Below are 144,179 nucleotides of genomic sequence, written 5' to 3'. Positions count from 1 at the left end.
ACCAGATGAGGGCTAATAGTAGCTTATACGGGCAGGGGGGTGAGGGTGGCAATGAAGGTGGGGAAAACCATTCAAACTGAGCATATACTTTGATGTTAGCAATTCAAGAGAACTTGCAAATGGTTGGATGTGAGGTGTGAGGAGAATCACAAAAAAAGGAGTGACAGACTTAAATATTTTTGGCCCAGACAGCTAGATGGATTGAAATCCAAAAGTCTTTGTGAGAGAAATACATTGGAAAGAAGGGAAGGATGAGAGGAGCAAAATTCTGTTTTGATCACATAAGTATGAAATGTTTAATAGAAATTCAAAAGGACCTGTCCAGTAGGTAGTCGACCACAAGAGTGTGAACTTCAGGGGATAGGTCCAGACTGAAAACGTAAGTTTCATTATCATCAGTATGTATACAACAGAACTAGAGATCCCTTAGGAGATAAATATAAAGAGCAAAAAGAAGAAATTCTTTCACAGAGATATCTCAGATTTAGAGAACTGGAAAAGGAAGAAGAATTTGCAAGAGATAAGGAATATCTACAAGATAGGAGGAAATTTGAGAAAGTGTCAACTTTTTCAAGATACTCTTATTAGCCATCTCCAGTGCTACCAAGGGTGAGATGAGGATGAAGAGTTGACTATTGAATTTGATAACCTTAACCAATGACTTTATAGTGGAATAATGGAGCTAAAAGTCAGAATGGAGTGAGTTGATGAGAAAATTAAAGTGAGAAAATAAAAAAGATGATTCTATATGATTCTTTGCTATGAAAGGGAGCAGAGAAATTTATGAGGTTTGCTGTGAAGGTGGCATTAGAAACCAGAGAATGTGGAGACAAGAGTATATTTTTAGGAGAAAGAAAAATATAACATGCTTGTGTGCTGATGGGAATGATACAGTAGAAAAGTGGAGGGGGGGATGATGGAGTATGACAGAATGACTAACTGGGTAACATTTAGCAGTGAATCCTGATCTGACACTCCTCAGGACCTCCCATACCAGCTTTCAAGGGACTTGTTCTCTAATGGAAATCATATACATTTTAATAAATTTCAAAAATCGTGCAGTAAGTGGTATGGTTAACCAAAGTTATGGATAGAATTGACTAGAGAGTATTGAAGAGTAAGTTAGAAGGCTCTTGTATTTGACCAGGGGAAAAAAAACAGGTAAGACTTGAACCACTGGCAGTTCCAGTAGGGAAGGAAGGGAACGGGTAGATTTGAATGCTATTTAAGAGGAAGAATGAATCGGAGTTAGTGACTGCTTATTTATGAATGAGGATAGAAAGGAGCAATTTTGATGACTTCCAGACTTCTGGCATGGTATTGTAGATGGACAAATCTTCCTAAAAGAGTTCTTACCCTACCACTTCCTTCCTTAAAAAAGTTCACTTTACATTGCCTAAAGAATAATATCTAAAACTTCAGAGTCTGGAATTCATGGACTCCTAAAATCTTCTTTTTTGACATGCTTCCTTACGTACTTCTTAGAACTCAAGAACTGGAATCCAGCTTGAAAAGTACTGGTCTACAGAGTAGAATTCGAAGTCTCTAAATCTGCATTCAAGGCCTTGTATAATCTGGTCATTGCCAACCCCAATTCTTGCTTCATCTTCCTTACCCAAAGCTCTCTCCACCACACACCACACTATAGCAGAACACCGTTCTGCTATACACACCACACTATAGCAGAACACCGTTCCTTTACTCTCATTGTTTTCATTGTGTGGCTTTAGCCCTTGGTATTCCCAATCACGATCTACTTCAGAAAGATGTCTATATTTCAAAATTCACCTCCTCTTTGCAGCAATTCTGCAATCTCCCAGATATATCTGACCCCTCTATCTTTAATAATGCCATGTGCTTTATACTTAATTAAATCCATCACTGTGCTTACCTATTTATAGTCTGGTTCGGCATTTGACTATTAATCCCTTGAGGGCAAGCTGCGTATATAGTACTTGTTAATTGTACTTACTATATCTTAATTCATTTACTTAATACATGTTAGTTGAATGAATGAGTAACAGATGAAACCTCATTTCAGACATAACATTATCTTGATTCACCTATCCTCTCACACGCAACACTAAAGGGTTCTTCCTTCCCTGCAAGCTCCTATACCTGTTTTAGCACCCTGTTAAGCTTTAACATTATATTTGCTCTATTGCATTGTTTTTTTTTTTTTCCCCTTTTTCGGTGCATATGTTCCCTCCCTGAAATATTCAAGGGCAGGGATTTTATCCTGCTTATCTTTGTATTCCAATCTCCTAGGTTCTCAATAAATGTTTCAAGAATGTATTGTTTAATAATTAAAGAGCTATCTTACCTTTAAAGTCTTATGTCCCAGGATCATGCCCATCTTTTTCCATTGCCACAAAGGATTTCCTAATCACTCTTGGTTAGAATTCATCTTATGCTCTGCATTCTATTAACCTGTAGCTGTATCTCTTTTGTGTAATTATCACTTTCTAGGACAGTAATGGGCATAAGGTGACTACAAAAGCCTAAGAACAAAAAACTCTTCCTTTTATTCCCATACAGTTGTAATTCTCAACTCTTCTTTTTTTTTTTTTTAAGATTTTATTTATTTATTTGACTGACAGAGATCACAAGTAGGCAGAGAGGCAGGCAGAGAGAGGAGGAAGCAGGCTCCCCGCTGAACAGACAGCCTGACTTGGAGCTCGATCCCAGAGCCGAAGGCAGACACCCAACTGGCTGAGCCACCCAGGAACCTCTCAATTCTTCTTTTTTGTGCACAGTTATTCTTGGGTAGTACACACGCCCACACCAAGGTTAGGTACAATTCTACCCTTTCCCAAGGGAGAGGGAAAACACTCCAGAATGATAGGATTTATTTTGTTCAAGTAAACAATTATAAACTACTGCATTTATACTATGATTAGTAACTATTTATGACAATCTCTTGTCCCCTGGACCCTTACTTTGAAGGCATTCTTTGAATGTTTGATGAAAGACTAAAAGAAGGAAGGACTATTATTTCCATTACCAAGTTCAGAGGCAATTCAGTTTACCTTTTGTACAAAAGTAGTCTTCTCATTTAATCTATTACTGCTTAGAGTCAGAAATCATTTATCTGTATGGGCTAGAGGAAGATAGTATTGTCCCTTATAAACTAAATTTGAAATAAAATAATAGTTTTACTTTAAAAAATTATGCTTTTTTTCCCAGGCTATGCTAGACTTGGAAACAAATAGAAATGTTACAGGAACTAAGTTCTCCCTGAGGTTTTAGTTTCTTCTGACCTCTCTGTTCTCTGTGGAACTCAAGTAACCAGTGTTCATTCCTTTTGTGGGAAACAAAGGCAGAAGAAAAATTATTACATTTCTTTACTACGTGCAATCCATTGACAAGTCCTTCAAACAGGCAGAGTGACGTTCCTCTAGGAACTCAGCTGCCTGGATGTGAATACTTTGCTAAGGGCAAAAGGCCCTGGGTCTCAACCCCCAGGATCCCATAAGTTTACTTCAACATATAAAAATTCCTTTGGAAACGTCCTTTATCTCTAAGCCACCTAAGATGCATATTGGCAATCAGCCGCAAGCATATGACCCACCGACACACTTCTGAAGGGTCTCATGACTCAGGTGTTATTAGACAGTAATAAATGACATTTCCCAACAATATCTAGCCCCCTCCAGATCCTGGAAACCTTGTTTCCAAAATACCTGGGAGTCTTAGGCTATCCTTAACCCCCTCCCAACTTGAAAGTATATAATGGGCCAAGCCTTATGACCCCAGTGCAGCTATTTCTGCCCGGGGGTCCTGTTTTGTGGTTTAATAAAACCACCTTTTTGCACCAAAGACATCTTGAGAATTCTTTCTTGGCCATTGGCTTTGAACCCTAACGTCTTTCCTACATCAATTTCCCTTTCCCCTGTCCTGCAGCAAGGCTTTTCCATCTGGTGCCTGCTGCTGCCTTCATGACCTTCAAAGCTGAAAAAGGGGGCTTTAAAAAAAAAATGTTCTCCTCCTGGTGACTTCAACTCCTTAACAATGAAAAGGTGATTTGGTTCTTTTAGTTTACAACCCCTCATAATGCAGAACTTGAAACCAATGGACTGAGCGAGCCCTGTGGATAGTAGCATCCACAGGCAGCCGGAACCGGTTATGCCTGCAAGCAATTGCTGAGTAGCCCAGATCCCCTGTGCCTGTCTCTCTGCTGCTTCTACCGCATGAGGAATCCTCACCTTCTCCAGGAACAACTTCCATTTTTGCTGGAGGCAGCTTTTATTCCCCTCACTTTGTTATTCCTCTTTGTGTGATCATCCTAATGCCCTATAAGTCTTCTCCTGTCACTGGGACAAAGGAAGAAGGCAGGGAGGGAGGACTGCAGTGTGCAATTTCGACAGTTTGGTTCTCTTGCCCATATTGAGAAAGTGAGCATGTGCTTAGCATCCCCACCATGATCCTGCTCTTAAACTCTTCCATTATGTGATCCACTTGGATCTCATAGATTATGAGATCTACATAATATCACAGATTATGTAATACAGTGTATGGAATGTTGGGTGTACTTGGCTACAGACATATAATAGGAAAATACTTACAAATCATCAGGTATATGGGGCACCTGTGTGGCTCATTTCCCCGCCACCAAATACATGATGACAAATCATCATGTATATGGTGGTTAAGTGTTTGACTTTTGCTCAGGTCATGATCCCAGAGTCCTGCATTGGGCTCTTTGCTCAGTGGGAGTCTGCTTCTCCCTCTGCCTCTCCCCCTGGCTTGTGCTCTCTCTCTCTCATTCACTATCTCTCTCATTCTCTAAAATAAATAAATAAATTCTTTTAAAAAAATCATACTGTATAATGAGAAACTTATCATAACATCTCTCATAAGTGTTTCCTGGAAAAAAAAAAAAAAGAATTCAAAGCAAACTTCAGTTATATTCTTGGAAATAGGACTTTACAAATTTCCTCAGGACAAAAAAAGCATTCACCTTAAGCATCATCCTGATTTTTTTTTTAAAGAGTCTTTTTTTTTTAAGATTTTATTTATTTATTTGACAGATAGAGATCACAAGTAGGCAGAGAGGCAGGCAGAGAGAGAGGAGGAAGCAGGCTCCCCGCTGAGCAGAGAGCAGATGTGGGGCTCGATCCCAGAGCCCTGAGATCATGACCTGAGCCGAAGGCAGAGGCTTAACCCACTGAGCCACCCAGGTGCCCCCTGATTTTTTTTAAATATATTATTTACAGTCTTTTAAAATCTTTTTCAAGTGTTATTTGGGGAATAACAAAAAATAAAAAATAAATAAATTTGAAGGCATTTGTTTTAGATCTGGTTCTGATTCTCTTTTATAAAACTTACAACCATTTTGATATGTTTTTTTTTTTTTCAGGTAACTATTATTAGGTTTACTGTAAAGGTGAATCATTGGAGGGATTCTTTTGGTAAGTTAAATGCTAATTTTTCAGAATGTCATTCAAGCCTCAAGAATTTTCTAGTGCCTACCATGCTACATACAAAAGAAATATCTCATGAACAATACCCCTAGGCTCTCAAGAACACTTGTACCCATGGAACAATTAGAAACAAGTCATTATTTTTTGGCTTATTCCTTCTTAACTCCTAAAGTAAAATGGCACCTCGTTTTCCCTCCAAACTTTCTTTAGTTGCATAGGAAAGAAATTACTTGATTTTTGTTAAGTCTTCATTGCCTATGACATAAATACTCTCAGAAACATGGGCTTGTAAAAAAGTCTGATTATACACCCTTCCTGCCCTTTTCTTTACTTCCTTCTTTGAAAATCTAATGTATCTTTATGATGCCTACAGAGAAAAAGCTGAATCAAGTGGTGATTGCTTAAAGTAAACAACCTGAAGGCAAGGAAGTTTGATTTGGGGTTTTTGGTTTTTTGAGAAGAGAGAGAGAATTAATCAAACTAGTCTTTACTAAAACCCATGTTTCTAAGTCCCAGTATTAACTCTATTTCTTGAATCCCAAACTCAGCCTCCACTCTGAACTCCTGCTGCGAAGGTTCTCTGCATTAGTTCTAAGGACACCCGGTGTTAGCTCTCACCAGTTGCTCCATTTTTGCTCTTTAACCAGTTAGTTTGCTGGTTAAATCTGTTTGGAATTTGTATATTTACCCGGTTTCTATGACTCCTCCAGCCAGGGCCTGAAAGTCTCAACAACATCCTGCTCCTCCCCACCACTGAGAAATTTATTCTACAAAATGTGGACTCACAATGGCAAAGTCCAAGTTTTTGCCAGAGAAAGGTTGCCATGGTATCAAGCCAGGAACATGCTCCTCCGACAAGATTTTTTTTTTTTTTTTATTCATTTGAGAGAGAGAGAGAGCATAAGCAGGAGGAGAGGCAAAGAGAGGGAGAAACAGACTCCCCGCTGAGCTGGGAGCCCAACGTGGGGCTCGATCCCAGGGGCTCCAGATTATGGCCCCAGCAGAAGGCAGATGCCCAACCATCTGAGCCACCTGGGTGTCCACCCCCCCTGCAACAAGTTTTCATCACTCCGAGTAACCCCCAACTTTGTTACCCATCAGAATTTATCAATGTTGGAAAGGGACTGTTTTCTCCTCTTTACAAAAGAGGGTGCCATAAACACTTATTCTTGAGTTTCATTTAGAGTCAGGTCTCTTGAGGAGTACAATGAGGAAATGTTTGGATTGGTAGTAGAAGGAATGAATAGCTTTTATAAATTGGAGGAATGAATTCTTAGTTTGGTTAAAAGTACATTCTACACCTTATTTCCTGTTCAGTAAATGGAACATTTTTGTGGAAATAAGCCAAAGGTTTTATGAATAGCTCCTTACTTTTTCTCATCTGTTAGGAACATTTTTCAAATATAAATTTAAAAAAATAAACCCCTACAAGAATTTTATGTTCTCACTCTTTTGCTGCTGGGGCTCTGTATCATAGCTTTATGTCGTAAGTCTTGGCTGAGTTTGTATCGGATAGAATCCTCAACACAGAGCCAAGCATCAGCTAAAAACAGTTTGATCTTACTGTATTGCAAATATTTCTCAGCATTAAGCCAATAATTTTGAGATTTCTTTTTTTTTTTAAAGTTTGTATGTGTGTGTGTGTGTGTGAGAGAGAGAGAGAGAGAGAGAGAGTTGAGTGAGTAAGAGACAGCACAAGAGGGAGGAGGAGCACTGGGAGAAGGAGAAGCAGACTTCCTGCTGAGCAGGGAGCCGACTCAGGGCTCAATTCCAAGACTCCAGGATCATGACCTGAGCCAAAGGCAGGGGCTTAAAGGACTGAGCCACCCAGGTGCCCCAGAAATCTTGAGATTTCAAATGCTAACTATTTTGAATCACCTTACTATTTCTGCCATGATATGTGTGGGTCTCTAAATTAAAATCTTCTGAATATTTTTTATAAATCAGATATTTAATGAAGCTGTGATTTTTGGATAATTCACTTGGTCTCTAAATTGTCATCACTCTTTTACCCAAAATGAAAACAAAAGCCAAGGTCACTTGCACTCAGAAATAATATCCACTTGAATCTTCAAAATTTTGTCATGAACAATCAAGTTTCCTATAGTAAGATGATATGTATATGTAAAAATCATGAGCAAATTTTGTTCCTTTTGTGCAGCTGCATAAAAATAATATTTTCTACTCTTGTCACATACTTTGCCTCTCTAATATCAGCTACAGAATTGGAAAGTCATGGTTTGGAGAAGCAGGGGGAATTGCAGAGATGATATCTCTAATATTATTTCTGGATGACTCGCAAAGATGCAATTTCATATGAACTCCATTTAAAAATATCGCATGACTTCAGTGTGAAGTTTAAATCATGAAAAATACACAACTGAACCAAGGGAGTTTAACAATAATTTTATAGAAATTGAAAGGTTTATTATATGTGTTGAATGGTAATAGAAACCAGTTTGCATTCTACTGTGTCCTTTTTTGGGGGGGAAATATCATCACTTTCTCATTCTTTTACATTGTTGTCTGTTATTTACTGTAAGGGGACTGCATTATATGACCTATTTTGAAATCTTTTTAACTGTGCTAGTATGGTAATGGTCCTCCTGACAGGATCAGAACTGCATAATGTGACTCTCTGAAGGTTTTCCCAGTAAGCAAATCACAAAATAAATAAATGTGGAAAGAAGCCAGTTCAAGAAATGATCTTTGGGGCGCCTGGGTGGCTCAGTGGGTTAAGCCGCTGCCTTCGGCTCAGGTCATGATCTCAGGGTCCTGGGATCGAGTCCCGCATCGGGCTCTCTGCTCGGCAGGGAGCCTGCTTCCCTCTCTCTCTCTCTCTCTCTCTCTGCCTGCCTCTCTGCTTACTTGTGATCTCTCTCTGTCAAATAAATAAATAAAATCTTTAAAAAAAAAAAAAAAGAAATGATCTTTATCATTGGTAAGTAAATGAATAGTGACTACCCTAAAGACACGTGGTAAAGGTATAAAAACTATTTGTACGGCTCTCTTTCTTTCTTTCTCTCTCTCTCTCACACACACACACATATGCACACACTGGCGCATATGTGCACATGCACAAAGCTTATCTGCAGGAAAATCCTTGAGGTGTACTAAACCAAGTGTGTTCAACTTATTTTATTCAAAATAAAATCACCTCACTGGGAGGGAGGAAAAGTGAAAAGTCCCATGGAGAAAAAGAAAATGGGGAAGAGAAAAGCAAATGTGTTGGTTCCCCCATGTTATAAATATAAATAGTTTCAGCATTGAGAGGAAACAATAAGGGGCTCCAGAGTGGTTCAGTGGATTAAGCATTCGACTCTTGGTTTTCACTCAAGTCATGATCTCAGGTGAGACGGAGCCCAACTTCCTAGGGGTTCCATGCTCAGCATGGAGTTGGAGAGTCCTTCTCCCTCCCGGTATGCACCTCCCCCCAGGACTCCCAGGCTCACTCACTCTCTCTCTCAGAAAAAAAAAAAAAAAGAAACTATGAAAACATATTCTGGATTATGCATGCATGGATTCATTGAGAGCTTACTTCCTGCCAGGGATTTTACTAGGCCCTGGATATGCAAAGATAATAGACACTACTGCTGTCCTCAGAAATGAATGATCAGAAAGCACAGCAATAAGTAAAATGACAGAGGTAAACTTAAGGGCTAAGGAAGCCCCAGAAAGAAATTAAGATGTTTTGTTTTGTCCTTTCTTAGACTTAATTAATATATCTGGTTGCTTTCTATAAACTTCCACTCTGGCTCCCAAATAATCGTGCCCTTTGTAAGTAGATCTCCAAAAAAGTGGAAAATTTTACTTAAATCTGCAATGTTATTTCAGTATTTAACTCTTTTTATAATGCATGGGTATGATTTGGCTTTTTAATCTGTAGTCGAGACAGACTGTATTCCTTTTCAACTAGTATTTACACCCCCCATCCTACCCGCGGGGAGAGGGGGAGGCGTATATTTCTGTATGGCATTGACACGGGGCTTGCACATGTGACTTGCTTCAACCAATGGATTGCGAGCTGATGTGACATATGTGACAAATATTGGGATTGCTTGTTATTGTAGCAAAAAATGACTAATATAAGAGTCAACCTTATCAGCACACTTGTGTGAACATGAACAATATTAAGAAAGCAGGAATTTGAAGTGACTTTCAAAACAAATAAGTAAATGCTATCCATGGATTATGGGATATGCTCTATTTCTATCAGTCTTAACACAATGCTTACCTTTTTGTACCAAAATGTGTGCATAGGATCCAAATATTTAGGAGCCAGACAATAACCTACAGCTATGTCTATGTGTCTGGATGTTTGTATTAATAATTAACAGTTATGTATTTGTCATGACTCTTCATATGTTATAAAATTGTAAAATTCCTTTTACAATAAAATTGATTGCCCATAATCCAATTCAATGAAGAAAAAGAGTTTATTTTATTGTATTATTCTAATACAATAGAATGTGGGGCTTATTAAATGTTCAGACAGTTTTCACTACCCACTAATGGCCACATGAAATGAAATAAAGGAAAGAAACCATGTCACAGGTCTACAACGGTGTTATATATAACTCTACCCTCAGATACACGCGGTACTAAACATAACACCAAACATTGGTAATATCCTCATTTGTAGCAAGCTTCTGGTTCTGCCACTGAGAAAGATTTCTTATTCAATAATGAGCATTAATAGTTGATCTAAAAATTTTTTAAATAATCTGTGACTAACACTCATCTTGTTTATATTTCTGCTCTATGGTATTTGCATATCATAGTTATTTGGTTATCTCAAAGCAACCTCCCTGTTCCAAAATTAATTCTAATATTGAAGATTTGTATATGTGGGTGGAGAGAATGTAAGCATATAAAACATAATGATATTATGCTATTTCCAGCATGAGTATTTTTATAAACTCTAAAATCATTCAGGAAAGCATATTTTATAAATGGAGAAATGTTTTATAAGCACCAATGGGATATAAACTTTCTTCACAAAAACACATATTGGCTCATTCCTGAACTATCTGCTATTTTTCATCTAAATGAAAATTATTTTTACAGCTGATTTTTGTAGCAGTTTTTCATTGTACCCTGCAGATATATTAATGTGTTTTTATCACGTTGACATGTTATTATAAATAAATCCACTTTACATTAAACTGACGGTGTTTCTCCCATGCTTATATTAAGAGGAAGTGGGGGACGAGTATGAATCAAAAGAAGCATCTGTAATAGTCCCTCCAGGAGTCCCTCTAGACCTTTGCCAGCCTGAGGCTGATTTGAGGTGGGGAGGGATTGTAGAATATAATAATTTAAAATATAAACAAAAACGTTTTCCCAAAGTTCCTTGAACCGAAAGAAAAAAATATGTTTGGGATGAACTATATGAATTCATTTGAATCCCTTTGTTTATTCCACATGAACCCACAGCCAAACAAGTAAAGCTGATGGTAGCACAGCTGGAGACTTATTACTTCTTCATTTCATAAAAATAAAACCACAGGTGATTGTGTACCAGTTGGTCTGAATCTGTACATGTAGCAAATAGGTAATGAATTATTTCCTCCACTTCCTCTCAGTACTGAATAGATGCATTTAACATGAATCTGTCATATACGGAATGCAGGAGACTAGATATTAAGGTTGAAAATAATGTGTTGAGAAGACGTTTTGCCTATTTGTTCCTCGATTCGTTCCTTTGTCCTTTTCTCCATTTATTTATTCATTCACTTAACAATAAATATTTATTGAGCTCTTCCTGCGAAGTTGGCTCTGTGCTAAGTTCTGGGAATACAGCGGTAAATAAATAAACACAGGAGGAGCTCAAAAGACAATTCCAGATCCTTCTCAGATTCACTCATCCATTTATTCACATTTATTTCCAACACATAGTACAATGAACAGAGTCAAACAAACATGGGTTTAATTTGCACTTAACAGCGGGGGGATCTTGAGCAAGCTGTTTAAATTCTCCGAGCCTCAACTTTCATATCTGCTGTTTACCTTGAAGAATGACAGAGTGGATTACAAACATAACAGGTCAAACTGCTCGACATTTTATTCTCTCCTGCCCCCACATCAAATCTCGCCTGTTCCCCACATGTTACATCCTAGGGATATAAAATGGTTAGGATGCATTTCCTAAGTACTAGGCTTAGTTGGAGTTAAGAATATCGTCTTCTGGAAAATTAAATTTAGACTCATAATAAGTAACATTTAATATATACCAAGCATTGTCCTAAGCACTAGTACGTGGATGGACTCACTTCTTCACAACAACCTACGAGATAAGAATTATGCACATCTTGTTTTCTGTGTGAAGAAGGGACAACACAGGAAGATTAGACCACTTGGCCAAAGTCACACGCTAATAAGTGGCAAAATGGAATTCTCAAGCCGCCTGTCTCGGGATTCTGGGTTCTTAGCCAGTGCCTCTTGAAGGGAGGTTACTAATATAAAACAATAGAAGGTAAGCATTTTATGACTTGTCTAAGTATTTAGGGAATGAGGGAAAAGAACTCAGGGCATAGGGTCAAGAGCCTGAAAAACATAACATTTTAGTAACAAACGATAGAAATGATCCTTGAAAGTATAGTCTTTTTTTTTTTTTTTCAGTTTTGCTGCTGTATTTATTAGTAACACATAGTACTTCTGGCAAATCTCACAGTTCATTGTGGCACACAAGCCAATGGACTTCAACATAGAGGTTAAAAAGCACACTCTGGATTGGGGCGCCTGCCTGGCCCAGTTGGTAGAGCATGTGACTCTCAATCTCAAGGTTGTGAGCTCAAGCCCTATGTTGTTGGGAATAGAGCCTGACAGTATAGTTTTAACATAACATTTTAGTAGAAGGAACAGTGAATCATGATAAGAGATATTATTGGGCATTTCAAGAAGGTTTTATTTTATCTTCCTAGAAAATGATTCTTCTATATATCTAACACAGAAGTATTACGCTGCGTACAAGCCACTCTATTTGGTGAAGATGAAAACGTATTGAGAAAAATTACTAAAACTTTCTATTGTTTCTGATTTATTAAAGTAATATATACTAACATAGAAAATTAACAAGATAACAAAATAATAAAGAAAAGCACTTTAAAAATCACTCCTAGTTTCATCAACCAAGATGATAATCACTTTATCACTTTAAATACAGGAATATTTCCTTTGATTCTCTTTTCTGTGCATATTGTATTAAACCTATTTGCACATAAAAATAGGCAATGTACTTTATGCAGTTTTCAGTCTCATTCTTTTTTTTTTTAGATTTATTCATTTATTTCAGGGTGTGCGGAAGGGCAGAGAGAGAGAGAGAGAGACTCAAGCTGACTCCCAACTGAGCCTGGAGCCCAACGTGGGGCTCAGTCTCATGACCCTGAGGTCATGACCTTAGCCAAAACCAAGAGTCAGTCACTTAGCTGACTGAGCCATCCAGGTGCCCTTCAGTCTTGTTCTTCTCACTTAATATTTTATCCTGAGCAAAAAATGTTGTTTTTTTTATCGATATCCCAGACATCCTACCCTTCTTCCCTGCTTTACCATCTCTGTAATATCTACCACCATTGATATACTGCAATGTTTTTATTTTATTTTGTCCATCTCTTGTTCCTCTCTTCCCCACTCCCTAAACGCATTTAAGATAGAAATCTCCATGAGAGAAAGAATATGTTTATTCTGTTTTCAACTGTATCCCCAGCGCCTAAAGAGTGCTTGACACACAGTAGGTATTCTATTTCTGGAATAAATAATGTAAAAGAGGGGACGGGGATATAAATATCCCCAGAAGCTTCCCTCAACTAGAAAATTGCCTTGCCACAAAATGTTGGTGGTGCCAATTAGACACAGATAAAGCACCTCCTTGCAGATTTCCCTCTGAGAAACCAATGAACACTAGATGGCAGGACAGGGAAACTTTAAGATTAAGGAAAATAAGTCAGCATTCAAAAATCCAAGAGATTCTTCTGCCCTGTTAAAGTAATAACAGTTTTAAATAATAAGGTAAATAATTTTAAAATTTAAATCTAAATATAAATTTAAGTAATTTCAAAATAATAACAAGTTTTTATTTTTTTTATTTTTTATTTTTTTAATTTTAAAAAAGAGAGAGACAGTGAGAGAGGGAACACAAGCATGGGGAGAGGGTGAGGGAGAGATAGGCTTCCTGCTGAGCAAGGAGCTCAATGTGGGGCTTGATCCCAGGATCCTGGGATCATGACCTGAGATGAAGGCAGACACTTAAATGACTGAGCCACCCACATGCCCCTAAAATAATAACAAGTTTTTAAATTGTTTCCTGCATAAGTTTGCCCAAAGCAAATCTGAAATTCTCCTGCTACACGCAAAGCATCTTAGAATCTCGGATCCACTCACTACCCAGATGAGAGGACTTCTCCTAATGACTTTAGAAACGATGAGTTCATTTCCAATTTTGTCTGTATTTCTAAAATGTTACTTGACTTTAGTGAAATCAGTAAGTCATTCTAAGTTACCTAAGATACTTCTTTGGATGTATCTACCTCATGCCAGCTGCTGCCGGACAGGCCTGCACTATATGAGCTCTGACAAAGTCCACACCGGCCAAAGCTGAAAACATTTCACGTCCAGCCCTGCCTTGCACATCTCTCCTCCTATCCCAGACCTTCTTGCAACTAGGGGTCCAGGCATACACAGATACTTGCACCTGGAGTTGCCGGGGGTGAATCCATGATCTCGTAGATCATAGCCAGCGGATAAAATCTTCCTCCTTTCTACCCTCTTCCCTGGTAAGTAAGTAGTCCTGACATACAGCACGTCCTAATTCTTAAGACCCTAGTCTTCGCGTCCAGCAATCAATAGCATGCTGCCACAACTAGCATGTACAATTTCACTTCGGCTTTCCCACCGCCATTGCTTTTCTGTCCTTGTTCTTCACTCTCCTTCCCTGGGATTGCACTCCTTAACAAAATAAGAGCACATAAGCCCTCTGATTCGGGCTCTCCTTTTGAGAGTTTCAGACTCAGACATAAGTGGAGAATTGAAACGATCATCTGCTTAATTCAGACTAAACTCTTGCAGAGATCAATTTGGATTCATTTACAAGACAAGATGTTAAATACAGAAGAGTGGTAATGCCAACCGACAAGTTCAAGTGAGCTGTCAACACCGTGTGACCATCATACCACCTTTCTCTTAGAAGCTCACATTGGAATTCTCTGGTATCAGTTTGGTAGACTCTCTAGCCTCAAACTTCTATCCCTACCAGGATCACCTCCACCTGACAACCTCTCTTCCCATTTAATTGGGAAAAGAAATACCCTCAGATGGGCATGCTCTGATCATCTTATCACTAGATCAACAAGCCCATCTGCACCTGCATTCATCTCCTTTCCTCCTGTTCCATCTGGTGAAGTGTCCCTTCTCCGATCACCAGCCAAGCCCTCAGCATAGATCTGATTCCCTCTGGCCTTCTCGGGGACTTGGTTTCTTATTCCCCTCCTCCACCTTCTCCTTTTTTTTTTTTTTTAATATTTTATTTATTCCAGAGAGAGAGAGTAGAGTACATGAGCCGGGGGAGTGGCTGAGGCAGAGGGAGAAGCAGACTCCCCGCTGAGCAGGGAGCCAGAAGCCTGGCTTGATCCCAGGACCCTGAGATCATGACCTGAGCCAAAGCAAACACTTAACTGAATGAGCCTCCCAGGCACCCTTACTCCCCTTCTTTTTGAAGCAATAATCCCTCTTGCTCTGTTCCCATCTGCACTCAAAACACTCTCCCATCTGTAAAAGACCCCCCCTTTACTGCACACTGGCTTCCAGCTATTTCTATACTTCCGTACTTGCTTTCCCAGCCATACTCCTCTGAAGCAAAAGCTGTCTCACCTTTCTCACCTTCTATTGTCCTCAGCAAACGGTGATGATCCTTCTACCTGCACCCTTTGCTGACAATGACCTCATGGAAGTTACTAATGACCCTTGCTCCATCTAATGATCATATTTTTTTAATGGCTTCATTTTAGCCCAACTTAAAGCAGCAATCAACACAACCAAGCATTCTCTCCTTTTACCACGCCTTCCCTGGCTTCCTTTTAACACCCTCCCCTCTCCCTCACCTGCCATGTGCCATTTCTTGATTACATTTGCGTGCTGTGGTGAATGTCACCAGAGGTCAAGACTTGATCCCCTCCTCATTACATAGTGAGACATTCTGACATAGACCTATGATTGCAAGTTATTTCATTTGTGGATGACTCAGAAATGTATGTCACCAACCAGACCTTTCCTCTGACCTTTATTTCCTACCTAGTGCTTACTGTCTTATCTTAGAATTTCAAATGCGATGGAGGCAGTTCTTTCTGCCCATGAGTCCTGTCCCTGAGCTTTAATAAAAACATATTTTTGCACTGAAAAAAAAAAAGAATACCAAATGCACCTTGGACTCAACATGTCCAAAAATCCAACTCACGATTTCTACCCTACCTTCCACTCAATCCAGTGATGAGTGTCTTTCAGTGATCAGATTGTTGTTCATGAAGTTACAGGAGCAGGAACAAAGTTAAGGGAAACACTCTCTTAACCAACCTATCACTAAGTCCTGTCTATTTGTAGAGATTCCAAAATATTTTAGTTAGTTTCATTTATGTTAAATCTATTTTTTTAAAAGATTTTATTTAGGGGCACTTGGGTGGCTGGTTAAGCATCTGCCTTGGGCTCAGGTTATGATCCCAGGGTCCTGGGATGGAGCCCCATGTTGGGCTCCCGGCACAGCATGGGGAGAGGGGCGGCTGCTTCTCCCTCCGGCCTCAACCCCACCTCCCCTTGTGCTCTGTCTTGTTCACTGTATCTCTCAAATAAATAAGTACAATTTTTTTAAAAAATAAGATTTTATTAATTCATTTGAGAGAGAGAGAGAGAACACAAGCAGGGGGAGAAGCAGAGGGAAAGGAAGAATTGGGCTCCCTGTTGAGCAGGAAGTCCCACGCAGGGCTCCATCCCAGGACCCCAGGATCATGACCTGAGCTGAAGGCAGATGCCCATCCAAATAAACCATCCAGGCACCCCTATATTAAATCCACTTTCAAATATTTATTGACTGTCTACTTCACCACCACCACTGCCATCATACTCTATCAGTATCTTTTGCCTGGATTTCTCCAATTTTTGTTCACCCAGTAACCGGAATGATGATATCAATCCCCAAATCTGATTGTGTCACTTTTTAAAAATGGTTTCTATATATTTTTAGAATAAACTAGGGAACCCTTCATCTAGTCTATGAACCTTGCATGTTCTGGCCTCTATCTCTCCAGTTGGCTTTCTTGTACTTTGTGCTTTGAATTCATTAGCTTTCGTTCAGTTCCTCCCAGTATGATTTCCCTCTGCCTAGAAAGCCCTTTCTGTAGTCAGTGTCTGTTCAGTCTTCAGGTATAAATTCAGGAATCATTTTTTTAATGCAAGCCTTCCCTGACCTTCCAGCCAAGTCTAATTCCTATTATATACTCTAATGGGTGTGTGCCCCAAGACGCTAATAATATAGTGTGTAAGAAAGCATGTCCAAAGAGTTTACAGGAATTTGAATTAAAACCATGGACTTCAGGGCTAAAAGTCAGAACCCAATCCCGGGAAGGCAAAATTATTTAAATTTTATGTCTACTTTGATGGAGGCAGGGAAAAAAAGGAAGGTTGGAGGAAATTTCCAAATGTCTGACTTGTTGGACTGGATGAAGAAGATGCCTTGAAGGAAAATGGCCAATGTAAGAGTAGAAATAGGCTTTATGGCAAATGAAAGCATGAATGCCAATTCACACCTAGCAAAATTACATATGTATTTGCTCTTTGACTTGGCAGCTACACTTCTGAGACTCCATCTTCAAGGTGAACTGAAGACCAAATGCTGAAAACAACCCCACATCGTCGGTAGGGGAAAGGAACTTGCTGTGCAACTTCGTATGATAGAATACCAAACAGATGGAAAAGAGGAACAAAGTTTTCTATATATTACAATGGACTTATCTTTAGAATATAGTGTTAAGTGTAAAAAGCATAACATGGTATGCTACCATTTATCTAAGAAAGGGGGGAGAGGAGTCAAATATCTAGGCTCGCTAGTAATTGCTTATATTAAAAAAACAAAATGACAAACCACAGATACATTGAGTGGTTACTGATAAAGGGAGGGCATCAGAATGCAATGCAGATCTGACTAAGTCTTCATCAGCTTAATGAAGAGCTCTAGAGCAAAGGCTAAGAGTTCTGGTTGGCTATTAATGGCCAGTACATTGATTTCATCTTCTCGGGTGGTGGTAACACACTGTCGTAGACTGGGAGACTTGAACAACAGATTATTTTTCTCACAGTTCTGGTGTCTGGGAGGTCCAAGATCCAAGTTTGAGAGTATCCAGTTCCTGGTAAGAACTTCTTCCTGGCTTCCAGATGGCTGCCTTCTCTTTGTGTCCTCACGTGGCCTTTCCTCTATGTTCATGGGGAGAAAAAGAGAGATCTCTCTCTCTTCCTCTTCCTCTTACAAGAATGCCACTAATCACATTATCAGGGCCCTTTGGTCATCATGACCTGATCTAACCCTACTTAGTGTCAAAGTCCCCACCTCCAAACATCATCCGTCTTAGTCTGTGCAGGCTGCTATTACAAAATACCACAGACTTATAAACAATAAAAATGTATCTTTCTTTCACAGTTCCGGAGGCTGGAAGCCAGAGATCAGGGTGACAGCATGGTCGGATGAGAGCCGTCTCCTTGGCTACAGACCACGCTGAGTCCTCACATGGTGGAAAGGGCAGGGAATTCTGTGGGCTCTCTCTTAAAAGAACATGAATTCCATTTGTGAGAGTTCCACCCTCATGACCTAAGAACCTCCCCTTCACGACATACACACCTCCCAAAGGCCTTACCTTCTACCATCTCACTGGGCATTAGCATTTGAACAGATGAATTTGGCAGGGACACCAATCCTCAGACAATTGCACCATCACCTTAGGGGTTAGGGTTTCAATGTATAAATCGGTGGGAGAGGAACACAAACATTCAATCCATAACATACATCCATGTTCTTAGTCATTGGCTTGGGATTGCCTGGAAAGAGTAAGTTTTAGGTTAAACCAAAGTGACTCTGAAGGTACTGAAAATGGAAGGATACGAGATGCATCAATTTGTCTTTTGCTTTGGAGGAGATGTTCTGGGATGTGCCTGAACACTGGAGCTTTAAACACGTGACTAAAGTGGCAGGTCCCCAAACCATCACAGGATGCGTCATCTACCTCCTAGTGTACATGCACATGCTTTATCAAGGTTTCCAGTGTGCTGGCCAATGCTTGCACATCCTGCCAAATCAGAATGACGTTGTTGCTGTAATGAGTTAATATGATGTTTTGTGGAACATCCAGAGAGTTTGGGTCTCTTTGGACCATATTACTGTCAGATAGCAGAAAAGTTAACATAGCACAAGAATAAAACTGTGAATATGTAGAGTGGTCCATTTCATGTGAACTGACACTGGTCCTTTATCTTGATTGGAATAGAATAAAATACATCCTTTATGTTAATGGCCATATGCCATGTGTCTAAGAACATAATTAATCTACTCAAATTACAGTACCATGTTGAGGGGACACCTGGATGGTTCAGTAGGTTGAGCATCTGATTTTTGATCTCAGCTCACATATTGATCATGGGGTTGTGAGTTTGAACTCCATGTTGGGCTCCACGTTGGGTGTGGAGCCTACTTAAAAAAAAAAATAGTATGTTTAGCATGTTAGCTACAGTTGAGGATATTACTTAGTTGAGCTTGCTGTGATCTACTGTCATTCTCCAGAATCTAGCATCTGGTTTGTACAGAGGCTAGACTGGCTACATACATGGAGATATGGTTGTAGCCCTCTCATCCCTGAACCTTGAGATCCTTAAGAATGACATTAATCGGGACGCCTGGGTGGCTCAGTTGGTTAAGCAGCTGCCTTCAGCTCAGGTCATCATCCCAGCGTCATGGGATCGAGTCCCACATCACAAGGAGCCCGCTTCTCCCTCTGACTCTGCCCGCCGCTCTGCCTGTGCTCGCTCTCACTCGCTGTCTCTCTGACAAATAAATAAATAAAATCTTTAAGAAAAAAAAAAAAGAATGACATTAATCCTTTCCATTTCCAACTAAGATACAATGTTGCTTCTATCTTTATTAGGGATGAGGATGGGCCAAGTTCAGAGGTTTTTACTTGGTCTAGCACTATCATATTTCTTGCTTCTGCAAGCCAAGGGTTACTCCAAATGCTAAGTAATTCAAACGCAATTATGGATTCAGGAATTGGGTGGGGGGAACCACAGGGTCAGTGCACAGACCTAGTATATTGATTTTAGCCATACCTTGGCCATTAATCTACTAATTGCCTGGTTCACTTTTGCATCCACTCTACAGAGGGTTATGACGACACAGGGCTTCTAGGTATCTGTACTTGTTGAGGTTTTTCAGGGAAACAAAATAAGTGTGTGTGTTTGTGTGTGTGTATGTGTGTGTGTAAAGAAAGAGAGATTTTAAGAAACTGGTCCATGTGATTATAGTGATAGGCACATTTGCAGTGTTGGACTGCAAGGTAGCCTGGCAGTCTGGAGACCCAGGGAAGAGTTGTATTGTAGTTCAGGTCCAAAGGCAGTCTGGAGGCAGAATTCCTTTTTCTTAAAGAACACCTCTGTCTTCATTCTTTTCATAAGTTTGTGTTTTGTTTTGTTTTGTTTTGATATAGAGAGAAAGCACAAGTAGACAGAGAGGCAGGCAGAGAGGGAGGCGGAAAGAGGCTCCCCACTGAGCAGAGAGCCCAATGCAGAGCTCCATCCCAGGACCCTGAGATCATGACCTGAGCAGAAGGCAGAGACTTAATCCGCTGAGCCACTCAGGCGCCCCTCAGTCTTCATTCTTAAGCCCTTCAACTGATTGGATAAGGCCCACTCGGAATTACAGAGGGTAATCTGCTGGACTCAAAGTCTACTAAGTTAAATGCTAGCCACATATGAAAAACATCTTCACCATACCATCTAGACAGGTATTACACCAAACACCTGGGCATCATAGCCTAGCCAAGTTGACACATGAAATTAACTCTCACAGCATCAATGTCAAATATTAGACCCTGCTCCAATAGCTTTCAAAATGTATTGGTATTTCTCTTTCCCCAATGCGCAGTCACCCAAACCAATGGCCATTTGTCCCTTGGGAAAGAACAAGGAGAACTGAGGATATATTTGTGGGGGTGTTTCTGGGTCCTTCTTCCTGGAAACAAACCACCTCTTTATTCAGTGGTGCCCTAGTTATGAATTTATTATCTCTCAGCTCCAAATTTACTCTTCAGTACTTACTCTATGATAACAAATGAAATTCTTTTAAGGATTTATCCTTTACAGTAATGAAAATGTTAATCTTTCTCAATGGCAGGTGCTAGAGGAATATTACAGGAGGAAGAAGCTTCTTCCACTCCTTCCACTCCTGGCTACTGTGCTGTCAGGCAATGATGTGCTCTGTGGTGCTGACCTAGCCTGTGCTCCCAGCCTAGCACAACAATCTTCCCATATCCCTCTCAATACAGATAGTTGACCCCCCAAGCCTCTCACCTCCAAACCCTATAACTTAACCTCTTCTCCTGGTCAACTCCCAGCCTAGCACAACAATCTTCCCATAGCCCTCTCAATACAGATATGTTGACCCCCAAGCCTCTCACCTCCAAACCCTATAACTTAACCTCTTCTCCTGGTCAATATCTCTCCCCCAGAGGTTTGTCCTCTACATCTGTGGCAGTGGTGTGGCCTTCCTGACATAGACACTGTGCTCTCTAGGTGTCCCATCTGCACTGGCCACTGTGGGCAACCCTCCCGCACAATGATTGTCTCCTTGCTTATCCAGAAATTAGAGCATCCTTGGCCTAGGAAAACCAGCACACTTCTTTGTCATTCAGTGGATTGCATCCATACCTTCTTTAACAAGATCTGAACCTTAGCCTTTGGGGGAGCCCTCAATAGAATTTTGTCCTTCCTTGGATATCTTCCCTCAGCCCTAAGGTACCTTTATATTTTACACTTACTCTTTTATCATAACCTAATTATTCTTTTAAAAAAATTTATGTATTTATTTGACAGAGGGAGCAGGAGAGAAAGAAGAAGGCTCCCCACTGAGCAGCGAGCCCAAGATGGGGCTTGATCCTAGGACACTGGGATCATGACATGAATTGAAGGCAGATACTTAAACTGCTGAGCCACCCAGGTACCCCTACCCTAACTATTCTTAATACTGTACTTACCCTTTTTAAAATTGTGGTGTGGCTTCTGTCTCTTACTGGACCCAGACTGATGACAGAATGGGAATGGCCCTAGAAAGTCAAGATTTGGGAATTAGATTGTTCATCCTCTGATCTTCAGTGCAGTGCATGTTGCTAATGGGAAGCAGGAGGCTAGTAACTCATTGCATGCATGGCATCACAACGAATCAAGATTGATGGTTAATTGTGATGAAGTGCCAGATGAAGCCAGAGCCTTAGAAATGTAAGTGGCTATGGTGTTTGATGATTATGGCTCTCTATAAGGACTGTGGTATGGATGGATCTGTTTTTTTTTTTTTTTTAAGATTTTTATTTATTTATCAGAGAGAGAGAGGGGGAGAGAGAGCGAGCACAGGCAGAGAGAATGGCAGGCAGAGGCAGAGGGAGAAGCAGGCTCCCCGCTGAGCAAGGAGCCCGATGTGGGACTCGATCCCAGGGTGCTGGGATCAAGACCTGAGCCCCTGAGCCGAAGGCAGCTGCTTAACCAACTGAGCCACCCAGGCATCCCTGGGATGGATCTTTTTGAAAGCACTTCCTTTGGCACTTACAGAGGAAAAAAAAAAAAAAGATATACTGAAGCTCATTCATTTTCAGCTCCATTATGGAAGCAGCTTTTTCCTGTACCCTGTGCCCATCCGCTGACTGTGGCTTGCTTGTGTCCCAAAGGACTGCTTCCTACTTGCCTGGTGACAGTAGACCATCTCTGGTCAGATAAGTTGGAGAATTTTTCGCCATCCAATGGACTGCAACTACACCATCTCCAGTGAGGTCTGAACCCTGTCCATGTTTGTCCTGCCTTGGTCATTCTCCCTCAGCCCCAAGATCTATATGTATCTTATAGTTACTCTTCTATCATAGCCTGATAATTTTTTACATCGAACTTCCTTTGTTTAAATCACAGTGTAGTTTTTATCTCTGACTGGATCTATATGAAAATGGACTTCAAATTTTATACCTGGCACAGGTCCAGAAATGGAGCAAGGTGTCCTGGATTTTTATTAAGACAGCTTTCTTCACCCCTCTGTTTATCCATCCTTTCTTTTTTAATTATTATTTTTAAAGGATTTTATTTATTTATTTATGGAAAGAGAGTGTGTGAGCCAGAGGAGGGGCAGTGGGAGAGGGAGAGAGAGCATCTCAAGCAGATTCTGTGCTGAGTGCAGAGCCTGACATGGGGCTTGACCTCAGGACCCTGAGCTCTGACCTGAATCGAAATCAAGAGTTTGACACTTAAATAACTGAGCCACCCAGGTACCCCATATCCTTTCTTGCTTTCTTTTGATTAGAGACATAAACCAGCACTTTTTTTTTTCTTTTTCACATAAATTTTGCCCCTTCCGACACTGTGTTCTACTAACCATTTCTATAACTCTGCAGGTCAAGTCCCCTGGAATGCCACATCAACTGTGCCCATCATGGTGATCATTGTGAACCACTGGCTTCCAGTGGTTAAGCACTACCACTTGTTTTCATGCTCTGCTATCAATGAGTCAAGTTCTACTCTGCTCCTGTAAGATCAGAGCTACCACTAGACTTCTTCATGACGCTGATGCTTCTCACTGTCATATACCTGATGGCCTTGGTAAATTGCATGATATATGGGACGTCTATGAAATACAATCCTCTGATAGGTTTTTCATTCTCACACTATATGTCCACTCAAGTGTGCTCATTCTTTCTGTTCATCATATGCTACAAAAATTTGAGCATTTCAACTTAGCTCAGCATAAGCCATTTCTTTCTTCAGCCATGCTTGCATTGAGTTTGTATTGTCCCCTGAGTTTCTTGAAAGGGTGCTATACCCAGTATCTCAAGATAATTTCCCCAAAGGATACCTGGGTGGCTCAGTTAGTTAAGTGTCTACCTTTAGCTCAGGTCATGATCCCAGGGTCCTGAGAGAGAACTGCACCTCGGGCTCCCAGCTCAGTGGGGAGCCTGCTTCTCCCTCTCCCTCCGCCTGCTGCTCTGCCTGCTTGTGCTTTCTCTCTCTCTCTCTCTGTCAAATAGATAAAATCTTAAAAAGAGAGAGAGAGAAACTTCTGCCAAGTCAATAAATTCTACCTTACTTAGTCTTCAGTTTTAGCCCCTTTGATAAAAATGTTCTCAAGATCTAGTCCCTCAGGTACCCCCTGGTTCCTTATTGAAAATATTAGCTAACTCTCACAGTTCCTGTGGAGTACAAGCCCTGTCCTCCCTTATCAGGTTCACATGAACCTGGCTGTCATTCCACGTGCCTATTAACTTGGTGGTTATGTCCCAGTTGCACTGTAGAGGAGAGGTCTATAAAGGATCTTCCTCTATGAAGACGGTATTAATCTTAGTGAGGAGTAGGCCACCTTTGCAGGCTCTGAAGATTTTCAGTAAGTCTGGAAACAAAACTTCAAGAAATATGCAGATATCCTTATCCCATGTTTTGGGATTCCTGGGTTTCCCACACAGGACCCTCACATTGGCATAATAGTTCTTCTTGGGTTATGTGTTCAATTTTCTTTGAAGCTAGGGACTCTATTCAATTCTGAGTTTGGTTTTAATCTTTTCTTTTTCTCACTATAAGAGAAAAGGGGCCTCTAGGATGCCAAAGAAGCTCTCTGGCTTTCATAGTTAATTTTCCATTGTTAATTGCCCTCAGCTTTTCTTTATCCCTGTGTAAAACAGATGATCTATAAGCTTCAACTTCATAGCAAAGGGCTAATTCCATTGTCCTGTGTGTATGGCTTCTCAATCCCAGGCCTCAGACCAGTTTTGCAACTTGTACATTACAAAGGGGAGGGGTTTAGATTCTATCACCCTTCCTCCCCTATAGATGGAATCAAATGATCTAGAGGCCAGATGACAAAGCCTAGAAGAATTTAGACAGCCTCCCTAGCTTTCTCAGAGGAAAATTTTTATTGGCTTACATGAGCTCTCAGGCTCATGTTTTTATCTTCCACTCTTTTTGTTTGGAAGAATCTGTTTGCCTGATACGGAATAATACATTTCTTTTCCTCGTTTGTCTACACATTCTAGAAATTTGAGCATTTCAGTTAGTTACCAAACATGGAACACGAATCCTCCCTAACAGAATGTAGTTGCTAGTAGTCTCATTCTATTACTAGATGGCCAAACAGTCACCGCGAATGGAGCATTTTATTTTAACGTACATTCTTTATTTATTCTGTGCCATAACACTACAAAACAGACTCAGCTCTCCTTATTTTACAGATCAGGAAACTCAAGGACAGGGAGCTGAGGTAACCTGACGATGATTACACATTCTAGCAAGTAGTACAGCCTATCTGACTCCACACTCACAATATCAAATGTAACCAACGGAATCATTTAGGTAATTCAAGGAAGACTTCCCCTTTCCTCCAAAATGAAATATTCAGAGACATGCCTATTAGGGGTTAAGAAACTTCTTCAGACATTAGCCCGAATATTTTGTCTTGTGTTTCCTTCCTTATTTTAAGACAGAATTTCTGCATCAAATCCTGGAATCTGCGTAACCACTAATTATCCTAGGAGAATGACCAGGAAAGAATGCTCAAGGGCATACATAAGCTTTTATGTGTGACTACCTCGGGATAGTCATCTCCACTCCAATCCAAAGTTTGGGGCATCAGACAAAATACTTTGCCCAGATTCAGCTACAAAATAATGCCTTCTTTATTACTGTCATACCAACTGGGTTTAAAAAAATGAAAAAATTGAGTTTAAATCATATTTAAAAAGAAGATCTTTTATTTTATTAAGGCAAAATGGCCTGTCATTCTTGTAAGAGATTGAGGGACAACAAAGTCCCTTTGTGTAACCCGTACTTCTTGTTACTATGGGACTACTTTCAATATTATTATCCTTTCCTAGAAAAGTCCCTAGGATCCCAACCCCCAAGTGTACACCTATTTCCATTGGCTCCTGGATGATTTTTTTTCGCCAGGGGTACTGTGGCTCCAGGTGTACCCCACTGCTTTGGCACTTGCTGGGCTCATTCCCAAACTGCTGCTTCATCCCTTCCCGATATCACTGGCATGCCAGGGAATGGAAAGGGTGTTTCCTTCTAACATCATACATAGCTTTGTATTTGGCTCACAAAGAGTTTTATGAATTTCCCTGTTGGCTGGAATGAAACACATTTGATAGTGAGTCAAAGTTCTACTTGAAACAATTCCCCTTGGGGAAAGATTGACTTAAGCCCCAAATTGCCTCCTGTGTCTTAATTCTTTCCTACCTGAAGATGATTTTACGCCATGAAATTAGGGATGATCTTTCTTTCTTCTCTTCCTCCCTTCCTTCTTTTCTTTTCTTTTCTTTCTTTCTTTCTTTCTCTTTTTTTTCCCTCTTTTTTTTTTCCTTCCTTCCTTCCTTCCTTCCTTCTTTCATTTTTGAGGCTTAAATACCCATAATCACATTTAGAATTTACTTCATGCTTTCCTGGGACCCACAGTGAGTATCTGTGAGCATCTTGAGGACACTTTTTGTTCTTAGAACTTAACAAGTGTCAACATTTAATTGATATTTATTTGCACAAATGGCCACATTGGTAAGACAAAGCTATTAGGTAAGCATAACAGTTAAGTTACATCAGAAAAGTGTACTGCAGTATTTCTGTACTTAAAAATACATATGTAATTTATTTACATGTATTTTTTAGACATTATGATTCATTTATTGGGACATGTAATTTTTATTGAAGTATAATTAACATACAATGTTAGGTTAGTTTCATATATAAACATAATGATTCAACAAATCTATGCAATATTCAGTGCTTACCATAGTAAGTGTAGTCACCGTCTGACACCAAACAACATTATTGCAATCTTAATGAAATCTGGCCATTTGCAACAACATGGATGGACCTAGAGGGTATTATGCTAATGAAGTAAGTCAGATAGAAAAAGACAAATACAGTATGATTTCACTCATATATGGAATTTAAGAAACAAAACAAATGAACAAACAAAGCAAAAATAAAAAAAAAAAAAGAGAGAGAGAGAACTTAAATACAGAGAACAAACTGGCGGTTACCAGAGGGGAGGTGAATGAGGGGATGGTTAAAATAGATACAGAGGAGATTAAGAGATACAAACTTCCAGTTACAAAATAAGCAAGTCCTGGAGATGAAAATCACAGCACTGGAAAATATCATTTTTAACAAAGTACAACTGTAGCTTTGTTTTAAAACACTTCTTATTGAAGAATCATGCCTAGACTCACGTTAATAAAATGATGGGAAACACTTAGGCCAAGGAAGGATGCTTCTGTATCTACACCCATAACTCTTTATCGCTAGTTGGCTGTACCCTTTCAACATAATGTCTCATATTTGCCTCAACACTCTTTCTTCATGTTTTTACCGTTAGTAATGATGAAGAGTGACATATACAGTTTAATAATTCATTATAAATATATCTTCTAAAACACTCACAAAACTTACTAGGTGTTCCATATTTAGGCTTTCCATTCATTTTGTAACTGCATGACAGACCATGACCACCATGCTCCACGGGGCTGGGGCACCCCCGTGAATGAGGATGCTGGAATTGTGTAGCCATACATAGTGATTCTGAGATTACATGCATTTCCCAAAGTTTCAATGGCATATTTCTCTGTCTCCTTCAGAAACAACAAAGCTTGCCTCTCAAGTCAAATTCCTATCAAATCTTAGCATTTTCTGGTAAACTCTTCCACTGAAGAATTTTGATCATTTTAACAGTAAAAATGATGTAATAATAGTATATATTCTCAGAATTTTTTAAAGGATTATTTATTTATTTATTTATTTGACAGAGGGAGAGAGATCACAAATAAACAGAGAGGCAGGCAGAGAGAGAGGGGAAGGAAGTAGGCTTCCTGTTGAGCAGAGAGCCTGATGTGGGGCTTGATCCCAGGACTCTGAGACCATGACCTGAGCTGAAGGCAGAGGGTTTAACCCACTGAGCCACCCAGGCGCCCCTATTTTCAGATTTTTAAAAAAAGATTTTATTTACTGGGGCACCTGGGTGGCTGAGTTGGTTGGGTGACTGCCTTGGGCTCAGGTCATGGGGACTGAGTCCTGCATTGGGTTCCCAGCTCCATGGGGAATCTGCTTCTCCCTCTGACTTTCTCCCCTCTCATGCTCTCTCACTCTCTCTCTCTCTCAAATAAATAAATTCTTTAAAAAATATATTTAAAAAGATTTTATTTATTTATTTGAGAGAAAGGGAGAGAGCACAATCAGGGGAGCAGCAGAGGGAGAAGGAGAAACAGGGTCCCAAAAAGGGGCTTGATCACAGGACCCAGAGATCATGACCTGAGCCAAAGGCAGATGTGTAACCAACTGAGCTACACAGGCACCCCATAACTCCCAATTATTTTAAAGATAACTTTTTAATAGAGACATTTCAGGGGCACCTGGGTGGCTCAGCTGGTTGAGCCTCCAACTCTTGATTTCATCTCAGGTCATGATCTCAGGGTCCTGAGACTGAGTCCCAACCCCTATGTTGGCTTCATGCTTAGCACTGAGTCCATTTGATTCTTTCCCTTTCCCTCTGCTCCTCCCCTGTTCTCTCTCTCTCTCTCAAATAAATAAATAAATAAATATTTCGGGGTGCCTGAGTGGCTCAGTTGGTTAAGTGTCTGCCTTCTGCTTAGGTCATGATCTTGGAGAGTCAGGATCAAGCCCTGCATCAGGCTCCCTGCTCAGTGGGGAGTTTGCTTCTCCCTCTGACCCTTCCCCTTCTCTCATGGGCTCTCTCCTCTCTCTCTCTTTCAAATAAATAAAATCTTTAAAAAAAATAAAATAAAATAGAGTCATTTCAGTCTACCAAGAATTTCCATATTCATTATCCTAATGTATTCCCAAACCAACCCAGGGTATAATGTCTATGATTCTTACTGTACCAAATTTGGAACTGAGGTTTAGAGAGACCGAGTAACTTGACCAAAAGTCACAGCCACTTAGTGACAGGCTTGGGATTCAAAACTCTTATTCTTGGGCGCCTGGGTGGCTCAGTGGGTTAAGCCTCTGCCTTCGGCTCAGGTCATGATCTCAGGGTCCTGGGATTGAGGCCCGCATCGGGCTCTCTGCTCAGCGGGGAGCCTGCTTCCTCCTCTCTCTCTGCCTGCCTCTCTGCCTGCTTGTGATCTCTTTCTGTCAAATAAATAAATAAAATCTTTTAAAAAAAAACAACTCTGATTCTATATGCTATAATATTTCCGCTATCTACTTTTTTTTAAATTTATTTTTTATTTGTTTTCAGCATAACAGTATTCATTATTTTTGCACCACACCCAGTGCTCCATGCAATCCATGCCCTCTATAATACCCACCACCTGGTACCCCAACCTCCCATCCCCCCGCCACTTCAAACCCCTCAGATTGTTTTTCAGAGTCCATAGTCTCTCATGGCTCACCTCCCCTTCCAATTTACCCCAACTCCCTTCTCCTCTCTAACTCCCCATCCACTATCTACTTTTTAAAAAAATCAGAAATATCTTCCCTGTGCCAGAGAGAATTCAATGACCATATAGGTATGTATAAAATAAAAGGGGGTATTACAGGAACAATGCATAAACAATATTACATTAAAAGCTCAAAAGAGCAGAAAAACCACTTGCAGACACCAGAAAGGAAGTTTTAGTTTATTCTTTTGTATAGGAGGTTTTTAAAAATTTATTATAGATGGTTTGTTGACTTGCTCATTGATTCGGTATACATTTCTGGGGTATCTGTTATTGATGAGGCACTGAACTGAACACTATAAGACGGTAAAAATGATACAATTGCTAGCCTGAAATATATCATCTCTAAGCACACAAATAACTGTAATGGGTGGAAGCCATTCAAAAGCCATAGCTGACACATGAGTGTAGGGTTATGAGAAATTGGCAGAGGCAACATAATTTTCATTTTTATCTATATTAAATACATATTACTCTTACAATAATAATTTTAAAAGCTTCATTTAATATTTAAAGAAGAGAGAGAATTATATTTATGGAAGAATAACAGGTACAGAAATGGCCATGGTAAGTCAGAAATACAGGTCTTCCACAATTTACGATGGGATTATACCCTGGTCACTCATGGTAAAATGAAAAATTGCAAGTTGAAAATGCATTTAAGGAGCACCTGGGTGGCTCAGTCAGTTAGACTTAGGCTCGGTCATGATCCCAGAGTCCTGGGATCAAGTCCCATATTGGGTTCCCTGCTCATTGGGGAGTCTGCTTCTCCCTCTGCCCCTCACCCCACTCATGCTCTCTCTCTCTCTCTTAAATTAATAAATAATATCTCTTTCAGAAAAGGCCTTTAATACACCTAACCTACCAAACATCATAACTTAGCTTTGCCTATCTATCTTCAACATGTTCAGACTCTTATATACCAGTCTGCATCTGAACATAATCGTTTAACATAAATCCTATTTTATAAATAAAGTGTCTATAATACGGTGTTGAATATCTCATGTAATTTATTGAATACCATATAGAAAGGAAAAAGAGCATGGTTGTAAGAGTACTGGAGACTCATCCTCGTGAACCCCGGGGCTGGCCGGGAGCTGTGGCTCGCCGCCCCTACCCAGCATCACGAGAGTGCACTGTACCAGGTACAGCTAGCCCAGGAAAAGATCAAGATTCAAAACTGGAACTATGGCTTCTACTGAAGGCATATCACTCTCACTCCAGGATGAAGATGGAAGATTGTAAGTTGAACCATTGTAAGTTGGGACTGCTTATATATAAACCAACGAAGGAAAAATAGCTGCCTTCCCCAGCAAAGTTCCAAGGAAATGATATCACCTGAGGAAAAATAGGCTTCGGTTCAGATGAGCAAACTGAACAATTTTTTAGGGCTGGGTAGGACCATCTTGACCATCCTCTTGCACAACTGCCTGTTTTAAAGTCAAAGAAACTGAGGCACAGATAAATGAGGATACTTGCCCCAAGGTCAGGTAGCCGGTTGGAACAGAGACAGAAGCAATATTCATGTCTCCAGACTCCACACTGCTTTGACTGATGACTGGCAATAGAAATGGTGGTAGATTATCTTCATAGGATATTCACAGTGCCTTACATATAATAGACATTCACTAATTATTTATTGAATAAATACAGAAAATAAATTAGTAATATGCTATAGAAGATGTGTTTATGTTATGTATTTCCCTCCTACTTTGGTGACCTTTTTACAGTTTAAGTCTCTATTATGGTATAACATACAAGCAATGAAGTATAAAAATTTATGGCCACATATTGATTTCACACTATTACATCTTATATATGTTTATATCCACGTAAGCACCCAGAAAACTTTCACATACCTCTGCCCAGTTAATAACCCCTCCCAAAAGGTAACCACTATTCTATCAGCATAGACTAGTTAGTTACCTGTTGTGTACTTCTTTTTGTGTACTTCTTCTTTTTTTTTTTTTTTTTTTTTATTTTATTTATTTATTTGACAGAGAGATCACAAGTAGGCAGAGAGGCAGGCAGAGAGAGAGGGAGAAGGAGGCTCCCTGCTGAGCAGAGAGCCCAATGTGGGGCTCAATCCCAGGACTCTGGGATCACAACCTGAGCCGAAAGTAGAGGCTTTAACCCACTGAGCCCCCCAAGTGCTCCTGTTGTTGTACATTTTATAAAGCAATATAGTAAGCATTTTTGTGCCAATTTATTTTTTCAAACATTATGTTTGAGAGATTCATCCATGCCCCTCAGGGGAGAGGCTGGTCATTTCTTTTTCATGGCTGCATAGTATTCCACCATGTATAATATAATTTAGTCATTCTGTTTTGGATGGATGTTTGTGTTGCTTCCATTTATGAGATATCATGAATAAAGCTGCTAGGAATCATTCTGTACAAGTCTTTTGGTGGACATATGCCCTTGTCTTTTGGGGCACATCTGGAGGAGTGGAATTGCTGGGCCACGGGGTAGCCATACATTTAGTAATTAGAAGATATTGTCGAAGACCTTTCTAAAGTAGCTCTACCAATTTTCACTCCAGCTAATCCACATACTCACCAACCCTTGACAGTGTCAGGACTTTTCATTGTAGTTATTCTGATAGGTAGGTAGTGGTATTTAATTAGGTCTTAATTCATATTTCCCTAATGACTAATGACTTTGAGTATTTTGTGCTGTGCTTATTGGCCACTTGCGTATCCTCTTGAGAAGTGCTTATTGAAGGCTTTTTCTTCCTCCCCTTAAATTTTTTTTTTTTTCCAAGTAAGCTTTATACTCAGTATGGAGCCCAACATGGGGCTTGAACTCATGACCCTGAGATCAAGACCTGAGCTGAGATTAAGAGTCAGATGACTAACTGGCTGAGCCACCCAGACACCACCCCTCACTTTAAAAAGAAAAAAAATTGGTCTTGTCTGTATTTTTCCAATTGATTTATAGTTCTTTATATGTCCTGGATATGAGTTCTCTTTGTAAATATATGTCTTTTCCTAATCTGCCCTAATTGCCTTCTCATTTTCTCACTTGTGTATTTTAGCCATCAGCAAATCTTTTCTATAAAGGGCCAGATGGCAATTACTTTAGACTTTGCAGGCCTTGGTGAGGTCTGCTGCTACTTTTCAACTTTGCCACTGTAACACAGAAGCAGCTGCAGACAGCCATACATTACATGAATAAGCGCATGGCTGTATTCCAATAAAACTTTATTTATGGGCACTGAAATTTTGAATTTCATGTACATTTCACATATCATTACACAGTATTCTTCTTTTGACTTTTTTCCACCATGGGAAAATCTAAAAACCATTTTGAGCTCCCAGGCTCTACAAAACCATGCAGCAGAATTAGGTTAGTATGCTGGCCATAGTTTGGTGGCCTCAGATGTATTTCACACATATGAGCTCTTAATTTTCTTGAGTCTCAAGTTATATCTCTTCTTTTGTCATTAATATTTTTATTTCTGTATAAGAAATCTTTGCCTATTCCAAGTTCCTGAATAGGCTCTCCTTTGTCTTATCCTAAAGCTGCATTTTATCATTCACTTTTATGTCATTGATCCACCTAGGATGACATTTTGTGTATGGTGTGAGGTAGAGGCTTTACCCTTGGTTTCTATGTACTTGAGTTTGATCATAGATCTTTTCTGACTTTATCATGTAGTCATGACTTCTCGGCTCTGTGAAACTTTCCCTGGTGGCAGAGTGGGGAGCTAACACCTGTCCGGTATTCATTCATTCGACAACTACTTTTAAAAGGCTTATTGTGGTCCATGCTAGACACAAAGGCTTGGCTTTTGTCTGAAGGAGATTATAGTCTTTTAAAAAACAATAAATAAATAAAATGTGATAAGTGCCATGATAATATTGCAACTATTCATTTATGTTCATTATGTTTTTCATTATGTTTTTCTCCTATTGAAATTGAGTCATTTGAAGAAAGGGACCACAGGCTTTAATTTGGTTATCTCTAGCACCTCGCGTGAACTCTAATATAGAATAGGTGCTAATGAAAATTTGATGAATGATTAAATGAATAAATCATCATGCATATACAGGATACAAATACACATGTATTCATACAGTGCATATGTATACAGAATATGGACATATATGAATTCAGTGAATAACATGCATAAATGTACATATGTGTATACACACACACACACACACACACACACAAACTTCGACCTCTTTCTTCCAGACATACAAGCTAAAATGCCTCTTGGGCAATCACTAATCTCTTGTACGTTAGTCAGAGGACAAAATTCATGCAGTAAAGATTCATGGTTGAAGTTCTGGTGGTTCTTGTAGTAGACTGCCTCTGTTCAAATCCAAGCTCTATCACCCAGTAGCTGCGTAACCTTAGACCAGTTACTGAATCTTCCCGTGCCCCAGTAACCTCATCCATAAAATGGGAAAACTCTCCTCGTACAGTTGTTCAGAATTTTAAATGAGTGCATACTTGTAAAATAATCAGAGGCCCAAAAAGCTCCATGAAGGCAGGAATTTTTGTCTGCTTGGTTCATTGCTTCTAGAAGAGTGTTTGATACATACTAGATACTCATTCAACACAACTGTCGCATGAATGACCAATCCCTGGATCACGAAAATCTCTAATTGTTGACTGGTATCATTTCATACAGAGATTCTGGGTTCCCTTTCCAGCCATTCCCCATCCCCCATTGATGACAATTTCAGTTTGGGAATCATAGCATTTTTTGACATTGACGCAAGGTGGCAGCATCAGTCTCCTTTTGAGCCATCAGCCACACTAGCTTCGCACATTCTAGAGACAAACTGGGCAACTTGCTGCAAGTTCCTCCATCCATTCTAGATTCTGTTATTTTAAATAACAACATTAACCGAATCATTATAAGGCTACTTCTTAGCTGCTCTAATTTCTAGCTAAGGAAAAGGTGAATGCTTGTAAAAAGATAAAAATACTGACATTTACCCAGGCTGCCTTATAGTACCACAACTGTTTTGTGTTCTTAACACTCTGGCTTTGTAACAAATAAGTGCTTGGCAAATAATAAGCAAATCTCTTCCATTTCTGCTACACAAGGTGAAACAATGTTGTTCCTTTCCAAGTTTGCAAGAAAAGACAAAACAAAATCAAACTTCTCTGTTTTCTAAATAAAGACAGGAGGTTAATTCTGCAGTCCTTCTAACTTACTCTGTGAAACCACTGTTGAGAAACAGAAAGTTCTGGGCACCTTTGAGGGTAAGACCTTGTGGCATAAAGAAAAGAATCTTGGTTTAGAAATGAAGAGAACTGGGATTCCAGGGTTGCTTCAAGGAATCTCCTTACCTCTAACTTTAAGCTAAGTTCCTTTCTTTGCAGAATTCAGCATCCTTATTTCTAAAACAATGATAGCAATCTCTGTCTTACCTACTTGAAATGAGATCAGTGAATGTAAATACCTTAAGAAACTGTAAAGGGCTCTATTTTATACGGCATGAGCTAAGGTTAAAATCATTTCGATTTTACCAACGGGGAAAACCAGTTCTAGCCAGTTAAATGGGCTTGCCTCGGTTTTCTCATCTATAAAATGGGCTAATGAAAGCAACCCCACCTACTTCAGTGAGCTGTAAGGATAAAATAAGATAATAGATGTGAAAGTGCATTTAAAATGAACGTACTCTCACTTGTACAAGATTATTAAGTTTAAGCAAATGGCTTTTCTCGAGTTTCACAAACAATCCTGAAGGAAGCAACATGTAACTAAGTAATTTTTAAAGAAATAAGCATGTTTGATTTGCTTCAGAATCTCAGGAAATTGCACATTTAAAAAAGAGGAATAAAGAAGCTCAAGGTATCACTGCATTTAGGGAAGGATAAATAAAATTAAATGGTATATGCAGAGTTAGTTGATAAACACTTCTTGAATATCTGCATTTAAATTAAGTATATTGTAGAAATAAATGTCTTCCCTTAAAATCTTAACATTCAACTAACACTCGACAACTGCCTATTTCGTAGCAAGTATTTTAAAAATGGGTTCTTTCATTTTCAGTGTTTTGGTCTTCAAAATCAGAGAGAAATTGAAATTAAATTGAGATTTAAGGAAAATTGAAATTAAAAGTTGAGAAAAGTGAGATTCAGAGAAGTTGCTCAGCTTGCCTCAGGTCAAACAGTGACTCAAGATACAGACTTCAAATCCCCTGCTCCCTCCTGTCTTGTCTTACTGTGGAGGCTTTTAGTCACTCCTATGAAGCACTCCCGATACTGCATCTGCCCTTACAGCAGCAAGCTAGCAATTTTTGTTGAGTATAAACCAGAGGTGGAGTGTACTAGTTTTAAGGAAACTGGTTAAATGGGGACTTCAGAGCTGAAACTTATCTGTCTTCTTGTGTGAATTTCCATGGCTTGCTCTGACCTTTGGACTATCATTTTCCCAGAAAGGCACTCAGTTACCTTTCCTCTAAATATTTCCAGAGCCAATTCAGGCCTTTTCAAAAAATAAAAAATGATTAATTATTAAATGTTAGGGGTTAAAGAGAAAGAGAAATAAAATTATGAGGTAACAAGAGATCTTAGAAATGAAAGCCATTTAAGTCTCTTGGGAGGTATCCATTGTTTAAGAATGATGTGCTGTTGTTACCACACATAATAAGTTAGTCTTAAAAAGGCATTTATCCCTGCTGATGTTACAGTGTTTCTACAGACTAGTTTAGTGAACTGGATGCCATTCTCAGGTGTGAATTTTGGTCAGCTATGTTTAGTAGGAATTTTAATTACGTAAATTACTTTGAAATGACACCATTTTAACTATGGAGTCTGTTCCATTGAATTTAACTTGCTAGTTAGATTCTTCCTTTTAAGGGTTAAAGCAAAGAGGCCTTCCCATTTCCATGTCTGGTTGGGTGGTTTAACTTCCTATTATCTGAAGAATGATATTGACAATGTGCTTATGACTTGTTCAAGTCCATTTAATGAGTATCTGTAGTATTCTGTTCCCTTGAAGAGTCATTCATATATAATACTTGTTTGCATGCAACTACATGCAGTGATTAACACTATAATCTTTTTGTTGTGGAAAAAAAAAAATAGCCCACAGAGACCTGTGAATGGAAATATAAAACTTATTTAAACATCCATTAATTTTCCCTCTTATCTGCTCCTGGAGCACCAGACTTTAGTCTTCCTATTAAATGGCTGAGTTCAATCCCGAGGACCTGAATATTAGGTTCCTGGCATTCAATCTAGTGCCAGCAAAAATCAACAGTCTTATCCAATGGCTTTAGGGACCAACAAGATTGAGGAGTTGTAATACCATTTAGTTAGGGTAAAGGCCTGGCTTCTAAAAATGTTTATTCTTAAATGAATAAAAGTCATTTCACAGATAAGGAAGAGCAGACAGGAAAGGTAAAGGGAGGTAATGCTAAAATTCTAATGATAGAACAGAGTAGTTTATCATGGAAAAGAAGCAGCCGCCTGAGGGGCACAGGTGCCCAAGGAGGTGGGGAGGTGAGAGGGATCTGCAGTTTCAAGACTGGCATTGACTTTGAGTTTAGAGTTCCAAAGATAGGGTTTGCTGACTTAGAATTTCAAGGATGAATATAATTACAAAGAGGGTTGGGTGGGCAAGGGAAAGATGCTGGAATCCCTGAATTCCTTTTAAAATGTCAACAATCACATTGTATTGTTTCTGCTATTTTAACTTTTCCAGGGGTGTTTCTCACTGAAAACTGTCTAAGGAATTTGTTCTCTTACTTATCCTGGCTTGGTTTTACCTGCTGCTCTTTGAAATGAGAGGACAGTGGCTGACAGGCATTGGATGCCCCAGCTGCAGAGCAGTCTTGGAGATTCCCGAAGACAGTGATTTGACCTTTCATTGCCAACCCCATTTTTTGTCCAGTCTGGACTTGAGCTTCATTCAACAGACACCAAACCCTGTGTTGGGTACTGGGGAGATGCTGCGGAGCTGATAATTCACAGAGCTGACTAGTTTTACTAACTATAATGCCAAATCAGACTGCGATAAGTGCCTCAAGAGTGTTCTAAACAAAGTGTTGAAGTTAATTCTGTCCAAGGGTCAAGGAACAGCTCAGAGAGAAGGTGACATTTCAGGACACTCTAGAGCAAGAGAAGCATTTTGCTAGCTAGAGAAGGGACAGAGGTGTGATGTAAGGGCACTCTAGAGCAAGAGAAGCATTTTGCTAGCTAAAGAAGGGATAGAGGTGCGATGTAAGTAGGAAGGCAGGCGTGTGAAGTGCCAAAGGAGTGTTCCAGAAAGGACAAGTGGTTGATGGTGTCTGGATATAGCGGTTACTGAACCCCATAACATGTCACTGTAAAAGTATCAAAAAGCTACAGCTGTGTCTATTTCTGGATGCATAAAAAGAGGCACCTGGAATAAATATCCATTTATTGCCCACTGGGTGCCCAGGTCTCTGCTTGGCTCTATAGAAGATATACGGGAAGACCCATGCCTTGGGAATGTTTATATAGCCTTCTGTCTAGAAGAAAGATGAACTCACATAAAATAATGTAAAATAATATTACAGCTTCTAAAGCAAAGCATTAGATTGCCCCAGAACTCAAGCTGAAGATGATACCTCCAGAGGGCACTCCTGCTGTCCTGACACCCGCTCCCCAATAGTGGTACAGGCAGGCTTAACACCCCTCCCCGGCCCCCAAAACCAGCAGAAAGGCTGAGGGCTTGGGATGCCATCACCTCAGAAACAGGTATAAAGGTCACAGCTAACCCTTACTTAGAACTTGTATGTACCTGCAGATGTTTACATGGATTAACTAATTCAGTCTTCACAATTACTGTATTTGGGAGAAACAATTAACATCTCTATTTACATATAGAGAAACTGAGGCACAGAGTCATCTGCCGGAATTCAGATCTACAAGATCTGGCTCCAGACTCTTCACTCAAATTCAGATTCTCAGACTCCAGCCCAGTATCTGGTGCTGGGTGTTTTTCCCTGAGTATTTTCAGGATAATACGATTCAAAGCGAAATAAATACTCGAGAGCACCAAATCTGTAAGGGAGGAGAACGCATGTTCGCTCTACAGCCTCAACTTTTGCCCCATCCAAGGCCAGCAAGAAAGTGTTTCTTTTTATTTATATAGTTTTCTTTTTTTGTGACAGCTTGGTGTTTCTGAACGCTAGGGGCTCCCGGATTCTCTGGTTTGAGAGTAACTTTTCCTTTTAGGATTTTTTTTTTTTTTTTTGAAGGGGGTGGGGGAAAATGTGGCCTTAATTATCCTACGTCTTAGGCAGCTTAAGGAAGGGGCTGTGCTTTCGTGATCTCTTCAGAGCCAAGTAAGGAGGTCCCTCTCTTTGCCTCTGTCTGTCTCTCTCTTTTTAAAAGGACCTCGTGCAATAAAAGTGCAGAAACAAACCCAGGCGACCACAACAGCAGCCGCGGCGGCAGCAGGAGGAGGAGGAGGAGGAAGAGGAGGAGGAAAAGTCGGAGTTGGGGCAGGCGCTCCGGAGCAGCAGGGCTCGGAGCGGCTCCCATTCATTAAGTAAGCAGCGGCCGAGGAAGGTGGCCGAGCGCCCGCGCTGCCCACTCACCCGCTCCAGCAGCGGGACACGCGCCAGCCCCGCGCGCCCCGCGCAGCCCAGCTCCGCAGCAGCGTCTGCGCTGCCGCCGGCTCTCCGCCCCCTGGACTCTCGGACGCTGTGGGGCTGAGAGAGGAGCGCAGAGGAGCAGCGCGGAGCAGAGAACAGCCCGGGCTGCAGCGGGAAGCGCGCGGCGGGCTGCACCGTCGCCGCAGCGCCGCGAGCGGGGGTCCGAGCCTCCGCGTCCAGGAGCAGCCGCGGCCGGGAGGCGGGCCGGGCGCGCGGGAGTGTGGCTGCCGCCGCCGGGCGTCTTCGCGGGGCGGGAGGCTCGCGCCGCAGCCAGCGCCATGCAAAACTACAAGTACGACAAGGCGATCGCTCCGGAGAGCAAGAACGGGGGCAGCCCGGCGCTCAACAACAACCCGCGGAAGGGCGGCAGCAAGCGGGTGCTGCTCATCTGCCTCGACCTCTTCTGCCTCTTCATGGGTGAGCCCGGCCCCCGGCCCCCGGCCCCGCGCTCCCGCGCCGGCAGCCCCCGGGGTAGGGGTGGGGGTGGGGGACAGCGCTGTCCCGGAGCCCTCGCGCAGCACGGAGCCCCAGCGCCCGCCCTTCCCCAGGCTGCCGACTTCCCGGCCTGGAAGCGGGCGTGGGGCGCGCGCAGGCTCTCCCGGGCCACCGGAGCCCGGCCCCTTAGAAGCCGCCTCCGGCCGGAGGCGCAGGCACGGTCCCGCGGAAGGTTTGGGTTCGGCCTCTTAGCGCAGGGCGGTGGGCGGAACCGTGACCCAGAGCCCGCGCGGAGCTTGGTGCCCCCCGTCCGAGTAAGATGGATCTCTTGGGGCGCCGGGCCCCTGCCTGCAGCCGCGCTGCCTCCTCGCTGGCTGTGTGTAAACACCCAACCCTTCCGCTCCCGCCTCCTCGTCCCGGCCGAACTCGAGCTGGCCTTTCCCCCGCTCCCCTCCTCACCCCCACCCCGCATCCCCCCCCGGGGGGCTGGGAGCTGCGCCCCGGGGACTTGACGCGGGCACCCACTAAACTGCCACTTGTTAGGCGCCTACTGTGTGCGGGCGGTAGGCTGTGTCACGGACACGGTTTCAACCAGCCCTCGCCCCGACTCGGTGCAGGGTAGGTGTGGAGCCCCATTTCACCAATTAGAAAACTGAGGCGCTGGGAGAGCAATCCAAGATCAAGATCGTGTTTGGGGACCACGATTAACTGCCGTCCCAGAAAGTTAAGGTGATGGTCCATTTCTGTTTTCCAAACTAGTTGGATGCCCCAGCCCGAAGTGCGGTGGGCGCTAAAAAAAAAAAAAAAAAAAAAAAAAAAAAAAAAATTGATCGGGGAGTGAGGAGGATTTATGAACTTGGGGGGTGGGCAGGGAGAAAGCTATTGACAGGAATCTACAGGAGTTCCAAGGTTGAAGTCAGAGTAGTTTTTTTTTTTTTTTTTTTTTTTTTTAACGATTCATGGTGTAATGGAAAGGGCACAGGACTTGTCATCAGAACATTGCTACCCTGCCACTTGCTGGGCGTGCCACCCCCTTGCCTTCTGGGCCTCAGTTTCCTCATCAGTTGAGTGAGTGGGTTGAATTAGATGCTCTTCTAAGGCCCCTTCCTGCATTAAGAACTCGGATTTGGTCCAGGAGCTGTTCTGCCAGCTCTGCTAACTGAAGAAACATCTGTGTTCCCAATTCAGTTCCCTTAAAATAGAACTCCTGCACGGAGACGTAAGTCCCTTTTGAAATGGTTTTGTCCGTGCAGATTGTGCAAACCAGAGACTTAGTGGACTGGAGTTACACTTCTTTTGTGTTTTATGACTCTTTTCTGCAGCTCGGTCCTCACTGAGGTCTGTCTGCCCTGGGCTTGAACGTCCCTAGTAAGTTTGGGAGTCAAAGGAAGATGGGGCACCTAGAATTATTAAAACAAAAGAATTCTCCCCTTTGGGTACAGAGAGACAGCTGTGGGTAAAATTGTGTTCTGTGGAAGGGAAGAGAGATGGACTAGTTCAGGTGGCAAATCTGCTTCCCACCTCTTCATAGAAATTGGAGGTTTAGATGCTATGTAAAGGAATTGTCACTGGGGGGCCTGCCTTCCTGTGGGCTGCGGGCTTATTATCCTGCACAGTGGGAAGATTAGTATTTAAAGTCTGCTGCCAAGCTATTGAATTTTTAAAAGGCCCTCCCTGGTCCTGGGGGAGTGCAGGGAGAACACTAAACACATTGAAGTTGTTTGCTGTAAACTTGTCTGGGGCTTCCCAGTGTTTACTGGTGTGTTTTGTTGGTGGTAAGGTAAACTCTTCCCAGACGGCATGTGCTGAGTACCCTCCTACCTCCTACTTTGTGATTAGGAAAGCAAAGCTAGAACGAGCCTGTCAGCCTTTGTACAGTTTCATTGTTCTCCTCCCCTCTTCCACTCTTCTGAGTTCAGAAGGCAGTCCTGAGACATGGTGCATTCTTGTTAAAGGGAAAAGAAGTGTGAAGGAATTTGCAGGAAGACACACCTATTAGCTAGAGTTTAACTGAGCACAGTGTTGTGCTGTGAAGGTGCAAGTAAGGTGGATGTTTGCACATTTCACTTCATCTGCTCCAACTCTCCCTGTGCCCCCCCCAAAGCTAATATCCTCTACCTAGCTATTGATTATGTTTACTCACGGTTGGTCTGTTGGAATAAATGATTTTGTTTACCTCGAAAAGGTGATATCTGGACCCTGCATTGTCTTCTGAGGCACAGAAGGGTATTTAAAGGCTATTTGCCTTGCTATTAAAAAAAACAAACAAACATGCCAACGAAGTCATTTTCAAAGTGATGTATGGTCAGTGTCTCCCCTATGCAAAGACCGAAATATAACATCACTAATTTACGCTTTACCTACCTTTAATAGGAAAAACTGTAAGATAAATACTTGAGAAATTTATGCGGGAGAACTCTGGCTTCCAAGAGAAAATTAATAACACAACATGTGATTTTAATATGCCCTACACAACAGTCCTAAAAAAAATTATTTCTTCTTGGTTCACTTTTTGCCTAAGACTGTCAGTGTGATTTAATTTTTATATGGTTTATTGATCATATGGTCTGGATTACAGGGCACTAATATAATAAAAAAGAGAAACATAGTTTTCTGTTTATTCTCTCACAGAAATATATACCAAGCTTCATCTCCTTGTATCTGGAAAAAATAAAAGCTGATGTGCTACATAAGTGTTATGTGAGTGGAAATATGCAAGCAGTTGAACTTGTTTCACATACCTTCTTGGAATGTGAAATTCTTAGCAAAAAACAAAAGTCCACTCTTGTTTGAAGGCCAAAAGAATCTGGTGTCCGAGAACCCCAAAGGGAGTTGACCTCCCATTGAACAGCTGTCTTTGCCAACTAATTGCTTTGATAAATACAGTTCCAAATCTTGGTGTGCTAGTCTTTCTGAAATTGATTTTGTTTTCCTTTCAATTACATAATATGTCCCACCTCCTGTTTTTCAAGCATGGGTTCTGGTGTACCAGGTGACAAGAGACCAGCAGAGGCTGTTCCCAGGCAAGAAGGGAGGGGCATCTACTGTCTTTCTCAGTTTTGTTAGCCTCTTCTTAATATAAGTGTGTGTACTCTTCGCTGTAACCTTCATGACGAGATAATCTCCATTTCACCGGTGAGGAGACTGTGTTAAGGAGGAAGCTCTGACATGCACCATGAAGTCGATTTGGGTAGATGCTTCCTTCTCAGTGAATGTGACTGGAGCCCATCTCCCTTTCAAACTCAAGATACTTATCAGAAAATGCTGAAGCTGTTTGCAGAAAATCCTGCCTCTCCGCATTTCCCAGTTAACTTATTTGCACCAAAGCAAATGGAGAAAGGTGGTTGAACTCTTCTGGTCAGAGATACGGTCTTGTTGCCCCACAGCATTGTTTGGATAGTAAGCTAGTTCCAAGACTACGCAGTTCACAGATTTTGAGGGCACCTTTTTCCCCCATGAGACCGTGGTGCCACAGAAAGGACACTAACTGTATGTGGCTGGAGCAAAATGCAGAGATTTTGGTGAAACCATGCTGAGTGTCTGTGCCCCCACTTTCCCTCTCTCCTGTCCCTCATCCCAGCTAGCTGCTGAGTGCCTCCTTCCAGCCAATGCACTTGGAGGGCTGGGCAACTTTAGACAGGTCCAACTTTTTCTGTGTAGACTTTGCTCAAGGCCCATTATCCTTTGAGTTCAGTTAGCTCATGTGCTAAGTGATGAGCAGAATGGCCACTCCATTACACTGCTGTAAGGATCAGAAGAAATCTTGGGTGTGACCATTTTTTTTTTTTAATCTCCTGAGACTTGGGTGAATGCAAGGGCAAACGCAGGGGATTTATAACCTGGGGCCCTGGACGTAGTTTTCTGGTTGTCTTCCTACGTCGTGTCTCAGAATCACAGGTAGATGAGGCCATGAAATAAATACTCAGTAATAATATTATGCTGAAGACCATAAAGCTGTACTTCAAATAGGAGAATGTCACATTTGCCCAGTAAGTTGATGACAGATGATTTCCATTCATTTTGACTCTACACTTGAGCTGTGAAGGCAGCCCCTAAAATGGAGCAGAACTCGGGAGCCGACTGATCTTCACAGTGTACCCTGAGCTGTTCTTAGAGAAGGTTCTCTTGTTTAAAAAAAAAAAAAAAAAATGTTCCTCATTTGGCTTTTGATTCCAGAGGGTAGATAATCTGAACTTAAACCATGAGGGGTTGGAGGACGTTGAAGAAGCAGGTGTTTGGTCAGGTTTAGACTGAAAAGCCTGACTCCTGTGCCAGTCCCCGCCAGGAAATGCAGTCAACAGGTGGAGTGTCATGAAGCAAAGGGAAAGAAGCTCAAATAGGTAAAAATGTAGAGTTTGGATGCCCAGCCATCATGCTGTGTAATATAGCAGTTCCAGAATATTCTTGGCCTTTTTTGACTTTCAGTTAAAACGGTTGAGACAGAATTCCTAGAACTGGTTCCGTATATGGGCTACGTAACCTCATCTTGTGTTATTATTAAATTATTCACTTTCCATCCCGGAAGAGAGACAGTGTGGTATAGCGAAGAGAACCGGAGACTTAGAGCCACAGGCTTCAGATTCCAGGCTGGCCAGCGCCAGCATCCGGTTATGTGGTTGTGGACAAGTTGGCTTTCTATGGATCTCAGGTTTTTCTTTTCCGTTGGTGAAGTGGCTGGCTGGGCAGGATCACGTCTAATGGGTAAAGCTGCCCTGCAAGGTTCTGTGACGGATTTCTGGCAGAGAAGAATGACCCTCATGCATGCACTTTGATTAGCTCTTCATTATACATTACCACAGGGGGTCACCGACCCCAACAGTGCTGAGCTGCAGACTCCTGTAGACTCCTATAGGAACAGACTCCTGTAGAAATAGGAGTTCTGGCCTTGGACTGCCACTTCAATGCTGCGTAACTTCAGAGAAATGCCCTTGACCTTCCTGGGCCTGGGTTTCTTCATTATTGCTGTAGAGGGAAGGGCCTGAATCATTTTCTCAGACCTCTTCTAGCACTAACAGTTTTAGGATTCTGTACTGGTAGATACATCCTGTGATGCAGAAACCCAGTCATTCTGGACTGACTGAATTGAACAGAACCCATTCCTTCTGTTAGACCATTCATCATTGGTTAAATTGTTACATTTTTTACCAAGGACTTAATGCTGACCTTAAGCTTATATTGGTATTCATTCTGGAGGGAAAGTTAGCACTGTTACTGAAGTTAACCCAATATGCTGGGAAACCAGCTAGATTTTTCCTTGGCCAGATGTGTCTTATAACCTGCTTCCTGAAATTTATAGTACAGTTGACCCTTGAACCATGCATATGACGTTTTGACTTCCCAGAAAACCTAACAGCCTGCCATTGACCGGAAGTCTTCCCGGTAACATAAATATCAGTTCCCACATATTTTGTGTGTTATATGTATTATAAGCTGCGTCCTTACAATAGAGTGAGCTAGAGAAAAGAAAATGGTCTTAGGAAAATCGTAAGGAAGAGAAAATACTTTTTTTTTTTTTTAAAGATTTTATTTATTCATCTGACAGACAGAGATCACAAGTAGGCAGAGAGGCAGGCAGAGATAGGAAGCGAAGCAGGCTCCCCAGGACCCCGGGACCACGACCCGAGCTGAAGGCAGAGGCTCCAACCCACTGAGCCACCCAGGCGCCCCAAGAAAATACTTTTATAGTACTGTATCCGAAAAAAAAAAATTCTGTGTATAAGTGGACCTGTGCTGTTCAAATCTGTGTTCTCAGGGTCAGCTATAGTCACAAGCACATAATCACAACAGGTAACAACTTTCCCCCCTTTTTTTTTTTTTTTTGGTTATTCTTATTATATTCACTAAGTATGTGTTTTTAATAACTCAATAAGTTTTGATAACTTAATCTACCCTGTGAACCACAGAATATAGAAGTAGATTTTCATTGATCCACTGGCAAATGGTCCAGCCAAACATCTTGCATGGGTTGAAATAAAGAAGGGAACTTCCATTTCATAGGTAAGCCTTGCTGACTTTTCCAGAATGGTTGAAAACCCCTATTTCCTCATTGTCCTGGGGTCTTTTTGTTCTTGCTTTGTGATTCTTGGTTTTGGGGTTTTTTTTCCCCTTAGCCTGCTCTTCTCCAGCTTTCTAGCATACCAGGGGGTATAACTGTCTTTGTGGAATACTGTTAAGGTTAGGGTTGGTGGCCGTTTCCACTTTTAGCCCTTTTTTGATTTCCTGTCAGTTTTGGATTCTTTCTTTCCCCTTCCTGTGCAGTTGCTTGGGCTGGTAAGCCCAGTTGGTCGCAGCACGATGCTAATGAGACCGTAGGCAAGGACTTCTTCCCTGGGTAGGCAGTGATATTTATGGGGACACCCTACCCAGCCTGTCAGTTCAGCCAGTACACATTGTTGGAGGAGCAATCACTTATTTGGGGGGTGTTTATTATTATATCAGCATTTCACAGACTCACCTCATAAGGAGACCCATCTGGTGTGAAACAGAGGTTCTCAGGCCCCTTCTGAGGAAATTCAAATTCAGCAGGCTTTGGGCCAGGGCCTTGGAGTCTGTATTTTTTTTATTTAAAAGCTTCTGGTGATTCTCCTTAGGCCAATCAGGCAATCACTATGTTGTTTAACAGCTGTTGTCTTAAGGGCAGTTGGCTAGGGCCTGGGCTTTTTGTCCCTGGACTGAATGTTCTGGCACTTTTCACGCTGTTAGGTTTTTTTTTTTTTTCTTTGTGGCCTGCACACCTGTCTTTCAGTAAAGATAATGAAGCTTGTTAGAATTCGTTCGACAGGAAAAATTACCTCTGGGTGCAGGCCTGAAGGTCTCTGGTGACTTTTTTAATGTAGGGACTTGGTGGTGTCTCCTAACTGCTGAGAGGCTGGGTCCTAAACTGAGTTCTGTGTAGTGGAAGTTGCCCACCTAGTGACCACTTTTGGAAAAATGAGGTGTTAACTCTGTAAATATTTTCTTTTGAGATATTGAAGTTTGTGTCTTAGTGAAAAGTGAAATGAATAAATGAGATTTGGAATAGAGCCTTTAAAAGATCAAAGTTAGCTTGGCATAGTATTGTGGAAACAATACAAGCTTTGGATTCACTCCCATCTGGGTACAACTTGGGCGAAAAGTATTTCATCTTTCCAGGCAGAAAGGTGTCCTCATCTGGGAAAGAAACAAGACTCCCAGTGGCACCCTGGTACAGTGAAGCTCTGATGAGATCGTGATTCTGAAAACCTTTTAGGAAGTTAAAAAAGCCCTCTATCATGATTATCAGGTATCACATTGCTATTATTACTTATAGTCATAGTAGTATTTTCCTTTCCTTCCTAGTGTTCTTACTCTTCAATGGTGCTGTGAAATCGTCTCATTTTGGGGGCAGCAAAGTTGCCTGAAATATATTAGGAGGAAAAAACTGTGAAGAGAATCCTAAGAAATAACCAGGCAGAGGGAACACAAATATTTTCCTTTAGCTGAAGAAAAGCAGGTGCAGGCAAACGACCCCATCTGGGAAAGTCCCAATGCTGGGACCTTGGTCATCTTTGGTGGTTGCTTTCTTCTTTCCCTTTGAAAGGGACATGGCCATATCATCTTAAGAGAAGACAAAGACTTGCTCTTTTCTAGTTTCTTCCATTTTATTCGTTTTAATTGTATTGAGTCTGAATGTGTACCGTATGTTTTACAGGGCCTGCTCTAGGACACAAATAGGAGTCTTTTTTTTTTTTTCCCAAGATTTATTTATTTCAGAAAGAGAGAGAGCTAGCGCATGAGCATGGAGTGGGAAGTGGTAGAGGGCGAGGGCAAGAGAGAATCTCAAGCAGACTTCGCACGGAACCCTATGTAGGTCTTGACCTCACAACCCTGAGATCGTGACCTGAGCTGAAATCAAGAGTCAGATGCTGACACCACTGAGCCACCGCCCCAGCACAAAAGTCTCAAGGATCACATTGGGCGGTGAGGAGCTAGGTATACATAAATAACTGCAAAACAACCTGGGGTGTGTTGAATGAGCCTTTCTGTGGGCAGCGTAAATTATGAAAATGCTGTTGGAACAGTTGTTCACTGCCTAGTTCATGGTTGTTGCGGCGCCTGGGTGGCTCAGTGGGTTAAGCCTCTGCCTTCGGCTCAGGTCATGATCCCAGGGTCTTGGAATCACGCCCCGAATGGGGCTCTCTGCTCAGCAGGGAGCCTGCTTCCTCCTCTCTCTCTGCCTGCCTCTCTGCCTACTTCTGATTTCTGTCAAATAAATAAATAAAATCTGTAAAAAAAAAAAAAAAAAAATTTGATGGTAACTCTTGGAGTTGTCATTATCAACAACGTCAAGGTCATTTTTTATGTCTGTTAGAAACACAGGCCTCTTGGGGCAGGGCAGGGCAAGAGGTGGGAACCGGGGACCACAGGTTTTCGAGTCTGACAGATGGGAGCGTGCTTGCTGTTATTGGCTGGGAACCCTAGGGAAGTCACGAGAGTCACCGAGGCCCCCGTCTTCTGCTTTGTAAATTGGATGGTATGGGCGTCTTGGAGGTGGGAGGCTATGCCAAGTTTGGCATCTGGTGCTGGGAGCCCACAGGTGATAGCTGCTGTTATGCTTGTCACTACAGCCTACCCTGTGCCCTCGGTGTGATGGGAGGAGCCCAAGGCCTGGACTGGGTGGGTGGTGATGGTCTGGCGATCCTAAAAGATCAGGGCCTGCCGCCCATGTTTTGCCTTTATACTATTTTGCTTTTCTGGTGTTGTTGACTTGTCAGTTTGAAATTGGTATTGTCCAGGAGGTCCGGTTCTCCAGAGAGCTATAGTCTCTTCTTTCTCCTGCCCGTGTCATTTAAAAAAGGAAAAAACAAATGGGTTAACTCTTCATCCCGATGGTCGGGTTATAGTCGAGTGAGGCCAGAGAGGCATGAGGCAAATTTGAAGGAGGAGGCAGTTTTCACATACCACTGTTCTTCCAACTGGCACTTGTTCTAGAAAGTGCTTATTACCAAAGATCACCACAGACTGATTGGAGCTTGAACAGGCTCCTCCTTTTGCAAACGATGTATCACAGGATAGAAGAAAGAGAAACCCAAGTTCTCCAAGTTCTTGCTTTTTAAAAACCTCTTGAGGTAGAAGCTATTCTCATGTGACCAAGGAGGAAACGGAGTCTCAGATTAAATAATTTTCTCAAGGTCCTGCCTTAGTTGGTGGGGCCAACATTCAAAAGAGAGCTAGGTCAGGTTCTCAGATATCCTCATGGAACTCTCCATCCCTTAGATCCAGGCTTATAAATTAAAATCTGCCTTGAAATTCTCCCAATTTAGAACCAAACCAAACAACACACATAGGAACCAGTTGGAAACTTTTGAAGGGAACTTGCTGATTTCTGTATGCTTTCAAAGTATATGTTGCAATCAGAATATTGGTGGTAAGCGTGTTTTTGAGGTTTGTCACAAATTAACAAAATTATATGCCTCGAGAGTTTTGCAGAGAAATGCAAATCAGTATAAGCACCTTGTCATAATAAGCAGTATGCTTTGGTTCCTGTTTATGTATCCCCCAAAGCACATAATACACATAATTATATTGACACGAAGGAAGCCATTCTCATTGATGGTTTCTTTATATCTGGCCCCCAATTAGTTTGCGGTATCAATCAGTGTAATTTCTAGAGAGCCTATTTAGTTAAGTCTAGGTTTGTATCTGTCTTTCAAGCATCAGTCTTGTCTTCCGTGGTTGCTTTCTGAGCACCTACTCTGTGCTGGGCCCCCAGGGTCTCTTGACCTTTAAGTATTCTCAGGCTGGGAGTGGGAAACAGACTTGTGTGATTAAACACACTAAGTATCACGAATGTGAATGGTAGAGGAGGAGCTTTAGCAAGGAAATGAAGAATGGGGAAGTTTGCCTGAGGGCGTGGAGCTCGGTCACACAAGAGAAATCCCAGCTCACGTGCCAGGAGAGGGGAGAGGGCGATCCAGCACAGGGAGCAGCAGGTGCTGAGCAGGGCACGGGTGAACAAGCCAGGTAAGGGTGAGTGTGAGAGGCTGCCGTGTAGTACGGCGTTGTGTGTCTATACCGTGTGACGGAAGGAGGATGTTGGAAATGAGGCCGGAGAGATCGTTGGGAGCCAGATCAGGGAAGGGGGCGGTGAAAGGCAGGCAGTGGGGGAACTTGAACTTTGTTTCGGAGGATCAGCCGAGCCAATGAAATTTTATTTTTGTTTTCGTTTTCCTTTTTATTATGGAAAATGTCATATAGAAACCAAACACTGTATATAGCTAGGAGTGGAATTGCTAGGTCATATGGTAACTCTGTGTTTCACTTTTTGAGGAACTGCCAAATGATTTTTTCCATAGTGGCTGCACCCTATTTCAGAAATAGCGTGACATTAGTTAAAATATGTAAGGAAAAAAATGAAACGTTTTATGGACAACATTTGGAATTAGCATATTCATCAATAGTTTTTAAGAGAGGATGAATCTGCTCTGAGTTGCATTTGAGATCGCTGGGTTTGAGGTGAGGTAAATGGGAGAGAGGGGAGGGGACCCATAACAGGGAGGCAGAGTTGGACCGTAAGCATTGGAGACTGAGAAGAGAGGGTGGGTGAGAAGGATGACCGGTAGCTCCTGATCTCCTGGGTGGGAACCTCTGAACAGGTGCTGCCATTCCCTTTCCAAACACTTTCCATGCAGTGTTTGTAGAAAGCTAAATGAAATCCATCTTGTAGGATTGCTGAGATGCTTCATGGTCATGGCCTTACTAGGCAGATGAAGCTATAAGTTCTCTTTCTACCCCCACTCTGGAATTTCTTAGGTTCTCAAATTCCCCTTAAAATAAATTGGCCATTGGAAATCCTTCTGTTTGGGGCGCCTGGGTGGCTCAGTGGATTAAAGCCTCTGCCTTCGGCTCGGGTCAGGATCCTGGGGTCCTGGGATCAAGCCCCTCATTGGGCTCTCTGCTCAGCGGGGAGTCTGCTTCCTCCTCTCTCTCTGCCTGCTTCTCTGTCTACTTGTGATCTCTGTCCGTCAAATAAATAAATAAAATCTTAAAAAAAAAAAAAAAAGAAAGAAATCCTTCTGGTTTAGAGAAACAGTTTTTCTTGGGTTGTAATGGTATTTTTAAAAAATGGTGTTGAGATATAATATCTGAATTATATATATGTTATATATGTATATATGTGTTATATATGTCATATATGTGAATTACACATACGTTATATAGAGATAATATACAGTTCACAGGCTTTCAGTACAGTCTACAGAGCTGGACAACCATCACCACTATCAATTTTAGAGCATTTTCGTCACTGCAAAAAGAAACTTGAACCTGTTAACAGTCACCCTCCAGTTTTGGTCCCACCATGGCAACCACTGACCAACTCTTTAGGTCTGTACATTTGCCTGTACTCAACATTTCATGTAAGTGAAACTGTATAATATCTAGTCTTCATGAATGGCTTCTTTGACTCCAGATAATGTTTGCAAGGTTCATCCATAACTTATCACCAATGTATAGCATGTTCGTTGAGCATGTGTTAGAATTTCATTGACTTTTTTTTTTTTTAAGATTTTATTTATTTATTTATTTATTTGTAAGAGAGGAAGAGAGAGAGCGAGAGCACACAAGCAGGCAGGCAGGCAAAGGTGGAGAGAGAAGGCTCCCTGTTGAACAAGGAGCCTGATGCAGGACTCAATCCCAGAACTCTGGGATCATGACCTGAGCTGAAGGCAGCAGCTTAACCCACTGAGCCACCCAGGTGTCCCAACTTCATTGACTTTTATTGCCAAATAATATTCTCTTGTTTGGGCATACCACGTTTATTTTATACACTTACCAGTTGATAGACGTCTGCGTATTTTCCACTTCCTGGCCATTCTGGCTGCTATGAACACCCGTGATCAGGTTTTTTGTGTGGGCACACACTTTCAGTTCTCTTGGGTATCTATGCCTAAGGAGTGGAATTGCCAGATCACATGGTAACTCCGTGTTTAACTTCTTGAGGAGACCGCCAAACCGTTTTCTACTGTAGCTTTGCCATTTTAGAACTGTCTTAGGATTAATTAAAATATGTAAGGAGAGAACACAAAAGTTTTACCAAAGAACTTTGGAATTAACATATTCATGAAACCACTCTAGTGTGGCTTTGTTCTTCCAGCCATTTTCCACAAAGAAGCAAAGTTTTTAATCAGTTCACTACTGTCACTGGGTTGGAGATGAGTGAGCGGAGAACAATGAAGCTGACTGAGAAAAAGATGCTGGGTGGTCAGCAAGCTCTGCTCACCCGCTGAGTAACATACTTCCACAGACCCGGGATGTCACAAGCACATTCCTGCCTCCGCCAAATGAAAACAAGCCTGGGGTCTTCAGAGGCTCTTGAAAACGATTAAGTGTACAGATGCTACTATTAAGCTCTTCATATTCCTAGGATCTGTTTTACAGTATTGTTTAAGACCATGAGGTAGAATTGTAGTTTCAGATGAGGTTGATCGTTCACCCTTTACCAGCTACATGTGTGGCTGTGTAGGCACCAGTCATCCCAGAAGTCAGAATTACTGTGTATCTTTTGGCCTCACGTGCTAGATGCCAGAGATGGTTAAAGACTGTTAAGACCCGAACACACATCTTTAGGAATTAGTCGAAGCGTCAAGTTGTAAGTTACACTGAAAGTTAAACTGTAAGTGCTTAAAAACTTAAAGCACCCCTATGACAAAAGGGTGCGGAAGAGACACTCGCCTTTGTTCCCAGAAGCATTAGATGCGGTCTTGCTTCATCTTTCCAGTAATAAAATAAGGAGATGTCAGTCACCTGGTTTAGCAACTCAGAGATGGCAAATGGTTTGCCCAGGTTCACACAGCTCATGTGGGTGGGGGCTGGGCTGGCACTCAGGCCTGCCTACATAATGACAGTTTGTGACATTTGTCAGGTACCTGCTCTGTGCCTCTCTCTGGGCAGAGCAGTGTGCACGGCGTTCACTCGTTTAACCCTCCCAGTGAGCCTGTGGGGTCCTGCTTACTGTTTTTCTCCATTTCATAGAAATGAGGTTCAGAGAGGTTCAAAAAATCATTTCTCAGAGGTTCCGTGGCGGGGACTTACAGCGTTGGGGTCAGACCTAAGACGTCTGACCCAATGGGCCATCCTTTGCCACTGGGCTCTGCTGCTTTTGTTCTCCGGGGCTTCTGAAGTTCCCTTTCTGTCTGCATCCCTCAGTGCTGGCTCTCCCACTATCACATGTGATGGTTTATCCAAAATAGGTTAGACTTGGGATTCTCACCCTGGGCTCTCTGGACCTGTAAAGGTATATTAGGGCAACTAGGAGCCATCTTATGCTATTTTCAGCGCTTCAGAAATAGCTAACCTATACTGTAGCACATTTATTAGTGTGCAGCTAGTCGAGACTGACTCAGAGCATCGGCCTCTGCCTCACTGAGTCGGAGCACTGGCATTCTGTGCTATGAGGTGAATGTCGAAGGACCCCTGTCCTCTCACTTTGGTCTTGCTGGTTATTTCCACTACTCAGGAGACGGGGTTGCTTTGATTAACAAAAGGAGAGAGATGATTCAAAATGTAGTTTACTTGGGAAATGAAGACATCTTCCAGACCTCACAGAGGGTCAAGAAGGAAGTGGCAGGTATCTTTGGTGGTCATAAGGCTGGACATGCTAAAATACATCAGCCACTCTGTGAATTTAGAGGAGGAGAAGACATCGTATCATAGCAAGATGGTCTAGAGGGAAGAAGGGGTACGCCTTTGTCACTCATATCAGTAATGAGTCGCTCTGTCAGTAACCTTTTTTGTATCATGGACTTGATCTGCTGTTCTTGTGGTTTGTTGTAACCTTTGGGTCACATAGAGAAATTGTGAGCTTCTCTGGTTAGTGGCTGTGGGCACAGCACCTTTATTAAATGTGGTGAATAGAATTTCTGCGAGTAGCCTCTTCCCCACAAATGACCCACATTGTTGTGGAGTTAGCAACCACTAACGGGAAGTGGCAGAAATGCTTGTCAGCCGCACAGTGGATTTCATTAGACACTTGCCCAAAGTAGCTGTTTTGGTCGATTTGGCCTCTATAGGTTTCTGGGGAAGAATGGCCTAAGACATTAGTTCCCAGCATTGCATTTGTCTTGCTGTCATCTTGGCCTTGGTGGACATTCTGATTAAATACGTAGTATTTTCTTCTGAAGTAATCTCATATGCTATAATTATAGGGAAGAACTTCTAGCAGGCTGAGATTTTTAAAAATATTCCCAACGTTGTTACCAACTTACCTGAGTCTTGTTTAGTGGGCTTCTCGCTTGAATCTCTTTGGAGAAAGTAACTCCAGTAACTAGGAGGGAGGAATGATGGGCTCCCCTCTTCCTAGTAAACCATTGCTTTGGAAGATCTGCACTGTAGGCATTGGGTGACTCCCAGGGGCTGCTTGGGAAATTAAAATACATTCCTTGGGTCAAAACATTAAAAATAGTGGGTGCTCTCGGTCCCATGAGGGAAATAAGCCATCTTGACTTTTGGTTTCATTTGCCTAGGGCCACTAAGGACTGAAGAACCTTTAATTATGATTTTGCCTTGAATTGGATGTTTGCGGTTCTGTAGTCCTCTGCTGTGAAATCTGGTTATTGTTAATTAATAGTCCTCTTTCCGTGGCTAGTTCCAGCAAATGATAAAATGCACATCTGAGAATTAGAATGTAAATGTCCTTTTTTGCCTCAGTTTCTCTCATTCTAGATCTCTAGGTGCCTAAACCCTGAAAGCTAACAAAAGATAAATGCCATAACACCCAGGATGGCATTCTCCAAACGCCAACTGGAAAAAGACTGGGAAAAGGACATTTTTGAGCCCTATGGTATAGTCAGGCATATCCACGTGTCTCATCAAATAGTATAATGCCGAAAGGGAGAGACTGCTAGAACTGATTTTTACAGATGAAACCCTTGCCCTTTGGGAGGAGGTCGAGTAGCTTACTGAGGATCCTGCAACTGGAAAGTGGTCGAGCACCTGGGATAAGAACCAGTCAACACCTCTGCTCTTTCCTCCAGCCATGAAGACTGGCATTGGAATTTGCACTGACTTGTATTTTCAATAATAAGCTTATGAAGCAAGCACATCAGCCAGAAAGTTTTGAAGTGAAATTATCAGGCCTTGCGAAGTGTTCCAAGTGTGGTTTGGGATTTAAAGCCTTTTGCCCATTTCAGTTTTGCCTTTTTCTTTGTAAAATTCCTGGAGGACAGAGATTAAGCTGAGAAGCTTCAGGCTGGAAGGGGGAAGGGCATGCATTTTGCCGAACACTTCTCTGGCAGACTAGACTGTAAGGCAAGGGGCTTTACAGGCATTATTAACTGACTTGAATTTCATAACAACCCTGTGAAGGAGGAGGTTGGGGTTCATTTTAGTTTTCTGTGGACCTAGTCAGCAATGCCTGTCTCAACTCCTTTTGCTGGGGGGAGGGAGGAGAGGTGGGGTGACACACCATATTAATAACCCAACTAGTTAATCACTAGCAGAGATCATTTACTAAGATTCCAGGGGAAGTGCTTTGCTGGAATGTGCTTGGTGGTCACTCACGCCACGCAGACACTTTTATTGAAAATACGTGGGAGGGGCTCAGCTTCCGTAGAGCATCAGAGAAGGACAGGCCAGGGCAGGAGAATATTTTGCCAGTTCCATACAGAAATGGAGGGACTTATCTGCAGAGGGAGAGCAGCTTCATATTCTACTGTTGCCTCTTCTTATCAGTCTTCCCCAAAGGAGTTAAAAAGGCAGGGAAATGCAACATTCTGAGCTCAGTAGCCCACACTTCGCCCAGAGGCTCTGTGTATTTCCCAGGCTATTGTAGGTTTCCTATTCATCTGGGATTTGAATGGTGGTGTGATTAGCATGAGAGCAAGTATATAAAGTAGGTCTTTTTCTCCTTTTCCTAAAAGAAGTTTTGTGGCGTTTCTTTTTCTGAGAGAGTTGGCATGAAGCTTTGACAAACACAGACCCATGGAAAAGTTAAATAGGACTCAGAGAAGACCCATTTTGTACAGATCTTCGTACTTAGAATGCAGAGCAGCAAAGCAGTTGGCAAGAGGCACCTCAGATCATAGTCACGGCAAGGGCTTTTCCTCTACTCTGGACCAGTCAGTGATGGATGAGAAATACCCACCAGACCAATGGGAAAGTGCATTCTTGGCTGTTGCCCAAAACTGCAGATGAGAACATTCCTGGGACCCTGTTGTCTGTCTTATCTGTCCTTCAGTATTTATTGAGATAAATGCAAAGGCTCAGTGAGATACAAAGAATTACAGGAGGTAGAGCCTGCCCTTGAGGGGTAGGTGAGAAGATGAGGAGATAGACACACAGAAAACACAGCCAGGTTTTGAGTACAAAATTAAATGAGAAATTTCCAACATGGAGTCTAGGAGGCAGCTCTGTGTTGATCTTGGGCTCTGTTCCCTGCGTTGCTGTATTGGCTGGGGGACCCCTGGAAAATCATTGCTACTTTAGGAATGATACAGTGGGGGTGAAGATTCATTCCCTCCCTACCTCATAGAACTATTGCAACCCAAGAGTATGCTGTCACAAATATATAGGAAAATGCTTTAGGCTATAAAGTCGTATCTGTATTGTGCAATGAAAAAAAAAGTAATATATATAATCTTCTGAATTTGTTCTGTCCTGTGCATTCTCCCTATTTTTCATTTGAGGTGCATGGTGTCACATACCTGTGGCTGAAAATATTTCTTTAGAGGTTTTATTTCGAGTTTGTCTGCTCTCCCCCATATATCTTTTATGCATTAAGTATACAGGAGTCATTTCTTAAAACTGCGGATCACATCGGCCCTTCTCTACAGACCAGGACTTTATGACCTCTCATTGACTACAAAATAAACTTTCAAATGTATCTGAGACCCTTCAGAATCAGGCCCCAGCTAACCTTTCCTGCTCCTCATTCCCTTGCTTCCCACTGCCCCCGCCTCACTGCACTGCTCCATACTCTTGTCCCAGACATCTCCATCTTGGCCAATCCACATGCTTTCCCACTGTCATTCTTTCTCTTCATTCGGTATGTGCTACTTTCCTCACGATACTCACTCCGTTCAAGGGCAGCCCCTTCTGTGAAGCCTTTCCTGATTTCCTCTGGGCAGAATTAGACCTTCTTTGGGCCCTTTGTGTTTATCTTTCTTAGGTGGAAAATTATGGTTTGCTTTTAGTTTTGTACAGTTCCACCTTAATAGGATATGACTTCTTGGTATATAATAAATGCTTAAAAATTTTTATTAAAGAAAATGGGGGAGGAGGGAGATGGGGTAACTGGGGGATGGGCATTAAGGAGGGCACTTGATGGAATGAGCGCTGGGTATTATATGTAACTGATGAGCCACTAAATTCTGCTTCTGAAACAAATAATACACTATATGTTAACCAAATCAAATTTAAATGAAACATTTTAAAAAAGAGGGTGCTTTCAAAAAATTTTTTACTAAAGAAAATGTCAACAAAAACTTATTTTAGAAAAATAGAGACAAGAAGCAAGAAGAAAAACAACATTTTTTGCAGCCTTTATAACCACAATGGTAAGGTGGCCACTGGCACAGTATGTCTTCTTTCTATAAATAGCTACATCATTATTAAGTATAATTATAAAGCTAAACAGTGGATACTTAATATGTACTTCCTGCAAAGCAGTGTGATGAAATGGGGGGTGGGGAACCTTTGCTTCTGGAGTTTGTAACAGCCCATCAAGTACTAACTAACTTGAGAGAATTGGGTATATATGAAATGAAAGGCAGTTAGATATTTTGACTTCAAGGTTGTATTCATATAGTGTTTTGAACTTGGTCAACAGACTGAATTTGTATTAACGATGATAGCTCCCGTTCAAAAAAAAAAAAAAAAAAAGTTTAACTTACCTTAAAAGCTAGGGCTATTTTTAGAGTGAAAAGTTTTTCCTCATCTGGTCCTGCCTTAGGTGGGGTTCTTCAGGGAGAGAGCAGAAGCCTTCTACAGAGGAAAGTTGCCCAAATTGGAATAAGAAATCTGGGTTTAAAAAAGAAAGAAAGAAAGAAAGAAAGAAAGAAATCTGAGTTTATGTCCTAACTTTCTAACTTATTGGATTACCTTGCCCAGTTAACTTTCCTTGTCTGTGACTGTCAGCCTCAATAAGTATGTTAATATGAAATCTGCCTTCCCGTAGTTATAACACAGCATCAGCTATGCTTGGGACTGTGTTGTTAAGTAATTACTACCATTATTAATAATATTAATAGATTTTATCATTAATGCCCCAGAGTAAGTCACTGTGATGTGTTATTTCAACAAATATTCCTTGAGCATCTTTAATGTACCAGGTACTGTGCTTGGTGTCAGGATCTAATGATGAATTGGATGTGGTTGTTGCCCGTGAGTCTTCTAGAGTGGACACTAGTAGATCAACTCTAGGATTACAGCACTGACATCATATAGAGGTAGCAGAACTGATGGGGGAGGCTGAGTGGCAACATCACAGTTGTTTGGACGGCGAATCAGGAGAATGCTATTCAGCCCCGCTGTCAAATAAGGCATTCCACCAGCAGAGCGGTTCTTGTGTCTCAGCTCTGACCCATATTGACCACCACACTTTAGGAAAATCTTAGAATGCAGGAGGTGGGGGGACCTGACCATCAAGTTCCCCCTGCCTGCTTCTATTTTATGGATGAGATGATGAGGCTAGGGGAAGTTAACTGTCTTGAAAAATGGGTAAAATCCAGAAGAAATAAAACCCTTAACCTTGTGCAAGTTCAAGTTCAAATCCAATAAGGCCCATATTTTATTTATTTATTTATTTAGTTCCCTATTTTAAAGCCTCCCTGGATACTGTGGATTCAGTTCTTCTGCAAACCAGATAGTGGCCCCATGTGTCAGTAATCTACAAAGCCTTTTAAACCTTAACACAACATCCCAAAGCATAGTAATAGATTCTTAGAGTAAAAAAAATTCCAAAAATACGATTATGCTTAAAGGGAATAACCCTTTTACCCGTCAGTCCTCTAAATTCTAATCCCCAGAGGCATCGGCTATTAACGGTTTCGAGTTCCTGCCAGCCTGATTTTGAAGGCATAGGTATTCTCATTGACATCTGCTTTCCACCATATTGCTCTCGTTGTGTCCTAGACACACCCCACAGATGTCTGCCTTTTGGCCTTTGATCATGTCTTCCCTCTTCCAACACCCTCTCCTTCCTCTGTGCCTGTGGGAAAGGGTATCCATGCGGGTGGCGGCTTTCTGCTCATCCCACTCCCTCACTTGTTTATTTTGAGGTGCTTTCACCACCCCCCATCTCAAGTCATCTCATCTCAGCTCTGGCACTGATTAGCGACTTTAATTAAGCAGAGCACTTGTGCTCTGTTGGTCTAATACTCCTCACCTAAATAATGGGGCCTTTGAATTGATGGTCTTTAAGATCTGCTTGAGGCCATAAAATAGAAAAGACTGCCCCTAGCACATTGCTTAGAAAATGGGCAAAATCCAGAAGAAATAAAACCTTCATTGGGAGTCTTGACCATGTATCGAATGCCTGAATCCTGTCACAGGACGTCAACATAAGAGGAGGGACAAAGAGAGTCATCTCAACTTAAGGCTTGCCTAAAGTGTTCCACTCTAAGAACAGAAGCAGGATGTGTCCTGGGGCAGTTCTGGGCTCAAATCTTGGTTCCACCATTTTGCTAGCTCACAACCCAACGCAAGGGTCGTAATCTTTCTGAAATTCAGTTTCCTCATCTGGCAAATGGGGACAAGAATTCCTATCTTCAAGGTTGCTCCAAGGTCGGAAGATGCCTGGCAGAGCATGGGCTCTTCTGCACTGATCTCTGCCCTGCCCCCTCAAAAGTTTTTATTCAGAAACCATTTTGTGTCCCAGATAGTTGGCAAGCTTCAGAACAAATAAGCGTGGGGGAGAGTGCTACCTGGATTGATGGTGTGTGTAGTACACAAAGTACGGGTTGGACGTAGCTTACCTGATCTTTGAAAAGTAGCTCTGGAGTCCTTCCAGAGAATCCGATGGCAGCTGCACTGATGTGGCTACCTTTCCATCTGCTCTCGCTGAAGGAAGGTGTTTTCCAGTTGGGAGAGTGCACGCTGGGAACCCGTCTTTAATGCATTCCAGTGTTCGGAGGCAAACCTTGCCTGAGAGATTAAGCTGAGCATATTAACCAATATCATTTAAAGTTGATTAAAACTATCTTCTTAATTAAATACAAGAGAACAAGAAGTTCTCAGTCTTCTGGTAGCAATTAAAGACTAAAGAGTCAATTTGAAGTTGTTTTTGCAACTCTTAAAATAATACTCCCTCTCCCCACCCCCTCCCATGAAAAGAGTTTCTTAGCTATAGACATGCCCTCACATTGAGGTTTTTGAAAGCTGTTAGGACTACAAACCTGCTGGCAAGGCCTTCTGCTGCCAAGGCATCAGAGTTCTCAAAAGCAAGAGGGTTCAAGCTCAGGATACGCTGATTTGGAAAGAGAGCCCAAACAAAGGGCCTTTTGAGGCAGGAAATGGGGCTTTGGCCTCAGCACAGAGCAGTGTGGGATTGGAACAGCGCCCCGGGACTTGCTGAGGAAGAGAGGGACTATGAGATCGATGGAGGAAGTATAAACTTTCTCCATACAGTGAGAGTTTATTCCAAAACCCTCGAAAGTTGTTTTCAGAAGTTGTTATCTTTCCTCTGTCATCTTAATCACCTCTCTTCTAAGTCTTCTAACAGAAGAGGGAAATGATCCCTGAAGGGACACACAGACGTGGCCATTCTAGCAAGGCTGTCTGACCTGAGAGCAAAGGTTTTCTTTCAAGACCCAGAGTAACTATGTTCATGAATTCACTTACTGACCCATTTATTTGTGCAACATTTACTGATCACCTGCTTTCTGCTAGGAACTGTGGAGTGGGAAGGGTATGGTTTCCGCTCAAGGAGCTCATACCTGAGTTGACCAGAACTTGAAGGCTTGAAGGGAAGGAGACTGCCTTTCCTCATACGTATCCATCAATGTGTTCACATATGCGTGACCCTCTTCACACACCACCCACCAAACAGGTTTTTTTTTTTTTTTTAAGATTTTATTTATTTATTTGACAGACAGAGATCACAAGTAGGCAGAGACACAGGCAGAGAGGAGGCAGAGAGGAGGAAGCAGGCCCCCTGCCGAGCAGAGAGCCTGATGTGGGGCTCGATCCCAGGACCCTGAGATCATGACCTGAGCCGAAGGCAGAGGATTAACCCACTGAGCCACCCAGGCGCCCCCCAAACAGGTTTTTAAACATGACCTTCCCTGCAGTGATGCTTCTAATACTCATCATCACAGCAGCAACCGACCCAATATTGAGCCCCGAGGGCACAGATCAGTTAGAGAAGGGTGACAAACATGGAGAAGGCTCAAGGATGTAACTCGAGCAGGAGACAGTAAGTTCTGGCAGATTCTAGTCTCCTCCTGTTCTTCATTTTTATGTATCCAAACTGTACCTACTAAGCAAAAACTTCCCTGAACAGTAAAGACCCACTTCCTGTCAACTGCTGGGTAAGTCGGGAGAGGGGGCCGGGGGGTTGAGATAGAACAATGGGAACAACAAAAGGAAATGAGTGGGTTTGGCAGAGCCACTGGCCACAGAACTGAGCCTGGGAGGAGGGCCTGGGTCCACTGGGACCATCACCTGGATGAGGGGCAGTGACTCTGGGTCACACGTTTGGAAAGCTTGAGTTTTCTGGAACAGATGGGACTCCAGCTGTGAGCAAGAAGGGACAGTTGGTCATAGATGATCTGATCTTAAATGCATCCTCTGTGCCCCCCACGAGCATCAAGAATGGAGCCCATGTTGGGTGGTTTTTGAGAGTCAAGATCTAAGGGGACCCAGCCTTTGCCTCTTAGCATTGTTTATCTGGCCCTTGAAAGCTATTGTTCCTGCACAGTTTTACAGATGTGCTGGACCAGCAAAGGCAAGCACGCTTGAGTTCAGACGGGCCGGGGCCTTGGATCTGCGAACAGGTTGGGTTACCCTCACATCAGTTAGGTGTTGTCATGAGATGCGGGGACAGCTCGTCTGTCTCTTGATTCGCACTGGCAGGTGGTGTTTCTGACAACTGCGCTCTAATCAGAGAAGTGACAACAGCTGATTGGTTTATTGAACGGGGGCATTTAGAAGAAAAGTTTCTGATGTGTTTATGAATATCTGGACCGCACTGGCAACTTTTCTTTCCCTCTTTGTATTAGAGCATTTTGCACGGGAGGTTAAAATGTGGAGGAAATAGTGCGTGCCTTTCCATACTTGGTGGGGTGTGAAGGATTAATATTGGTTTATGGAGAACCCTGACACTGAAATCTGAGGCAGGGATGTTCTCTTTCTACTTCCACTTTCCTAGTGCCTAACTTGGGCAGAAGTTGCTCTGTAAAGATGGAAAAAATAGAAAAATCCAAGTAGTTTGACACTAGCATACATATTTTTAGCCTTTTCCCCTCTAAATCTGTGACTTTGATTTTCATCACTGATGTTTTTAAACTACCCAAATTTGGGAAAAGGGAGAAAATCACCTATAATCTACTACCTAACACAAATGTTACTACCATTTGGCGTTTTTCATTTTAGTCATTTTTATTTGATTTTCTTTCAGTTATTTAGGTATATATACATACATATATATTTGTGCAATTTTCTGTGTTGTTACTGATTGCCATATTTAAAGTTGTTTCTTTTTAAAGTCATTCAAAATGAAGGACTACCCTTTAATTACACAGATTTCTCTTCATTCCCTTTTGCTTTCCTTTGCCTTAATCCCCCAAATTAAAACACTCTGGGGTAGGTACTGTTGCCTCTGCTTGCTAGGGCTGCTGTAACAAGGTACCATGAACTGAGTGGCTGAAACAGCGAAATTACTAGCTTACAACTCTGGTGGCTATAAGTCCAAGATCATAGTGATTCAAGGAGGTTCCTTCTGAAGGTTGTGAGGGAAGAGTTGTTCTATGTCTCTCTTCTTGGCTGAAGATGGCGGTCTTTATGTGAATATGGCGTCCTTTCTGTATGTCCTCTACAGGCGTCTCTACGTCTATGTATCCCCATTTTAGCAGGTCACTTGTCATACTGGATTAGGATCTACCCTAATGACATCATTGTAACTTAATTACCTCTGTAAAGACCCCATCTCCAAATCAGGTCACACCCCAAGGTCCTGGGGCTAGAACTTCAACTATGTATATTTTTGGTGGGGGAGAGGGAACACTGCAATCATAGCACCCCTCCATTCATAGACAAAATGAGACCTAAGTCAGGTAGCTTGAGAATTTAGGCTTCTGTGAGTCTGAAATATGCATTATCATCACATCCTGTTTTCTACCCATGAATTGAAAATACCATGAACAAAGAAAAAAAAATTACTTCCTTGATTTGAATTTGATTAGTGTGAGACAATGTTTGATGATGATGATAAATTGCTAAATTTAACTGACCAGTTGAAACCTGTGTAATCATGTTATTTAAAAATGAAGTTAAGTACAGTACACTATGCTTTGTTAGAACTTTTCATTGTTCTAAAGTGTTTGCTAAACCCATTGCACAGATTGTTCCATTCTTATTTGAAGTACCGGGGAATACGGCAACCCATAGGCTCAGGGGCATCCCAGTGTCCTGGCAGTTGGATTCTGTTTCTTAGTAAGACCACCCAATGTAACATACGTTTCATCAGTTTTCGTTTCTTTTATGTAGATTCCCCTTCGCTGTTTGTCCTTCTGCGTGACTAGCTACGTGTACACATATATGCATGCTAACCAGACCCCCACATTTTTTTGCCAGAAAAGTAACATTTATTCAATAATATCTGATACACGGTTCATACTTGAAATTGTTTAATAGAGTTTTTTGATCTAAGATCTAATTAATCAAGTTTCACTCATCATATTTGATAAAGTTGTCTCTTTAGTTTCCTTTATCTGCAACAGATTCTCCTCTTTTATAACATTGAGTTTATTGAGGGGTTCTGACCAATTATTTTCCAGCATGCCCCACACTTCGGGTGTTTCTGTTTCCTTATAACTAATTCAGTGTGACAAGTCTGGTGTGAACGTCACGTACACACCAGTAGGCCCTAGGGAAGGCCAGAACCCATGTAATAATACCCAGCTAACACAGCCAGCCGGGACGTGGTGCATAGGGTGTGATGTTCACAAGAAATACAAGGCCCCCCGTGAAGCTCTTGCACAGAGGAGGTTGCGTGGGGCCTGCTCAGCCTTCTCTGTGAAGCAGGAATAGAAATGGCACTGAGTTTCCGTCCTGGCTGAAACCGAAGCCTGCAAGTAGTGACCTCTGGAGCCATACAGTATGCAGATCCCTGTGTCTCTTTCTCACTGAGTGCCCTCGGGCAAACCCCTGCCCTTTTTCTTACCTTCCTCATAGGAATTTAAAAAAGGGGTTTGACCTATAATCACCGCATAGTCCCCAGTTGCTCTCACGTCTGTCCTTTGTTCATTGTGGGCGTCCAATAAATATTTATTGGGAAAAAGTGAACGACGAGAAAGTGAACAGAGTCTCCATAGAGATGAAGACGGCCCATATGAAGTGAAGGGCCAAGGAAGTCCCCCAAGGGACACTCCATTCAGACCGGCCCGGAATGCTGAGAAAATCCCTACTCGTTTTCCTTTAGCTGGAAATAATCAAACGTTGAAAAGACACTGGTGTTTTAGAAAACTCTCCATACATTATTGCCCTTGGCTGCTTTAAAGGAAATGAAGAGCTCCCACATGGGGCCAAGGGCTGCCCTACTTGCCTTTCTTCACGCTGATGTCTTGGGTAGGAAGACCATGAGCGATGACAACCCCTCCTGTGAACTGAGTGCACGTTATGTGTCATGCTGTATCTCTCAGCTTCACAGTCACCCCTCAAGATGGGCTCAGCTAGCTCCCTGCGACAGATGGCTTTCATCCAGCCGCTTACCTGATGTCACAGGACTAAAAAGAGGCAGGACCAAGCTTCAAATGGTGATGTTCACGGTACCTATTCAGTAACTGTACATGAGGTAGACCGTGGATTTCTTCGTGGGCCAAGATGACACCCGTCTCTGTCCTTGCTGCCGAAGACACACCATCCCTTTGTTGTCATGGTGACAGTTACCAATGTAATGAGGGTGAAGAGACCCAGGTGCATCTGGCTCCGAAATTCACGTGCTTAGAGCTACACCAGGCCATTGTCCTTGTACTGCCAGGAGATGGGGTGCCCTCTCGAGCCGTTAGCTTCTAATCTACACCGAGGTGTGCTCCCGAAGAGCGCTGTGTGTTAAGATAACCTGAGAGTCTAAACAGGGAGGCTGCAGCAGTCGGTTTCCGAGAGGTGTTTAAAGCAAGAAGGGAAACAGCCCCAGACGCTCCTGGAGAGCGGGCAGTGTTTATTTGAGTTGCGCTGGCCAGGACCTAGCGTGGCGTCAAGGCTGTGGGGGGCCTTCATACATCTTATTCAGGGCTGATGGGGATGTGTCTACAGAATGCAGAAGGCTTTTCCTCGGGAAGGTGGTTGGTCACACCTCAGTGAGCAGGGAGCTTGAATTCTCAGCGCCTTGTGCTCCAGCCTGTCCCCCACAGGCCTGCCACAGTCATCTTTGTAAAACGGCCTGGCCATGCCACTATCTACCCTAGACGTCGTCTTTAAGGTTGGGTCTCTGCTGTGTATCCGGCACTGCAGAAGGTGGATGAAAAACCTTTCTGCCGGCTGAGAAACAAGTCTTGTTTAAAAGCCATATCCATGAGACATAATTTTAGAGCCAGTGAGAGATCATTTCGTCTCACTTTTCTTGGGAGAGTGTTCTGGAGAGCTCTGGTTCTTCAAGTTTGTACAACTGCCTTTGAAACTCAGCAGTGAACTTTGAGGAAGGCTCCAGGGAAAGGCTTATGCTACACATGCTTTGCGATATGACCACACAGTCCATTTTCCTCTCTTTTGTAGATAAGAAGACTCAGTGAAGAACAGGACTCCAAAACCCAGCCCAGGGCTTTGTCTGTTGCACAGGGACCCACTCTATCTCTATCTTCAGCCTAGGCAGTCCGAAGGCCCATATTTTTTCCTGGATCTTGAAGCCATATGTTTCTCTGGCTCTGTCTGCCACCCTAAGATAGGCCTCTGAAGTTGGGTGTCTGGAGTCATTCTGTTTCATATTTGATGCCATCTTGGCGTAGATATTGGAAAGCCAAGGCCAGCATGAGGCAGAAGAGAAAAGAGGAGGGAAGAACTGCAGGTTTGCAATCTCACAGGATCCCAAGGTAGGAAAGACAGGCTCTCCTGCTGGGCTCTTGCTGCATCTCCTAGATAGGGAGCTCTTCTGAGGACAGGAACCCTGTTTTATTCATCCCAGTATATCCCATCTCCAGTACACAATAGGTCCAACAGCAAACATTTGATACATATTTGTAAAGGTTTTATTTATTTATTTGACAGAGAGAACACAAGCAGGGGGAGCAGCAGGCAGGGGCAGAGAGAGAAGCGGGCTCCCCACCAAGCTGGAAGCACAGTTCAGGGCTCGATCCCAGGACTCCAGGATCATGACCTGAGCAGAAGGCAGACACTTAACCTGACTGAGCCTCCAAGGCGCTCCAGACATTTGATATTCATTGTGGTTTAAAATTGTGTTGGTTTGGTATAGGTATATATCAGTTCCATTTTATGTATATTATGCATCCATTTTTTGTAAAGCCCTTGAGTTCAAAAATGAACTTTTTTTTACTTTTTAGAGCAATGACTCCCAAATCACCGGGGGATAGAATCCTTTCAAAGGCTTGTGAAAGGCTCTTGTCCTGGGAATTCCGATTGAGTTATTAAGCACGTCTGGGTAGGGCCTGGAATGTGCTCTTTAATGAGTGGCCCTGATGATTTTGATGATTGGCCAGATCTGAAAGTCCCTATCCAGAGAATAAGCTTGTTCAGGGCCCAGTTTTACCCTTCAAGACGGACGTGAACATCAGCAGTGGCCTCCAGGCCTGGACGCTTGAAGCAGATGAGACGCGCTGAGAAATACAGGAAAGTTCTAGGCAGAACAATAGACCAGTATACCCGGTATTAGATTGAGAAGGGGTGCTAGAGAGAAGTGGCTTGGGCCCCTCATTAGACCTGCTCCCCAGTTCTCAAACCTGCAGCTCGGAGCCCCCTGCTAATTGGCAGTCCCTTAATAGGTTAGGCGCTGGCACCAGGCTTGCATGTTATTACAAACCACACACAGAAAAACCCGGTGGCGGAGGAACTTCTGCCAAACCCAGACCCGGGTTTTTGTGAGGCTTCTGAAGCGCGCTGGTCTTTCAGTATTTTGTATAGCCAGTGTGCTGAAAGGCATCAAACCGTTCCTTTGGATGGGAATTGTGAAGGGCCAGTTTGTTGAATAATGAATTTCCCGAGACCCATTCTGTCGTCTTGATGGACAAATAGGAGCCCGCCTCCACAGTTTTGCTCTCCGCGGTACAGGGAGCAGGACGGGAGAGATGATTTCTCACGGATCCGGTCCTGCACCCACCAGCCTGTCTCCCTCCCTCGTGCTGGGGCGGGGTAGAAGGACCCGAGTGCGGGCGCTCCGTGCCGTGGTGCCCAGCTATGTGACTCCCGACCCCAGACACCCCAGCTCGGGTGATCTTCACAGCAGCTCTTCCACACGGCCTGACCTCTTTTGCTGACAATGAGGATACGGAGGCCCTGAGAATTCTCTGGGCCGGGCTCACAGGGCCACGAGAACAAGGTCTGCTCCTTCCAAGCGGTCACAAAACCTGACCAAACCCAGAAAACCATTTTCAATTCTTCTTGGCGCTTGGTCAGTTCAGATGGGCTGTGACACAGTTTCCTGCTGTTGACCTCAGTGCCCCAGGGATGGATACCTGTTTGCACCCATGGGTAACATTATGTGCTGCCAGTGTCCACCCCCCCCCTGCAATTCCATAATAGGGTCCCTCCTCTGAGGTGAGGCTCCCCCTTAGAGAGAGTCACACTGTGCCCAGGGGCGAGTGGAGGCAGAACGGGCCCGTTCCAGGCTGCCAAAGGCACAGTCAGGTATCCTCCCGCCTCTGAGCAATCTCAGGGGCCTTGCTCTCATCTGCCCAATTAGGTTCCAGTTAGGGGCCTTCCATTTCTTTCCAAGTCCATTTCCACAAAGGGAGAGCTGTAGTGGAGGCCGAGATTTCCATGAAAACCTTCCAATTTTCAGGCAAACATACCAGGCAGCTCTCATGGCAATACCATGGTGAAGGGGAATAATGTTGTTTGGCATTTCGCCCTTAAAAAAAAAAATGTATGTTGGTGGGGGTAAGGAGAATGTGGGGAGGATGGGCAGAGAGAACAGTGGGGGCTTTGTAATTTACTGCTATAGAGAGGTCAGGTGGGCAGGGCCATGAGGGGAGGAGGGGTGCAGAGAAGGCCTGAACCCCCACCCCACCCACCCACCCTTCAGCTTCGCTCCCTTTTTCTCCCTTTCTGCCTGATTCACACATTTTGGGAGGTGGTAAGGGGGAAGTTGAGGAGTTTTTTGTGTTTTTATTTGGAAGAAGGACTCTAGACATTCTGTTCCTCTGGGGGAAGCTGGCTCCTTGCTGCTTTGCAAGGATTAAGGGCCTGGCTTCCAGTACCATTGAAGAAACATCCCAGGAACTACCCTTTTCTCTCAACAGCTGAAAACTGCATCACACAGAGTGTGGCTTCCTGGAGAGTTTTGGCAAAAGAGCTTCCCCCTGGAACAATAGGGTTCCTATAGCAAGCCACCTAGGGGTTTTTTACTGCAGCCCTTTCTCCTGTATCTGAATGCCCATATTTTGTTGTCCCCATGCTGGTGGGGGCAAGGGGAGGCCTGCCAGAGCAGCTGAGGGTGGCCCCAGAGCACACAGATTTCTAACTGCGGGGAGCCAGCCCGCTTGACGGACGCACCCCTTCTTGGTCTGGGCGAAAGCACCTACAGATAGGAAGAGTGCTGGCTGCCCAGAGCCGTGGACAGCCAGGCCAGCCCAGTGGCATTTCTGCCCTGCTGCTCCACGACCTTGCTTCTGATCTTCAGTCTGGGCCTTTGCACAACCTAGCTGGTACTGCTTACCTGGAAAGGATGACCGGAAGGAATGAAAGAGGCCCCGGTCGAAAGCACCTAGAAGAGTACCCAGTCTGCTGCAGTCGCTGATGCTCATTCCCACCTGCGTCCAACCCACACGGTGTTCTTGCTGTCAACCTCCTTCTTTGACAGAGCCAAGAATGGCCAGTCATTAATTCAGTTGGCATCTGGAGGTCTGCAGATTCGGGGATCTTTGCTAAAGCTGTTCTTTTATAAGGAGCACCTTTGAATTCTGGAGGGCGCTGCTTGGCCAGTCTGTCTTCCCAGACTTAAAAAAAACCATAGTGTGCCCCTCAGTTACCCCTGAGGGGATAGCGGGCAGGTGGCGATGCTGTCTGTCTGGATGCCACAGGTAGGAAGCCTGCAGTTGGTTGATAAAACACCTAGATTAAAGGTGAAAACTATTGAATTAGAAATGTCCCTAGGACACCTTATAAAAACCGCCCCTTTCATTTTGCACATGAAGAAACAGAGCTCAAGAGAGCCCAAGTGTGACTATATAGTTAACCTCAATAACACTGATGAATACGGGTCATTAGGATGGTCAGTGAGTGTGGGTTGGTATTTGTTTTCTGAGGTCCCCTTGCCAAAGGAAACTTAACGAAAACTCCTGAACTCACTTGTGTTGTCTTATGGATAGCAGGCATCTCTTCACTGAATCACAAACTAGTGGAAATCATTTTCTTCTCCAAGACACGGGCTGAGCTGACGCAGCTCTGGCTCCCGGTGACTTTGTTATTCAGTAGGTGAAAGGTTGCCTGATTTGCTAGGATAAAACACAATGTGGAATGACCCTAGTACAACTCTTTGGATTCAACTCATTTAAGTTTGTAGTAATCCTAGTGATGATTAGACTAGAGGCCTTTGTCTCCAAGTAAGACATTTCTTCTGGAGTGAACAATATTTTTAGCTGCCAGTGTTCCTCTTTTAGCATCTTTTCAGCATCTGTGTTTTAGGAATTAGATAGGCTCCCTCCATCTCCTTTTTTCATTTTTCCCTCAGGGTTAAAAGTTGAGTAGGAGATGAGGGTGGGTTACAACAGCCGTTTTGTTAACTGTTTGCAGGGGGGACTCTTTGCAGTTCTGGATTTTTATTGTTTTTTTTTTCAATTACTTTTATTAAAAAAATTTTTTGTATAGCCTTAAGTCCATTGTTGGCATTCAGATGACAGCAAGGACTCTTTGAAATGTGTTTACTGGGTTAATCAATAAACTGATCTTACATCCCTGCCAGCAGTCCAGTCCTGTGCTCACGTGCGTCCTCCGTGCTCCCTGAGCATTTTGGAAAGGCCTCCCTGGCTGGTGCTGTCCCACTGCATCATGGGTAGCTGTCCCCAGAGTCTGCCTTCTTAGAGGGCAGGGACCACATCCTATTAATTCCCGTAGCCCATAATTTTCCCAGTAAGGACTCTGCTTCAAAGCAGCCTTTTTTTCCCTTCACTTTCTTGCCACCCAGAGCCTTCTGGAAATCTTGGTGGGGGGGCATTCACCAAGCCTCAGATGTGGGGGAGAGAAGTTTGACTTCTGTGCTTTAATCAGGTGTTCTGTAATGCCATTCACTCCCCGGATACTTCTAAAACGAAACGTAGCCTGTGAGTCCAGCACTGAAAGAGGAAATAAACGACAAATTAAAAAGTGATTAGTGAGCGTTTAGGCAGAAGGTCAAAGGGATTATTTTGGACTTCAAACTTTCCAGCTTTCGGGCCCTGTATTCAGTTACAAAACTGCATCCCTGAATTATTTGTGCAGGTGGCAGCTGTCAGATTGGAAGAAGGTTTCTGGGTTCTACAAAAGGAACGTTGATGGCCTGGGAGTGGGGAGTGTGCTCCTGGCGTGAGGGTTGTCTTATCCCTGGCTTCCTGGAATGGCTCCAGCGTTGCTTGACTGCAGTGACAGTCCTTGTTGGAGCTGACACAGCCTTGTCCTGGTTAGTCTGGCCACCTTCTCGAGGAAACCAGAGGGAACCAGTCAAGCAGGCTGATTAGCATCAGCTGTAAACAGCTGTAATCAGCTGGAGAGTAGGTTTTCAGGCTTGGAGGGCAGAGAACTCACCTTCTTTAAATCCCTGCCCTATGATGGGTCATGCTCTCAGCTCTTCAAAGTGGGTATTGGCTTCCTCTTTTTCAAGTGGGGGCTCCGAGAAGTGAAGCCACTTGCTGCTGGTTACATGGATTTTAAGTGGCAAAACTGTTGTTGTTGTTTTTTTAAGATTTTATTTATTTATTTGACAGAGAGATCACAAGTAGGCAGAGAGGCAGGCAGAGGGGGAAGAGGAAGCAACTCCCCACTGAGCAGAGAGCCTGATGCGGGGCTCGATCCCAGGACCCTGAGATCGTGACCTGAGCCAAAGGCAGAGGCTTAATCCACTGAGCCACCCAGGCGCCCCCAAACTGGTTTTCAAACCCAGATCCGAGCTGCTTTCTTGAGACTTGTGCTCTTCCTCTGATTGGGAGCTTTCTCCTGGACGGTGATTCCCAGAAGGATCACAAGAAGTGGGTCAAGGGTGTGGAAATGGATCTCTAGGCCCTGGGGACCACGGGGCAGGGTGGAGTGGGGCCGCTGGGTCACTGGGGTTAGGGGGGCGCCCTTCAAAGTATTTCCTGATAGTTTCACTACATGAAAAAGACTGGGAAACTGAAAAGGCAGGGTCTTAGCTGTCATCTAGCCCAATAGCCATGCATCTGAGACTTGAAACTGGTTAGATGCCCCGTAAATAATTCCTCATGGATCTGTCGGCTCTCCATGAGGACATCTGGTGGTGTTTTGTTTGGGGCGATCGTGTTAGAAAAACAGGAGCGAGAGGCGCCTGGGTGGCTCAGTCTGTTAGGCGGCTGCCTTCGGCTCAGGTCATGATCTCCAAGTCCTGGGATCGAGCTCCACGTCAGACTCTGCAGAGTAGGTGTAGGAAAATCAACAGTAGAAGTTCAGGGACAGTGACGACTGACCTGTGGCCTGGGTGTCAGGGAGATAATACGAAGGGTGGAGAGCGTGTCCAGCCATGGTTAGTGCTGCCCCCGTTGCCACATGGTGTTGAAGCTGGTTCAGTAGCTGGAAATCTGGACATTGCGTGAGACCTGCTGTCGTGAAATGGCAACAATTGATGTTAGGAAATTTAAACCGTGGATGGCCAAACAGACCATCTCTGTGGGTCGGATTTGGCTAGCATGTGACCTTTGACCTCAATTGGCCCATGCAGTTCGGTGGGTTACTTTGGGGTATCCTGGTGGCCTTGGACTGCCAGCCAGCATGATTTGGTTCTCATGGCGTCTCCAGAAGTGTGCCAACTCCTCATTTTTGGCACTGCATCTGGTTCCAGTCTTGCCCTTGGACTATCTCGAACTTTGGCCCTCCCAGGACTGTCCTGCCAGTCCACGTGTTGTTTATCTTAACCACCGTGTGAACCTGGGGCTTTGTGTACACCTGGGCAGCATAGCTTGGTTGGGAACGTGCCTGCTGACAAATGTATGTTTAACTCTTTGGGAAGATGAAAAGAGAATTTTTTTCGCCCTTCTCGATTTAACCTCCCATTTGGCCTTGTGTAATCTCTTGACAGAGCCTGGCGGGATTCTTGCTGCGATACTTCTTTGGCCATCAGGGTGCCAGGTCCTGCTCACCACTGTTGAAGCCCCTTTTATTTACACAATCCCAAGAAGTCCCTGGAATTAGAGGATTTTATGAGTGTGCTTTTCCCGTGGAATCAGATTGCATTTGGGAAGGAGTTGGCAGGCCTCAGCTGCTTGAGGGAGCTTTCAACTGAACTCTGATCACATCTTATACCTGCTTAAAAGCTTTTAGGGGCTTCCTGTCACATGCAGGAGCAGGAGCTAACATTTATGGAGCCAGGCAGTTGGATATTTTATAAACTGTGTCATCTCAGTCCTCACGATCCACTCTGTACATTGGGAATTATTGTACAAAGTCCTGTTGTACATTGATGAAGCCCAGGGAGGTAAAGTGACTTGCCCAAGGTCAAATGATAAGCCCAGCAGGTAATAGAAGTAGGGTGTAAAATCCTATCTTCCTGACTCTGAAGTTCATGGATAAATTGAATGAAATAACTGTGCCAGAGTGGCTAATGTGGCTCAGTGAATCCTTTGTAGAAGGGGTATTTAAGTCTTCAAAGACATATAGGACTTTGCAGGGGCAGAGTCTTTAGATGTTAAGACATTATTTCATGGGTTTGTTAGGAAGGTCAAATGTGATATATATGTAAGAGCTATTAAACCCCATGTACACATTGGGATTCTTGCTGTGTCCTAGCTCTGGGCAGCCATATTGGAAGTAAACACATTTGGGTCATCAGGGAGACTGGAGGCAGGAGAGTAGTGGATCAGTATAAATCCATCTCAGCATCTAAGGAAGAGCCTTGCCTTTTATCCTTGTCCCAGGTCAGCATACACTTTTCCAGAGCTTTGTAGCTTTGCTAATATCTGCATACCGACCTCGTTCCTATGTGTACTTGGCAAGAAAGGCTAACCCCATCTCTGAATGAACTTCAAAGGCCTCCATATTCTATTATGTATCCTGGTTACACTGTTCTTATCAACAGTGGTGAAATATAATCTCTCTGACTCTTGATTCTTTGGCTGTATCCTAATAATTATTTTAGAGGATTGTTTTGAGTTATATCAGTTGACATATCCAGAGCTCCTGGCACAGAGTAGGTACCCAATGAATGCAAATTTACTCACATCCTTATTTAAAAGAGGGGTCAAAGAGGAAGGAGGTGATCCAGCTTAACCTGGAGTAGAGGAAACATAAATCCTATTAGCTCTGGTAGCTGTAGATTACTAGAACTATCATGTCCACAAAAGGGGGCTGGGATTCTCTTCATGAAAGGTCTGTATCATGCCATGTTGCGAGTTTATTTTTTAGTCTCTGATGGATCTGACAGCCCTTTCAAAATCCAACTGAAAAGACCAAAGCCAGACAGAGCTAAGAGTTTTAAGGTAGCCTATATTATTTTGGAGAATAAAATGTTTTCTCTTTAAGCACTTTTCAATAAGAAAGGCTATCCAAAGTTCTTTTTGACACCCATGAGTAGACTAGAGACAGGTGTCCCTTTGTCATGGAACCTGAGACTTTTCAAAGTTGAGAAACTCAGAACTGGTTCGGGATCTTGATACTGTGTGTCCCCAGCACCTAATAGTGTCCCGTACCCAGGAACTGTCCTACATGTTTGTGGAATTCCACTGCAGGCCCTGGACTTGGACACGGGAAACCCAGGCACCAGGACTAGAGGTGCCACTAATTTCTTCACTTCTACCTCGGAGTTGCTTTCAGTTCTGACAATCTTCTTTTTGTGAAGAAAGGGACTGGACTTTCCAGTTTTGAAGAATGAGCATTTGTCAAAGAAAACTCCTAGACCCAGAATATTGCCTGTTCACACAAGCCAACAGCAAGTGTTTTTCATGGCAGCCTGTTTCAAAGGTGGGAAACGCCTTCATAATAAACTTAGTTTTGTCTCATCTGGATTGTGTCCAGTATAAAAATCTGGACAAATATCGTAAACCAAAGAAAGTTTGCACACTTCTAAGACCAGTAGCAATTAATTACTTTAAATAGAAACCCTGTCACTTACAAGCAACATAAATATTTGTATTTTGAACCTCTAAGTAGTAGTTGGGTTGACCATTCTGGCCTTAAGAGATTAAAAAAAAAAAAAAAAAGCAGTTGGTCATATTTTAACAGGGAATACATTTATAAAGAAAGAGAGGGTCAGGTCATGGAGTAAGAAAACATGAACCTAAAGACAGACAGACCTGAGTTCAAATCCCAGTGACCACCTGACTCATGTGGGAACCCTGGCCACAGCTCTTAGGGAAGTTCAGATACATTAATTCCTAATTGGACTCTATGTTTGAAATCAGAAGCCCCATGCCTTCCATCTGTATTTCTAACATCTGTCTGTATTGGTACTCTTTGCCAGCTTTGCCCTTTGGATGAGCTGCTTAAACTTTCTGAACCTCAGTTTGTCATTTGTAAAATGAGCAGGGCAGTAGAATCTGCGCTGTAGGTAGGTTGTCGAAAGTACCGTAGTGGAGTTCTTCTACTAGCTGTCTGATTGAAGTAGTGCGTCCGCATCTGGATTCTACACTCACTGTTCTTCTGTGGGTAGGTGTTTGTTTAATTATTACTCTCACAGATCCTGGACTCTGCTTATTTTAAGGTAACTACAGATGGGGTGAAGAGAAAGCCGGGCAGCTTTGGGAAAGGCAGTCGAAGGCTTTGGTCTATAGGGGCCCAGGCAGCCTCTCCTTGATGCTCTGAGTTGGGTCCTGCAAAGTGTGGAGATTTCTTATTCACTTTCCTACCCCCACTCTTTCCCTGACACACGCCACGGCTTTCTAAAAAGCACTTTGAGAGCAGGAGGCTGTGTTTAATTTTGTGCAAACGTGAAGCTGGGTCTGAAGGGAGCAGGGTTCTGGGGTTGGGTCACTTCGGTAACACTTCCCACATGACTTTATCAATGGGTGGGCCGCAAAAACTTACCCTGTGTTTTTTTTACACCCCACCCCCAAACCACCCAACCTGCTCAAGTGTTAGTTTTTCAAAGCCCAAGAAGTTTCAAAGGCCTGAACCCAACACAGGGGCCTTTCTTCATGCTTTGATTTTCTGCCCATTAAGTGTTTGTCAGTGAGTTCGTATTTCGCCTCCTCTGCAACCTACACATCCCAAGAGGTCCCTCGAGGTATAGGAAGTTAATTGATCCTTGATTAAAAGAAGGAGAAGTGCTTTGAATTGGGGTCTAGAATCACCAGATGGTATGTACACGCACACAAACACACACTCAGAGTTTGGTTTTGCCTTGCAGAAAGCTTGTAATTAGCTTTCATTATAGATAAATCTCAAGTCCAGGATATTGGCTTCAGAGTGTTGGTTAAATCAGATACTGAGCCCATGCGCGGTACGTGGTAAATGTTCAGTGAATAATCGCCTGTGCTATTGCCTTGACTCTTCCATGGAAAGCATCTTTTTCTTCAAAGGCCATGAAATTTGCTGAGCTGTAGCTAATTTATCAATACTCACAGGGGCTTCCTTCTTTGTTTTAAACTCACTGACTTTAGAAAGCACCCAAAAGTCCTAGTATCTCTGTTAAGTCAACTTTAATACCTTTGAATCTTGGGGTGACTGAATGCATTCATTGTTATGACTCTTCTCCCATTAGCCCTTGGGTGGCTTGAAGGTTGGGACTTTCCTTAGCACAGTGGCTGGGTCAGTGCTGAGAACATAATAGGCATCCAGGTTCGTCAAACGACAGACATTCGTGTGGGGTTCCTCAGCCCAGTTTGGGCACATAGCTGTTTAATAAATGTTGGCTTCTATCATTGTGTTCTGTGCTAGCTTTCCCTTTCTTCCTTTCGTTGTCTACTGGTGCGTCTCTTCCCTGCTCTGTAGCCAGATTTAAAATCATATTCTCGTAACAGCCATATGTTTGGGTAACTGCCTTATTGAAATCACTAAACTACATTGAATTTCTTGAGTGTACTTAGTCCCTGGATCTGAAAGTCCTCCTATTCACATAAGGGTTCCCTCAAGCCTTCCATCCTCTGTCGGCCATCTTTGGTGTTCCTGGTATGGCAGTCTTTTGGGCACTACATGTACTCTGTACAGTTCTTACATTTCAAAATATCTTAGTGCACTTGTTTTTGTAATTTTCTTAAAATACCATGAGCCTCTCGAGGACAGGTTCTATGAGATTCACCTCTAGATTCCCAGGCACTAGCACTGGGAATTTTCTTGAAATGAAGGGATCGGGGACTATAGTAGTTGGCAGTAAAGATGGTGCCAGTGTTGGAAATGGAGATCCTGCTGTCAAAAAGAACAGCCTTCTCCCTGTGTCCTGGAGAGACAAGGCATGGTGTTATGTCTCTTGAGGACTAGCTGCCCTATTGAGAAAATGTTTATGCTTTTTCCATCAAATGAAGGCAATCTGAGGTTACTCTTTTCTGGAGCAAAGTCAAGACTTGACTGGCAACCCCCCCACCCCCCACCAACACCACCAGTCATACCACAAGTTTGTAGGGAAGACAGAAAAAGCCATTGGGTTTTCTAAATGCTATCTCCATGCCTTTCAAGAAAATAAACAGAACCCACTCAGATCCAGCTTCTTGTCTGGCTGTGGTCCTCATCCATATAATCAGAACCGGAAACTCCCCAAGCCTCAGGCAAAGGAGGAAGAGAAAGGATTTGGATTGCTCCCAGGCTAAGAGAAGCCAAAGGAACAGAATAAACAGATTTTCTTCACTAGCCCTCTCTGTGGGGTTGCTCCTCTACTTCGTCCTTTTAACATCTCCTCAGTGTCCATAGTGAGCGCCCTGATGCCGTGCTGACTTACCCAGTGCTGTTGCTCGGTTTCTTTTCACTAAAGCCACTTCCTGTGCTGATTTCCTTCCATTCCATCTTCCCCTGCTAGATGGTAAGCTCCCTGAGGACAGGTTTTATATCATCTCCATATTCCTTGTACTTCAGGTACACAGTGAAGATGGAATAAAAGTCTGCTGAATGAATGAATGGACCCGTGTGCTATCATCCCCGCCCCCACACTGGATCTCGTTCTTCACATTGCATAGATGAGAAGGGCGTTGGGGAAGATGGGAATAACTCACTTAAGTAACAGGGAGCCGAGTTGAGATCATTAACCCAGTTCTGTCTAACTCCACAGCTCTTTTATATGTGTTTTATTGTCCTTAGAAACATATGTTTTACAGGCCTATCATGTGAACACTATTAAAAATAGAAGCCGGGGCTTCAGAGCATAGCACAAATGTAAGGCACTCGGGGGTCTGCTCCCTTCCTGAGTTTATTAGCAACGCATTGGCTCCCAGGCACCACGGAGGCTGCGGCTGGGCTCAGACACAGAGCTCAACGTTTTATCACGACGTGTGGAACTTTAAAAGCGGACTATTAATATCATACTGCTGGCTCCTCGGCTACTTTTCATGGCCAACTTGGCCACAGTTCAAAACGTGCAATAGTAGAATGAAGATGGTTCGGGCCTATGTGATATTTTTTTTTTCCCTCTCAGCCCTTCTACCTGCAAAGATTGGCTGCATACTCTTGTCAATTTCAGTGCCACCACGTTTCCCAGCTGCCTCCCCTGGCCTGCTTCCCTCCTTTGCAGAGACAGTCTCAAGAGCTAATGGTTACTGGCTTCCAGGGCCCCTCTGTGTTTACTTTGAGAAGGTCAGGCACAATGCTGTGGTGTGTCGCTGTTTCTTTCTTTTCAAAGCACCAGTATGAATTTGATAAAGTAAATTGTTGTTCTAGCAGGAAGCAGTTAGGGGTCACAAAATAAATAGCCGTAGAATTCAAATAAATCCGAAGAATAAAACCAAATAAATCCATGTGTGTATGCACAGTGATACATAAATACACTTTTTAGAAAGTGAGCGTTTTTATCGCTGCTGGGCTGGACCAAAGTAATTGAAAAATTGTGGAGTTCATGGTACATTTTTTTTTTTTTTTTAAAGAGGCGGTCTGGGGCTGCGAGCAATGTGACGTGAATTTAATTCCTTTTTGAGAAACATGGAAATGGAATTTTATCTTTTCAACAACCTCTTATCTTGGGTTTTTTCAGCTAATGAAATTCACAGTTGGATGAAACCAATTTGCAAAGTTAAATTGGGGGATCCGGGCATTTGGGGGTAGACTAAGAGACTCTGAATGAGCTAAATATTCTTCATCTCTGTTTTCTTTTTTTTTATTATTATTTATTTATTTGACAGAGAGAAATCACGAGTAGATGGAGAGGCAGGCAGAGAGAGAGAGAGAGGGAAGCAGGCTCCCCGCCGAGCAGAGAGCCCGATGCGGGAATCGATCCCAGGACCCTGAGATCATGACCCGAGCTAAAGGCAGCAGCTTAACCCACTGAGCCACCCAGGCACCCCCGTCTCTGTTTTCTTCACTTGAAAATGAATGATGTGTGCTTAAATAATTTAACTTGACCTCTTCAGATTGTTGGAAGATTCAGTGCAAAAATGGATATAAAATACCTTCCATGTTGCTGGTGTTGCTGTTCCGTCACTGCTGGCTATTAATAAGATACTTTTCTTGGTCTTCCCCAGTCCTCTAACATTTAGTGGCTCACCTTTGACTTTGTGAAGTAGCATGGTGGTTTGGTGTTGAACTTGGGTGGTAGGGGAAGGAGAGGTTTTCTAGTCGGAGAGAAGAGTATGAAAAAAACACAGTCTCTGTGTACTGTCTCCTTGGAGGCCATGTCCAGGAAGGCAGCAGACCGTGAGGCAAGAGAGAGGAGGTCCAGGTCACAGGGAAACCCCGAGGTCATATTTAGGGACTTTATCTTGTCCTGTGCAATGGAGAGCCATCAAAGTGACTTAAGCAAGGCACTGATGTGCTTGTGGTCAGGAAGTGAACTGGTAGGTACATGTGAGAGTCAGTGAAAACCAGGAGAGTGATGTGGAGGACATTGCAGTGACCAGGCAAGAGATACTGTAGGCCTTCGCTTTTTGCTTCAGAGTTATGAAGAGCTTTTCCTGGCAGGTGATGGAATCCATTTGCCATGACCTTTAAGAGAATGGCATCTAAGCTAACACTGATAAACCAGCAGCAGCTGCCAGGGCGGCCCAGTGCTCCCGGATGCCCTTGGGCTCTGCTCCAGGACTGTGGGCAGCAGGGCCCCACTCAGCTCACTTAGTCTTCTTAGTGACTCTTCAGTGGAAGAAAGAGGTTGAAAAGGGCCCCACTGAGCAGCTACTAAGTGCCAGGCACCATGCTAGGAGTTCTGTGGGCTTCATTCTCTTTAAGTCCCCACAACTCATTTGCGAGGAAACTGAGGCTCTGGAAAGTGGAATTAGAACCAAAGGTCACATTGCTAGGAAGTGATGGATCTGAGATTCAAATTCAGGTTCTGTGACTCCAAGGCCTTCCTCTGCTCCAAGCAGCAGAGCCCTGGGAGGAGCTTCTCTAAGAGGGTATGGTGACTACTAACCCTCTTGATGAATGAGACGTCATTAGACTTGAGGCTCCGTTGGTCAATATTACAAACTGGGCTTAAATTTTAGGAGGGTATTTTGCCACAGGGGGAAAGCTGCTGCCCTGGCTCTTCCACTGCCTCCCACAGTACCCTTGGATGCTCCTCTTGGGGCTGACCAGGAAGGAAAGTGCGTACATGTACTGAACACTCTCTGTGGCCCATACATATCACTACAAATGCAAGGAATTACTGTCACTGTCAATGTTCTTATTTGGTGGTGTTTCTTTGGCCTCCTTTCATTGATGTTTTCCCTTTCCCCCCCTTCCTCTTTTTTTTTCTTCTGGTCCATATGGTGGTTCCATCTTGAGCAGCTGGCCTGCCCTTCCTCATCATTGAGACAAGCACCATCAAACCTTACCACCGAGGGTTTTACTGCAATGATGAGAGCATCAAGTATCCTCTGAAAACCGGTGAGACGATAAACGATGCCGTGCTCTGCGCTGTGGGGATCGTCATCGCCATCCTTGCGGTAAGCATCCGGGCCACTGTGCTCAACTCCACTCACTGCCCCTGGATCCCGTTTCAGAAAATCCAAGCCAGCACAGTTGGCAGATCAAGTAGAATTTCATGTTATTAATATTGTTTATTTACATTATTACTGTTACTTAAAGTATTTTCAGGGGCACCTGGGTAGCTCAGTTGGTGAAGCAGATGCCTTTGTGTCAGGTCATGATACCAGGGACCTGGGATCAAGTCCCACATTGGGCTCCTTGCAGGACTGCCCCTCTCCCAGCTTGTGCTCTCTCTCTCTAAAAAATAAAGAAAAATCATTTAAGAAATACTTTAAGAAAAGTATTTTCAAATACTAAATATATATGTATACATGAATACACCAGAAGTATAATTTCTATATGCATGTATATACTAAAAGTGTCATGAAAGTACACAAAGCCCCCCGCCCTAAAATACTTTGCCTGATCCTCACAACCATCTGGTAAAGTCTAGATACTGTTCTTTTTTTTTTTTTTTTTTTTAAAGACTTTATTTATTTGACAGACAGAGATCACAAGTAGGCAGAGAGGCAGGCAGAGAGAGAGGGGGGGAAGCAGGCTCCCTGCTGAACAGAGAGCCCGATATGGGGCTCTATCCCGGGACCCTGGGATCATGACCCGAGTTGAAGGCAGAGGCTTTAACCTACTGAGCCACCCAGGTGTCCCTCTAGATTCTGTTCTTATCTTTCTTCTACAAATTGAGATACTGAGGTCTGCAAGAGTAAAAATAATTTGCCCAAGTTCACTTGGAGCTGCAGAGTCAGGAATTGAACCCAGCTGCCCCTTAGCCCAGAGTCTGAGCTCTGAGCCCTGACACTGAGCCCCAGAGAGAGGGGGATGCCATCAGATGTCACAGGCATTTTCTGGGCTTTGTTCACACCATGGCTGTGCTGCTGTAACAGTGGTTATGCCACTGATGTTCTCTGGCATATCATTCACTTCTCACACCCGGGGATGGTGGTGGAAAAGTGAAGATAAAATGGCACTTGGAATAGAGAGACCGAGGTTCTAGACCTGGCATTCTGCTAACAAGCCGTACATCCTTAAAACCAGAGATGACCATCTTGCTTCATAGTATTGTGATGAACAGTAAAAGAGGTCATGAATACTGAAATAGTTTGCAAACTCCCAATTGCAGAATAGGTTACTCAGGTGCAAGCATAAACATACAGGTCTTCCCTTAAAGGATGAAGTCCTCATTGAGGATGCAAAAATGAGCCACGGACTTTGGAACCAAGTCTAAAATTATTGTGAGCAACAGTCGCATCATGGAAATTGGGGTATGGCCTGACTTGGAAGGTCACCACCCTGTTTTAGACGTGTCCATTTAGGGCAGGGGTGAGGAGCGTAACTGATGGTAATCTGTCTCATAATTTATGAGTCTTGCATTTTCACAGCTGTCCATGACCCACCTCCAGAATTTTCTGCTGATCTCTGCCCTTGAACCCCAGCCACGTGGGCATAAGGGACAAGCGTCATGTCCACCAAGGTCATAAATTCCTTCCTCTCAGTTCCTTGAGTCCTGTTTATATTAGCCAGAACTTGGAAGCTTATCTTTGGCCTGTATTAGAAGCCAAGAAGGAAGGAAGCTAAAGTTAAGACTATTCTACATGAGTTAAGTGCTAATATCCCCATTATACAAATGGAAAACTGGAAGCTCAAAGGGGTTAAATGATATGCTCAATGTCTCTAGCAAATATAATTGGGGGCTCTAGCCTATCTCTAGCTTTTTTCATAACTCTGTTTCCATTTTGGAGACTTGACTTCACATTGTGAGTGGCTCTCCTTTCCAAATCAATTGCCCAAGGGATAGGCAGTTGGCTACTCTTGCCTATTCTGGATCACATGCTGCTGATGGTACGGAAACACATTTCATGAAGTTTTTCTTTTGACTTCCCCACTCTGGGGGTTGGTTGTAAACTTTGAGACCCCTCTTTGTTTTTTAATAACATCGTAAACCAGGCACACAATCAACAGTTTGAAATTGGGAGAGGGGGATGGGGACTAGCAGAATTCTTTCCAACCTTTAAAATAAAAACAGTCCATTTGGCAACTCTAGAAGTTTCTTAAAGGTGGACTGAGGATCTTTGTGTTCAGAAACTGAGAGATATAAGATCTAATTTTACTATTGCTCCAAACTGACCGTGTGCAGTTGAGTTGCATGGCTTTTCATGGAAGAGAAGTTTGTCACGGCAGGCAAATAATTGTACAGTATCTTGTACTAAGGTTTGAACAGGTGTTTTTGACACTTGGAGGATTAGTTAACTGAGGGCTTCTAGGAAGCGGACTATAACCCAGGAGTGGTTAAGATAAGAATAGCACGAGGACAGGGGAGTTGTGTGCCCTTTGCTCTCTCTGCATGCAGTTAACATGGGCTTGCTTGGTGGGGCAGCTCCTGGGCCCAGTGCAGCGGACAGCGGCACCCTTCAGAGGCTGTGGTACCCACTGCTACGTGAACCCGGTGAACCACCACTCTCTCCAGCCCTCGTTGTCCTCATCTGTGTTGTGTTCACTCATGGGAATGGCTGTGAGACTCAAACGCCATTATTCGTGGGAACGGACCTTGTAGTGCTGGGTTAGATGGACACGGTGCTAAAGACGCTTCTCGAAGGGCTGGGCTTCTCGCCTGGGCTTCCTTCCTTAAGCAAAACTCCTGCTCAGCAGCCCTTTCCCTGCTGTTGGCCAAGACCAGCCCCTTCTTCCTCTTGAAAGGCCAGCATTTCTGAGAAAGATCTGCTTTAAGGAGTTGAGTTTGGCTTGCTTTTCTCCTCATGTCATATTGGTGTTTTAATTAAAGTGCTCCTTGACCTCTCGGGTTTTCTTGAAACAGGCAGTCATGTGCTGTGGCCTTGGATCTAGGATGAGCAAGGGCATTGCTTCCTTATCCCGTAGGATGTCAGCAAAATAGGCTTGGAGAGTACTTTCCTATAGTTCCAAACGGGTGAGAGGGTGGGGGAGGGAAGCAGGCAAGAAAATACCACAATAATTGGTGTCCTTTGTTAAGCGCTATTATGTGTCCTAGAAACCTATGAACCATGTTTAAGCATTTCACCCTCCAGAAGCCCCAGTAGCTAGGTAATCGTCAAGGTTTCCCTTTAGCCTAGGGGTTAAAGGTATGAGCATATCTGAACTCCTGCTGTGGAATGTGTAGCAAGTGAATTAACTAACCCCTTTTAGCTTTAGTAGGCTCATCTGTGAAATGGAGATGATGTATGTAAAGTAATTCCATGCTTGGCATCTATAGTGTACTCAATAAATGTGAACTGTTTTATTGGCAAATGAGTAAACAGTCAAAAAGTGGTGAAGTGACTTGGCTAAGACCTCATGTCTAATAAAAATAGAGTCAGGAAAGGAGCTCCAGCCTTGGGACCCATCCTGTCTCCCACTCTTTCCTTGTAGTTAATTCACTAAAACCCAGATCTCTTGACTCCCTCCAGTGCTCTTTGCAAGAGGGCTTGACCTCCAGATCCAGCTACGTCCGCTTTTCAGTCGGAGGCGTGTGTGAGTTGTGGGCCCATCGTGAGGTCTGCTTACCTACTTACCTGCCATTAAGTACTTGAGTCCTCGTAGAAACAAGCAGAAGCAGAGACCTCAGAGGAAAAATGAGTAATTCACTTTAGTATGCTCAATTCTGGAAAACCTATATACGGCCTAAATTCAACAACAACAACAACAACAACACATTTCCCACTTTCCCATTACGACTGGCCCTAGATCCTGGCTGGCTCCATCCCGGATCTGCTTCTGATCAGAGGGCGTGAATGACAGTCAAGGAGGGAGAGGGGGACCCAGGGCTGGAAATCTAATCATCCCACTTCTTGCTGGCCGGGCCTTCTCTTGCCTGCTGACCTCGAGTTTGTTTAAAACAACAAGAGAAGCCTTGGCTGATTTGGGTGCCCTCACTCCAGTGTGAGTGTCCCCACAGCAAAGGAGTGGGGGGCCAGTGTAAGACAGAGTATGATGTGGACACACAGTTCGTCAGCAATTATAGAGAAAGCAGACACCTTTCTATGGCAGGAGATGTGGAAAAATCTAGTCGTTTTGACTGCTTTTTCAGATGTATCTCAGATTCTGGAATTATAGCATAATAGGAATTCTTTCCAAATCCACAGAGCGGTGGTTCCTATCCCTGCCTTGTAAAGGTTTAATGACTCTAGCAGCAGTGAGATTAGGAGCAAAACCAGTCAAGTATCACCCCCTACCTAGCCTCCTCTCAGTTTGCCTTACGCTACACCGTGAAAGCCATTATGCGCGAAGATTTTAATACGGAAAAAAATGCTCAGGATTCATTTCAAATAAACATGGGCTCTGTGCTTGCTTTGGTCAGCCCCTGAAAGTGGTTTATATAGATTCTTAATATCTAGGAGTTGAAGCGTGGATGAGGCGTGGGTGCAGCCCCTCCCTCCTCCCTCTGGCCATATGAATTCTACTCCTCCTCAGAGATCCTGTTGAATGTGACTTCTGTAATAATACTGCTCATTAGAGAAACAGCTCAGACTTGGGCATCATCTGGTTTAGGTTCCCGTCCTAACTTTTGTGCGTATTCATGATCAGACCCCTTTGGGAAAGAACTATACCTTCCTTTTCTGTGGATTGGGGACAGTGGTTCTCCAGCTCCATAGGGTTTTTCTGGAGGTCAAATCAAGTGCCATTATGCATGCCGTTGGCGAGAATCTCCCTTTCATTTCCGTAGCATCCTGCAGTTAACAAAGTGCACATTTTGGGCACATTCCCTGATTTGCACCTGGTGGTGATCCTGGGAGGTGGACTGTGACAGCCAAGGCACCTGGGGATCAAGGATATTAAGTGACTTTCCCATAACTAATTAGTGGCAGGGCCAGAACAGGGGTCCTCTGATTCAAAAGCAAGGCTTTTTTTTCCCTTCTTTTTTTTTCCCCTCCCTAAATAATGGCCCCACTGCTGCCTGGTAAAGCCTGCCTGTCTTCCACAATTACTTCTCAAGCACTCCAAGGTAGCAGGTGCTAGGGACCTGGTGGTGCACCTCTACCCTAGTTGCAGCTTAAGCAAATAGCACCTTCCATACTTCTGGCCTGGTCATGTGCTGTGTGTCCAGGTCTTGTCTCCCCAGCTAGATAATAGGTTCCTAGAAGGCCGAGACCAGGCTTTCCCCCTTGCCCGTGGTAGGAACTCAATCCACCCCCGGCAGACATCTCTCTCTCCAGGAAACATTCCTTGGTTGCCTCCTCCCCCAACTTCCAAAGGTCTCAGAGATTCTCTGGGCCAGCCTCGGACTTTGCAGTCACTGGGTGGAACTGTCCTGTGTGTTTACTTGTTTATTCTTCTGTTACCCTGCGAGCCACAGCAGGGAGGGACAGGGACTGACTGGCCCGGTCTGGCTTTGAATTGCTCATGCAAGGCACAGACTGTGGTGCTCAAATCACAAGCGATACATTTCGGGCAGAAAATTAAAAAAAAAAAAAAGAAATTAGTCCAGGAAATGTCAAAGGACCTGTGTAGCAGGGAAAAGTATGCCATCTTCTTCCCTCAAATCTTAAATATGGCCCAGGATGCACATGGGAACATGCTCTGTAGGACGTGCAGATTTCTCGCTGGAGAGACAAGAAGAAGAGCTTAATACCTCCAAGACTTGTTTTGTTTATTCAGGATCGCGCCCAGTGTGCCCACATCTGGATTTCATTACTTCCTCCCCACGCCCCCAGCCCCCTTTATCTGAGAGAGCACTGCCAAGAAAACAAGGTTCCCCAAGATTGCCTCCTCATTAAAGGTTAGGCGAGTTTTCAACTCTGAAAACAGTGAAGCCGGGCTGGCCCAGCAGTGCCTTGGTAGGAGACCCAGTCCCCTGGTTTACAGTCCACGACATCTGTGCAATTACCAGGACCACCCACGGAGAGTGGCCCCATGAATCCTTCCACTGTGCGGGTCCTTGATCAGATGGCTACAGAGTTCTTCTGAGACCTTCTTACCCCTGAGGAGATGGGGGGAGGAGGCATCTATTTGCCATTTAACAAACACAGGCGTTGGATTAGGATTTAGTTTGTACACACACACACACACACCCCTCTCCAGCCCCTGGAAGACGTGAGAGCTCCAGCAGTTCTCCCTTAGGTCTGTGTAGTTCTTAGGGGTTAATGACTACTTGGAAAATGTATCCAGCATGAAAGTGGTTTTTAATTTAGCCATTTCAATTTTTTATTTTTTTTATTAATATACAATGTATTATTAGCCCCAGGACTACAGGTCTGTGAATCGCCAGGTTTACACACTTCACAGCACTCACCATAGCATATACCTTCCCCAATGTCCATAACCCAACAACCCTCTCCCTGCCCTCCTCTCCCCGGCAACCCTCAGTTTGTTTTGTGAGATTAAGAGTCACTTATGGTTTGTCTCCCTCCCAATCCCATCTTGTTTCATTTATTCCTTTCCTACCCCCCAAACCCCCCACGTTGCCTCTCAACTTCCTCATATCAGGAGATCATATGATAATTGTCTTTCTCTGATTGACTTATTTCACTAAGCATAATACCCTCTAGTTCCATCCACCTCGTCACAGATGGCAAGATTTCATTTCTTTTGATGGCTGCATAGTATTCCATTGCATATATACCACATCTTCTTTATCCATTCATTTGTTGATGGACATCTACGTTCTTTCCATAGTTTGGCTACTGTGGACATTGCTGCTATAAACATTTGGGTGCATGTGCCCCTTCAGATCACTACATTTGTATCTTTAGGGTATAATTTAACCATTTTAAGTGATAATGCTCTGGAGGCTGAGAAATCCATTCTGTGAGTCTGTGCATTAGGGGATGGAGTGGGAAATCTGATAACATTTATAAGTGATCTAATGTTGGGGTGGTGGGGAGAGACTAAGGCCTTATCTTAAATCCTCTTAAACAGTTAGGTGACATAGGTATTATTTACCCCTTTTTATAAATAAGGCAGGATAGGAGGCTTCCAAGGTAGAGGCCGCTAGTGCAAGGTTACTCTCAGTGTAGTGAATGAGGGAACAGGAATTAAAACCCCAGTCTCTCTCTGGCTTCAAAGCCCAGTGCTTGGACTGACATTTATTGAAGGCCTGCTCTGTGCTAGGTACTATGCAGAGTGCTTTTTATTTCATGAGCTATAAAACTGTGTCATTTCCGGGCTTGCTTGGAGAGCTCAGTGTATGGAGGAGGTCTACATGACCACTGTGCAGATGATCGCCTAAGATCCTAAGACCAACGGTGTGCAGTAGGGTTTTGTATGAAGTGGCTTTGCAGAAGGCAGTGGCCAGCTATAGGTGGATGCTCGGTGAGATTGCCCTTAGAGTAAGGAAACATTGTGGTAGACAACTCGGCCTACAGCTTATATTAAGACGCAGATATAAAACTAGGAGCTGGTGGTTTAAAGGGGAAGCCAGGCAAGGAGAAGACCAACTGCACTATTACTCTCAGGAAGACTGAGAAGTTGATCAGAGAACATGAGGAGAGCCAGAGCACTCTCTGCTGGTGGTGGGCCCCAGAGCCGAGACCTTCAAGGACAAAGGAGACCAAAGGCAGTAGATGGTGTGAGGTATAAATAAAGTGCTGCTATGGGAATTCAGAGGAAGATGACTGAGGCTATTTTCGTTGCTGAAGACTTCATCATCATTGCCACCATCATCATCCATTGAGCAATAGTCCTACTTAATTATCACAATGACCCTGGAGCTCTTGGTACTGGTGTCATCGCCTTTTTTACACATAAGGGAACAAGAGTTATAGTGCTCAATCATCCAAGACCTTGAAATTAAAAGCCAGAACTCTAACCCCATCTGTGAGTTGACACTAGAGCTCTACTTTGAAGGACTTTCATCAGAGATGCTTCCAGGCAGAAGGGATTGCTTCAGGGATGAGAAGCTGAAACAATGGAGTATTTTCAGGGACTATAAAGCAGACCTGTTCAGCTGGAAAAATAGAGTATCTGGGAGTAAGTAGATAGAGATAAAAGATAAAGAGAACACAGCAAGATGGTGAAATGCCTTGAATGTCAAGGAGTTTTTACCCAAATTAGTGGGCTGGAGACTGATGGAAGTATTTGAAGCCAGCTTCATCAGTTTTGCAGCTAAGGTGAGGATGAGACCTGAACCACGGTGGGGGTGATGCAAGGGGAGGAGGGAGGAGATGGACAGGAGGCAGCTTGCAGAAGCAGGGTGACCACATGTGGATGGCAGTGAGATAAGGAGGCCTACAGGGTCATGTCTTTGCAGTTGTATGGTGGTGACTCGAACAGAGATGAAGGGAAGAGCCGTGAGGTTTGGGACAGAAGTTGAAATGAGCGTGATGTGAGACTGGGTTGGGTTGACATCCTAATGTGATCCGTGATGCTAGTTGGGAGATTTGGCAGAAGATCGGTAGAGGGCTGACTGGTATAAGGGGTAAGCTGAAATGAGAGAGAGAGAGAGAGATGCCCTTTGGGTAGTCGTCTTCCCAGAGGTAATAATTCAAACTGCTGAAGCAGCAGAGATCACAGCAGAAAGGCAAGGAGATAGGTATTTGAGACATAGGAAGAAAAGCACTGTGGTGCATTATTCAGGAAGCTTAGGGAATTCGGTGTCAAAACAGAGTAAGAGATGGGCCCCAGGAGGTGGTACAGAAAACCCATCCTGAAGCTCCTTGCACAGATAGGCAGGCCTAGTCATGTAGGAGAACCGTGGCTCTAAGTCCCGACCTTTGGGGAAATAATGATGCTTCATCCTTCAGAATGCCTTCTTCATAAAGTGTCTGGGCTTTGGGCAGCCACCACTGAGTGGTGCTGCCCAAAACACTCTGCAAACACTAGCTTCTGGGCCTCTCTCTGGCCTCTTTGCTGTCTCTATGCTGGATTTTGGAGTTTTGACTTACCCACGGGGCCCAGAGACTCCACCGGTGGCCTTGCGCAGAGCTCTGTCCTGCTTGCCTTTCCCAGTCCGCACTGCACCGATCTCTTGCCAAAACGCTGAAGACGATCAAGCGGGAGAAGAAGCGAGGATGAAATTTCTCATCAGTTCTTTCTAGTCACGAAAGGTGCTACATCTTGTTGTACGAGATGGAGCATTCAGCTTCGGAGAAAATGCAGCTACCGTCCCCATCTGTAGCAGCAGGACCCAAATACGTTTCCCTTTCTCTTAGGACTGAGAGCCCAGTGTTTGTTGAATGAATGATTCTGTTCTGTACTCCAAAGTTCTGTACAGAAAGAAGTTCATTCATGCACACAACCAAGATGTGAAAGAACAGCTTGGTGCACTGTGGCTCACAGGGGCTGAGGTGCGCAAGTGCCTGATGAGTAAGTGACCATACCACATGCTCCAGGAGCATCCGTCTCCCCAGAAACTCAGATCATGCTGCCTGCTCGGACTTCACACAGAAAGCTGCCTTCGTGCCGTGGGACAGGGCACAGGAACTGGAGTGGGGTCCATGCTGCGGCTGCAGCCCTGCTATCGCCGAATTTCTGACCAAGCCTGATTCACTGGCCTCTCTGGTCTCCCCTATACTGACTTTTAAAGTGGTGACAAGAATTGAGTAATTCCTAGGGTGTTGTGAGAAGCAGATAGTGCAGCAGATGTGAAAATGCTTTGTAAGTAGTAAAACACTCTGCAAATACTATTATTCAAGCAGATCAGAAAATAGGGATGTTTGTTCTTGGAACTCTAAAGTCTCTTGAAGATGGATTGTTGGGACACTGTCCACAAGTCTTAACTTTTCTTGGGGTCATTTATAGAGAGGAATGTGACAAGTGACCTAAACAGTACTATAGGCCTGCCCTTGCTTGCCTGGGGTTTAGGCTTCTCTTCTGCTTAGCTCCTCTGAGAAAGACATCCTGTAGGCACAGTGGTCAAAACCAACGTATCGGTACACATATCTTCTGGTTCTACTCTGGAGGGGTGGTACTTCCAAACTCTTCGATTTGGAATGTTCATTTCTAAGGAGCTTTTGGAAGGAGCTTAGAAAAGATATTTTCTACAAGTATGTGTTGATTTTTTATTTCCTCTTCTCTGAGGGAAAGAGAAAAAAATTAACTTTTGGAGGGGTCATCTGCTGGGGGCCAGCCAAATGGCCCCCATTTGGCATATCACCTGCTTGCATCCCTTGGCAATCCCACCAGGTGGATGATTTATATCTTACTTTTATCGATGAGAAGACCTAAGCCCAGAGAGGTGAAGACACTTGCCTAAGGTAAGAAATGGGCTTCAGACTAAGGATTTTCTGGCTCCAAAGTCAGTGCCTCTTTGACCACCGCATGCTCTCTCTTTTCCAAAAAGTTAATGTTCTCCAAATTTCCTCTCTGGAACACTTTGATACTTGTGAACATGTGGGCCATCAAGCTCTTTGACAGCCGAGAGGATAGGCAGAGAGGCATGCTCTGGAACTGGGGACAAACCGTTACCGTTGTCAGGCAAGTTAAGATCCCTTTTCTGTCCCCTCGTAGCTTAATTGCAGTGCTTTCCTACTTTATTAGTTTCCAGATTCTGTGCCAAGTGCTTTGAAAGGCAGGTAGGGGAGAACTCTCCTCTGCTGCGTGGCAGCTTGCCATCCCCCTGAATCTGTTGCTTGCTCCTTCAGAAAGGGATCAACATTGAAGGCATCCTTCTGGGCAGCGAAATTTACATATCACAACTTTGCTGACTGAAGCAGAAATGCGGGCTCCAGGGGTTGGAGTCCTGGGTGGAGCCCTAGCCTTCATAGGGGGAAGGAAGAACTGATTTTATGACCCAGGAATAAAAACATTATGAGGGATGAATAAGGTCCGAAAGCAGTCAATCTGGAACTCCAGCATTAGGTGTGTAACGTGTCAGAGAACAATTTAAGCTTTTGCCTCTTCGGCAGAGGTGAGGTGTTTGCCCGGCTCTCCCAGCCCGAATCTCCTTCAATGGTCTTTTAAGGGTTAGGATTACAAGAAGCCAAGTCCGGCTGGTTCATAATGATGATTTATGGCCGTGTTGTCGACTCCCCGACCCTTCTGTACAAGGGGATAGAGAAAATACATAATTTGTTGCTCATTAACTGCGAGATCTGTCAGGGCTGCCCCAGAAGGCCATGTGGTCCTGGAGTCATGTGTCTGCTAAATGGCTTCAGCCCGTTCCTGTCCTTGAAAATACTCCATTGCTGTTCTGCAGTGGAAATTGTTTTTAATAACGATAGAAATACAGCTGATGCCCAGTTTACGATGGTTTGAATTACGACTTTACAATGGTGCACAAGCAATGCACAGTCAGTAGAAGCTGTACTTGATTCCCCCCCCCCCCCGCCCATGCGCTAAGAATCTGTGGTACGGGTGCCTTCTTGTGAGGCGGGGCAGCAGCAGTGAGCCCCAGCTCACAGCCAAACCATGCGATCACGAGCGTAAACAGCCTTTCTGTACCCATGCTGCCCTTCTCTTTTTCACTTTCAGTGCAGTAGCCAATAAATTACACGTGCTATTCTATACTTAATTGCAACACAGGCATTGTGCTAATTGATTATGCCCAACCGTAGGCTAATGCCAGTGTTCTGAGCATGTTTAAGGTTGGCGAGGGGAAGCTATGATGTTTGGGCGGTGTATTCAGTCTATCTTTGAGTTACGATATTTTCTACTTAGGATGAGTTTTATCAGGACGTAACACCATCATAAGTCGAGAAAGATCTGTAACAAAACATTCTGTCCATATAGTCTGTTGTGAGTCTTTGAACTTAAGGGTCAGCATATCTGGGCTCCACTTTTGTTCTGTCACTAAGAAGCCTCAACTCCTTCAGCGAAGTGCCTGTCCCTCCAGAGCCTTACCATCCTCAGCTGTACAGTGGGTGTAAATTCTTCACAGAGTTACAGATCAAATGAAACTGTAAAGTTCAAAAGAAATGGACAAGGGTACTGCTATTAATAGCTTAGTTACTAGGAATTTGAGATGCCACGAAACAGCTTCTTTACCCCTTTCTCCTCCCATGAGAGGAGAAAGCATTTTAACTGGTGGCTTGCCACGTGCGAGCCCCTGGCACTGAAACTGAAGTTTTAGAATGAAGGGATGTTAGAGCTGAAAGTAGCCCTTGAGCTGTAATCAAACCCTTTCTCCCTGAAGTGACGGAAGCACAAGGGTGACTCGCCTGAGATTAATCAGTAAATTCACCTACGAGTTGCTGATTGGCAGTGAAAAGCCACATGTTCTTTTTCAGCATCAAATAGGAAGTCAGGCTCAAGCCAGATCAGTTTAGAGTTTCTTAATTTGTAGCCGTGACACATCAAGGAACTCAGGAATCATTCAAGGGCAGGGACTATGCATAGGGCCTTGGTTCTGCCCGGTGGCCATGGCATCGTCTCTGAGGAAGTACTTTCCTGTGCTGTTGCTTATTGCCTTTGCTTGGTTGGGAGGCTAGTGGTGGAGGTAGCACAGGGTAGCTGAAAGTAAATGTCATTGCAATTATGAAGGGATAAATTACGGCGTCTAGCGTCCTTATTTTGCAAATGCAGATACTGGCTTATCTCACGTTCACTCAGTGAGTAGGGACTTGAACCCTGGCCACTGCCTCCTAGTTGAGCGTTCGTCTCCTTGAGTCCAAAGTCATGCGAGTGTGATTTATAAATAAAGAAGAAAGAGCATGATGGTGGCAGTGGACATCTGGAACTTGTTAGCCCGTAAGGTTACACAGGGTAAAAGTATAAACAGGTTCAAAGGGGAATTAGACCGGCAACAGTAGGAAAGATTGCTGGGTGGGGAGCTAGAACACCTGGGTCCAATCTTTCCTTGCTAGTTAATTTGGACCTCAGTTTCTTCCATGTATAATGGACCCTTTCATTTCTGATGTGCTGTGCTTCGCAGGTTTTAATCTCTGCAGCATGTTATCAAAGGCCTTTCAGTAATATTTAGAGGATATTTCCAGTTTTATAATAAAACAACTGTGAAGACTATGGTCCTTCTTCCTTTCATTCATTCATGCAACCAGTAGTCTCTGAGCACATCTGTGAGATCAGTGCTCTCCCAGAGAATGGCTAAGCCAGTACTGTGTGCTAGACTGGCCTTTGACCATCTCCCTCTGAATCACACTCAGTGTGATCTGGGAACCAAAGCGTAGCACTTAGAAATAATCAAGTATTTATAAACACAGACTCGCTGTACAAACGTTAGCAGTGCTGGTGGCTGTTCTCGCTCCCGCACCTGCTGGCTCCTGGGCCCAGCTGGCATCTTCTTTCCACCTGGCCAACCCCTCCCACCCCCACTAGACTTGGGAGCCCCTGAGAACTTGGATCAGACCCCATGCCTTGACCCCTTCCCCAGCTGTGAAACAATAACGGGAGACTTTGGAAAGGAGTGGCCGGATACGTCTGTCTATTACTTCCCTTGCGGTTGTGAACACACACTGGGCTTCCCTGAAAGAGCAAGCGTGGCTCATCACCCTGCCCCTCGAGAAGCTGTAAAAGGAGCTCTGTGGGGCGTGAGGAGTTGACTGTTGCTGTCCCTGGACTGTGGTTGCAATCAGGAAGTGGCCGGGGCTGTGCTGTGGAGTTAAGACAAGAGCAGCAGGCTGTGTGGTTGGGCATGACCGAAGTGGGATGGTCCTCTGTTGTGTAGGCATCACGGGCGTTAGCCTTGCGAAGAACGAGCTGGAGCCCTGTTCTTAATGTCACACCAGGCAGTGTGGGTCGAGCTGCCACTTCCCTTGTCTGAGCTTCAGCCATACCTGTCTCATGGCCATTGTTAGGATTTCATGAAATAAAGCGTCTGGGAGCAATCTCTGGTGGAGACCGGGTCATCTGTGACTGGTGGCTCTTCTTTTCCCAGGGGTGAGAAGCCTCCCTGAAGTGTTAGGAGTAAACACGGTGTGATGGGGGAAGGGTATGAAAGCCAAGACTCACTGGCTGTCCTGTAGAATTGAGGAGATGGAAGACAATGCCCATAGACTTGGAAATTTGCAAACACCGAAGGTCATTGTATTAAAAGTTCCTTAGTTTGTAGGCCAGTGTTCTCATCACAGCATTATTCTAAAAAGGAAAATGAAAGAATCACTTTCTATGACCCAGGTAATTTCCCATCCATGTTACCAGATTTAAGCCAACGACTCACAAGGGCATGTGGCCTCCTTTCATGGAGAAGGAAACTGAAGCTTTTGGAGAGGTTGTCATGACTGAGCAACACCAGGCCAGTGGCACAGCCGGGACTCAAACCCGAGACATGGGGCATTCACCTTCCCGTAGAAACTCCCACCATGGCTCAGTGTTGACACAAGCCTGATGATCCCTGACTCCGAAGCCCACTATCCTGAGATTGGCTCAGATCCTCGGATGCCTTGGCCACGCTTCACCATGCCCATGATTGTTCATCTAATTTTTTTTTCCTATATTTGGGTCTTTGTCTCTTTGTTTAGTAAAAAAAAATACATATAACTATGATATATAATATTTATATATATTTAATATTACATTTGTATGTGTATAAATATATTTGTATATTTTTGTTTTTACAAAGATACTATAGGGCCATGTGGGACTTTTTCAAAAAGGGGAAAATGACCATGTTAGCACTCCTATGTTTCCTCCCGTGCATATTTCTGTCCATGTATTTCTCAAATAGAAAATTGAGATTTTTAAAAAATATTTTATTATTATTTATTTGAAATTTATTATTATTATTTATTTGAATTGAATTTTTTATTATTATTTATTTGAAAGAGAGAAAGAGAGGGTATTCACAAGGAGGGGGAGGGGCAAAGGGAGAGGGAGAAGCAGACTCCCTGCTGAGCAGGGAGCCCAATGTGGGGCTCGATCCCAGGACCCTGGGATCATGACATCGCCGAAGACAGCTGCTTAACCGACTGAGCCACCCAGGTGTCCTGAAAATTGAGCCTTTCTAGGTTATAGCCAGCAGTTATACACAGAACATTCTCTTCCATCAGTAAATATTCTTTACAACATCCGCTTTCATGTCAGGTCTCGATACTGCCTAACTCCCCTATTGGTTTCCTTTCAGATCATCACTGGGGAGTTCTACCGCATCTACTACCTGAAGGAGAAGTCCCGGTCAACGATTCAGAATCCCTATGTGGCAGCCCTCTATAAGCAGGTGGGCTGCTTCCTCTTTGGCTGTGCCATCAGCCAGTCCTTCACAGACATTGCCAAAGTCTCCATAGGCCGCCTGCGTCCTCACTTCTTGAGCGTCTGCAACCCCGATTTCAGCCAGATCAACTGCTCTGAGGGCTACATCCAAAACTACAAATGCAGAGGGGACGACAGCAAAGTCCAGGAAGCCAGGTGAGTCGCTGCCTGCCATGGACACGGTGTGCACGCCTTGAATGCAGGCAGTTTGGGGAACACTTACTAAGGCGCCTGCTGCACGAGGTGCCAAGTTCAGGGCTGGGCTTCGGCTTCAAGGGGTGTATAAGGCACAGTCCCCATTCTTAAGGAGCTCAGGGTCAAATTTTTTAGATATACTGATAAATAGCAATTATGGTAGAACACTGGTAAGTCCATCCATCCATCCATCCATCCATCCGCTTGCTCACGCATCCGTGGGTGCCTGCTAGGTTCTAGACAATGTATCCAAAGCACTACCAAGGATACAAAACCAAACAAGATAGTGCTGCTGTTAAGGTCACAGTCTAGGGAGGGAAGACAGACAGGCAAACATGTGTCAGGGTGTGAATATGGCCCCCTCATGCCCCTCTCTTGCTCTTGCAGGAAGTCCTTCTTCTCTGGCCACGCCTCCTTCTCCATGTACACTATGCTGTATTTGGTGGTAAGTACCTTCCTTCTGATTCCAGTGCAGTGCAGGGCCCCACCCCAGCTCACATCTCTCTGGAGCAGAGAGCCCTCAGGATGGTTAGGGAGAGCTGTCATTTTGAAATCCTTGAAAGAGAAGTTAGCTAGAAAAGTGAAGTTCTGTTTTGAGCTCTGCCATGGCATCATTAGAAATTGTTTTACTTCCTAGATGTTTCCCATTTTTCAAATAAAACTAATACTTATCATGGCTCTTTGATAAGGACTGTGCACCCATTTTGAATTTAAAAGGTGACAAAGACACATGTATCACATTTTAATGTAACAAAACTGTTTTCTGAACATCCCTTTAACTCAGCTGACCCTTCCAGGCACCCTAGGTTAAAAGTAGTATTATCTCTTTTGTGGGAACGGATTATTAAGTAAGGCTCAGAGAATTCAAGTGAATAGTCAGAATTCACACGGGCACTAGCACTGTTGCTCACATCTAAGCTCTGTCATAAAATTCCTTGTGGTGTTCGCCATGCCAACCCTCCTCCATCCCCTGCAGAGGGAAAGGCTTTCAAAATTATCAGTATCTGGCGATGGGGAGTGATTTCACGTGTGACAGTATAATTCTGCGTCCCTGAGCACACGTGATCTCATAATAACACAGTGAGGCATGACAGGGGTATCCCTGCTGCTGGGATCCAGAGACCAAGCCCCAGGGAGGCTAAGCAGTGTGTTGTGGGGGGGGTCCCTCAGCTGGTGGTGGGGCCATGATCTGACCCTCCGTGTTGCCTTTCCCATGGCCACGTCTGCTCTGATTTCCTAGAGGCGCTGGGACAGGGCAGGCCAAGGGCTCGTCTCCAGCTGCTGCCCAGACAGCGACTGGTCTGTTTCTCTTTGTGAGTTACATGCGGTCCCCTGCCTCTCCTCTCCCCTTGAATGAGGTCCCTGTGCCAAGGCACTTCCTGCTTTCGGCCCCTTTGATGAAGAGCAAGAAGGCGCTGAGAGGTCAGACGTAGCTCAGGGGAGCATAAGCTGTTTGCAGAAAGAGCGTTTTGATTTTGACTTACTTACAAAACATAATTAGGATTTGGAAAAACTAGCAGAAGGGTTTTGTTTTGTTTTCCCTGGCCATCCTTTCCAAGCCCGGAGGCCTTCGGGCTTCCCATTACCTGGGATACAGAGCTGAAAGGTGGGCCCCAGCCTAGGAAAACCTCAAACGTGGATTTTATTTATTCACGAATTGTGCTCCCCTCCCTTCTTCATTTGTTGTTGTTGTTTTGCTTTTGCTCTGCTTTAAGAAAGCTAATGTAGCGAAGATATTTAGTTTCCTATTTTTTTTTTTATACTTACTCCGGTCTGGAAACAATTTTACAAATGTAATTTCAGTGTTTGCAAAGGTGCTTGGAGGAGTGGGTCTATGTTCATTTTTCTCCTATTCCTTCTTATTTTTCCCAAGAGAAAAATGCTGGGTAATTTTGAAACCAACCCTGTGCACTGTGTGCTCTACAGCCACTGAAAAGATAAAGGTGCTGACACATTGCTGGTGCCTTCTGTGTGCTGGACACTGGGGCAAGCTCACAAGACGGCATTCGGTTCTCTCAGTAACTCGATGAGATGCATTTTGATTACCTCTTTCTTAGCTGAAAACCCACCAATCAACCCAAATCTTAAGAGTGTTAGTAATAAAGTTTCTATCTCCTATACAAGGGAGAAAGTGGATTTGAAGGCTTTTCTCGTTGACAGCAGGATCACAGTCTGTTGTTTCCATGGTACTGCTCTTCAGAACACAAAAACAACCCCACCAGGATCACCTTAAAGAACAAAAGTTTGCCAGGTGTTCATCTGGCACAGTTGGTTAAGTGTCTGCCTCCGGCTCAGGTCATGATCCTGGGGCCCTGGGATCAAGCCCCGCATTGAGCTCCTTGCTCAGCTGGGAGTCTGCTTTTCCCCTGCCTGCTGCTCCCCCCTTGCTTATGCTCTCTCTCTCTCTATCTCTGTGTCAAATAAATAAAATCTTTTAGAAAATAAAAGAAAAAGTATAATCTCCCCACTCTAACTTCCATTTCAGCAACCTGCCTTTCTTCAGATCTACTTTAATGGAGGAGCTGTGCCCCACCGCCCCCACTCCCCATAACCACCTCCCACCAGCTATGATTACAGCCAGAAACCTCCTCCGCAGGGGTGAGGAGTGAGGGTGGATTCGTACCGAATGTTTGTTTGCATCTTTGGGGGAGGAAAAAAATTATAGTGCTTTTATGTTTCTGGAAAGAAGGAGGGGAAGGAGGCAGGGAAGAGGGAGGGAGGAAGAGAAGAGCCTCCTTAGCCTCCATCGCCCTCGTGTCTCACTGCACACACACGCACGCAGCCATGCACACACCACTGCACACATTGTGACGTGCACAACTCACGGATCCCCATATATACAACATATAAACCCAGGGCTCTTATTTTTAGCTCTACGGTTATCTTGCCCTGAAACAACCCCTGAGGCTAAATTCCAAGGAGGACAGTCCTCTTTGTCAGGTGCGTTTCTACAGGACGCTACGCAGAAATCTCAACCCTCTGAATGTCCGGTGTGCAGAGCTTTCGAGAACACCGTTGCTGCGGGTCAGGGTCCATGGGAAATGCTGCCCTCCGAGCAGCCCCCCGCCACCCACCCCCAGTGCTGCTCTGTGGAGCTTCAGGAAGTGGAGGTGGGCAGAGACAACCCTGGCCTTCCCCAGCGCGGCTTCTCTGGGGCGTTGGGGAAAATCACCTTTGAACCAGTTGGGTGTAGCATGGATGGTGTTTTCCCTCAAGGTCTGGCAGACCCAGATGATTCCGCCACCTCCTGACTAGCTCTGGAACCTCGGTTGTTAGCTTAGCTTTCGTGCCTCAATGTACTCCTCTGTTAAGTGGAGATAGTCACGTCTCTTTTGAAAGGCTGTTGCCACACTTCATCTCTAGACCCTGCTTTCTCCATAAAGAGTGGAATTAGATAGTATCTTCTTGTTTCTCAATCTCTGTGGTTCTATTTGAAAGAAGTTTGAACTACCCCCAGCGCTACTAGAAAAGATGGGAAGCCCTCAGGGGAAAACCTACGCCCTTGTTACTTCGGTGTTCAAAGGGAGGTCGGGGGATGGGAAGCACCAGCCACCCCTACCCCAGGCCTGTGGGCAGCAGCTGCCCTCAGAAGCCTCCCATGGCTCTGAAGGACCCTCCACGTTAGGTTTTGATTTGTAAAATGGTTAGCTTGGAAAAACCATGCCCCAAACACCAAATTATCTCTGGGCATGGAAGCTTTGAGACAAGGTTAAGGCATGTTAGTGATTAATGCAGATTCTAATAAGAAAAACCCACCGCATATATAAGTGTACGTGATGCTTTTCTAACCCTGAGTCCGGCCGAAGCCTCAGAGAGCCACATCTGGACCAGCCCTGTGCCTCCACGGTCAGGGGTCGAGGATGACTTGGCTTTCTGGATAAGATGCCAACACCTGCGCAGAACCCAATCTGTGGGCCTACCTGGTGTTGCTTGTGTTGTCTCAGGCCCTCTGTTACCTCCCAGGGCTACTAACATGGATCAGACCTGGGCCCAGCCCTCAAGGAGCTCAACGTGGCTTCAGCATTCGGCACATCAGCCCATGTTTAGGGGGTGACTGATAGACCCAGTGGCATGCTAGGGGTAGGGACATAGACATTGGTAAGTCATGGGCACAGGCCTTAGGGAGTTCAGTCTAGTCTCAGGGAGCAAGTAGACGATGACAGCAGCTTGGTACATTGTGCGGGGCGGGGGTAGGGGCAGGTGTAGGTTCTTAAGGAAACTTAGAATCATGGCGCCCAGGCCAGCCTGCAGTGGCAGGTGGTGGAAGCTGGGGAAGGCTGCCCGTGGGGTGAAGATGGGCGGATCGGAAGAACTGCCTGCGCGCGGGTGAAGAGGAAGGTGGCGCTTTGCAAGCTGTAGGTTTTCAGTTCAGTTCGGCTGTGGTGGCCCGGGTGAAGGGGGTGGAGGGTGCATTGAGAGCTGAGGGGGCTTTCGGGACCAGCTGCCCCAGCCCCTCCTCCTGCAGCTCCACCAGGCAGCAGGAAGCTGGTGGCGAGGCCTTTCCTTTGCCACCACGCCTCCCTCTCTGAACGGGCGCCATGCCCTCTTGCCTTCTTCAGGGTGCTGTGTCAGAAGCCTTCCCTGGCCCCTCCTGCAGCACTCCCTAACTCCCTTTGCAGCCTCATTCCCCTCCCCCTGATGTCATTTCTCAGCCTCTGACGTCAGTATCCATTTCTCTACCAGAAAGTGTCAGCTTCATGAGGGGGACGTTTTTGTCTCTTGATTCCCCACTGTATCGCACTGCTCCAAACAGGGTCTGACCCTTAGCTAGGTATGCAGTGAATATTTGATGAGTGAAGGAATGAATGAATGAATGACTTCATCGCGGGCCTTGGATATCCCCAAGCTGTGCTCTTCCCCATTCCGGTTAGAACTGTGTTCATTCCCTCATCCCTGAACTGATCGCTGGGAAAGGACTTGGGGGATGTAGGAAAGGCCTTTGCCGCCTCTTTGCCAGACCGTTGACATATTGACTCTTTACTGGGGTGCCCGTGGGAACTGTTTATGTGTCAAAGGGCTTGTCGGATACCAAGGAAACAGGGAAGTGTCTGTCCTCTGACAGCCATGTTCCCTGGCCTGTGGTTGTTAGTCATTGAGGTTTTGTTCAGCATGTTTAGAATCCTGGAGCGGTGGGGTCTGGTATGCCCACGAGACATGCCCACAGAACCTGGGAGTGTCTGGTGAAATCCCTTGCAGGGAGAAAATTGTGGTTCTACAGAGAATAAACCACGATGTCAGATATAGATGTTTTCCCTTGTCTTTCCCCTGCCTATATCCATCCATCATTCATCTACCCATCCGTCAGTCCATCTGTCCACCCAGCCATCTGGCACTTTCTGAGCCAGACCTTGTGTGAGCACCTGGGGACACCAAATGACCTCCTGTTTGGTGTGGAAAGTCTGAAAAGTAAATAGTCTCAGAGCAGGTGGAGAGGGGGTCTCTGACTCGGGTGGCCTGAGGCACGGGGCCTGAGGAGGGGGCTGCTCACTCCACTAGGAGGGACACTGACTGCACAGTTCACAGGTTTTCTAGTTGATAAACAGGGCAGAGATTCTAATACTCTCACTATTAGAAAAGCTACACTTGGATTTTAGACGTGGGTCTTATAAAAGTATGTGACAGGTGAATTTCAGGAGCATGTGTTTCCAGATATGCACTATAGACTGTCCTGTAGCCCCCAACAGCCCCATGATCCCCCCCTCACATTGCTTTTTTCCTTAGACAAAAGTCCAGTACAAAAAGCTAATACTTGCTGTGCAGAGCCCAAATTTCCTCTAATTCCTTGCTAAGGAAGCCACCTTCTGTGATTAGAGCTTAGACTTAGAAAAAGACACATCTTACTCAGTGTAAATCCTGCATCATGTCACTTGAGCAAGTGACGTGGCCTTTTGGGCTTGATCTCTTCATCTGTAAAATGGGCAGAATGTGTCTACCCCGTAGGATGGCCATGATAATTGCAGGGAAGGTCATGTGAAGCGTCTGGAACAATGTCTGGAACAGGGCACACTGGTAGTTTCTTTTTCTCCCTGTGATCGTGACAGGAAGCAAGAGCTGATTCCCTCTTGAAGGAGGAGAAAAGCCCACTAAAAATTCTTCTTTTGTCCTGAAGGTTGTTGAATAGCTTCCCAGAGAGAAATTCCAGCTCTGCCCCACGTAGACAAGTCACCAGGCACATGAACCAGAGCCAAGCGTGAGCTGTGGTGGAGATGAGAGAAGGGAGAAAGTTTCTCCCCGTGGGTGTCAGGGATCTGGACAGACTTCCAGGAAGAGAGCAGGCAGGGACAGAAGGAAGGACAAAAGCCTCCTTTTCGCTCTGAGCAGAGCAGTCCCAAGAGCAATGGAAATGAAGTGAGAGGACAGTACGGACCTGTTTCGCCAGTATGCAAATCATGTAATGAAACACAAATGACTTAGCAAGAACCCAGTGTGACTCACCCCACATCTGACTCTTGCTGGTTCAGACCAGAGGAGCCTGCGTGAGTTCAGCCAGACCTCTCTAAAGAGGTTTTGTTGGAATTCCACAGGACCCCAGTTTTGAAGCTAGGACTAGGAAAGAGGAGAGAACTCCATTTATGGAGTGAGTTCTCTGTGCTCGGGACTTTCACATACATCATTTTGGGGATGGGGGATCGTGGGCAGGGCATACAGCTTTCTGTTGTAACCTTCCTGTCTACAGTCAGCATTTTATTTTAGCAATTGGAAGAAAAATCTTAGTACAAGAACAAGATTTCATTTTTTAATTTTAACCTTTTTTTTTTTTCAGGAAGGGAGCTTAACTTTATTCGTGTTGGCTGTCTTTTCACAGTTTTGAGCTGTGTCCTTTCTCGACAGGTGTTTGTTTTTTTAAATGAGTGAATCTCATTACATAAGAGGAAGCAGAACTTCAGAGGACAGTGGCTTGTTTAGGGTCCTGCAGGTGGCATGGAACAGAGAAAAGATTCAAATTTAGTTTTGCTCTGATTGCAAATCAGAACCTTTTCTGCAATGTCACTCACACAGGTGCTTAGAAGTGGATTCCTCCAGCCCAGAGACCTTCAGGCGGCTGGGGAAGTAAAGACAGATAAGTCTTGACCTCTATGAGAGGGCACGGCAATTCAGCCTTTTTGGTTTTGTCCAGTTCTGCTTACCATTTTCCTAAACACCCTTTTGCAGGATGCCTAGGACTTCCCAGAAGCCCCTGCAGAAATTCTGAGTCCAAGCAAGTCTCCTTACTATTTGATCTGGGACATGGGCCATAGTATCATTGTGGTCAGGAGTGTGACTTCCTCTGGTGAAATGGGAACGAATGCAGTCACTTGCTCCTTGTCCTGTCCCCTGGCGCAGGTTTCCAAGGCAGGAGGGTGCTCCAGAAAGTTCTCTCTGGTCATGGTGAGGCCCAGGCCTCTAGTATGGAGAGCCTCACGAGAACTGGGCTATGAACCAGCAAAAGCCAATCCATTTAGCAGTAGGATTGGTGGGGCACAGAAGGACTTACCCGATCCTTTGGTCAACCTCAAAGCCCATTGTGGCCATCTTCTCAGATGAGAAGTAGGCACCACGTGGAGGGTCATCACCCAATCTTTTGCTTTAGTAATCGACTTGTTTTGGTGAAATCAACCACAGCCATTGAGTAAATCTCATTCACCAAGGCAAAGGGTGGTAAGATTTCTGAAGAGCCCCTTGAGTGCCCGGTCCTGGGAGTCCCGTTGATCCTGGCAACCTGGAGAGGGAGACTCTCTTGTACCTCTTTCTCAGATGAGAAGTTGAGGGACCACCCACTTAGGAAGTAGTAGCGTTGGGGCCGTTTCACCCCCAGATTCACCCTCTTCTTGCTGCTCTGCTTTGCCCTGAAGCCCCAGTTGCAGACACCTGCCGAGACCCTGAGTCGGGATCGATGTGTTTGTTACTAACTATAGCGAGGAGCAAGCTTCAGTGTGGGTCTGGCTGTTCCACATCTGACTGCTTCCCCAAGGCATTCTTTTCCCATGGCCTCTCTCCTTTCTCATTCATAAGCACTCCTTTCCTGAAGCTCTTCTGATGACGGGTCTCTTCCTCTCTCCCAAGTTCCTCTCCTGTATTTATTTATTTATTTTCTTTCCTTAAGCTCCAGCCTTAAGTATCTGAGTCAGTGGAAGGGGAGATGTGTGCCATGTCCGGTCGGGAAACCCACCCTTCCTCTGCCCCACCCTGACTGCCAAGGTCCATGACCTAACCTCTTCACAGAGGAGCGGGGAGGAGTTGGAGGATTTTAAATGAGCATTTTCTGAGGATCTGCAGATTATTTTATTTGTGAGAAAACCAAAGGCTCAGTGAGATTTTTCTGATGAGCACCTGGCGTTCTTTCTGTCCCCAACCTGGCAAACGGATGGTTGAGTTTGTTTTGTTTTTTTTTAAGTTTTTGTTTATTTATTTGACAGACAGAGATCACAAGTAGGTAGAGAGGCAGGCAGAGGGGGAGGGGGAAGCAGGCTCCCAGCCGAGCAGAGAGACCATTGCGGGGCTCGATCCCAGGACCATGGGATCATGACTGGAGCCGAGGGCAGAGGCTTAACCCACTGAGCCACCCAGGCGCCCGGGATGGTTGCTTTTTGGCCCGAGACTTGTGTGAAGTGGGAGCTACGCCAGTGTCATCCCATCCCCACTCCTTGAAGGAAAGGATCTTTTTTGATTCTCCATTACAGAATCCACTGCTGGCTCATTTCTGCACAATCGAGGGTGTGGCCTTTGACCTGCAGGTTATTTGTTATGGTACTGATAGCTTAAAATCATGTAATTTTCACCATTTGCTTATAATAACATTTCCCTATTGTGATTCAGCAGGTAGCTACCCTGTAAACATCAGTATGTGTTGTTGGTAAAGAAAGTAAAGATTTCCTATGGAGCATTTACCATCTTGTTAAAAGACCCTTAGTATTCCACGGAGGATGGTTTGGGAAAGACTGACCTACTAAGTAAAAGTTGGGTTCTTTAGTGTGATATCCATACCCTTCCTGAGCGCTCCCCTTTGCCTCCGTAGCTCTGTGGCTCATCAGTCCCCCCATCCCCACCCTGTACACCCTGTTCAGCTATACCGAAAGCTGTGAGGTTCTCCAGAACTCTGGCTTCTAAGCGGTTGCTCTGCCTAGATACACACCCCTCCCCAGTGTCCCCTCAACTCCTAAGCAAACGCAGATACATCTTTAGGACTTCAGCCAAGTGCCCCTTCCCCTTAGTAACTGACCTTGGTTTCCGAATTTTCTTCGTAATTCCTAGGAAGCCTGTAAGTGCCCTTGCTCATGTTCGTGGATTCCCCCAACGAATGAATGCTCTATAGGGCAGGAATTACGGCCTCCCATTTCTGTGTCCTTAGCATCTGTTGGAGTCCCGGGCTTATTTGTGTGTCTTTTCTGGCTAGTTGTATGATTTGGGCCTTTTAAGTTATTCCTAGCGGAATTTCTTTCAAGTCTTTTTCTCCAGTCTTTTTAGGATGTCCCTAGGATTCGGATGGGATTTACCTATCAACTTTATGAGCTTACAAACTGAATATTTATAAATAAAAATTCTAGCTGTCTATTCAACATGTCCTTTATGTCCCTTACTTCAGAAAGGGTCCTGTGTAGTTCGTGGTAGTTTGATTACTGTTTATCAAATCACCTTGGCTGCTGTGAGGATTTTACCTCTTCTTTTTAGATTTTTAACTGGTTATATTTTACATACAAGATACTGTCGATCTTTATTGCTTGTTTAGCAGCTAACCTCAGTGCATTCTTTATTATTATTTTTTCATTTGTTATTCTTAGATTGCCCAAGAAAGCATTTGTAGACTTTCATCATGATTACAAAGTTGTCTGCTGTTGTGTAGGCCTGGGTTTTGAAACTGTCTTCCCGGTAGTTGAGAATTCAGAGCTCGGGAGTCTTCCCTCACTGGCAAGGGTGGCTCCGGAAACTTCCACTTGTCTTTCTACTCAGGTCCAGCCACTGGCTAGCTCCTTCCTGTCCGCCAGAGGGAAGGTGTCCCTTTGTCTCAGGAAGGGCTGAGCCCAACCGCTGCCGCTGTCCCAGGTCTATCTTGGGGCCATCGGCTCCTCCCCTCCGCTCTCTTCCCCTTTCTCCTGGTCTCCCCCAGTGACTGCCTTTGATTTGTCGTCGGAAGTTCCCCTGGTCCAGTTGCCTTTTCCCCCTCATTTCCCAAGTTCCCACAGGAACCTGGGAAGTAGATTGTGCCCAGAGGTTAGAACGGAAACTGCAGCAAGATAACTCTGAGGGACAATGCTCAGTTGACGTCATTTCAACTTCTTTGCTTCAGCCAGAGGTGGTTTTTTTTTCTTCCATTTTTCTTCAGGTTACTCTCCTACTCCACCCAGCCCAGTGTCTGTCAGCCTCTGTGTGAAAGCTCTCTGGCATTGTCTGCTTGCTTTATGTGTTTCCTTATATTCGAACTCAAAAATCCATAGCTGGGAGTGGTGACTTAGAAACTTGTTCTTTGGTAGAGGTGCTTTCTGTTGAAGTAGAAACATCCCTTTTTGACTGTCACAAGAACCTCCTCTATCAGTCCTGCATTTCTTTCCAAGATGGTCCTAAGCAACAAATAGTATACAGACAGCACAATGCTAGTGTCCAGGGAAACACACAAATGCAGTGCATGAGTCGTCACGGATTGCGGAAGAGAGACCTATACTCCCCCTCGTTACTGTGCTTTCATTAGTTTAACCATGAAGAAGATGAAAGGGAACACATGTTCATGAAGTGTCTAGAATGTGCCAAGCAGTGGGCTCTAGGGCATTCTTTGGCTCTTCTCATTTTTTGTATTTTTTGTTTTTGTATGGGGACTAAGGCTCCAGGTTTGAGTAACTTGAAGTCATATCCAGGTCGAATGCTCTCTGCATACCATGTCACCAAAGGTCTAGATGGTTCCACTGAGTGGAAACAGAATGGGTCTCGACCTGGTGTTCTAATGCACTTAGTGTCTGTTCCTTTTCTTTCTCCTCTCCAGCTGTACCTGCAGGCCCGCTTCACTTGGCGAGGGGCCCGCCTGCTCCGGCCCCTCCTGCAGTTCACCCTGATCATGATGGCCTTTTACACGGGACTGTCGCGGGTGTCTGACCACAAGCACCATCCCAGTGATGTGCTGGCGGGATTTGCTCAAGGAGCCCTGGTGGCCTGCTGCATAGTGAGTAGCATCTTATTCTCGGTCCACAAGCAAAGCCCCGGATGGCTTGCTCGTTCCATGTTTCCAGCCTGGTGACCAAAACTAGCAAGCTCTCAATTCTTTTCTCTGCATGGTGTATCAAGGGTCCCCTCACCCCAGGACCCCTTCAGTAAAAGGACGGTACTTTCTGTTTCCTTCCAGCCTGTGAGTTTTCCTTCGGCAGAATCTAAAAGTCCTCTTCTCTCTAACCACAGCTCATAAAATGTTGCAACTTATGTCCACCTTGCTGACTTTACTGATGAAAACATTTAGGGTTTGAGGGGGGAAGAAACTTGCCCCAGGTCACATGTCAAGTGACTAGCAGAGTCTGGGTCCCTGACTCATTTGGTGCTCACGTGCTGCTTTGGTAGACACTTAAAATTCACTAGAACTCAGCTTCTTGGAAACTTCTCCCCTTCCCACTGTGACCTTAGGGTGACTTGGTCAAAGTCTAAACTTGGTGTTGGCTAGAGAAAAGGGGTTTGGTCAAGGCCGAGCCCTACCCTGGCTAGCCTGAAGGGCCTTGTCCACCAAGAGAAGAGCCTAGAGAATGGCCTTGGGATGGGCCAGGTTCTCGTTTGCCCCAGGTGACCAGGTTACCCTTTGCTCACACTTCACCCCTGACTCGGTGAGTGCAGCATGAGGCAACTCACTTCCGTATGCCTCCGTCTCCCCAAGAATCTGTTTTTCTCACCTGCGAAATCTTGTGGGGCTTATTCAGTAAATGCCAGGATCACCTGCTCTGACCCCGTGCCTTCCCGGGCCCCACTCAGGGGAGCTCACGCCAGGCCCGTGGGAAGCCCAGGGCACAGTAATGGCTGGGTGTTTAGGCACCACGCATGTGGGTTGTGTTGTTTGTGTCACCCTTGCCCTACCCACTGTAGGACTCATGAACAATCCAGAGATCTAGACCTGGCCTTTCCTCCTTCCCTCCTTTCTGAGCCTGGCTGCAGCCCTGTGTCTCCCGATGATAGCCTCTCCCAGTCTCCTCTGCTGGTGTCTGTTCCCCTGTGCTGATGTTGCTGATGTGTGTCTCCCTTGAGACTGTCAGGTTGACTGGACACAGGGACCATAGGTGACACGTACATGTTGCTCTCCCTGCCTTCACCAGCACCTCCTAGAATAAGTAAACGTGTTTTTTAATCAACAAAAAGTTAGGATCAGTGGGTGGCTGTCTTCCTTGCGAACACTACAAGGGAGTGTAGTTGAAGGCAGAGGGATGAGTAAGGCAGGACTCTTGCTCTCAAGGAAACCCCAGTCTCATTGCTTGCACTGCTGGCCCAGGACAGGAGTTAAAATGTAGCAGGGGACCTCACAGAGACACCCACAGGATGCCTGGGGGAGAGGGCCCACTGCGGGGTGCAGCGGGAAGGGAGAGAGGGGGCAGGGGCCCGGGGCTACCGGAGTGGGCACCACGCAGACACGCAGAAAGTCGTATCTAAGCTGCGTGCCGAGGGACCGCCTGTTTCAATGGTTTTATTCATTCATTTTATTCATTTCTTCTTCTTTTTCTTTTTTTTTTGAGTCAAGGCTAAGGGGAGAGAAATTGTGAGAGCAAACCGTTAATGAGAACAGCTGTCACTGGCATTTTAATGGGCAGGGACAACAGGGGTCGGGTGTTTGCAGGGAAGGGTCACCCTTTGCTGACTAGGCCCTTCTGAACTGTGCTCTCAGCAGGCAGACGGCCTGCTGCTGCGTTTCCTTCTCCGTGCTCGGCTGCCTTAGTTCGAGTCTCCTGCACCCCCGATTTAAAAAGGTGCTGGTGTTCCTTCCTTGCTGTCCTCTTGCATATCCCGTTGCACTCTCCATGGGCAGTGAGATGGCGTCCGGAAGGACCAGGGTTGTTTTTTTTTTTTCAAGGAGGGAAGTGACGGGTCTGACTTTTATCCTCTTTGGCTCTGGCTGACTGTAGCACAGGATAGGAATTTGGTAGTAGTGATTGTAAAGCCCCTCGGAGAGATGAGCCAAGTTGTCCAAGGTCAGAACTGGTCGATGGCTGCCCTCACAAGACCCCTGACTCTAGACCTTGGCCATGTCCACTGGGCAAGGGAGGATGGTCACTGGAGCTGAAGGGCAGCCAGAGGTAACCTGAGGCAGAACAGCATAGACACCTGCTTCAGGAGCCACAGGGCCCTTCCCTACCCTTGGGGCTGATCTGGCCGTTGCTTCGGGTTTATTTATTTATTTATTTTTAAAGGATTTTGTTTATTTATTTGACACAGAACACAAGCAGGGGGAGCAGGAGAGGGAGATGGAGAAGATGGAGAAACAGGTTCCCTGCTGAGCAAGGAGCCCAATGTGGGACTCGAGCCCGGGACCCTGGGATCATGACCTGAGCTGAAGGCAGATGCTCAACTGACTGAGCCACCCAGGCTCTGGTCATTGCTTCAAGTTGTTTTGTTTTGTTTGTTTTAGGAGTTTATTTATTTGAGAGAAAGAAAGAGAGAGAGTGAGCACAAGCAAGGGGAGTGGTAGAGGGTGAGGGAGAAGCAGATTCCCCGCTGAGTAGGCAGCCCAGCGTGGAGCTGATGTGTACTAGGACCCTGGGTTTATGACCTGAGCAGAAGTCAGATGCTCAAAGAACTAAGCCACCCAGGTCCTTACCATCGCTTTGAGTTTAAGAGCCTGTTTGACATTGTAAGGACGTTTAGAAAGGAATGATAAATATCTTTCCCTGTCTTTTGCCTACTTAGCTAAGAACACATGATGGCAGGGGTTTGGTCTTATTTATCATTTTTCTCCAAAATGCCTAACATCCAGCCTGGTACTCAGGAGCTCGTGGTCCTGACAGGCTTGGCATTTCAGCGCTGAGCCCATCCACTTCATGGATGACATCGGAGGGGCCAGGGTAAGAATACACTGTATCTAGTCAGCCCAAGAGCTCAAGAGTGCTCACCTTGGAGGAGGGAAGCCAGTGGGTGATTGCCCATCGCCAGAGCTGTTGTTCTGGCTTTGAGTGTGAGGAAGACAAGCAAAGTTCAACCCTGGCCTGAGCTGGAGAGGGGTCTGGGCAATCCAGAGGCCTTGTGAGCACCCTATGTTCACTGGAGGAGGGGACAGGTGGCAGGCTGTGGCCCCACAGGTGGTACAGTGCCTCAGGTGCTCTCCTGGAGTGGTGCAGCATGGCGTTTGCAGCCTCGGCCAAAGCCTGTGGCCTCCCTTCTATTTGTTTCTTGTGGCAGAAACTCCCCCTCAAGAACCAAGGCTGGCTGTCCCAGTGAATCCCAGGAAAAGCCCAGCGCTCCTCTCTGAATGTGGCTGTACTGATGGATGTGGAAACACGGAGCATGGGGCGTCTCCTGGGGTTGGTGAGGGACACCCGGAGGAGGCAGCACAGGATGGTACCAGGCCGCTGCCTGGGTGCCAGGAACCCCGAAATCCCTTTCTCCCTCTGCCCCGTCACCGAGCTGGGCTTCACTGGATTTCCCATCACCTTAACAGAGAAGTAACATTCGCAAACACGTATTGAGAGCTCCGTGGGCCACCCATGATAAGCCCTTTTCACAGATCATCCTCAGTCCTCTGAAAATGCCGTCCTACCATGTAGCCATGATTGTCCTAGAGATGAGGAAGGGACGCGAAGGATTGAGTACCACGGAGAGAAGATAGAGGAGCCAGGGTTGTCCGTAGGCGGTCGACAAGGGCCAGCAAGAGCTGGCACTGAGAGATCCAAGGGCCTGGAGGGTCTGTTCTCCTCCTCTCTGCACCCCTCACACCTCCAAGCACACCAGACTTCTCACCATTTCCCACCCCCTGAGCGCCCGTCTTCGATGGCGGCCCCCCTTCGGCAGAGCATGGCTCTGGTTTCACCCCATCGCTGGTGGAACCTTCTGTGTTTCTCCTGTTGTTGCTGCAACAGTTACCTCAAACTACAGTGGCTTAAAACACTTTCTTACAATTCTTGAGTTTGGAATTACAAAATAGATCTCACCGGACTACGGTCCAGGTATTGGCAGGCCGTGTTCCTTCTGGAGGCTCGAGGGAGAGTTTGTTTCTTTGACTTTTCTAGCCTCTGGAGGCTGCCTGCATTCTTTAGCCAATGGCCCCTTCCTCCCTCTTCAGATCTTTCTTTCATTTTCTCTGGCCTCTGCTTCCATCACCACATCTTCTGAGATTCCAACTCTCTGCCTCCCTCTTATGGCTCTGTGACTCACTGGGTCTGCCTGGTTAATCCAGGAGAATCTGCCCATCTTGAGTTCTTTAATTTCATTGCATCCGTAAAGCCTGTTTGACCGTGGAAGGTGACGTAATGGCCAGTCCTGGGGATTAGGACACATACATCTTCAGGGGACCATTGTTCGTCTGCCATACCTTCTCCTCCCTCTTCCCTGAAGACAGAATTGTCTGACTTTCTCCTCCTGCTCCCTTGACCCTTTGTGTGATTTTCCTGCTGTGGCCTTCAGCCTGGTTTTATTGTGTGGTTGCCTGCCCAAATGTCTGTCTCCCCAGCTAGACAACCACTGTCTTATTAGCAGAACCCATGGCTTCACCTTCTGCAGATTTGTCCTCAGGCTTAGTGAGGGGTGGGCACCATAGAAGCTCGATTAGCTGAGGTTAAAGAATGAGTCATAAATGAGCTTCTGACCCCAGACCAGACACTTCCCCTTGGAGCCTGTTTCCTCATCTGGGCAAATGCATGTTGCAGGCCCCTCTGTGACCTTCTTTCACAGAAGTTCAGAGGCATAGCTGACTTTGTAGTAACTAAGCTTGACCTCCCTTCTCAGATGGACCCGTCTCCCTGCAGTGTCTGTGAAGGGGGGCCTCTCTTTGTGGATGGGGACATGTCTCTAAGTCCCCAGTGGGTACAGGGTATCACCCTAGAATGTTGGCTGAGTCACTGGAGAGCCTTGGGCAATAGGTTGTGACAGCGAAGCACTTTCACCCAGGTCAGTGGAGACTAAGCCCTATCCTAGCAAGCACATGTGTCTAGACAGAAACCACGTGTCAAGCAGGAGCTGACTCAGTTTCCTCCCCCCCATTGCTCACTCAAACCCTTTCCAAAGAGGAAAGGTGATGGCACTCGTCACAGAGAGCCTCTGTGGTGTCAGGGACTGAACAGAAACGTGGGCACGTAGGGCTGGATGGGCCTGTGCCCTGATGTTCATCTTCATGTACATGGACGAAGGTGGAGAGATCCAGAGGCACATGGACAGACCCGGTAAGACCCAGACTCATAGACGGCCCTCCCCCCTCTCTCTCTCTCTCTCTCTCTCTCTCTCTCTCACAGGCACTGAGAAGCTCAGACACACCAGATAGGCCAATGCAAACACAGGCACATACTGACCTTCATAGTCCCCCTCCTGCCTATCTACACACACACACACACACACTCTCAGTCATCCCCCACTAACAACATTGGAGCTCTACAGCTGGGCTTAGCTGACCCAACCCTGGAGTAACCCAGGGACTCAGACGAGGCAACAAACATCAGTTCATTTCCTGTCTGGTGACAACTTGCCTATCTGGTCACCTCCTCCCTGACCCTCTTGCAGATGGCAAATTACGGGGCCCTGGGAGGGGTCAGGGCAGGGCCAGGCCGCCATTGCTGTGGGCTCTGCAGAGGAAGCAGCTGCTGTCGAATGTCATAAACACACAGCAGAGTCTTTCCTGGTTTTCCTCTTCCCTGGGGGTGTAGCTCGGCTAGCAGTTGCTCTTTTGTGTGCTGCTGTCTTCCTCCAGGATGTAGGGAAGGGCGAGGGTGTTCTTTGTCTCTGCCCCAGTGAGGTGACCTTGGGAGAGCAGACAAGCAAGAACAGGAGTGTGAAGAAGAGCTCGGTAGTGACACCCCTTCAAGAGCAAATGGGTACAGAGAGGGCGTGAGACGCCCAAGGATACACAGTGGCAGAGCTGGGACCAGATCCTGGCCCTCCTAATCCTATCTCACAGGACTAAGACTGTGAACTCTAAACATGCTTGGTCTATGTCAGGAATCTGAGATCTCCTTCTCTAAGGGAAGATTCCCATCTATTCCCATTGGATTTATCCCACTGCTGCCCGGGCACAGGACAATGGATGAAATGACCTTGCGAGTCTCTTTTTGATCTAGCAAAAAATCTAGGTCTTTGCCCAGTAGGCAAAGACTGGGCTGAACTCACCTCCCAGGGGCCCCTACTCGCCTCCCAGGGGCCCCTACTCTCGGGTGGATATGGGTGCCAAGACTGTGGATATGGGACAGAGAAGGAAGCAAAGGTGGAGATAGACGTTGACCCCAATAGATGATGAATCTGTCCTCCACCCTTGGTAGTGTCCATCTCAATTCCCCTTTCTCATTGAGCTGCTGAGATGGGTGAGATGAATGATGAGGCAGAGACTCCAGGAGGGGAGTCTCACTAGCCATCTGCTAATTAGGCATACTGGGCACATCGCTTCCTCTCAGCCACCTTTCCCCCTTGTGTGATATGGGGATGGTAGCTCCTCCCAGTCTTTGGACTGAGGATTCAGTGAATAAAAGATGCTCATGCTTGGTCCATGCAACCCAGATGGAATGTGTCATGGGGAAGGTACTATATTTTGTCTTTAAGATTTGGAGCTAAGAAGAGTTGGTCCTTAAAGAGCTCTCGTGCAGGAACTTCCCCAGACTTGACCGTGATCCATGGTAAGAAAAACATTTTCCATCATAAGCCAGTAGAGGCACCAGCACATAACTGAAACATTTCACCAGATAAGACTTACCCTCACTTGTGTGAGACAGTCTAGTATTTTTTTTACTCAACCCTTTAAAAAGCAGTCCGTGGATTTTATAACTTACAAATGACTTGTGACATGCAGTTTGAAAAACACTGATCTACTGGGGACCGTGGGGACACATGAGAGGGGATAGTTCCTGAGGGTGGTGGAAGGCTAGAAAGAATTCCTTGAGATGGAACCTTGATGAGGGGACATTTTCTATGAGTTGCAAAAGAGAAGGAAAGGCATTTCACACAGGAGGAATGTTTCAGAGACACAAGGATGGAAAAGAACAGTGAGACTACAGTGTGTCTTCTGATCCTGGAAAGCTTCAAAACGTAGGACTTCTGGGAGTGAGGGCCCGGCCTCTTTCCAGCCTCTGTCATCCTTTTGTACGGTGTTCCTGAGCGCTGGCTCCTGCTGGAACTAGCACCCCACTAACAGAGCTGTCAGCCCGGTGCTCCCCCTTCCCAGAAACCCTCTTTCATCATAACCTAGAAGTGCCTTCCCAGAAGGCCCCAGGCAGCCACCGATCACTCTCCTCCTCCACAGTGGCACCCACCCTCTCTCTGCTGCTCCGAGCCCTCCTTCTTTTTGTGGGACGAACTTCCTCCACATCCCTCAGTAGCAAGGATGGCCGTGAATCATGGTAACCGAGGCAGCATTAGAATGACCCTTGATGGATAGGAAGTGTTTCCACATAAATTCTTCCATGGAAACCTGACAATAATTATGAAGGTAAATTTTTAAATAATGTTTGCACTCAAGTACAAGGCAGATCCATCATCTGAAGTCACAAAACTCTTCGCTTTGGATAAATTCAAGCCCTGACAAGAGTGTGGCTTGGCCTGGGTGACACAGCAGGAGCAGTTTGGGGACCAGATCCTGCTGTCTGACTCTGAACGAGACACTCTTTCCACCCTGTCAAGTTCCCTCACAGATAGACCAGGAAATTATTCAACAGTGGTGCTGGCAGGTTCCCAGTGCCGAAAGCCAGTGGAGGCCCTTTTTTGAGGTCAGAAGTGATGACTGCAATTGGGTCACTCTCATTTAGTCAAAAGACAGGGCTTGCCCAGGATGGCTTTTCTTTAGACAACACTTACCCTTAGGGTATGAGGGTGAGCCAGGTCCTGAGGCTTTCTCCTACAGAGAAAATGATTCCTTTAATCTAGGAGATTGTTTGTTCTGATAGAGCAGGATGCCAAAAGGAAATCCAGGGGCCAAGGCATGGGGGATGTCTGCAAAAGGAGCAGTGCAGGGGCGCCTTCTGGCTCAGTCATTGGAGCCTGGGACTCTTGATCTCAGGGCTGTAGGTTTGAGCCCCAGGTTGGGTGTAGAGAGTCTTTAAAAATAAAATCTTAAAAAAAAAGTGGGGGGAGCAGCACATGGTCTCTATCCTCACATGTGGGTGGATTCAAATTTATTGAGGGCTATAGTTGCTAGGCTCTGAGTAGTTCATGGGTTTGAGTAGGTCATAGGCTAAAGTGGAAATTTGTTGCAGCATTATGCCTGAAAACCTATGCCTAGTGCTAAGATGGCAGGTCTTTGAAAGTTGCATGGGTAGCAAAGAGAAGATACGGGCAGCTTGGGGAAGGAATCTCGAAATCCAGTGTGCAAGATGTGGAAGACGTTCAGCCACTCAGTAGCAGAGGCCGTGTTTGAGCCCATCTGTTCATCTGTACCCAGTGTCTGGTGGTTCTCCTCACTGGAGTCCGTGTAGCAGATACCTCCAGAATCACTGAATGCCTGTTCCAGGCTACACTCCCGGTAGGTCGCCGGCGGGCCCAGGCCTCTGCTTTTTCAAGAGGCTGCCAGCTGATTCTGAAATAATGCTCTGAGGATGACACTCTGAGAAATACTAGAATGGACAACTTGCCGTTTTCTTCTGGTTGTAAGATTCCAACATTCTTCTCCTTTTTTATTTATCTGCCCCGAGCTGGCATCTAAGCTCACCTGGGTGGCGGTTGGGGGGCGGGGGGCTTCTAAAAACCTCAGTGTCTGAGGATGTGATTGCTCTTTTCAAGGCGTTCACTTAACCATTCTCAGAAGTTGCCACAGGCAAGGACCCCAGGAACACGTAAAGATCAATTTTGTCACCATAAGTGACTCTTAACAACATGACCTTCCGCATCTGCTGAGCTGGCCATTCGCAGCAGCGGGAGTGGAAACCTGGCAGTAGACCAGGATGCTTGTTCCTGGCTGCCTCGGTTCTTGGTGAGCTCCAGCCAGGCAGTACCCCAGCAGCGCTGGACTGTATGGGCTCCCGGGGGTTTGGCGTCTCTTGGAGCCAGTAAGTGCCAGTGACAGAGCATCTTCCTTTTTGATTGTGCTGACTCATTCCCCAAAATAGCCTCAGAAATTACAGGACCTAGCAATCAGATTCTATCTGCCTTCTGGAAAACTCCCACCTGCCTATGGTCTTCCCCTCTGGCTTGACTTCTACCTGTTGGCTTGTAATTCTGATTCATTCTTCTCTCCCTCTTTCTCTCCTTTTCCTTCTTTCCTAGTGCCTTCTCTTGTTTGTTGCCTTCCCCCACAAAGGGTGGGGGAGGAGAAGTGACATTGTATGGATAGGCACTGAACACACAAGCCAGTGACAGTGGCTCCCATTTTTTAACTTCTTACTGGGCCCCAGGCACGTTGTCATGCTTGGGCCTTTTGTTATAACATGTCCTTAGAGTAAGGCTTGGAGGTGGGTACTGGGTCTCTCATTTAGGTATTTTACTGAAAATGGCAGTCTGGGTTTGAAGGCTAGTCTGTCTTGCTCTAGTGGGCAGAGCTGGTTGCAAGCATGCGATAGTCTAGGAAAGACAGCCACCGTTGGTAAGGAGATTCCCTGTATGCTTCTTACCCCCTCATAATCGTGAATGGCGTTTCTTGCCTGGGATTGCCTTGTTTGCATGTAGTCTTGCTCTCAGTTGAAGGAGCCCACTGTCCTGATGGCTTGGGTCCCATCAGGTCACCTTGCACCCTTAGGTCACAGAACAGCCTGCCAGGAGAAGGTCAGAACCACTTCCCCAAAAATACTGCAAGAGGGACCTTGAATATTTGAAGGCTGAGGAAAGCAGAGCTGGCACTTCCTTCCCCTGGTGTGGTTACCCAGACCTTAAGAGGTTTGGTGGGAACAAGTGCAAAGATTTCTAGAGTTAATGCAAAACTCGAAAGGAAAGTACCACCTCCCCTGCGCATATAACCACCTACATGGGTACACAGCATCTCTGTCGACCGCAGTCCATTCTCAACGGCTCAGAAAACCGTGTCTTCTTGGCCTGTACCACAACCATGCCGTGGACTTATCCTCCCCGAGGTGCTGCAGGGCCTACCTGGTGCCTTTGCCTTCAGGTTCCCCATGCCCTTTTCGACTGCTTCTGCCTATCAGCTACTGTCTTCTCACCATGCTTCTTCCCTGTAGACGCCCATGCAGTGGCTCCGGAGGCCCTCCAGGATAAGGTCCGAGTTCCTTAACATGTCCTGGGAGGCTCCTTGAGACCTGGCTTTCTCCTCTTCAGCTTTACTGACTGCTTGGCGGAAGCCAGACTGAGCTTCTTCCTTCATAGCTCCTGAATGTGTTGTCCCCTCTCCTGTGCTCCTCTGCCTGGAGCAACATTCCCGGCGTTCACCACCTGCTAACTCCTACTTATCCTTATCGAGCTCAGCTCAAATACACCTTCCTTAGGGGAAGCCTTGTAAAGCCGCCTCCTGTCCGCTTCAGTCTGGGTTAGATGCCACGTTCTCTGCACGACTTCAACACCCTGGGTTCCCTCTGTCATGATCTTTAACACTGCATTGTAGCTGTCTGTTTGCCGGGATCTCTCCCTCCTTGCCCTGCGAGCTTTTGGAGGGCAAAGGACTCTTATGTGTATTTGTCTTTCTAATCTCAGGGCTTGGCACAGAGCAGATGTTCGGTGTGAAAAAGCAATTTATAAAATGCAAAGAATCAGGGAAATGGAATTGAAGGTAAATGCTTCGCGCAGCATAAGCAAGAGCTGATTTTGCTGCTGAGGGTGTAGATTTCTGGTTGCCGACACTGTCGTTTATTACCTACTGCGCTCTTTCCTAAAGAGAGATCTGTGGACCGGGGCTGTGGGCTGAGAGCGGTTCCCTAGACATCAGATAGCTGCCTCTCGGCCTGGGCCTCTGGATTTTCTTTTTGGGTGGAGATCACCTTCTGCAGGAAATGGAACTGCTCCGAGAGAAGTTTTCACTTCTGCTAGTCCTTTTTGTGTTCCACTCTTCAAGCGTTAGAAAGACTGAGCCCTGTTTTGAGTCCTGACAGGGTCGGGTTTCATGATCCCAAAAAAGTGTTTGTGTAAGCTCAAGCCACGCTGAAAGCAAAATACAGCTTAAAGGGGGATTCTGCCGGACCTCACTCAACTTTTCATCCCACTGCCCGGCTGTGTACATGCAGGGTATAAGCGCGTGGTTCCCCTCAAGTCCGGGGCGTTTGCCTGTGCCCATAAGATGGAAGGCTAGAGTGCTTACTTCCAGTAGAGAGGAGTTTAGAAATTCAACAACAAACATGGAGCCCCTCATGTGGGGAGGGCCAATGCTAAGTGTTATGGGTGATGTGGGATCATTAGGGCCCGGATTCCATCCCCAAGAGGCCTCCCATCTAGGGAGAAAGGCTGACAAGCAAGGTCACATGAGGGGATTGACTTACTCGAGGTCCGTTAGGTCTTTACTTTGGGGTCCAGAGCATTACAGAAAGGAACATTTTTTTTTTTTTAAGATTTTATTTATTTACTTGACAGAGATCACAAGTAGGCAGAGAAGCACAGAGAGAGAGAGGAGGAAGCAGGCTCCCTGCCGAGCAGAGAGCCTGACGTGGGGCCTGATTCCAGGACCCTGAGATCATGACCTGAGCCGAAGGCAGAGGATCGACTCACTGAGCCACCCGGGCACCCCGAAAGGAATATTTTTTTATTGAACTATATTCCAGACTCAGGTTTAGGTCTCCTTGAGTACGTTATTGCCTTGAACCTTGATATTATCCCCATCTTGCACCTGGGAAACAGAAACCTTAATAGGCAGTAGATACGAGCTCTGAAAATTAAACTGGGAATGAGCCAGTAGATGAAGGCAGTGTCAGAATCTTGAAGGGAAGACGGTGATGGGGGTTGGCAGACTGCCCCCTGCTGTGTTTGTCTTCAGCAGGTGGAGTGAAGCTGGGAGAAAGATCTCTGAGAAACGGGGAGCAGTAAGAGATTTTATTTGGTGAGGCCAAGCTGCTGGGCAGGATCAAGTACAGCTGGGAGCCAGCCATGGAGGGGTTAATTGAAGACACCCTCAGAGACAAAGTTAAGGAGGAAGGGAGGGTAGTTTCCTGGTAGAGTTGGGGACACTGACTCTTTACCTGTCAGCCAAGAGTTGAAAGTTTGATTGTCTCCACGTTTAACTTTAATTGTGTTCCTTAGTATTTCCATATCCCAGGAGCACTTGAAAGCCTCTTCTCCAGATGTGCATAAAGGATCCCGGGGGACCTAGAACCTCCCAGCAGGGTTGGGTCCAAATCTTTTCTTTCTTTTCTCTCAGTTCTTTCACTGTTGATACCTCCGTGGAAAGGAAAGGGACAGAAGGCTTCATTTTTTTCCTTTGTAAAATGGAGTAGCTCTTGGACTGCAAATGTTTGAGTAGGTGATCTGTGACCTGGGTACAAAATGCAAAAGGTGTCACAGTTTTTTCATGGCTGGTGAGTCTCTGCTTCCCATTTGTCTTCTAGTCACTTGAGCTCCTGAATAACCATCATTGCCAGTTTCTTGCTGTGATTTTTGGAGCCCTTTTGTTGATTGCTATATTTCTCCAGAAAGGACATTTTGGAAATTGGTTCAGCAGGTGATCCAAGTCCCTACGATGGCCAGGCCTTGGCTGCTCCAAACCTTGGTGTTGGCAAAACCTTATTAAATTAAGAACATCACTTGCCAGCCTATGCTGTGTCCGAAGTCACAGTACCATCACCATTAGTGAGCGCATGACCCACTGCAGGACAAGGATATCTCAATCCAGAAAGCTGCTAGACATAAGGAAATTGTTAAGGGTGTTCTAGTCTCCATTCTGAAACCCAGCCATGTGTTTCCTATTAAAGGATGTGACTGATAACTGCCTCTTACGGTTTATTCAATAGAAACTCCTATTGCTGAGTGGCTGAAATGGATGCCTACATGTTTACTTTGCCATCTAATACAAAGCACAAAGTTTTCTTACTCTGCCAACTCATCAAGTTCTTGAATCTGTCGTTGTCGGCTGACTGAGACAGGAACTACACGTGAGCCATCCCCGTAGCCCTACATGTTGGCTGTTCAGTGAATGTTCCTCAGTGATTCTAAGACTGGGTGAGGTCTTGTTCACAAGGAGGAAGGACGTTGGGAAGGAGCGATAGGAGTTTTCATTGACCTCTCCTCCGGGTTAGTTGCTGACTCTCCCTCAGCCACAAAACCCCAGCTCCTTCACCCCCATCAAATTGTTGAACTCTCTGGGCTTTCAGGAAAACATGGTCACAACTGCTTCCTTCTCCAGTCCTGCTGATAGGAATTCGTGTTGGCTGATCTCTTGTGGTCACACCCTAGATTTCTTTATGGGGAAAGGGAAAGTATCATGGATTAATGAGCGTGACTAATTACGACTTGCTTCCTTGTTTAGGAACTTATTTTTCATCGCTCTTTATTTGCCTTGAGAAATCAAGGAAATAGGGTTTCAGATATGGAACAGTGGACTGAGGGTCCAGAGAACTGAGTTCTACTCCTGCCACAGCTGTGCAACCTGGGGCATGTCACTGTCCTTCCCTGGGCTTCAGTTTCTCTAGCTGTAGAACAGAAGTTGGAATGTATTGTATATGTGATCTTTATGTGATCCTTACTTATTCAAAGTCCTATGGTTTGGGGTCCCCTTTTCCTAAAGTCTGTGCTCCTGTGACCTTCCCTTTGCCTATCCCCAGACCCCAGATTTCTGATTCGGATGTCTGATTTTGTGCTTCTAGGTTTTCTTTGTGTCCGACCTCTTCAAGACCAAGACGACACTCTCCCTGCCTCCCTCAGCTCTCCGGAAGGAAATCCTTTCACCTGTGGACGTTATTGACAGGAACAATCACCACAACATGGTGTAGGTGCTGCCCACCTCCTGAGCTGTTTTATGAAATGACTGCTGACAGCAAGTTCTTGCTGCTCTTCAATCTCATCAGACAGTAGAATGTAGGGAAAAACTTTTTGCCCAACCGATTTTAAAAAGGAAAAAAAAAAAAGTCTTACTTTGTGGCCTTCCAAAATAGGTAGCGTTCACCTATGTGGAAACAACAGCAAATTAACACCAAGTGCCGAAATCCTGGATGTGCAATTGGTTTAAATGTTCATGTTCTAGTGAACACGGGCTTGTTCTGGAACAAACACTAAAAATGATTTGCGTAGAGTCTGCCGATCACCCTTGCGACCCGAGGAATCCCAGGCCTGTGAGAAAAAGCTCAAATTCCCACTGTAGCACACAATGCCAGAAATAGCACTGAATCAAGAAAATAGCCATGGGGGGCTCCTCTCTCGTGTCTCTCTGTCCACACCACTCTCTTCTGTACTGTGACTTCGGTTTGGGAAGTTAAATCTAAGGAAAGACCAGGTTTTCTACGCCAGGTGATTCGATCCTGAGTCCTAGCTCCCAGCCCTGAGGCCTCAGCCCTCACTCCCCCCAGCCCACAGGCCAGCAACCACAGCCCCTCACATTAGTGATTAGGAGACTCTTTGTGGATGAGTGAATTTCGCAAATAGCACAATTTCAGAAGAGCTCGAGGGTGCTGGCCCTCCTTTGTCTTCTTTTGCCACGTCCTGCTGTCGTGGGGGACCGTCGGCTACTGGAGGCCGCTGTTGTGTTCACCAGTCACCCAGCACCTGCACGCCCTCGGATAATAGTTAGTTAGCTTCCGTCACTGCTTTCTCCCTCGAGGCCCTTGCTGTGTGCCCGCCAGGGTTTCCCGGGAGGGTCTGGACACGAGCCAAGGCGTGCTCTGCCTCCAGCTGATGGAAAGCAGCCTTATGCACACAAGAGACATGGGAGTGAAGGGGCAAGAATGAAAAAACCCACCAAGTTTTTGGCTACTCGAAGTCAGAATGAGCCAGAGTAGCAGACAGTCAGTCTCACGCCTGAGAGGCTACCCTTCCAGATCTCGGAGCTGATGAGGGTCTCTGTGGGTGCTGCTCTTGCTAAGCTGTGTAAAGCACTATTGTCTTGGGGTTGATCTCTAGGGCAGTTCTTGGTAGGTTCTGCTGGGCAGAACACATGGGTTAAATCTCCGTAGAGTTTTTCTCATCCTCTATCCGTAAGTGTCCTTCCAAGCAAGGCCTTGCTCTAGGCAGTAGACAGGGATCCTTTCTACTGAACCTTGGAGGAAAGGAGGAAGGAAGAAAGGCTTTCCGATCACGGATGCAGACCTTTCAAAGGGCTAAGTGTAACCACATGGATCAACCGCACGCACAGCCTTACTACAGAAGCCGTCCTTTCATTTCAACTTCTAGCAAGCTATGATTTTTATATATAAATATTATATAAATAATGTATAAAACATTAAAAGTTAACTATGTAAGATATTATTTCTGAAACAATTTTAGCTATATCCACTATGATTATAAACTGTGTCTCGACCTGTGTTATTTACATTAGCTGCTTAAAAAAGCATTGAGTTATTTTTTTTTAATATCAACTAAAATACCGTAGTTCTGTGGTAGACGTTGTTTTACAATGAAAGAAATAACTACAACTAGAGAAAACTGTATAAAAACATTAAAGTGTCAGTATTTTTGTAAGGTTCCATTTTGTAAAGAGAATAATATTCAAAGACTTTTGTAGAATACAAAGTGAAAACTTGTATCTGCGAAACTATACTTGTATTAAATGTGCTTTTTAAATAAAAGCTCATAACACAACTAATGAAGGAGTTGGAATCCTAGAATGTTCAAGGGATGTGTTGTCTCCGGTGTGTGGTAGGAAGAAGGGGGACTGTGGACGATCTAAAATCTTGGAATAGGCCAGCCTCACCTCAGGACACCACTACCCCATCCTTCCAATGGGAAATATGGTGGCCATTGGACTGCCATAGCTGTCTGAGCTGCTCTTTCATCTCTGAAAGCCTGTTTGCCCAGCGAGGTTCTGCCTCTGCTCTGTCTCGGACCCTTCTAAAGAGCTTTTGTATTCTAAAGGGGTTTTGTCCGGAGGGAGGAGCAGTGGGCCCCCCAAAGGCAGATAAGGAGCAGGGCTCCAGATAATGTGTGCTTGGGGAGCTCCCAAGGGAGCCCTTTATACATCAAAGGAAGGAGGGTGGAGGGCGCTCCAGGGAGAATGGCCGCTGGTCCTTGCTTTCTCTCCCTATGCCTGCCCAGCTGGGAGGAACGGGGAAGCTAGAAATTTCTCCTTCAACACGCACCTGTGTGCCAGGCACTTCTGCCTGTTTGTCACTTTTGATCCCGATGGCAGTTTTTATTTTGAGAAATGAGGAATACGAAGGAATGCAAAGATCAAACGACTTGTCTAAGATCCTGGAGGAGTCAGCTGCTGGCCGGGACTTGTATTCATTTCCTATTACTGCTGCAACAAGTTATCACAAAACGTAGTGGCTTAAAACAGCCCAGATTTATTATCTGGCAGTTTGGGAGGCCCTCGGGCAGAAGCTGTTTCCTGGTCTTTTGCAGCCTCTCGAGGCCATCTGCATACCTTGGTTTGTGGCCTTCTTTCTTCATCTGCAAAGGCAGCAGCACTGGGCCAAGTCCAGCTCACTCTCTCTGAATCTCCGTTTCTTCTACCTCTTCCACATTTAGGCCCTGGTGATTATGTTGGGCCCACCTTCTCTACCTATGTTAAGGTCAGCTGATTAGTAACCTTCATTCCATCTCCACCTTAGTTCCCCCTTGGCATGGTGCATAGCAGATACGTAGGCCCTAGGGACTGGAACATGGACAACTTAGGGGAAGCGAGGGTCATGCTGCCTACCACAGTTCACCCTCCAGGCCACAAAGATTCATATCCAGCCAACACACGAAATACTTTCACTGGATCCCAACATCCCACAAGGTTTCAACACACGGTGTCAGCTCGAATCCAAAATCTTACCTAATTTTGAACTTCAGAGTCTCAGATCTCATCATTGAAACGAGATCATCTGAAATAGGTAAAGATGAGGTGCGGGGTTGAATCTGTTCTGAGGCATAATTAATTGCCCTCCATCAGTAAGCCTGTGAAACAAGTCAGCTGCTTCCAAAATTCAGTGACGGGATAGGCATAGAATAAGACATTCTTCAAAAGAGAAAATGGACAGAAAAAAAGAAGCCATGGTTAGCACACAATTTCAAAATCCAACCAGGCAAAGTTCATTTGGTTTCAGGCTATGGGAATAAGCCCATGTGGCTCGTAGCTCCTGCCATCCATGTCAGTCAGCTCTTCGCTTCTTTTTTTTTTAAGATTTTATTTACTTATTTGACAGACAGAGATCACAAGTAGACAGAGAGAGAGAAAGGGGGGAGAAGCAGGTTCCCCACTGAACAGAGAGCCTGATGCAGGATCCTGGGATCATGACCTGAGCCGAAGGCAGCAGCTTAACCCACTAAGCCACCCATGCGCCCCAGCTCTTCACTTTGAGACAAGCCCGGTCAGGCCCTGATATTAGCTCAGCACTTTCCCAGCATTTTCCTGTAAGCAGAAATGTTTCATTGGGCCCCAGGATGTAGCCAGTGCAATCCTTGAGGTCAGAATCCAAATCTTCCTTTCAAATCGAGGGGAACAAAGGTCCAGATAGACAAAATAACTTGCTGGGGGAGGGGGATAAAGGAAGACACACAGCAAGTTAGAGAAAGGACTGAGAGACCAACCCCCAAGTGTCCCATACTGCTAATCCTCTAGTCTTCCCATCACAACTTTTCAGTAGCACTGGACAGACTCAGCTGGTCTCAAGAAGAAATAACCCCATTTCCTGGAGACTTAAGGAGAGGCAGAGCCATGCCATAGTACAGACAACTCTGGGATTCATGTCCAAACCATTTCAATTACTTGTCGATTAGGATTAATTACCTACTGTGTCCTGAGCACTAGCAAACACATGAGATAAGACTGTGGATTAAAGGAATCGGATGTCAGTTTTAAGGAGTTTATAGGCTAGAGGAGAATGTATAAAATCAAATAGTCACACACATTTGTAATTAAGAACCAAGGCAGAAATAGAAAAAAGAGCCAACCCATTTTTAAAACTTCATTATGGAGGATATACAAATGGAAGATAAACATAAAGCGTGCTGAACTCTGTTAGTCACAGGTAAAGGCACATTAAAGTCGCAATGAGATATCACTACATACTTGTGACATCCTTTTCTAACTTAAAAAAAAAAAGAAAAAAAGACAACCCAATACTACAAAATGGTGAAGGCATGAAAACTGGAACTCTCATGCACTATAAGTGTGGAAGGAAATTGGCACAACTATTTTGGAAAATGTTGGCAGTATCTACTAAAGCCAGTAATACATACCCTATCCCCCAGAAATTGCCCTCCTAAATATGTACCCAACAGAAGGATCTCTGTATGCTCACCAAAAGACATATATAAGAATGCTTACAGATGCACTATCTAGGACTGGAGACGACTCAAATTCTCATCAACAATCAAGTATATAATTACATAGTCACTGGAGGAACACTATTTAACAACAAAAATGAACAAAGCCCCATTATGCAGAGAAATATGAGTGAATTTCACAGAAAGACTATAGAATGAATGAAACCAGGCCCAGCAGAATACACACGATGAGTTCATTTTTATGAAGTTCAAAACAGGCAAAATTCAGTGAAAGAAATGATCAACAAAATGAAAAAACAACCAATGGAATGGGAACAAATATTTGCAAATTCTATATCTGATAAAGGGTTAATATTCAAAGTATATAAAGAACTCATTAACTTTAATAGTAAAAAACCAAATAACCCAACTCAAAAATCACCAAAGGGCCTGACTAGACATTTTCCAAAAGAAAACATATGAATGGCCAACAGATACATGAAAAGATGCTCAGAATCACTCATCATCAGGGAAATGCAAACCCAAACCACAGTGAGATACCACCTCACACTTGGTAGAATGACATCAAAAAGACAAGAGATAACAAACACTGGTGAGGATGTGGACAAAGAGAAACTGTCCTGCACACTGTTGGTGGGAATGCAAATGGTGCAACCACTATGGAAAACAGTATGGAGGTTCCTCAAAAAAATTAAAAATAGAAATATCATAGGATCTAGCAATTCCACTTTTGAAAAGATATCTGAAGGAAGCAAAAACATGATGTCAAAGAGATATCTGTACCCTCATGTCACTGCAGCTATGTTTACAATAACCAAGACAGGGAGGCAACCTAAGTGTCATCCGTGGATGAAGAAGTTGTTGAATATATGTACAATGGAATATTATCCAGCCATAGGAAAGGAGAAAATTCTGCCATTCGTAACAACATGGATGCACTCTAAGGGCTTTAAATAAATCAGAGGGGGAAAAATATCGTATTATCTCACTTCAGTACAAAATGTAAAAAACAAGCAAGAAAATGAAGCCATAGAAGAGAAATCAGATTTGTGGTTACTAGAGGCCAGAGGCAGGAGGAGAAAGAATTGAATGAAGGTGGTAGAAGGTACAGACTTCCAGGTATACGATAAGTAAGTACTAGGGATGCAATGATGACTATAGTTAACACTGCTGTACAGTATATTTGAAAGCTTTTAAAGAAAAACCTGAGTTCTCATTGCAAGGGAAAAAAAATATTCTTCTTTCTCTCTTTTCTTTTTTTTTTTTCTATTTTTAATGAGATGATAAATATTAGTTAAGTTTACTGTAGTAACTATTCACAATACATGTAAGTCAAATCATTATGCTATATACCTTAAACTTAAACAGTGCTGTATGTCAATTATATCTCAAAACTGGAAAGCAGCAACAAAAAATAAAACCATCCTAACAAAAACAGTACTTCAAGAAGCTCAAGCTCAACAAGAACAGAAAATTCCACAGTAATGATTATACCTTAGACAGAAAGGACACTTGAACCAAAATAAATATTTGTACTACTTGATTCCTAGCGTCGAATTGGCCTGGTTGGAAACCAAGGAAATGGCTTGACCGTCATAATGGCCCCCACCCTAAGAAGGTTGTTCTTAACCTACCTTGACCATGGAGTCTAAAAAAGAGGGGCACTGGCTTTCCAAGCCCACTTGCAGCTGCTCATTTTCTGTGTCTTTGAGACAACAGGAAGGCACTTGAGGAGACGGCTCATGAAGCTGGTTATTGCTGCTTCCTTCCTTTGGCATTGTCTGGTGAGGGTATGATGTTTGGGGTGATGACAGCCACCTTGCCAGCCTAAGGAAAAAGCCAGAACTTCAGAGAGCTGTTGACCCAATACCCTGGATGGATCGGCTCTGAAGCCACCTGGATCTAGACTCTCATGATATGTGATTATTAAATGCCTCTGTTATTTTAATAAATTCATTTTAGTGTTTAAACAAACAAACAAACAAACAAAACTGATGAAACTCAGCTTTGGTGACAGAGTCAGATATGTGATTACCTTTGGGGGTATGTCGACCGGGAGAGGTCTTGCCCTGGGTGGTGGTCACTGTGAAAATTTCCGAAGCAGTCTACTTATGATTTATGCATTTGCCTATTGTTATGCCATACTTCAATTCTAAAGGGAAAAAGGAAAGTGTGTAAAAACAAACAAACAAAAATACCAAAGGCTAAAGAAAAAGACTGACAGTATATTGGCAATTTTACTTCCTAAATAGCTTTCAAACTCTTCCCTTCCTTTCACTCCCTGACCATGAATTTGCGCCAGGCCTCATTAACTCTTTCTTAGTCTCTTGCAATAGCCCTGTCTCTGCCTACCTTCTCATAAAAATTCCTCCACACAGGGGCCAGAGGGAGCTTTCCAGAGCATAAAACTAACCATGTCCCTCTCTGCTCAGGGAATTCAATCCTTTGCATGGCATTTATTCTTATTTTAAAATTTCAATTTATTTTAAAAATGTAATACAATACAGAGTTACATAGAAACCATATGCCTCCTCCTCAGATATAACAGATTTACATTTTACCCTCTTCCAGATTAAATACTGTTGTAATTAAAAAACAAATGGTTAAGATACAGTTTGAATTCAGTCCCATTCTTCCACACAGTCTGTCCCAAAGGTAACCATTACCCTGAATGCTAGTTCTTTCATATCCGATCTTATTTGGCCCCATATATGGATGCATTCGTGAGTAATGTGTAGAACTGTTTATGAATTTTAAATATGCATAAATGTAAAAATTATCAAAATAGTATGTATTTTTATAATCTGCCCTAAACACTCAACTTGAGTTTTTGCAAATTTTATATGAAGGAATACAGATCTAGAATGTTCATTTTAACCACTCTGTAGCTTTACTGCACGGGTAAACCATTCCTTATCAATCCTTTATGATGTTGAAGGACATTCAAGCTGTTTTCATTTTTGAACTATTATATACAGAGCAACATTGCACACCCTTATGTCCCTCTCCTTGTCCAAGTAAGTGAGTTTGAGTCCCAATATACATAGAAATGGAATCACTGGATAGTAGTGTATATATATTCTTTCTTGCATTGAGATCATTGCCAAAATACTCTCAGAAGTAGTTGTATCAAGCTTATACTATGATTAGCAGCACATGAGATTTCCAATTGATTTCCTTCTTCAGCAATTGGTCTTGTTAAATTTTAACAATCTGATAAGTGTAAATAAATAAAATCCCCTTGCACTTTAATTTTCATTTTGGATGCCAAATAGGTTGAGCTTGTATTGTTTATAATTGTTTATGCTGAGACAATCTATAGAAGAACTTGTATTTTCTGTAGGAGTCCCATGTAAAAGTAGTTTTGTTTTTGCTCTTGCCAGGAGGGAGTCCCAGGGATTTCACAGGCTTTGGCCTATGCAAATCTAATCATACTATTTTCTTTTTAAGATTTCTAAAGAAGGATTGCAGGAAAGAGTTGAGACTTCTTAGAGGCACAGGATGGCATGATTTGACCTCTACCTACCTCTCCAAATCAATTTCAGCCTCAAGGTATTACCTTGGTTTTATACTTTTCTTTCGTTTCAGATTTAGGGAACTTCTACTGATCTGGTCCATGGATTAATGGGGCATGGAACTATTATACTTTATTCAGTAGAGAGAGAGAGTACATTTTATTTGGTATTTCTATGTGTTTTTTCAGGGGGAAACAGTTCTATACCAGTGAAGTCTGCCATGTTGTTAGATTTGGAATTTCAGCATAGATCTGGGACTTGCTTTCCCTCTAGCCCTACTTTTTTTTTTCCCCAGTGTACTTAACTTTTCCCCTTGTCCCTTAAAATCCAGCCATGCTGAACTGCTTGCTATTCTCCTAAACTCATACTACTTCCCTTCTGTATATTTAACTAGTCATCTTTAAGGATTAGATCTACCTCTAAGATCCCTGGAAAAACTCTGAGCCCAGAGATTGTGTTGGATGGCTTCTCTGGACTTCCAACTGCCTTCTTGTTCTGCAACTGACCATGTATCTCTCTATCTCACTATTGACTGGGAACTTGGGGGCAGTGACAATGTCTTATCCTTCATTTTTTCCTTAGGATGGAGAATGGTGGCCAGCACAGAGTAGGAACTACATAAATAATTTTTGATTGAGTAGGTGACTAGAGAGTCCCTAGCTTATTTATGTGGAAGTTGTATATGCTTGTGGGGGTGTGTGTGGGGGGGGGGACGGGGGTTGATCATATGTGCCAGTGTGTATATGGATTTGTAAATACATGATTGTGTATCTCTGGGTAATCATGCAAGTATGTGTGTGTGCATTCAAATATATGTATGTCCATGTTCATTCTGCTTCTTCTGAGTGGGAGACACAAGCCGTTAGGTGGCATTTATGGAGATGCTGTGATGTTTGTGGTGGCAGTGGAGAGGGGAAATAAAGGATAATTGCCACTTTGGTGACCAAACTGTGGAATATGTGGTCCAAGCCTCTCTCAGTCAGAAACTCTCCCTATGGAAGGTGCCTGTTATGGGGGATGGAATCCATTCTACCTAAGCAAACACTACCTTGCTTTTGCATGTAGGGTGTTGGGAGGAGGGGTGGAATGAGTTTTGACATCAATGCAGACAGTGGTTCCTGTGATCTGATCTCTTTCATGCCAATGGAAGCTTATGTGCCATGTTTTCTCTTTTCATTTTCGTTTTAATCCTTTGAGGCCAGTTCCTGCCACACACAAGGGCCTCTTTCCATCCCATTAAGCCTCTGCCTTCTATTTTTCTGCGTCTTTTCCTCTCATTACTCTGGCATGTGTGGGCAAACAGAAACTTCCTACCAGCACTGCCACTAGACATCTTTCTCTTTCTGCTTGATTCATGGGATGCTGTCTGGGGGTCCACCTTTATTGGCACAGGAGTTCCATGACCATGATGTCACCTCTGCTCAGTTGGAGGACCCCAGCATGAATCAAAACATCAGAGGAAATGAGTGGTGATCCCCCAAGGAGACAAGCTCATAAAGTCATCATCAGTGACAGCAAAGGAAATTAAGAAAAACCGAGGTCAGAGTTGTAAGAGTACAACCGGTGTTTGTTGACTCGTTTCTCATTCATTCAATGAATATTCACTGAGATTCTACACTGTGACTTCGACATAGCTCCTGCCCTCAAGGAATTTACAGTCTAGTGAGAGATACTGACATGTGGACAAACAGAAAGAGACATAAGCCCAGGACACTATGGAAACCCAGAGAAGGGGAATCTAAAGGCAAGAAGTTCAGAGAGGAAGCACATCTCATACAGTGATAAGGAATGTGGGCTTAGAAGCAGATAGACTTGGGTTTAAGTCTCCATTCTGCCATTTAACCGTAGGAGTCACCCACTAATGGAGCCTCCACTTCTTCAGTTGGACATTGGAGACAACATACCTATGTGAAATAGGCTGCTGATTAGTAGACTTGAGCTTTTAGCGTAAGGTCTGTTTCACTGCAAGTATTTAAATGCAAGATTCTATTCTATTCTATTTATTTTAGTGATTGTATGCCTAATGTGGAGCTGGAACTCACCTCTCAAATAAATAAATAGTAAATTTAAAATTTTTTTGAATAAATAAAGAGAACAATATGTTTAGATTTGCATTTTTTCAAAGTTACTCTGAGGCAACTTAATAAAAGTGTCAAGAGCCTTAAGCACATTCACATAATTTGATCTGATAATTTTACTTTTAGGAATTTATCATAAGGAAGTAATCAGAGATAAAGACAAAGTTTATGTGTGAGAATGCATATTGAATCTGTTTATAATAATCAAATTAGAAACCATATAAATGTTAAATAATTGGAAGACGATTAAATACATTTTAATACGTCCAACTGATATAATATTTTAAAGCATTCAAATGTATTTGACAGCACTGAAAGGTATAGGAGACAGTCATAATAAAATGTCAACACCCAAAGAATTCAGATCTTAAATACAATGGTTCTAGTTTGGGTTTGAAAAAAAGAGAGGGAGAGAGGAGAAGAAAGAAAGAAAGAAAGAAAAGAGGGAGGGAAGAAGGTTAGAAGAAACAATAAGTAAATAAAGGAAGAAAGAAATGGATTTATCTCTGCGTAGTGGGATTATTGGTAATTACTGTTCTATTTTACATTTTTCTATACTTTCCATATCTTTAGAATGAATGTGTAGCTTTTATAATTTAAAAACATTTTTAAAATTATCACTCTTGTGGATATTGTACAGAATAGAGGTTTAAGTAGGAGAGAAAGGTAAAAAAATGAGACAACTCGTTATCTATTACATTAATCCAGGAGAAAAGGATAAGGTTTTTTGCCAAGGCATACCCAGAAGAGATATATAGAAGCAGGGACAGATTCTAGAAATATCAAGAAAAAATCCTATCTCAGTGTGAAATAAAATTCAGAGTTGGTATATACCTACAATGGAATATTTATCAGCCTTAACAAGGAAGTGAATTCTGACACAGGTACAAATGGATAAACCCTAAGGACACTATGCTAAGTGAAATAAAACCGTCATAAAAGGATAAAGGAAGTATGATTTCACGTATACAAAGTATATAAAATAGTCAAAGTAATAGAAAAAAAGCAGAATGGTGGTTATCGGGCTGGGGGGAGGAAAGACCAAAATTGTTAATGGATATAGAAAACCTATAAAAATATAGGTTTTACAAGATGAAACAGTTCTGGCAATTGGTGGTACAACAATGTGAATATACTTAATACAACTGAACTGTACAGTTAAAAATGGTTAAGATGATAAACTTTATATTACATATAACTTAATTGCATTTAAAAGTTAAAAATATAATAATAAAATTCAGACTGTGTGGCTGGTGATTAAGTTGTACCTGGGTCTGTGTTATTCCATTCTCCTGAGAAGTTAAAGAACTCAGGGCGCCTGGGTGGCTCAGTCGGTTAAGCCTCTGCCTTTGGCTCAGGTCATGATCCCGGGGTCCTGGGATTGGGCTCCCCGCTCAGTGGGGAGCCTCCTTGACCCTCTCCCTCTGCCCCCCACCCCCTGCTTGTGCTCATTCTCTCTCTCTCTCAAATAAATAAAATCTTAAAAAAAAAAAAAAAAAAGAAGTTAAAGAACTCAGAATGTCTGTGCTCCCAGTGAGAGTTCTTTCTACTGCCAGATTTTGTGGACCCCCATGAAGGCGGAAAGGGAAACTGAGAGGTTGTATAGCTTGGGGAAGCTCACACTGCCAGCAGAGACCAGGTCCTGTGATTAGAATTCAAATATTTTAAAAAATATTTTATTTATTTATTTGACAGAGAGAAAGAGAGAGAGAGAGAAGGGGAAGGCGGAGGGGCAAGCAGAGAGAGAGGGGAGAAGCAGACTCCCTGATGAGCAGAGAACCCGAAGCAGGACTCCATCCCAGGACCCTGAGATCATGACCTGAGCCAAAGGCAGATGCTCAACCGACTGAGTCACCCAGGTGCCCCCAGAATCCAAATCTTTTGATTTCAGTTCACTGCTTTCCCATTCCACTGGCAGTCCGGATGATGGTCAGGATTAAGGTCAGGGTCAGGGTAAGGGTCGACCTCTGCAGCCACTCTCACATTCTGATGCTGCCTGGAGTTCCACTGTTTTCACCACAGCAGACAGAAAATGGATTTCTTTGACATTTCTGGCTAAATGTCTAATATGCACCTCACACTGTCCTAAACTGAGCCCCTGATTTGTCATCCAGTGGTACACTTCTGAAAATAATTTTTGATGATAGTTCACTATGTGGTTTTTGGAGTATGCCTTAGACGTAATTCAAAGAATTGAGTCATATTTCTTTAACAAACTCTTTCCCCATGAACTTATTTTTGAGAATAAGGTTTCTCAGTGCTGACATCTGTAAATATGAAAAATGGGAACAGAATTGATGCTTAACCTTGTTCCATTTTAGCAATAAATATGTACCAACGGGTGTATGAACCAAATAAAGAAAATCATATATCTCATTATGAGATTTATTTCCAATAAAATTTGACTTTATGTGTTTAAGAATTAAATTTAAAATTCATACTGTATTTGTTGTTTTGATCATTTGTATACTATTGATTATTATATTTCAGATGGAATTTTTTAATATTTAGAACCACATGGATACAGGCAACAGAACATTTTACATTTCTATTTATATCCACATTTTTGTTAGATATATGGTATGATCATGAATAAACGACTTTCAGTCAAATAATCTGTGCTAGGCTAAGTTCCTGGAGTGGAGTAAATGGGAAAAAATACATGAGTTCAAGGAATAAGAGGAAGTATGTACAGTTTCTCATTCTTTAGCTCTTTCATCTATTTTTAAAGTAAATGTAAGCATCAGAATGCTATATTTAAATTCACCGGGATACACCTAAAAGAGTAAATATTTTTATGATGTCGATATTTACGAATTTTCATAAATCATCATGTTTGCAACTCTTTAAACTTAAAATGAACATTTTTTTCAAATTTGCGAATTTATTTATGATGAAGTTCATGTAACTGCATAAAAATTAGATTCTGTTGTGCATTTACAGAATTCTTTTAATTAAATTAATTAAAAGCGTATGGCATTGAGAGAGTGCTGGGAGATTTTTGGTGACCATTCATGTAAAGTAAACGCCATGCATCTACAAGCGTGTATACATGACCGGGATTCAGGGATGGATGAGATCATAAACATAAAATGAACAACTTTAGACGCTAGGTTAAAAATGTGCTTTAGAGTACATAATTTTTCCATATTCTTTCGGGGTAGGTGAACCAAATAAGCTTGACCACCACTGGCCTAGATTGTTCTTGAGTTGCTTTGTAGAGTGTAGAGAAACGGGTAGGAAGTTGGAGGAAGATTCAGAACCAGAAGAGATTTTTATTTCTGGTTTGGTTTTGGTTTGCTTTTGTTTCTAAAGATTGGAGAAAACCTGTGTGCCAAAGGGAAATGACTGAGGTGCGAGGGGCAAGTGACAGTATGGGCAAGAAGACCCGGGTCACAGAGCGCCTGCAAGGCCTAGGAAACCGGAAGTGCCACCTGCAGATGCTGAAGCACGAGGGCGAGGGTGGGCAGAAGACCCGCCGCGGATGTAGATGCGGGGCCGGGCCTCGGTGGCACGTGTGCGGTACGGCCGCATGGCATCTACCTCCGCAGTTAAACAGGGTTAAGATTAGGCGCCTTAAGTCAGGATAGGGCAGGAGGTGCCGGGGCTGGTAAGAGAGATGTCAGTGGTCCTTTAGGGAAAGAGCCACTCAGGAAACGCAGTGGACTTGGAGTTGGTGACAGGAATTTATTGAGACCAGTCAGCAAGGTGGTGCGGACCTTGGCAGAGTCCCCGAGGCCGGCGCACGTGAGGGCAGACCGGAGGCGGGCTTCAACCAGCTTGGGGGCGCGGTGGTGGGCCCAGGGCAGAGGCCCCGTGAAGGTGAGGGAGCCTGGCCTTGGAGCCGCGGAAGGAGGGATGGGAGCCGTGGATCACTGAATCTCTGAGGCGGAGTAGGGGTTTTTATTTTTTGTAATTTTTAAAAATTACTTATTTTTTTGGAGTAGGGATTTTTATATATATTTTACATATATATATGGGTTTCTTTTTTTTCCCCTCTCCAGGAACACTTTGTAATTCTCCAATTCTCCTTTTCCTTTTTGTCATAGCCTCTGCGTCGTTTTCCCGTGTGGCGCATACTCTGACTTCCGGGAGGAGGTGAGTGGCACTTCTGTCAGGGTTACTTCTGCGCGCGAGGCCCCAGCCCTGTGGCTGTTCTCTGCCAGCTTTCCCGCGCGCCTGCGAGGGGGCTGGGAGGTGGGGCAGCTCCTCGGGGCCAGCACGCAGGTGGCGGGAGGCGGAAGGAGGCGCTGATTGGAAGCCCGCGTGCCGGGGGCGGGGCCTGTCCCGCGTGCCAGGGGCGGAGACCCGGCGGTAAACTGGCGGAGCTCCTTCCTGATTGGCTTGGGCCCCAGAGTCTTCGGTATCGCGTTGGAGCGGGGCTTAGGGGTTGGGGCGTGGGGGCCGCCTGGACCCCAATTCCTTGCTTTTCATGCCCATCGCGGTGATTTAGACTGCGAGTGCAGAATGCTGCGTGCAGCGGCAGTACGCTTGTCTGGGACCGTGTTGGGGGCGACTTGATCAGAGCAGGAGGGTTTTGTTTGGCGTTCTCCCTCCGCCGCGGCCTGGGGAGGGGGCCCGCGGAGGGCGGGGCGGGCACGGGCCCCATGGGATAAGCCCGGCCTGCTTTTGAGAGGACTGGGGACAGAAGAGTGGTTGGACAGAAGAGTGGTTAACTCTTTGTGGCTGTTAACTCTTTGTGGCTGCGGCTTACCCGGGGGGGCGGCGGGGCGGTGGGAGGCTTTGGATTTCCAAGCAGGTCGGAGCCGGGCGTAGGGCCCTCCTGCAGTGGATTTCGTGCTTTGTGCCACGCCCAGGGGACGTTTCCCGAGAAAAAGGGCAACTTCCAGCCTTTTCAAGAAACTCTGTCGTGCCCCAGCTCTTCGCCGTCCCTGCATGGAATCCTCACAACTCTATGATGTAGATACTCGGCTGCCTCTTTTTAGATAAGGAAGGGTTGAAGTGACGTGGCGAACATCATCCAGAGGTTAGCGACAGAATTCGGGTTGGCCCAGATCTGCTTTGATAGCCTAGGCGCTTTGTAATACTGCACCTGCGCCATGCCCTCCAGGGGTACCGGCTTGGCTGGGTGCGGAGAGGAGAGAAACTCATGATCAGTGAAGTAGTCAGTGCTGTTTCTGCTGAATGCTAACAGCAAGGGAAGATGCCAGCGTTCATTTTTTTTGTGTGTGTCTGTTTCTGTGTGATTCGGTGAAGCATCCCCAGATGAAATTAAATGTAACCTGGCCAGTGAGGATGAGTAAGGGAGTTCACAGCGGAGACACATGCTTCAGGCTCAGGGAGCAGGTTCCAAGGGGCAGATACCCGGACTCTCAGAATGGAATGCTTAGAAGACCCTTGCGGGTCCCCCATCCTTTCATTTCCCTGAGGAAATAAATGGAGGCCCAGAGAGGATAAGGAATTATTTAAGAACCCCAAACGGGCCTGGGATGCACGTTCTCCGCCCTTGATGCTGTGGTCTGGCTTTCTTAATAATTCAGTGGTCACTCTCATCCTGTAAGAGTAGTTAACACTTGTTTAGTACTTACTAAATAAAGTACTTTATTACATACTTAAGTCTCTTTTAGCTCCTGTAACTAATGAGGTATTTGGGCAAAATACAGTATTTTTACAAGTATTCTATGAAGGAGAGAATTGAGATAGAAGTAACTTAACCAAAATCACACTGCAAATCTCAGCCTGGAGCCCAGGCTCTTCAGTCCTCTGTTATCTGTAAAGTAGATAAGAGGTGCTTGAGGAAACAAGCACAAATCTTTCAGAAGTAGAAATGTGTATCACCCCCTTATTCAGATGCAGACCTGAAGCTCAGAGATGTTTGGTGATTTGCCCAAGGTCACAGAGTGAGAAGGTGGTGGACAGCCCACAGTGGAGAACAGGTCTGGTTTCTTTCTGGTCCATCTAGCACAACCCCACCTTAGCTAGGAAAGGCCATAACAACTCTCCTCTTGACTCACATCTTTCTTTATTTCTTTTATTATTTTTTAAAGATTTTATTTATTTATTTGACAGACAAAGATCACAAGTAGGCAGAGAGGCAGGCAGAGAGAGGGTGGGGGAAGCAGGTTCCCTGCTGAGCAGAGAGCCTGATGCTGGGCTCAATTCCAGAAGCTTGGGATCATGACCTGAGCTGAAGGCAGAGGCTTTAACGCAGTGAGCCACCCAGGTGCCCCGACTCACATCTTTCTGACAGTGCCTTGGGGATATTGGCCTCTACAGGCAAAATAGCTCTAGTCCTGGCCTGGTTGTATGGTCAAATATCACTTTTCCCATGAGGAGTTTCCTGCTCAAACAGGACAGGGACCTGGGTCTCCTGACTGCTACTGTGGTGCTTTTCTGCATTCCTCCTCACTTTCTCCTGTGCAGCATGTCCTCAGGAGATCTGGATCACATTATCCCCCCAAAACCAAAGTGTGAGATGTTTTTAGCTCTGGAATCCTTGAGAGAAGCCAGTTGATAAAGCTACTTTGGTTTAGGTTTGGAGGTTAAGAATCAAGGGGGCAAAGCCCGGTCAAGACAGCCTACACTAGAGGCATGGGGCCTGCTGGAACTCAGTTAGCACCTCTTAAATCTGGGTGAAGAGTGATGAATAGAGTTATGAATTGGGGATGGAAAAATGAGCCCCCCTCCCAAGTATTTCTCTTCATGAGTAACCCTCACTGACCTAGTGAATAAGATGCATGAGACTTCTCAAAATTAATTTAGCTCCTCTGGCTTGTCTTCACTGCTAACTTAGGTGTCTCTGAAGGCTTGGCTTCTAGAAGGGTTATTTAGAAGGAGGGCTTCTACTATGGAAGGCAGCTCTGGACTCGATTCCAGGAGGTCTGGGGGGCTTGAGCCAGCGCTGCCAATCACTGGTTGTGTGACCCTGCAAAATGCAGTTCCTTCTCTAGAGCTCAGTCATTATTCATTCAGTCATTCAATAAACATTTCTTGAACCCCCACTGTGGGCCTGGCAGGGTCCTGATGGATGAGACAACTTCTAACAAAACAGCCCCACAGCGGAGGAACTCACAGCCTCAAGGGGGGGAGAGACAAAACCAGACATTGTGAGTGGATCCTCAGCTACTCTGGGAATGGACAAAGACTCTCTGGAGGAACTGATGTCCACAGGGCCACAACAACCCTTATGGAAACTTCATGAAAAATTGAAAAAGGTGCCGCCCGCCTTCCCCCTCTACCCCCCAGGGCAAATGCAACCCCATACTAGAGTGCACAGCTTGGCCAGCTGAGCCCAAGCAGATATTTGTGTTTCCAGTTGCCCCCTGGGCTGGTCACTCCTGCCTGGTGAACAGCTTACAGATCTGACCATCGCAGTCCTGAATGTCAAGACTGAGGTGTAAAGGTCCAGTAGAAGGCAAAGGTGGAAGAGTCCATTTCAGGCGAGGAAGGAACATGTATAGAACCTGCAGGCTTGGGAAAGTGGTTCTTTCACTTGGGAACCTGCAGGTGTTCAGTGTGAATAGAAGGGAGCGTGAGTGGCACCTTGGGGGAATTGAGACTAAGTTGGAAGGATTGGCAGAGGAATTTATTCACTCATGAACTAAATAATCAGTGGGCATCACTTTCAGTTTGCTGTTGGAGGGAAGTAGAAATAGTAGTGAGCAAAGTCCACATAATCCCCTGCCCTGGAGGAATGAATTTACATTCTAGTGAGATGATGGGCTTCTGGTGTCTATTACCGAATCAGAAGGGACCTTCCCTCTTGCACTGTATGTAATGAGAACTGGGAACTTTTGGATCATTCCTATGAATAAATATTTTAATTTTCATCTGTGTGGCCGAAACCACTGCTGACACATTTGGGGGCCTATTCCTGACATCAGGCACCTACTTGATTGTACCTTGGAGCTGAAGTGACCTTTGGTTGTGATCACAGTACTAAAGGAACTATGACACTTTCCCACCATCTGCTGTCACTGCCCATCCTGATTTGGAAAGAAATTCTCTCCCTCTGGGTCAACTGAGCAGGCTAGGTGACCCGTGACTTTCCGGGGCCTGTATGGGAATTCATCGACTCATCCTCAGGCTGTGACCACCTGCTGCGGTCAAAGGCTCTTTCTCTTCTGGCCGAAATACCAATGGAGTTGAGAGAGTCACTTAAAAATTATTAATGAAAGGGGAGCTCCATTTCTGGCATAGGGGTGGGCTGAGGGATTGCAAGAGCCTTGTCAGGTGGTCTACAGGTTGGAAGCTGTGTGGTCTGCTCAGTAGCTCTGATTCAGGTGATTGAAGCTGATTTTTAGGCCTGGGAACTTGGCTTCTTCCTCACTATGTGGTTGTGGGCAAGTCACTTCCTCTTTCGGGATACTAGTTCCTTCCTCTATTAACCAGAAGGTTTCACTTATTGAAATGTGAACAACAGAGTTCTTTGAACTCTTCTGTGGCCCCATAGTATATAATCCAGATGAAAATGGTGGTGCTGTGGTTGAGGCAGTTTGGGGGCCTGGAGTTCTCCTGATTTCAACTGCACCTTGGCTTTACCCTCTCAGGACTTTGGGCTCTACTAGATATTGCCCTGGAATCATAGTGGAATTTAGTTTGAAACAATTAGATTGAACATTTCCCCTCTCAATCGGCTCCTCTGGTCCCTGGGCTTAAGGTAGAGGTGAGGGCAATTAAAAAGTCTTGTGATCATTTTTATAATTTCACATATAAATTAAATGATTATCCAACTCTTTCCCCATTCAACATAAATATCATCCAGCTTATTTAGGTGACCCATCTTGACCCATCTTTCCATGGACAGACACGATATTTTATATGAATGACTTTGGCAGCAGCCTGAAAACATCTAAAAGGTTCCTGATTTCACTTTCTATGTAGTATGTTTCCCAAACTGGGGAATATGTGATTTTTTTTTTTTCTTTTAAAGGGTTGTATCTGTTAGAAGATAGTGGCATAAACAAGTAGGAATTTATTTCTCTCATGTACAAAGTCCAGATAGGTGCCCCAGGGCTAGAATGATGGATTCTCAAGTATCAGGATCTCAGATTTTTCCATCATGTTGCTCTATAGTCTTCAATACACACCTTCCATCTTGCGATCCAAGATTGTGGCCCTAGTTTCTGCCATCAAGTCTGTATTCCATCCAGCAGGAAGGAGGATAGGAGTAAAGGCAAGAGCCTACCATTTCCTTTTAAGGACAGAAGTTGCACATATCACTTCTTTTCACATCCCCCTGCCCATAATTTGGTCATGTGTGCATCCCTATGTTCAAAGGAGGCCAAGAAATCTCTTTAGCTGGGCATCCTTGAGACGAACTAAAAATTCTTTTGCTATGCAAAACAAAAGAGAACAGATAAAGGGGCCAAATAGAGATTGCTGCCATGGGATCTAGCCATTTCTCAAGCTTGAGAAAGACTAATTTCCACAGTCCTTTTTAGCTGTGAAATTCTGTGATGTGCGTAGACTCTAAGGACTTCAAGCTCTAACAGAGCTCAAGAGTTTAGCTAATCCACTCTCCTTCATCAAATGATTTTACAGATAAGGCCACTGGGAGTGTATAGAGGTTAGGCAATTTGCCCAGGGTTAACTCAGTAACAAAGGGAGAAGTCAGTTGTAGGAGTGGCAGGATTCTTTGGGCATGTAGAAGCGCTCTTGGCTCTGTTCTTTATATTCCTAAGTCTGTGATGTCCTGGCCCTTCAGACTATCCCTTTCCATTTATGCCATCATTTGAGGGATATAGTAGACTCTGCCACAGGCATCAGGTTACCCTGAAAGGAGGATGAGCTTTGGAGTCAGGTGTAGTTGGCTCTCAATCCTGCTTCTGCTTCTTATTGCTGTGTGGCCTTAGTCAGGACATTTCATCTGATGGCTTTCCTATCCTCATGTTTACAAAGAAGATACTATCCACCTTACAGGTTTCTTCTTTCCTTTCACTCTTCCTTCTTCTACCCCTGCCCTCCTCTTTTCTTCCACTCATGGAGTGAATTAGTAAAGTGTCCTGCTATGGGATTTCAGACATAGAAGGGAAACCAAAGGTAGTTTCCTTTCTCTTTCCTCCTCTTCTTTCATTTTCTTTCTTTTTTTCAGTCTCCTTTGATTTTATACTGCTTCCCACCAGCCTTAATAATCACAGAATCCAGAGGACTAAATACATGTAAGAGTTTGTATATGCCAGATACTCTTCAGAATCTGCGATGCCCAGAAATAGTTTGCCCTGGCTGGTGAACTTCTACTTCCTTTTACCATTTTCCCCCTTTATTTCCTATTTTTTAATCAGACAAGGAGAACTATAGTTCTTCTTGGGTTTCCCCCTTGACCATCTCATCACTGGCCCCTGATGTAGCTATTTCCTCTCCTTCTCCATGACTTCTGAGCTCTTCACAGTGTTGATGTAATATCATGCTTACTGTGGGTTTTTTCTCTTCCTTGTCTTTGGTTAGAGTCTTCTGTGAGCTCCTAGAGGACAGGAAAGGGACTTCTGTGTATCCCTGTAGCTTGGCCCACAGCCTGGTTACACAGTCATGTGGTGTCCCAGAAGTTGGTTAGGGAGCATGGGTCTGGAGAGGCCTTGTCTTCCCACCTTCGCGTTTTATTTTTATTTTTAAAAAATTTATTTATTTATTTGACAGCGATCACAAGTAGGCAGAGAGGCAGGCAGAGAGAGAGGAAGGGAAGCAGGCTCCCCACTGAGCAGAGAGCCTGACGTGGGGATCGTCAGCTCACGACCTGAGCTGAAGGCAGAGGCTTTAACCCACTGAGCCACCCACGTGCCCCCACCTTCACGGTTTATAGGCACGGGAACTGAAGCTCAACTGGGGCTGAGCTTCCTCTGAGCAAATACCCTGTGCTCTACCTTGCATCTTTCACAGTACCTGTTAGGAACAAAGCTGGAAAGGAGTGGAGGGAATGGGGAAGAAGAGATAAGGTGGGAAATCACCTTTTATTCAGCACTAAAAATACCTGCTTTTAAGTAAATGCGTTACTTCATCTTGACAACAGGAATGTAAGGTAAATACCAGTATCCGTCCTGCGGAGGGTGAAATTAAAATGGAGGTCAAGAAAGGTAAAGATATTTGGTTGAGTTCACACGGTGCCTCGGAAGTGGAGTGAGAAATGAAACAAGGTCTGTGAAGCCAAGGCCACACTCTTATTCTTGAACCATGAGTCAGAGTTACTGACACGGTCAAGTGTGAGAATTAAATGGTCTGTGTAGGAAGCCAGATCACTTTAGGAAATTTCTCCTAACAACACTAATGAGGAGGTTCTGTGGCATTGACGGGACATGTGCTTTGTGCTATAAGTCCCTTTCAGCTCTCGAGTGCTGGGATTCAGTCTGCCTCTCTGAACTCCTCCATCATGAGTGTGAGCTATTTAAGAAGGACAGATTCTTCCAGGAGCAGCGATGTCTCTAGCTTGAATCATCAAGGTCAGGCCAGGCATATTTGTTTGGGGTTTTTGATGGGATTTCTCTTAATTGATTGGGGTGAAGAGTTCAGAGCAATGTTGGATTGGCTTTTCAGCTCCAAGCTGCAAGAGACTGGGCTTGGCACGATTCGAGGCTGTCTGCTGAGGCTGCTCCTGACCCTGCTTCTTCAGCCCACTGGTAAGCACCTACCAGCACCCTCTATTCCCTGGTGCATATGGAGGTAGCTGCTACGCAAGGAATAAACATACTCTTAGTCTCCAGAGAAACCTGTCCAGTTTCTGGGGCTTTCCTGTTTGGATCCTACTCACTGTCTGGAGGGGTTTCTGTGTTGTTTTGCCATCTTTCTCTCTTTCTCTCTCTCTCCTCCCCACCACTCCCTCAGCATCCTCACTTTATCTTTCCCCCTCCTTACCCACGCCCTGCCCTTTTTTCCTTCTTTTCTTCCTTCCAGATATTTTATTATTCTGCTTTAAAAGTGTTTTAGGGCAGTAGGCAATTTTGAATTATAATGCTTCCCAGAGTCTAGCATACGGTAATTTTTGTCTTCCAAGTCTTGGTATATGTTCTTTCTCTTCCTTTTTCATTTAACTAAGATTCACTAATAACAGCAATAGTTTCAGTGGGAAAAGTTACTTACTGATGGGTACCAGGCACCAGTCTTTCAGGGACTAACAAATACTACCTTTATTCTGTCAGCAGTGTTGAACATCTAGCCATTTCAGGGCACCATCATGGACATGATCAGGGCTAGTCCCCTTTTTCACAGAGCATACCCTGTAGTTGGAAACACAGGTAGTGAACACATAAATATATAATATCCTTCCAGATTATCTAATTACATTTTCAAAAAGACCTCACACTGCAGTTGTTACAAGCACATTTTAGATATGCAGAAATACTGAGGTGCAGGTAATGAACTTATCTGCCCACAAAGAAAGGAGAAGTTGTAATGCAGCCCAACCTGTGGTCTTTTTAGCATCTGGTGAGGCTTTGTATTATGAGCTTAACTCCAGGGTCCCTCACTTGCATGGGCCCTTTCTAAATTCATTCATACCTAATTGTTCACCCTTTTCTGAGGGCCTACCACATCTTATAAGACTCAGTCCTTGGGCTTATAAAACCTGGACTGGTCCTCACTGATGTAAGGATTCAGAGACCATTCTGAGTTTCCAAAAGACTTCCAGAGGAGACAGATATGAAAATAAATCATCCTAATTCATAGAGATAAGAACTGTCATAGAGGTGTTATGGCCTGAGATTTGTTCTCCTTTCCTAAGTTCATATATTGTTAAATGAGGTTAAATGGGGTTCATTAGGGTAAGGCCCAAGTCCAATAGGATTGGTGTCCTTGTAAGAAGAGACAGAGTTGCTGGGGAGCTCCCTTCCCATGCACACACAGAGGAAATGCTGTGTAAAGTCGCTAGAGAAAGCAGCTGTCCCTAAGCAGGAAGAGGGTTCTCATGGTAAATTGAATTTGTTTACATCTTGATTATAGATTTTAGCCTTCAGAACTGTGAAAAAATAGAAGTCTGTTTTTTGTACCACTCAGTCTGTGGTATTTTGCACCTGGACCAGACAAATAAAGGAGGGATGTATGAGGCAGCTGGATTTGAGGAGGGGGGCACCTTCTGGACATAGACAACAGTCTCGGGTATGGAGAACCGAGAGAGCATGGAATATCTGCAGACCTACTAGTAATCCTCGTGTGCCTTGAGGCATGGGAGAGGCAGAATCCCAAAAGGTGTGGTATGCCATGCTGCAGAGTCTGGGTTTTATCTGGCAGGTGTGGGAGTGTCCCTGGCTTGCCCAGAACTGGGAGTGTCCCCAGAGTCATGGTGGCTGCAAAGAGGAAGATGCATTGCAGGGTGGGAGACCAGTTAGCCCACTAATGCAATAGCCCAGGGAGCTGAGGGTGTGGCTCTGGAACAGATCTGCAGTGGCACAAGGAGAGGGATGTGTTTTGGATCTGGCAGGAGACAACAGAAGGGAGAGGGAGGAGCTTGGATCGCACATGGGTTTCTGTTTGGGTGTCAGAATGGATAGTTTTAAAATATTTTGGTCACGTCTAAAGTAACTTGAATATATACATGGATTAAATTCGCTTCTGAGGAAAAGTGTTTGGAAGTCCCATATTTCAAAGAAATACCAGGTGAAGATGTGCTGTGATCCTAGATCTATAGTTTTGGTCAGCTGGCTGCTCTGCCATTACAGAGTTTTGGAAGGAATCAGGGTTAAACTTGGTTAATTACTTGGCTTGGTGCAAAGTACACTTCTCTCCTAACCTGAGTCTTGGTCCTGATCCAACTTGCTGTTTACCTTTGGGTGAATCATTTGCTCTGTCTGGTCCTTAGTCTCATGTTCTCAAAAAGGAACCACTTGGGTTAAGTGAGCCTTAATTTCCCTTTGAGTGCTAATATCTACACATCCATGTTTAATCGGCCTATGTACAAATCAAGACTTGGGCAAAGATTAAAGTCTAATTTCCAAGAACAATATCTCGTTCAGTCCTAAAGGACAAGCTTTGAGCCCCACATCATTTCAGCTCTGCTTAGACTCGTAGATTCATAGAGGACTCTAGAGGGAGGAGGATACTTGGAAGCTATCCAGTCCAGCTTCTTTATTCTGCACTTGAAGAGACTGAGAAATAGGAAGAGCACCGTCTAAGAGCACCATACAGCTAGTTAGAAGCAGAGCCAGGAATTGAAGCCAGGTCTCCTAACTAGGGGTGTGGGGGGCTGATAATGTGCCACATGACTGTAGGTTCTGATATGGTTGTAGCCCCTGAAATTATGGAAGTGGAGGTCCTGGTCATCACCCCCATTTTGCTACTGCTCTCACTCTATTTATCTGATTGTTTCAAATGCCTCCTACAGCCTCTGGATACCTGGTATCCCCTCTTCCTCCCTTTTACCTGCCTGGTGGTACTCTGTTAATCCTTTACAAACATC

General features: G+C 44.4%; 1 protein-coding gene across 1 annotated transcript; it reads left to right on the top strand.

Annotated features, from left to right (window-relative positions):
• Window positions 1-38,385: 38,385 nt before the first annotated feature.
• Window positions 38,386-121,615, top strand: PLPP3 (phospholipid phosphatase 3). The gene is made up of 6 exons (XM_045064590.1): window positions 38,386-39,147; window positions 79,480-79,637; window positions 94,580-94,860; window positions 95,287-95,344; window positions 105,851-106,027; window positions 119,685-121,615. Exons 1-6 carry the CDS (start codon window positions 39,009-39,011, stop codon window positions 119,808-119,810), a joined length of 939 nt encoding a protein of 312 aa, XP_044920525.1. The 5' UTR covers window positions 38,386-39,008; the 3' UTR covers window positions 119,811-121,615.
• Window positions 121,616-144,179: the final 22,564 nt, after the last annotated feature.

Source organism: Mustela putorius, unplaced genomic scaffold, assembly GCF_011764305.1.
Source record: "Mustela putorius furo isolate JIRA1106 unplaced genomic scaffold, ASM1176430v1.1 tig00003853_pilon_pilon_pilon, whole genome shotgun sequence".
Taxonomy (NCBI): domain Eukaryota; kingdom Metazoa; phylum Chordata; class Mammalia; order Carnivora; family Mustelidae; genus Mustela; species Mustela putorius.
This window is presented reverse-complemented; position numbering and strand designations above follow the sequence as displayed.

Coding starts and splice junctions, on each gene's coding strand:
- PLPP3 (XM_045064590.1), top strand. CDS start 39,009: ATGCAAAACTACAAGTACGACAAGGCGATCGCTCCGGAGAGCAAGAAC. Junction 95,345..105,850: donor ACACTATGCTGTATTTGGTG/GTAAGTACCTTC, acceptor TCTCCTCTCCAG/CTGTACCTGCAGGCCCGCTT. Junction 106,028..119,684: donor CCCTGGTGGCCTGCTGCATA/GTGAGTAGCATC, acceptor TTGTGCTTCTAG/GTTTTCTTTGTGTCCGACCT.